At 41.2% G+C, this 142,123-nt stretch overlaps 11 protein-coding genes across 19 annotated transcripts in view; 4 read left to right on the top strand and 7 right to left on the bottom strand.

Annotated features, from left to right (window-relative positions):
• Nucleotides 1-3,792: 3,792 nt before the first annotated feature.
• LOC133954175 (fibroblast growth factor 20-like) lies at nt 3,793-6,735 on the top strand. Its single transcript, XM_062388493.1, has 3 exons — nt 3,793-4,324; nt 5,355-5,458; nt 5,579-6,735. Exons 1-3 carry the CDS (start codon nt 3,991-3,993, stop codon nt 5,822-5,824), a joined length of 684 nt encoding a protein of 227 aa, XP_062244477.1. The 5' UTR covers nt 3,793-3,990; the 3' UTR covers nt 5,825-6,735.
• A 19,214-nt stretch (nt 6,736-25,949) lies between these two features.
• Nucleotides 25,950-29,698, top strand: kpna7 (karyopherin alpha 7 (importin alpha 8)). Its single transcript, XM_062387981.1, has 12 exons — nt 25,950-26,108; nt 26,185-26,328; nt 26,401-26,486; nt 26,710-26,878; nt 26,980-27,079; nt 27,314-27,396; nt 27,978-28,064; nt 28,148-28,324; nt 28,430-28,663; nt 28,929-29,111; nt 29,218-29,364; nt 29,544-29,698. The coding sequence occupies exons 1-12, from the start codon at nt 26,043-26,045 to the stop codon at nt 29,628-29,630; spliced, it is 1,563 nt and encodes a 520-aa protein (XP_062243965.1). The 5' UTR covers nt 25,950-26,042; the 3' UTR covers nt 29,631-29,698.
• A 2,483-nt stretch (nt 29,699-32,181) lies between these two features.
• On the top strand, nt 32,182-33,130 carry LOC133953420 (NAD(P)(+)--arginine ADP-ribosyltransferase 2-like). The gene has a single exon (XM_062387338.1). It carries the CDS (start codon nt 32,182-32,184, stop codon nt 33,028-33,030), a length of 849 nt encoding a protein of 282 aa, XP_062243322.1. The 3' UTR covers nt 33,031-33,130.
• A 1,951-nt stretch (nt 33,131-35,081) lies between these two features.
• On the bottom strand, nt 35,082-37,851 carry xpa (xeroderma pigmentosum, complementation group A). The gene is made up of 5 exons (XM_062388920.1): nt 37,453-37,851; nt 37,096-37,201; nt 36,403-36,568; nt 35,507-35,624; nt 35,082-35,404 (listed from the first exon to the last, which is right to left on the bottom strand). The coding sequence occupies exons 1-5, from the start codon at nt 37,733-37,735 to the stop codon at nt 35,250-35,252; spliced, it is 828 nt and encodes a 275-aa protein (XP_062244904.1). The 5' UTR covers nt 37,736-37,851; the 3' UTR covers nt 35,082-35,249.
• A 1,494-nt stretch (nt 37,852-39,345) lies between these two features.
• slc24a2 (solute carrier family 24 member 2) lies at nt 39,346-55,981 on the bottom strand. Of its 4 annotated transcripts, none has more exons than XM_062386992.1 (12): nt 55,841-55,981; nt 53,244-54,379; nt 45,733-45,777; nt 45,547-45,582; nt 45,207-45,318; nt 44,836-44,919; nt 44,185-44,223; nt 43,996-44,075; nt 43,649-43,783; nt 43,416-43,505; nt 42,648-42,814; nt 39,346-42,515 (listed from the first exon to the last, which is right to left on the bottom strand). In XM_062386992.1, exons 2-12 carry the CDS (start codon nt 54,159-54,161, stop codon nt 42,266-42,268), a joined length of 1,956 nt encoding a protein of 651 aa, XP_062242976.1. In that variant the 5' UTR covers nt 54,162-54,379; nt 55,841-55,981; the 3' UTR covers nt 39,346-42,265. The 4 variants fall into 4 exon arrangements, with proteins under 4 accessions (XP_062242976.1, XP_062242975.1, XP_062242978.1 ...); XM_062386991.1 differs by having other exon boundaries at nt 45,201-45,318; XM_062386994.1 differs by lacking the exon at nt 44,185-44,223.
• A 2,797-nt stretch (nt 55,982-58,778) lies between these two features.
• On the bottom strand, nt 58,779-62,188 carry LOC133953897 (sialic acid synthase-like). The gene is made up of 6 exons (XM_062388055.1): nt 61,941-62,188; nt 60,728-60,943; nt 60,552-60,651; nt 60,197-60,351; nt 59,605-59,871; nt 58,779-59,475 (listed from the first exon to the last, which is right to left on the bottom strand). Exons 1-6 carry the CDS (start codon nt 62,070-62,072, stop codon nt 59,266-59,268), a joined length of 1,080 nt encoding a protein of 359 aa, XP_062244039.1. The 5' UTR covers nt 62,073-62,188; the 3' UTR covers nt 58,779-59,265.
• A 324-nt stretch (nt 62,189-62,512) lies between these two features.
• LOC133953898 (sialic acid synthase-like) lies at nt 62,513-69,380 on the bottom strand. Its single transcript, XM_062388056.1, has 6 exons — nt 69,107-69,380; nt 68,776-68,991; nt 68,146-68,245; nt 67,231-67,385; nt 63,938-64,204; nt 62,513-63,545 (listed from the first exon to the last, which is right to left on the bottom strand). The coding sequence occupies exons 1-6, from the start codon at nt 69,236-69,238 to the stop codon at nt 63,360-63,362; spliced, it is 1,056 nt and encodes a 351-aa protein (XP_062244040.1). The 5' UTR covers nt 69,239-69,380; the 3' UTR covers nt 62,513-63,359.
• A 1,312-nt stretch (nt 69,381-70,692) lies between these two features.
• clta (clathrin, light chain A) lies at nt 70,693-80,379 on the bottom strand. 3 transcript variants are annotated; one of them, XM_062387568.1, is made up of 7 exons: nt 80,097-80,379; nt 79,367-79,395; nt 77,754-77,871; nt 77,391-77,502; nt 75,706-75,759; nt 73,348-73,383; nt 70,693-71,896 (listed from the first exon to the last, which is right to left on the bottom strand). In XM_062387568.1, exons 1-7 carry the CDS (start codon nt 80,272-80,274, stop codon nt 71,725-71,727), a joined length of 699 nt encoding a protein of 232 aa, XP_062243552.1. In that variant the 5' UTR covers nt 80,275-80,379; the 3' UTR covers nt 70,693-71,724. The 3 variants fall into 3 exon arrangements, with proteins under 3 accessions (XP_062243552.1, XP_062243553.1, XP_062243554.1); XM_062387569.1 differs by lacking the exon at nt 73,348-73,383 and having other exon boundaries at nt 80,097-80,378; XM_062387570.1 differs by lacking the exons at nt 73,348-73,383; nt 75,706-75,759 and having other exon boundaries at nt 80,097-80,372.
• Nucleotides 80,380-83,250: 2,871 nt separating this feature from the next.
• Nucleotides 83,251-99,358, bottom strand: gne (glucosamine (UDP-N-acetyl)-2-epimerase/N-acetylmannosamine kinase). Of its 2 annotated transcripts, none has more exons than XM_062387470.1 (14): nt 99,215-99,358; nt 90,564-90,620; nt 90,230-90,378; nt 89,818-90,064; nt 89,526-89,733; nt 89,283-89,435; nt 88,956-89,168; nt 88,629-88,716; nt 87,476-87,686; nt 87,117-87,246; nt 86,298-86,519; nt 85,599-85,781; nt 85,040-85,156; nt 83,251-84,788 (listed from the first exon to the last, which is right to left on the bottom strand). In XM_062387470.1, exons 2-14 carry the CDS (start codon nt 90,600-90,602, stop codon nt 84,553-84,555), a joined length of 2,196 nt encoding a protein of 731 aa, XP_062243454.1. In that variant the 5' UTR covers nt 90,603-90,620; nt 99,215-99,358; the 3' UTR covers nt 83,251-84,552. The 2 variants fall into 2 exon arrangements, with proteins under 2 accessions (XP_062243454.1, XP_062243453.1); XM_062387469.1 differs by lacking the exon at nt 99,215-99,358 and adding an exon at nt 94,492-94,653.
• A 15,584-nt stretch (nt 99,359-114,942) lies between these two features.
• On the top strand, nt 114,943-131,607 carry cplx2a (complexin 2a). Its single transcript, XM_062387006.1, has 4 exons — nt 114,943-115,220; nt 116,668-116,752; nt 127,353-127,531; nt 129,889-131,607. The coding sequence occupies exons 2-4, from the start codon at nt 116,722-116,724 to the stop codon at nt 130,078-130,080; spliced, it is 402 nt and encodes a 133-aa protein (XP_062242990.1). The 5' UTR covers nt 114,943-115,220; nt 116,668-116,721; the 3' UTR covers nt 130,081-131,607.
• Nucleotides 131,608-133,018: 1,411 nt separating this feature from the next.
• tmod1 (tropomodulin 1) overlaps nt 133,019-142,123 on the bottom strand; it is a 20,847-nt gene continuing 11,742 nt past the window's right edge. For 2 of the 3 annotated variants that reach the window (XM_062388159.1, XM_062388158.1), the window contains exons 5-11: nt 140,765-140,854; nt 139,879-140,009; nt 139,590-139,697; nt 138,271-138,414; nt 137,647-137,791; nt 136,232-136,331; nt 133,019-134,901 (exon numbers count right to left, since the gene is read on the bottom strand). In XM_062388159.1, coding sequence (XP_062244143.1) covers nt 134,862-134,901; nt 136,232-136,331; nt 137,647-137,791; nt 138,271-138,414; nt 139,590-139,697; nt 139,879-140,009; nt 140,765-140,854 — 758 coding nt within the window. In that variant the 3' untranslated portion in view covers nt 133,019-134,861. The remainder of the gene's footprint in view (nt 134,902-136,231; nt 136,332-137,646; nt 137,792-138,270; nt 138,415-139,589; nt 139,698-139,878; nt 140,010-140,764; nt 140,855-142,123) is intronic. The other variant, XM_062388160.1, reaches the window with a different exon arrangement.

A 142,123-nucleotide genomic window follows, 5' to 3' on the forward strand; every position in this document is an offset into this window, starting at 1 on the left:
AAACACCTAAAAACAACACTGCCAAGAGAAACTGGCAAGCTGGACTCCATGCTGCTCTGACACATGCTCAAGTAGCAAAATCCTATCTCACAACAAACATATCCATAGTCTTCACACTGGAATCCTAAGGAAAGTCCTCACAGTTTACATGGGGAGAAATTATAAGTGACCAACGACATCAACATTTGTCAATCTTCACTTTTTATGGAGGGTCATCATGGCATCGAGTTTCCGGTGGGAAGTACAGGATCAAAGCAGCCGGTGGAGTGCAGATATCAAACGAATATCAAAGATCATCTCTTCATATAAGTCGTTACATGTAGGACTAATGTTAACCTGATGGGGCTTTTCTCAGCACTTTGATGCTGGGAGAATAAAGGAGAGGAGTCTAATAGATGGGGCTGTCACCTGTTCACACATGAAGCACAGTGGATCACACTAACCTATTTAGCCAAAAGTTGAAAACAGATCAAACAATGATAGAAACCCCCTTTTAAGGGTCAAGTATGATTGTTAAGTCCTTAATTTGTTTCTTTGATTCCTATTTAATAGGATTATCTTATAGAGGTGACTAAACATAACAAAAGATTCCCTAATTGGCTGAAGAAGACAGATAAATAATTCAAAATTAAAACTGAACTCTAAAGAAAATATAAAATGTTGGTTGACTTCTAATTCTAAACAACTTATTCTGTCCATTTATGTATCTTTATGTAACCATTTGAATAATGGACCTAGCTCTAAAGCAGATACGTGAGCACTTTCATCTCTTCACAGTTTGTCCAATGAGGAAGAAAAGACTGCGCATAAAAGTGGTATAGGAGTGAAACCTCTTATATATTTTGTAACTGGTGTTACACTTTGAATAGTGATTAAATTAAGCATGTCTTCAGTTTGATGTGGGCCTTATGAATCCTGCATTCAATGAACCCCCGGAGTTCCCCACACCTCGTTTTGGAAACCACTTGCATTAATAACCTCCAGGCTACTTATTCAGTTATTCCATTATCCAGGCATTCGATTAGGTTGTAATTTATTTGTGTGTTTGTGTGTGTGTGTGTTTTTGTGTGGGTGGTTTCATGGAAGGGGGTTTTACCCTGGGGGGGCCGTCCTCCTCCTCCTCCTTCTCCTCCTCCACTGACTGCTATGCTGGCTGCATGGTTGGATTCACCCAACCAGAGCAGTAAACCTATATGGAAATGTATATTTTAAAAGCAAACCATGTGACCCTGAGAACCGGTGCTCACGCCTTCTCATAGAAATATACCGTTGCAGTTGACGTCTTCATTGTGGCCGGGGATCGATATCCAATACATCAGGATCTGATCAGCCCGGGGGCGATTCCGATCGATCCTCTCTCCTTAAAAAAAAAAAGTTCAATTTTTTTTTTTGCTGGTCATAAATACTAATGAACCGAGGGAGAAGGAGCCACGCCAATCACACAAGGGCCCCTCAGTCTGTCACACGCACACGACACCAATGACAGATAGATAGCCTGCACGGTAATGATAACATAGATTATATATATATATATATATACACACTGTATGGATGTATATGTGTCAGTCAGCCGTGCTGCAGAAATCCACTTTCATTTTTTACATACTGACCATGCGTATAGCGACCACACGCATGCACGCACACCCAAACACCTCTGCACCTTCACCTCATCTATCAACGCGACTCCCAAGGGATAGGGCAGCTGTGTGCGCGAGCGCGTTCTGGCGCACGAGCTCGAGTCTGTATGGATGCCAAAATCAATGCCATATAGGCCGGAGCATATGCCCACTGCGCTCGTGCAGACCAAGTCAGCCCGAGTCCGAAAGCTGACATCACGGACAATAATCTAATTGAAAATCTTTGATCTATTACATTTTCAATTCAGTTGTATTAGTATCTATAGCGCAAAATCCCAACATATAAATTATCCCAGGGCAGACAGAGGAAGGTCAAAACCTTACAAGATTACAGAGAAACACAACAGTTCCCTGAACGAGCAAGCACGTTCTGCAAAGAGATGAAATATATTGTCTCGCATCGCATGGTCTCTACAGTATGGACTGGGGGACCTCGACAATAAGTTGTTGCACCAGCAACACAACATGGAATGCGCATGGTCAAAGTGACAACCAATGCACAATCAGAGATGCGCAGTATCCTCCTATAAATGCACTCGTTTACGCAACGATTTAACAGATGTGTGTGTTTTTTAGCTGATGTTCTTCAAGTGTCAAGTGTCGGGGGTATTTTCTTTTCTCAGATTGCAGTTCAAACAGGTATATTCCCACTTTGAAGCCTCTGCGTCTTGATTCGCCTTTTAAGACCTCAATTAAGGATATATGGGCTCCTGCGCTGTTCAAAGCATCGTGAAAAAGATCAATGAAGGGATTGACAGTCAAGTGATGTCGTTTGCACAGGTGTGTGTGGGTGCTCGTGTGTGTAGGCTTCATGTGTGTGTTTGTGTCTGTGCGGGAGCTGTTAACGTGCGGCTGGGTTACATAAAACGAAGGGGGCAATAAATCAAGCGAGTGCGAAAATTACGCAAATGGGGGCTTTCCTCTCCCGGCCGCTGCACCTGAGTCATTTCGAAATGGGGGCGTGGGGTTGTAAAGCGTTTAAGGTAATGGCAATTTCACTTTCATTGCATGTGACAGAAAGTACACACTGACACACTCTCTTTCTATCCAGGAATCACAAACAAGGTCCAAAAACGGGCAGGTGTCCCTCACTGCTGATGTGCCTGTGAGCAACATGACACTGCGTAAATACGAGATTCAGGGAAGCAGCTGTGTATAGCTGGAGGGCACAGGTCGGGGAACAAGCATGTCAGGCTAATTTTTATTAGTAGTTTTGAATATCCTCTCCAAGTCACTGTGCGCTCTCACTGCGTAAAACCACCACGAACCCAGACAAATTATGACCTGCATATTCAAAGATGTGATCCAAATGTGATGATAGAGAATCATAGAGAGTCCCAGGTTTCATGTTCGGAGCCCATCTAACTCCGGGGCACATGCACTGTTATGCCACTAGAATCCTTAGTTCCGGATATTTCAACCAATATTATATTAAATCATCCGATTATCTATATCTGGTATTGATATAAATCCTGTCCCATGTCAAAATATTTCATGACGGATAAATATTAGATGTCATACCATGTCCGGATGGACACTATTAAGTTTCAAGTCCCAACACGAAATATGGGACCACGTTTTTTTACCGCTATCTTTGCGCTAGCACATATCAAAGGCACATCTAAGATTAGGCAGGAGGAAGACGAGCAGAGGGATGAAGGAGCTCTGTTTCAAACGGGAACAGAAATGGGCCACGGGGGGGGGGGGGGGGGGGATCTGTGCGTATTTGCATAAGAGGCAACTTAAGGTGAATTTCTATACGGAGTTGTGCTCTACATAGCTGGATGTGGAGTGCGGTGCGCTGCTGCCACTGCGTTAAACCCCCCTGCTGCTGCTACTGGAGGAGCTGAGAGAGCAGAAAGGAGGCTGCTGCAGGAATTATAGACTGGAGTGATAAAGGAGGTTACGACAGGGGGAGAGAGAGGGAAGGAGGAAGGGAGTGTGAGAGAGAGAGAGAGAGGAAAACCCTGACGTGCATCGGAGCAAAGGGGAGTATCCCGAGGTGAAGAGGAGAGATAGGGAGCAGACAGAGGACGGGAGAGGCGGATAAATAGCAGGAGAGAGGAGGAGGAGAAGGGACACGGGAAGCTGCAGCCGGGAGGATACCTGCAATCATCACACCAGGGACTTTAATCTCACTTACAAGTCATTTTAATTGAGGCTGCTGGTGACTGCGCCAAAACGCGCACTCATTGAGGATTTTCTCCGCCTGCACGTCCAACTTTTCCTTCTCTCACCCTCAATCTCTCGGGCTCACCCCCGTTCGCACGGAGGCTCCCTGCCCATCACTTGGTCCTCCGCTCGGATCTCTCCCTGTAGTGTGGAACCGGCTCTGGTGCAGTCATCGGATGTGATGGAGGCAGCGGCCGAGGTAGGGAGTTTCGTTAACGGTTTTCTGGACAGCTTTGGACACGCGGGTGCAGCTTCTGCTCCCGTGGGCTCTCACTTCGTTCTCACCCCAGCCGGGGCGATGGACTACAACTCGGTGACGGGACTGATGATGGGGGGACATGGGCAACAGCAGGAGCACCTCGTGTCCGCGGAGAGGCTGTCCCGGAGCCTGGCGGACCTCAGCCACCTGAAGGGGATCCTGAGGCGGCGGCAGCTCTACTGCAGGACCGGCTTTCACCTGGAGATCCGTCCCGATGGAACCGTGCAGGGCACCAGGAAGGACCACAGCAGATTCGGTACAGACCTTTTTAAATATTAACCATAAGAGTACAATTTTTATTAATATTAATAATATCAATAACATATTAATAATACTAATAATAGTCGTAGTAGTAGGTTATTGTTAAATGTGCGCTATAGGCTTTGTATGATGAAGTCAATTGACAGGTATCCTTATAGTGGAGCCATATGAGAGAACCCACACACACACTACACACACACACACACAGAGCTAAAGAGAGATTAAAGAATTAAGGGAAACATTTAAAACTGAATGTGTTATATTCTCTGTGCTCTGCCATAGAGCATAAAGTGGATCAAAATAGGATTTAAATAGAAGTAACCCACGGTATAGAGAGATTAAGCCTCAACACCCACTGGAGCACAATACTATCCATGGTACTACAGCCTCACAGGTTACAATAATCAGTTGCTGCATTGTGACACTACCATCTATGGTGGATTGAGAGCTCAGACTGCATCCGGTTAAACATCATATGTTCCTATGCAAATAAAGGTGGAACAACAGTTTGAATATGTTGTGTTTGCACATTTCTGCCACATTTCTCCTTAGATTAGATTCTGGAGGCTTTTCTTTACTTTGACCAGGTTATCTTCAGTTATCTACATAAACAGCTGCTACCTGCGGCAGATCAAAAGTAGACCTGTTAGAGAGGTTTTTTTTGTGCTGCAAGGCTTCAGCACTTTGGCACTTGATTTATTCCATTCGAGGCTTGGATGTTACTTGCCAGAGGCCATTCCAGACACCCAGCCTTGCTTGTCAGAGTCAGCTGGTGCACACATACCGTAAGGAGAACATGTACTTTACTTTTTGACTGCACTGAGTGCAGTTAAAAGTTAGTCTGACAGGTCTTAAGAAATGTTGCATTTGGGTGGTTCATATGATGTTGTAGGATATTATAATATGAATTAAAATAAGACTAAAATGTTTTCAGATGTCTTTATGATGTTAAAGTAACTATTGTAGGTTGCTTTGGACAAAAGTATCTGCAAGTGAATTTAATGTAATGTAATGTGTGTGTGCAGGTATTCTGGAGTTCATCAGTCTTGCTGTAGGACTGGTCAGCATCAGAGGGGTGGACACTGGCCTCTACCTCGCCATGAACACCAGGGGTGAACTGTACGGATCGGTGAGTACACAAACTATTGAACGCTCACTAATAATTTTCACTTGCACCTATATTTTAGGTGACACATTTAAAACCATTAAATTCATGTCTCGTCTTTTCTGCTTGTCGTTCTTCCTGTAGGAGAAGCTCTCAGCAGAATGTGTTTTTAAGGAGCAATTTGAAGAAAACTGGTACAACACCTACTCCTCCAACATCTACCGGCATGGAGAAAAAGGTGCATTTTACTTTGTCGCTCTGAACAAAGACGGGACGGCCCGGGACGGAACAAGGTCGAGACGACATCAGAGGTTCACTCACTTCTTACCGAGGCCCGTGGACCCGGATAGAGTACCAGAGCTGTACAGGGACATACTTGGCCAGAGGTGAGACTGACGGGGGCGTTAGTCAGAGCCGGTCTAAGCTGAAAAGCAAACCAAGTGCACGCTATCCCGACCCCTGCTCGAGGAAGATGGGAGATCTTGTTGATCTACACTGAGCTAGATCATAAAGAGTGCACCTAATCAACACTCCCCCTCACTAGAACGGAAGAAGGAATCTGACCCTCTTGGAAGAAGAGTGAAGGTGGAGTTTGACTTAACAGCGCCAAGGACCATCTGTGGAGGATGTGAAGGCCCCATGACTGACAGACAGGCTACCTTGCTGCTTTATTGGCCTATGCGGATGCCCTGGTGGTCTAACAGTTATACTTCGGATTTCCACTGAGTTTCCTCAAGACTACCTGCTAGTCTGGTCTGCATGTTAAAGAGGAAAAAAGTGTGGAGCTCCTAGTTGAGATCAACAACTGGCTGCTAATATCTTTCTATGCTGTGACTGCTGAGTCTTACCATTTTCATTGTTTTCAGTAGGGCTTCTTATTTCTTTCTCAACACTACCGTGGCTGCTATGTAAACGATTTACTGAAATGCATAATTCACGATACAGAGTGGCTGGTTTACACTAATAGGTAGTTTCATGCACTGGAAAGCAGCCATGTTTGTTCTCGGTAAAATGGATCTGTATCAGGCTGACGACATTGGATTGGACTTCCCAAAGACAGGAGGTGATCAGAGAAAATGTGACTTTTATACAAAGTGCAAGGATCAAGAGAAGAACCTGCCCAATGGTGTTTCATGAGGACTTTTCTGTGTCCTGTAATACTGCGTGTTCTGGTGGAACTCTAGAGACCCATTCTTGAATCCAGTGAAGGAATTGTGTTGTTCTCTGACTGACCGCATGGAACCGATACCTTTTACGAACATGTTGACAGATTTTATTCTTATTTATGAAATTTTGTTACCTAGGACATACAGTATATTTATTTCATATATTTATTTATTTTTGAGAATATATTTTTTACAGGTATGAGAGAAAATTAAATAAAAAGTATCCCCAAAAAGCCATGAGAGATTGTTCTTGTTTATTGCATCATCACAGTGTCTTTTTTCTCTGATTTCTCACTGACCGTGTGTGTTCTGAGCTTGAAACTGTAAAATGCGAAGTATTGCAGAAAATAATTTGCATGGACAATTGATGACGAAATCTCCTCTTAGTTAAAAACACCAAAGCTTTATTTACTGCCATGAGTCAATTTGGTCAATTTGATCTGCCTATTCACAAACATAGATACAAATTTTGATTATCTCTTCAGAAGAGCTTATTTTTTGCCTGTCTGTGGGCAGGATCACTCAAAAACTAGCAAATTTTAATGAAATGTTTTGGAGGCATGACCCAAAAAAGTCCATTGAATTTTGAAGTGGATTTGGATTTTTGTGTAGATCCAGGGATTTCTTTCATTTTCTATGTCAAGGCAAAATAGGGTATTAGCCTTGACAGCTGTATTTTTTGTTTTCCAAGCACCCATTTAAATTCCTCATCATTTTTGTAGAGCTTCAAACTTCATTGCTGCTGTCCAAAACTGTTAAAAAATTGAAAATATGCTCTATGGACCTGCAAGGGACAGAAACATAAAATAATAATGCAGCACAGACTGTCACAGACAATCTATGTCTTGACCTTGAGAAATGTGGTTAGGGAATTGTCGTACCTGCCCTTGAATTTTTTTTTTAACTGAACTACTAATACAAAGCATTTTATATCTTGTTTATACTTAAGTACGTCAAAGTCAGGTATGCACTTGGTGGAGGAGTATTACTAACTGATTTATATACTAAAATGCACAGTGAGAACCAAAGTCGGTAAGAAGGTAGGAGAAAATGTAGATCCAGTAGATGGTGGTAATGCCCCTTGACGTAGGAAGAGGAAGAAGAATAGGCTAATGTAATATGCTGTCAATATTCCAGTCTATTAGCTTTGTGTTTTAATGGGACACAAATTCAAAATGCATGAATCAACTGATTTATCAGAAGACTAAAGCCAAGATTAGTCAAGCAAATAAAAAAGAATGGGCTCATGTCTGTCCATATCTGCCAACATATGGCCTATATTTTTAGCTCTGGTATTGTTAAAGGTAAACCTAAAATAGATGACACCATCATGTACTAGCTCAGAAACTCAGTTTTGAATTCTATATCAAGTATTTTCAAGCTTTAATATCTGAACAATTCCTCTATATTGAAGTCTTAATCTTCAACCCCACAATTCAGGAACAGAAGGAAATTTCAGGAGTTTTACATGTGTACAAGCGACTGGACTTGCTTGTCTGAAACGACTCCTAAATATATCGTGCTCTATTTTTATACACACTTAGAACAATCAACTGAGTTATAACAGGGTAAGCTCTTTTTTGTGGAGGACAAAGTATCATCAAAAGCTACAGAGTTGCTGCTAAATGGATCTTTAGGTGAGATTATTTTGGTAATCAGTGTGTCTGTGTTTATCTCTAATTCAAGTGCAGTCAGATCAGGATAAATTTTGAAAGTGGAGTGAAAAAGGAGTGGATATCATTTAGTTAAGAAAGGTTGGTATCTTTTGAATGACTGTGTCCCTCTTAATTTGTTCTAGCCTTTGTTTCTAAAGGCTAAGGGCTCTAACAGGCTCAAAAGGGTTTTGTTAGTGAATTGCGATGCTTGAACCCTCATCTGCAGCATTCCAAGACTGACCTTGAACAATACTGAAGCATTGCCCTGTGCTACCTTTTTATCTGTTCCTTCAACATCTGGCCCATGCTCGCCTGACACTGAAGAAACACCAGCTCTGTCATATGTGTCCTGAAGTAGCTTTTTCTTCAGCTACATTTCACATCAAGGAGATGTTGCAATATAACAGCCAGCATGCAGGCCCATGGGCTCGGCAACAGTTTTCAGATAAGATTACAAAACGGTGCGCTTCACATCTGCCCAGCTGTACAGACCGGAGCATGGTTACATTGTGTCTATAGAGAAGACATGGTTCAGTGTGTGTGTGTGTGTGTATGATCCTCTGATGGGGGTGTACAGTGCAGGATGAGAGGGAGAGAACATCAGAAAGACAGTGCTTGAGTACCAGCATATGTACACGGACTGAGAGTGTAAATCAGAGAGAGAGAGAGAGAGAGAGAGAGAGAGAGAGAGAGAGAGAGAGAGAGAGAGAGGTATGACTTTAAAGTTTGTAAGAAGCAGGTGGGTTTCTGTGAGGAACAATTCGAAAAAAAGACCATATGAGGGTTCTTAGTGTTGCCGGCCTGTCAAGCTGCAATCTTTGAAGTGTGTGTGTGTGTGTGTGTGTGTGTGTGTTTGCAGGAAGGAGGGGGCATGTTTATGTGACTCAAAGTGACTGCATGGATTCATGTCAGTACAACGTCTGTGAGTGTGTGTGTGTGTGTGTGATCTGTGAATCTGAATCTGTGTGAAGGTGAGCCAGGGGTTCTCCTGACTTGAGGGCTGTCTGACTGATGTGTGAAGGCCTGTATGTGTGTCTGTGTGTGTGAGGAGTGTGCACTGCCTCCACCCCTCTTTTCACTCTCGGTCTGTCCTCTGTGGGGTTTTCCATTGACTGGTTAGATCTCCACTGTTGGATCCAGCAGGTAATCGTCCATGCAGAGATAAAACCAGAGCAAAACAAGTTGAAAATGCTGAAATTCCCTTCAAAACACTTCTTTCTTGTATCTTTCCGCTGCGTCTCCTCAGCATGCTGTCTAAAATGCTCCATTAAAATTGCATGTTGTCTATTGCAGAATGTATGTAGTAACCAGCTGGTGTGCAGGGTCACATATTTATGCTTTTACCCCAAAACATAAAAACCTTTCAAGCCCAGTTCACTTCAAATGTATAGCTTCTTGTGCCGTCATGAAAGTGTGTGCGTGTGTGTGTGTATGTGTGTGTGTGTGTGTGTGCAGGGGAGTACGTGCATGCGGTTTGTTTTGTTTTTCTCAACAGGCAGGTGTAGAAGTCAGTGATCTCTGCTGGTACGTATCTACGACTTTGTCCACACAGGTGTTCGTCCTGCAGTCCTCAACACACAGACTCACAAATACACACAAACGCTTATGATATGCGCACACCATCTGTCATCACTTTTCTGTGCATGAGATTAATGGCGCTGTAGGAGTGACTCAGCTCTGCTGAATTGAGACATGATAAAAACAAACTATGTGTCCTTCCCAAATGCTTAGACCTACAAGCTGTGAACTCATCCAACAAATGACTCACAAATGACTTCAATTTTGACGCACTTATCAGAGGCAACAATTCTACAAACTTGGGTTGTACCCACCACTGTTCAAACCCACAAAATTTGAACTCAAGTTCTATTGAATGCCCCAACATTTGTATCAGTATCAGGACTTCGAATGGTTACTTTTTCTAATGTGCAAAATTCTGATTAGCTAAATGGTTGTTTGTCTGTAATGCCTGATAGCAGGTCATCTGTGGTAGACTTTCTAGGTTGTATCTGGCCTCTGGGGGGGGGGGGGGGGGTCTCCAGCTCCCTGTGTACCTCAAAGGACAAGCTAAGATATATAGCTGACAGGTTTGGTTTTAGATTCTGCTGCTACTTTAAGCTAAAAGGGTCAGCACAGCACCAAATTAAACAACTTACAGATATCGTTAGCGATTAAGTGGTGGTGGTAGTCAATGACAGTATCAGTGTTTACAGACAGCTGGTTACTAGCAGTGTCAGGGCTGGCATACTTTTGGGTGACCGAGTAGACCGCAATGGCCGAACCGAAATGAGATCGTCTTATCTATTGAGGAACTAGCCTTACCATCGCATGGTTAGCTGCTTTGAGCAGCTACACTTACGGCAGCTCAGCAGGCTGCCCATCTTGCATGTAAGCTTTGTCACCGGTCTGCAATGAATCCCTGGATAGTTTAGCTGAGAAGGATGTTTCACCCTTCGTTGCTAATGAATGGAGGGATGCATTTGTTGACTATATTTGGAGGTGCTTTCAAAATCAAGCAGCCTAGTTGCAACGTTGCGACGCAATCTGTCTTCGAATGCAGCCTTTGAATTAATAGTTTTGCAGCAGAAGGTTCTTTATACTAAAATAGACCTGAGTAGCAAAGGCATACTAAGGAATAGATAGAGTTGTACCCAATTATCTCTGAATAAACCATACACAGTGAAACCACAGCACAAGCTAAAGTAAACCAAGTGTGACTGACGTTCACCTCCACACCCTCCTGCCGTTTTCCCTCGGCCTGCTCCAATGAAAGAGTGTTCGCTGACATATTGCAGATGAAAGATTCACACCAGCGCACATATTTTCAACCCTGTTATCATAGATGGTTCCAAAGCAGTTGTTGAACATGTCGCTGAGCAGACGGCAGATTCCATGTCAAATACCCATCTAACCACTGTGTTCAGCTCATATCCACAAACCTGGAAACCACAAATTACACACAGCATGGGAAGGACATGAGACCGGGCAAAGAACGAACACCAGTCATAGGAGATCGAACTCTCTGAGTTTGTTTCAGAGAAGAACATAACAATTAAAATTGTAGTTTGTTGCCATAAAGACTTTGATTTACCTATTCTGGCTGAATTATGCTCGACAATGCGTGCTTGCCAGTAGATGTAGAAAGGAACATTCAAACTCAGTTGATCTTGTAGGTGTGTATGTTGCTCATGAAACGTTGTGGGGGTGAAATGAAGTGTAATAACCATCCAAGCTGGCTGAGCTGCACATCCTTTCTGGGAAAGTGCAGTGAATTTGAAAAAGAGGTATTGGGAAGAGAACTGATAGGAGGGAAGGGAAGGGATTAGAGATGAGACAGCAGACACTTATTCCCCTGTGGTTCTCCACCCCTGTGGTGTAAAATCATTTATGTGGCTTACGGCGGACATGTTTGCTCAATGCTATGGAGTCACAGACAAATTCACTACTAAATTCTTAATAGGAGTGGAAACATCCATTAACATGCCAGACAAGGAGGGGTAAAGGGAGGGAGAAGATGACAGGGGGAGGCACAAAACAATGTACTGTAAACTCAAATAAAAACCTATTTGGTAAAGGTGCTCTTATATAGTTTATTAGGGTATTGCTAGATTAAAAAAAATTATATGAAGTTGCACCGAAACATTGAACCACACAAAACAGATTTGAACATTTTCTTAAAGCTCATTTAAATTTTTCAGCTTCAGGGCAAATAGAGTCAAATTTGACCCTCAATTTACAGAGAGCTGAAATTGTCCTAAAAAAAAGGGGACGAAAAACTGGATATCATGTAATGTGAAAGTGTGTGTAAAAGGCTCATTTAAGAAAGTATGTAGAAATTGAGAACATTTTACATTATGTACAATAATTACTATTTATGTACCAATGGTCATAACACAGCAGTTCATAGATATGAGACTGGTTTGTGTATTGTCTTCTAGGATCAGTGCAAAAGAACTTCAAGCAGGATGGCTTGAACCTAAAAAGTTAACTAAAAGCTAAATTTGTTATCGCCCCACTATGTCCACTCTATGAGATGATATGACATTGACACAATTACTAAAAATGTTCGATAGTGTTTAAATTATTTAGTCTCCCTCCTACATTCACACCTTAAGAGGCCACAGCCCGAGACTCCTAAATACTCTGCAGACCCAGAATTCAATAATGGCCGCTGTATTTTTATTATCAGTCTTCATGGGTAGTCAAACACCACAGCCTCTGGGGTGTACACACACACACACACATACACACACACACACACACACACACACACACACACTTACACACAAATATAGAGAGAAAGAGAGAGAGAGAGAGAGAGAGAGAGAGAGAGAGAGCAAGAGGGTGGAAGTAATTAAAGCAAGTGGAGCCAAATTGAAGTTTATTGAACTCATCTCTCACACACTCCCGCTCCGTCGATAGATCACTCACCAAGCTCTATCGACCGCTGCAAAGACTTCCCTCTGCAAAACATTCCTCTCTGCAGTGACTGTTCGTGTGTGTGTGTGTGTGTATGTGGGATGATAGTTGGTGAACAAGAGAAATGGACAGATGCAATGAGGGACAGAAGACTTTAGAAAAAGACAGAAAGGACTATACAGATGATTTGCAAGAAAACGTCACTCTGCATCCTTCTCTATCTCTTACTCCCTCATTTCTCCTCTCTCCCACTCCCTCTCCTTAACCTCTCTCCTCATCGGCCCTCCTGTGGGCATCCTTTCTCTTTATATCCTTATTTCTCCATCTATCTATTGGGAGGGGTAATGATTTTAACTAAATGAGAGTCTTACACTTCCCCGCCCCACTAGATTAGCGGATCAATGGAACAGCATTTGTGTGTTGGGGGGAGGAGGGGGGGCAGGAGGCGGAGGGGTATGTTGGGCCATATGCATGGACAAAGCCGCTGCTGATGAGAAACAACAAGAACAACAATGACAGCAGAGATTTTCCAGATACGGAAATGCATACAGGAGGCAATGGATTTGTATTGACTACTCAGTGGGATTTCTCCACAAGGTCTCAGCATGCCAAATGTCTGTCAAACACAGCACCATCAATGGCAGAGAAGAAGAATGCCTTGGCTGCTCTGTTAAAATGCCCTCTCCCCCCTCTGCTTGATGTGAATTCAATTGGAGTTGAATTGATTATCTCTTATTTGTGATCAATCCTAAGTGGGTTTGCCACCACTGAAGGCCGAGTCCTTTCACTATGTAGGACTAGGCTTCTCGGTCTCAGTCTTTTTCTCCTCCACTTTCTTCATCCATTCCCCTGTAAGTGTGTTGATTTTATCCTTCGACCTGATGGAGATACTAAGCTATGCTCCAACAACGAGCTAACCAAGATGGAGGACTAAATCGAGCTGAGTCAGCTATAGGGATTCAAGCATTATTCAGATAATTACCTTGAAAGAAACAACAAGTACATATATCGTCACAGAAATATCAGTCTATAATCTTTCTCCCCCAGATTATCAGGTCAACTTTTCCCTTGACCATTGTAATCCTATTAATTAATCTTGATTTCAAGAGACAACTGGTCAAAATTCGAAGAAACTCCCTATAGGCACACTGGAGATATCATGTATAAGAGGCCAAAAAGTCGTTTTGTGACGACTCAAATCGAATCAATTTATCTTTGAATTCAAGTGAATGTTTGAACTAAATTTTAAGAAATTCCCTGAAGGAGTTGTTGAGATATCGTGTTCACAACCACAGGAGGTCACTGGGACCTTGACCTTTGACAACCAACATCGGATCAGTATTTCTTTATTTACATGTATTATTTTACACAATTTGAAGAAATTCCCTCAAGCTGTTCCTGAGCTGTTGCATTCACAAGATTCACCTTTGACCACCAAATTCAGATCATTTAGTCAATCCAAGTGAACATTTAAAAAATTGTCTATGAACAAGCCTGACGGAGGAAGGATTGGTTAGCATTGAGTGTTATTTCACCGAAACACATCTATCCACATTTGGGTAAACATTTCTCAAACTTCACTGATTTACTGGCTAACCCGATACATTAGCATCCTACACACAGTCAGTTAGTGCTGTTTGGCCCTACCCCTATTAAAAATATAATTAGATATCAAGTAGCCTTATGGAGCAATGGCACCTGAGAATATTTCGCACGCAGACACACATAGACGTGCACACACAGCGACACACGTCCATGCATGCTGTGCGCAGCTTTCTGTTCGGTGTGGAGAGCCTATCAAAGCATAGTGGTTTCCTCCTGTTGGTGGGACAGCTCTTAAGCCTCACACATGAAAGACTGACAAGGAAGTTTTATTACACCCTTTTTTCAAAGCAAGCGTGTGTGTGTGTGTGTGTGTGTGTGTGTGTGTGTCTGTGTGTGTGTGTGTGTTTTTGTGTGCGTGTGGTGTCTGTTCTCAGCTGGGAGGGGTGTAGACAGCGGTCAGGCTGACGAGTTGCCAGATTTTCAGAACAAAACATGACTTCACAGCAACAAAACCTTCCTCAATGCTCTTTTCTGTTGCTGCTCCTTTTATGAAACATGTTGTTGTCAGTGCAAACACGAAAGATTCTACTTTTCACACAAACACACACACACGTGCAGAACCAGACAGGGTTTGGCCGGTCTGGAGCTCTGGATAAAGACAAAAATTCTCAATGATAAAAAAATGTATAATTGTGCAAATTTGTGTAAGCTACAAGGACCGGTCTACTAAAATATAAAATAAAGGCGTTTCAACGGAGACAGAGCAAATGCATCATCATTAAAAATAAAAGAAAAACATATAAAACATTAATTTTTCCGGTGAAGAGAGTTGTGCTGTTCGCAGAACAAATGTTACATATTTAATGAGTCTGGTTACTGTCTAGGGGCCATTGTCTACCAATAAAATTGATTACAAGACAAGATGTGTCAGGTTCTGCTTCACTTGTCACCTCCGCTTAACAATTCGTTGGAGGAACGACTGAAGGAAATCTGGAAAAGGTGAACCAACTGTTTAATACTGCAGAAATCCTCAAACCCGTCATTTTGTATGATTACTTTGAAGTGCAAAGAGACAAACTGCAGGGACCAAGACAAATCTGCTGTACGTGAAATATTGCACATTAGAACTGTAATAACCATGAGCTCATTCATTGTTGTTGTTATCAGCCACAGCTGCTGTCCGAACAACCACACGCAGGCACGACGAGGTATTTGATCACGTCTTATTTTGTGGTTGTGTCACCTGTGTCTCACTGATGATTTCTCTTTAAAAGGGGAGACGGAGGTGTTTGACTGCGATGACAGTATCCATACCTGAGGAGTTACGACATGTGGCGGTGACGGACAGTATTTGGAAAAATCAGCGCTCTGCGTGTTTGTGTCTGTATCAGTGACTGTGTATGCAGAACAAATGGCAGTTGAGCTATGTAATACTTGCCTTATACATACTGTGGCATCGTGAATACAGCACGTAACTATGGAAATAGAAAGCAGACAAAACACATACGCATGCACGCACGTTGTTATCAGAAGATCAGGATATGAGTGATCACTGCCTTTCTGAGCAAGGGAGTTTCCTTTCCTGCCTGTGTGTGTGTGTATGTGACTATGTGTGTGTGCGTGTGTGTGTGTGTGTGTGTGTGTGCGTGTGTGTGTGTGTGTGTGTTCTTCCAAGCAGATTTGACCTGCCAGGAGGTAAACAACTTTGTGGCCTCAGGTTGTTCTTAGATATACCACAATTACACACACTCCTGCACAGTCTCACCCCATACACACACTTTTTCTGCAGAGGAGGAGCGTATCATATGTTGACACTTCATTGACAAACCTTGGAAGTGAAAGAAAGCAGTGTTCTCTCATTAAGAGCCTCATTCAGTAATTCCATCACTTGACATGTCAAAAAGCAAAGATGTAACAGACACCGAATAACATCCAAGTCAACAATATAATGGAAATTTATGAGGGAAACATCATCTGTGAAGGAAGTAAACCCATCTAAACCTTACGCTAGCAGTGTCCTCCTGCCCGCTGCATTTGTTCATCATCAGGCTAAACCATAAACTGTATATATATATAAATAATGGACAACGTGTCTCTACTTCTTCCAACTATGCACGAAGGTCGCCCTCATGATTCAGAGTGACAGGAACAGAGACTAAATGGTGAAAGACAAGTTCTCACGTGAGACAGGGAACTGCATTGATTTCACAACTGCAGCTCAAACTATGAGATCTGACTGTCTGCGTGGACGGTAAATATGTTTTGGAACATAGAGGGAGCAGCGGTAGCATGTCAGCGAACATGAGCTTGGGACAAAAATATCACTGCACACAATAAGATCTCTTATGTTATTATGGGAAGTGTTAAAAATGTTGTGGTTCATTGTGAAACTGTGGCAGGACAAGTTATTGAAGTATATGGCAATACGCAATCTAGATTATTAATGGTAAACACTGCAGGATATATCCATGTGGGACTAAGATGAAGTATTGAAGTCCTGCGAATATATACGCTGAGCCAATTGTAAGTTTCAACTGTCAATCATGAAGTATTAAATTAGAACTACCCAATGAATACTACCAAATATGTCCCTTTACTAGACTGCAGGGGGCGATTAATGTGTTTTGAGTTCACTTGTGGTCCACCATTATGATGTCCATTATATACAATCTATGGGCTAAACACAGCCTGCACTGATCTCAGTACAGCTACTACTTCAGACTCAGTTAGTTATGTTAGGGTGCTCCTTTAATTTGCTACAATTGGCATGTTTCTTATCTGGCCTTTTATAACCATGATAAATATGTAAAGGTTTATTTCTGATGTCGTGTTTGTCTTTATCAGACCTACATGTGATAATGTACAGTATTCCGCAACCACAGCACAGCAGGAAAAGACGGTTCAATGAGATACAAATACACTGTAACTCTATAAGATACCCACTTAATTTCTCTGATGCAAAGTAGTGGTGGGAGATGTGACTCTTTGAAAAAATACAGATAATACAGATCTGTTCATTTATGGAGACATTTTTTTATTTTTTATTTGGTTAAATGGAGCTAGACCTATGGTGTGAGAATTCTGAACGTCTGTTGTTGACTGACGATAGAAATAAAGTAAATCAAAGTGTGTGAAGTGATGAAATCTAAACTGTAGACTTAAAACTTTTGAACTGAGATATTTGACCTTCCCCTACAGATATAAGATGTGAATGACTATAACCAGAAATTCAATTTTTTGACTTAAAACCTCCAAAAACAGTTACCCATGAAATGCTCTCTGACGTCACAGACAAAGTGCAGAACATTCAAGATACAAATATGCACATGAAAATATTCCCGATCAAGATGATCCTCCCTCCTCTTTGCAGTTGTTGTCTGGTTCTCTTGTTTAGAACCTGAATCCAGACCCGTCCTGCCCAGCTGTGGGGAGCTGAGCCTGGACATGTCAGGACAGGAAACTCCTGTGTGGTTTAATCACTGACAAGTGTGTGCACGAGAGTCTACATGTGTCCCTATACTGAAGCCTGAAGTCAGGTGGACTGGCACATCTAGGGTCCCCTTTGAAGGTTCAGAGTACACACACACACACACACACACACACACACTCTCCTTCATTGCTCTTTGATGTCGGTACTTTTTCCATCCTCCATGTTGTTGTTGTAGTTGCATTTCTCATAAAAAGTATGAAAAAGATATATGTATAGTCAACTTTCTTCAAGTTAAGAAAGGACAGCACAGCAAGAAGAATGTTAAACTATGTTAGAATTTTTTATTTATGTATTTATTCTAGAGACAAATGGTGGCATTTTAATCCATTTTAATACAATGGTATGTAACAATATTTTTCTTTGCTCTGCCCAAAATTGAAAGAACAATTTATTTCACAAATCAAGTTGTTTCATTTATTTGGCTGGCTGGCGGGTTGGTTGGTTGGTTGGTTGGTTGGTTGGTTGGTTAAACAATAAATAGAAATGTCTTAAATTGAAAAATGACAGATTATTTTGTAGTCTATCAAAAGATCTTTAAACTAGAAACATAGTACTGTGATATTGGGTCAGTTTATTGTACCATTTTACAATAATTTTACTCTATGTAAAAGCAAGCTACAGGGAGCTTTTGTGCCTACATACACACACACACATACACACACACGTCTGTCTGTCTGTATGTCAGTCAGGTATGGTAATTATTGTTTGGATTTTGCTCTTTGCTGTATGTATGTGTTGGCAGTAAGAAATCGATATGCCTTTACTTTCATAAAAGTCACTGTTGTTGTTACAAGGACACCCAGGAAGTAAAATGGGCATCATTTCATACTCTCTCACACACACACAAAGTAGAGTAGAGTAACCACTTAACATAGTTTCATGCTAGGGGCAGGTGATGGTTGCTTGCCGAGAGCTTCAGCCGTCATTGCATAAACAAAACGAACAAATGAGGTTATAACAAAAGCAGCTACTTCTTCACTTGCAATCAGAAGGTGGTGACACAGCTCCGGGCTAGCTGGTTAGCATGCTAACTATGGTAGAAGCAACGAAGTGGTAGAAGTAAATTCAAAACAAGAGTTAACATTGGGCTTGCTTTTCACGTGCTCAAAGTAATATTAAAACTGTGCATCATTTTCGAAGCAAACGCTGTTTTAATGACGAGACTTCCATCCAGATTTTTGTGTCACTGTGATCAGTGTAATAAGACATATTGTGATTAGTTTATTGATTTACTCTTTACGATTTTCATTTTATGATTTGTTTGTGGAATGAATGGATATCTGGATCACACGGACAAACATGGAGTTTCTGGGAAGCCCTGCTCAGTTGTTGAAGAGGGCTCCATGGGAAAAAGGTGACTGTGTTGACGGCGGAGCCTCAGAGGATCAAAAAGCTCTGGTTTTAACCCAACATTTTCCCATGTTGTAATCTTCTTCTAACCATCTTCATCCCTTCATCTTGGGGCCATTAGGACCTTCTAGTGTTACCTGGCCTGTCTGTGGCCCGGTGGAGCCCCAGCGCCCCAGAGCCCAAGCCTTTGTCCAGGCCCGGGCAGCAGGTGAATAGGATGCCCATGTGAGGGGGGCCTCTCAGCTCGAGATACACCTGATACCTGGCTCAGACCCCCACAGCAACTCCCACCCACCACTGCTGCCTCCAAACGTCCCCACTGGACCCCCAGAGCCCCCAACTCCTCCTCCTCTAGTCTGCCTGCCAGCTGGCTTTTACAAAAAATAAAAACTCACAGACATACATCAGGCATGAAGGATGTTATTGTTGACAGTATTTGCAGCTTTGTACCCCCCCGCATCCCTCACCCCACCCAAGTGTGTGTATGTCATGTGCACGCTCTCAGCTCTCAGAGTCTGTGAGGGCTCTGCTCTGTTGTCTGAGCCTCATATCTGTGTGAACTCTGCGTTCACCTTTGAAGTTCTCCACTATGCATCCCTGCACCCCCTTGCGCCCCTCCCCGTCTCTCCTCCGCCGCTTTGATTCCCTTTCTTGTTACGGAGAGTTGGCTGATCCACAGATAATACCACTCAATCTATTCTAGGCTGCATTTTGGATTAAACAACAGAATACACGGCTCGGTGCAGAGAAAATAGAGAAGTACTTCAATGTTTTTGATCTGCTCCCAGTTTCATTATTTGTACGTTTAGATGCATGGGTATGTAGTGTAGTAATATCAAATACAGGCTGATGTGTGGGATAAGTGGTTGCAGACAACTGTCCCAGTAGCTTTGTTTGCACTGGTTCATTGGAGAAAGCTTTCTGTCTATTGCTCTCACTTTTACTGCATGTCACCAATGTGCTGAAATGGCTCAGTGGCTTTGAAGGCACACAGGTGGATTATAAAAAGCCACACGTTTGCATGCAGATGATAATTTCTGGGTTGGCCTAAGGACAATACACTGAGAGTCTTTCATTGCTTCTTTACTGCCATCACAAACAGTAATAACCTTCACAGACGTTTCCCATCATGCATCTGTCTTTGTGTTGGTATCTTGTTTTTGGCTCCAGAGATTATTTCAAGAGAAATCATTTCATTCAAGGATTTGTGGAATCACCCTGTGCACTAACAAAACACGTTTACCTTTCAGTGGCTGTTCTGGAACTTTGGATCATATAGCAGGATCTTCTTTTGCAGATACCGATTGTGCGATTGTCTTGGGTTTTTAGCTGCTTTCAGAATATGGAGTACTCTGCATTGTTTTCAATCAGATGGTGGCTATTAGCTCCATTATAAGAGGATAAGGTCTACAAAAAACAAGTATATTTTAGATCAATACAAACAAATAATGAAGAAGGTTTGGATATCCTTATATGGATATTTGAATATTCATTAAACCATCATCAGGAAAAAGGTTTGACAAAAGCTAAGCTCACATCTTACAATGACATCCAACAGAGAACGATTGCACCTAAGGTACAAACAGTTAAAACTCCACATATACAACAACTCTTTCTGCAGCCAATAATTATAATCAGCAACACCACAAGTCCTTATCCTCTATGTGTTTTTTCCATATAATACCAATTAACTGTGGCGAGTCTGTATGCATGCAAAAAACAAGCCGCTTGTTATCGATGGACAGTTTTCCCCCTGACCTATGAGAACACTTCTATATCATTTATTTTGGCAATTAAGAAACATTATTGAATTAAGTCATCAACCATGTAAGTGTTTTTTGTACTGAAGATCAAAGAAAACCCTTATTGATTTTCACCCCTGCACACCAGTAAACATTTGTGTGTGTGTGTGTGTGTGTGCACGTTTAAATGGCTTGACTTTATGAGGACCAATTTAGAACTTTACAGCACAGGACAAAAATGTGTCCACACCTCCTTGGGTGATGGGATTCATTTCAGTTATAATTTAGACTGACAGCTCTGGTCTAAGGCTTTACTCACAGAACCTGGAGTTACAATCTGTAACTAATATTATAGTTTGAGTAGGCTACAACCTTTAGGACTATGACTAATGGGTTGATCAATTGCAACAATGAATTTTAGACTGGAGTGAGGATCCCACCTGTATTTTGGGAACGTTTTTTTATTTCTTCTCACACATTCAAGGGCTGAGGGTTAAGACTTGGTTTCAGGAACATAATCAAATGTCAATGAGTGTCCTCACATAGCTAACAGCACAAGTGTGTGTGTGTGTTTGTGTGTGTGTGTGTGTGTGTGTGTGTGTTTGTGTGTGTGTGTGTGTGTTTCTACAGGAAATGATAAATGGCTCATTTCGATCTCTCAGCTGTCCACTCCTCAGCCCGTTTACACAAGCCAGCTACGAGGGCTTTGTCAGCAGAAACAAATGATCTATCAACACACACACAATTTTGCAGCCTGGTCAGTGGTGAGTATGATGGATTGGGCCCGAGGTGTGTCTTGTCTGGATTATTGATAGGCTGGTACTGGAGTGGCAGCATGAAATATTAATAGAGTGGAGCTAAGCGCCAATCTAACAAAGAATGAGAGGCAGAAAGTGAAGGGCAAAGAGAGATATGTTTGAAATGCAATGACAGAAGTCATACCTGAGGCCTTACAACATGGAGAAGTGCTGAGCAGCATTCGAAAGAGCAAAGCGTTGAGTTGAATGTGTCTGAGAATTCAAAAAATGTCTGATATCAGTATCACATTTTTTTCTATTCTTAATGGAAATTCCCTCAATCCTTGATACATTTCACAAACTGACACACAAAAAAACACACACGCATGCTTCTCTCACTGCTTGTGTCACTCTAACCCACATCCTTTTGCGGTTCTTTTGCTCTCCGCTGCTTTGATATCTGAGAACCGCTGACTTACGTGGACAGACAAAGCACACCTTTGTCTTTGCCACACGGCTTGTGTGTTTGTCATCATTATTTGCAATCAATGTTTTGCATGTGTATTTTTGAGTGTGTTCAGCCCCCCCCCCCGCCACACACACACACACAATCACACAAACAAAAGTACAATACCTAGCCAAGAATTTGTCCCCAGTATCACACTTAAAATGGCAAAGACGGTTGTAACGTCCCTCTGCTTGGGTGTGTGTGTGTGTGTGTGTGTGTGTGTGTGTTTGTGTGTGTGTGCGTGTGTATTGACGCAGCGCTGCAGCACAATCTATTCTAATGATTTCCCATAGAAACCTCAAGATGATCTGGGAAAGCAGGGAGGAAGAATGTCAAAAGAAAAGAAGGAAGAGATGGAGGGAGGGAGGGAAAAAAGGACTGAAAGAAGATGGAGGCAGCACAGAGGGAGAGGAGGGTGTATATGTTGAGGGGTAAATGCCAGTTATGTGCAGCACAATGTACAGTAGAAATATTATGTACTCATTTCAAAGCAATTTTTCCTAACAGGGGTTTATAATCTGTAACAAATGGCTGAGTTAAAGATTATTAACTAATATGTACTAATCCAATATAAGCCAGACACACCTGCTCCTTTACTGGTTAGTACATTCATTGTCAAGTTAAAATGCGGATGTGTGTGTGTCGCTTTTTAATAAGCACTTAAATCCGCAGTTATAATTACTTGTTATTCAGAATAAAAGGTCACAAGTTTCCCATCCTTTAAAAATGTGCCAGTAAATCTTAGGAAGTCATCTGACAATGTGAATATTCATCAGTTATTAGTCTGCTCCTATAAATAGCTAACATTCTGATTTTGACCCAGTTAAAAAGATAAAGCACGAGACATCGGCCAGAGAGATTTTCCACAAACAGCTTCTAGAAAATAAAGCACTGTTGGTATCTTTATCAGTCACTATTAAAGCCATTTGCTACAACTTGTAGTGTGAGCTTTGGCTTGAAGCTAGGGTTCCTCGATTGAGCAAAAGTCACAAGTATTACAGGGAGCATCCTATAGTGTTGTGAAGCAGACTGGTGTTCCTGAAACATGGATGTTAACTTGTCATCCACAATTAACCGATTCTGCACTTGTAATTGTGTTGATTGTCTGGAAAATAGTTTTTTGAAATAGTTTTCATTACATTTCTTTTTAAAATAAGATAATGTAAAACTGTATTCACTTTATATGTGTGTGTGTGAGGGTGGGTGTGTGGGTGTGTGCGTGTGTGAAGCCTTGAACCTGCACTTTGGAATTTCCTCCAATCACCTCACATTGTTCAGACTAACAACGAGTCAAAGATGACGGGGCAGGACAGAAACACTCCACACCCTTCAGTGTGTCTCTGAGGAACCATAAGCACTTCCAGGTCAAAAGGCCAGCAGGATGATCACATGGGCAATAAGAGGAGCGCACACACACACACAAACACACACACACAAACTGCACAACTCCACTTCAACAGGTAATAATAAATGATTTCCTTTGCTAATTTCTTAAATTTCACCCGATTCATCTTATGAAGCAGCGCTGCCATACATCAGCCCCCCTGGTAAAGGCTAACAGAAGCCTGTCCTCAGCTGAAAGACAGTCTGACCTTTACGATATAATGATAATAAAACAGTAGCAAGAGAGCATGAGAACAAATGGAATCACCATGTCTGTTTATCCTCCCTGGTTTCTCACGCCCGAGAGAGGGAAATTACTAACAGTGAAACAAGGGATAGGAAAATACAACAGACGAGGAGACACTGCCAAGGGAAGAGACAAGTGAAAATATCCCTTTCCGTTCATTTTTTGGATGATTTCAGTTTTGTCTTATGAGGTGCTTGTCATATTAATATGATTGTCAACCTGCTGCTAAACTCTGACTAATAAACCTGCATTTTCTTGGCCTTTGACAAGCTCTAAAACAATGGATGTACCCGAATATTTAAAGTGTTGATATAAAATTAACGCGTTTCTTTCAGCAAATATCATCATCAAAATATATTTATATATATATATATATATGTTGATTTGTCTTCCATTCTTGAAACAATTATATTTTCTCACAAACATCTAAAATTGTCTGTGAAAATGCAATCAAAAAGGCAACAGAACCGTGGCATTTTAGCTGCGATAACATATTTTTGGCAACTTCGGGACAGACAAATGCTAAAATAGTCTGACATAAAAATGAATCTATTTGATTTGACTGCAAAAAAAATTATCATAGACTCACTGGAGAGTGAAGCCAAAACAGAAGTGCCAAAACCTGTATTCTCTCAAATAACCAGCAGGGGGCGACTCCCCTGGTTGCGAAAAATATATGAGTTTCAAGTCAATAATAAAAATACTGTCAATAAAGCTTTTCTTAATGAGTTTATTGTCTTAATCACTAAAGTTTCAAGTCTTCTCTAATGCAGCAAGATGTTTATTCAATAAATGATGGCTTGCTCTATAGTAAAATAGGCAGTAAAGCAAGTGCATTAGGCGTGGATACCGAATGATTGACAAGCATCCAACTATTTTATATATATATATACACACACACAGTGTTTTATGTGTCCAAATCTGTGTGGACAGGGCCTTGTGTGTTTTTGTGTCTAGTTGTGTGTGTGTGGAAGAGAGCGAGAGAGACTCAAACAGGTTTTTTCAGAGCGAGGTGTGAGGGGGAAAGTTGAAGGGTCTGTGTTAGAGGAAATGACTCAGGCTGTGACCTACACACAGTCTGGTGGTGGCAAAGCTGCAGAGTGCGATTGTGTTTACACACGAGTCTGAGTACTAGAGTCACAGGACCCTGTTTTGTTCAGTGTGAGTGTGTGTGTGTGTGTGTACATATGTTATCAAGAGGAAGTGATTATAACTCCACTTCAGCTGCCATTGTTCAGGCCTTCCTGGTTGTTACAGAGGAGGACGAGTCCCAATCACCTTCACACTTTTTCTCTGCTCTCTCTCTGTCACACTTTTTATTTGCTCTCTCTCTCTCTCTCTCTCTCTCTCTCTCTCTCTCTCTGAAATCCTTCACAATCACCTCAACACAAAGATACACACGTGTAAATGTCACTTATGTTATGCTGCCATCTATTGTCCAACACACGCAATGACAGGTAAAGCAACAGCGTCTCCAATATAATATGACATTTCAAACCTTATTCGTGATTATTAGAATTACCTCCAACAAGGAGGTTATGACTTCATCGACGTTTGTTTGTTTGTTTGTCTGTTAGTTACAAAAGTACTACTCGGAACCTTACCGTGGCACTTGGTAGAAGGATTACAGTAAGAGTCAGGGACGAACCCATCACATTTTGGTGACGATAACATTGCGAAATACAGTGTTTTCTTTTTTACACTTTCACAAATTTTCCGGGGAATTATTTTTTTTGTGTACAGTATTTTGATGAAAAATATGAGGTACATTGGTAAATTTGTGAAGCTTGATTGAGTTTAACAGGACTGTTGGGCCTGAAGGGGGTATGAGTGCCTTTCTAGTTATTATTATTAATAGTAGTTGTTGTAGAAGTAGTAGTACTGGTAGCAGTAGAAGCAGTAGTAGTAACAATTTTACAGGGTAAACTGAACAAAAAACTGACAAATATTCAGAAAAATTCAGAAAAATTCAGAAAATAATAATAATAATAATAATAATATTTTTTTAGAATGATAAATGAATGTGATTTAAAAAGTAGGGTGGGCTGTTAGAGGTAATTCATTAAATTTAACTCATGATTTAATTAATTGCTTTGTTGTTTTCACTGGAAAGACGGAAGATGAACACGTGAACACGTGTCAGCTTTACCTGGCGCTTGAGGGAACTTGAGAAGGTTTTGGTGACTTGATGTCAGATCACACACGTGCCTGTGGATGAACCAATATGGCTGTTACACCAATCACAGCAGATTGTATTCACCTGAAGCTGCTCTGCTGCTTATAACGACCCAGAGGAAAGTTTCACTTACGTTTCAACAGTGTGACTGAAGCAGCTCCGACGCGTGCACCGTGCGTAAAAGTTCACCATGCCGACCAAGAACGTCGTCGACGAGCGCATCTCGAAATTCAAAAACAAGGGCAAAGATCCAGCGGTGAGTTTGTGTTTAGTTTTCAAGTGCGGTGCGTTTTAAGTTCATGATAACGACATTGCGTCTCGTCCACTTGCAGAAACTGCGAGAGAAAAGGATCTCTGTGTGCGTGGAGCTGCGCAAAGCTAACAAGGATGAGAGCTTCCTGAAGAGGCGAAACATAACGCTGTCCTCTCTTCCGGACGAGGAGGCTCTTTCTCCCGATTCCATCTCCAACGACAAAGTTAGTGCACACAAACCCCTCCACAACTGAATGCACACGAATGCTGACACTAACGGGTTGCCTGTCTTGTAGGTCGCGTATGTATCCATTGAGGAGATCGTCAAAGACGTGAACAGTGACTGCAGGGAGTCTCAAACCCGAGGCTGCCAGGCAGCCAGGTGAGCCACCATGATGATTTTACAATCAATTGTCTAATGTTTGTCCCATCTAGTATCCAAGAAAACACTTCATAACTTTGTACCATTTGTTAGAATTGCATCACATTATTTTGCTTTCTAAAACTGACCAAAGATGCAGCTTAAAAGATCTGTCACATCAATTGAAACCAATATGAGGAGAAAACTAAAGTATAATGTAAATAGTTTTGTGCCCTCTCCACAGAAAGCTGCTTTCTCAGGAGCGTAACCCGCCTCTGAAGGAGATCATAGATGCTGGTCTGCTGTCCCGCTTTGTGTCCTTCCTGTCTATGGACGATGAGTCGACTCTGCAGTTTGAGGCCGCTTGGGCTCTGACTAACATTGCCTCTGGAACATCTTGGCATACACAACAGGTGTCAAACCTTCTGAGACAATGGCCTTGGGTTCTCATGACCCTTCATTTGGTACTGATGTCACTTTGATAATAAACCTAAGTATGGATTTCTATCCTCAGGTGGTGGAACATGGGGCTGTGCCAGCTTTTATCTCCCTGCTGGCCTCACCACTGTTGCACATCAGTGAACAGGCTGTGTGGGCTCTAGGAAACATTGCAGGTAAAATCCTAATGTGAACTGGTGTCATACCACTGTTATTGAAATAAATGAAACTGGGATCTATCAGGAAAAATGGTAAGGGGTAACAGATGATGTACCTTACCTTGGAGCATGTCGAAGTGAATTCTCTTCCAGATGTTAAGTTTTAAGCTCGGTGCTGAAATAAGCATCTAATAAAAGTGGTGCTGGAGTCTAGATCTTTCACTGAGGTTTTCTGTACTAATCTCACCACAGGTGACGGTGCATCTTATCGGGACATCCTGATTGAATGCAATGTCGTCCCAGCCTTGCTGGCCCGCATCTGCCCGGACACACCAGTAAGTCCAAATTTCACAAGATGCCTTTTTTTTTTTTAAAACGAAACTGACCACTTTATCCTGAAGGGTACTGTCAAGTGCTCTAAACCGCTCTACTAACCTTGAAAGGTTTTAAACCACATGTTTGACATGTGCAGGTACACAATGTTTATTTCTAGGCCTACACATGGAAGTAATTAGCATAGTACTCTTAACTTTTTCAAAGTAAGATGGACAATTGGGGAATTGGACAATATTATTTATTTATTCCTCATCCTACTTGTGGAGGTGCATATTTCCCCATAGTGAATATTGACTATGGGACAAATTCAAGTGTAGCTCATTTAGCCTTGAGTCATTAGCCTGAAATGGAAATGTACATTTCATCCCATGTTTTTTATTTTAATTTGAAACTTAGACACTCATCCCAACTGAATCTGACTTCAGTGACATCGCTTCATTCAATAGAATTTAAATGTTGCCACAAAGGGCCACATGCAGTGGTTACTCCACCACCGTAACATGTGCTAGATGCCCTCTATATAAGGTAGATGTCTGAATGTTGCCGTTGTATAATCCTGTTACTGATGTATCCCCCCCAGGTTGGCTACCTGCGTAACCTAACATGGACATTGTCCAACTTGTGCCGAAATAAGAATCCATTTCCTCCCTTGTCTGCAGTCCTGCAGGTGAGTAACCGCAGCGTGGTCCTGACACTATCACTCCAGGAAGGAAACGATGAGCTGACTGCTTCTCTGTAATTGTCCTTCAGATGCTTCCCTCTCTGATCCAGCTGCTCTATCTCAGTGATAAGGACGTCTTGTCTGATGCATGCTGGGCGATCTCCTACCTCTCAGATGGCAACAACGATCGTATCGATGTAGTTGTAAGAACTGGTATCGTCGCTCGGCTGGTGGAGCTCATGAGCCACGAGGAGCTCAGTGTCATGGTAGTGTGTTTTATACCACTTAAACTTCCCAAGTCATCAAATACGGAATATCCACAGTCCTGTAACTACCTGCAAGTGAGCCGATTTGTAACTTCTGCCGTCCAGACCCCGGCTCTCCGCTCAATCGGCAACATTGTGAGCGGCTCGGACCTGCAGACCCAGGCGGTGATCGATGCTGGGGTTCTAAGCACCCTACCTCAACTGATGAGGCACAATAAGGCTAGTGTGCAGAAGGAGGCAGCGTGGGCACTGTCCAACATCGCTGCAGGTCCCTGTAAGCAAATCCAACAGCTCATCACCTGCGGCCTGCTCCCCCCTCTGGTTGAACAGCTTAGAAATGTGAGTAAATATGAACCTTGCATGTGGCGGGCATTTCTATTTGAATAACTATGTTTTGAATTTCCTAACAATGGTAAAATGCCTAGAGCTCATTCAGCTGCCTAAGTTTCAGGGTCCTGCTGTGTGTACAGTCCGGCTTAGTTACATTGTCAAGTTTACTAGACGTTTAACATAACTACTGCTAAAGCCGATGGAAGCACATGCAAGATGTAGAAGGGTCACAAACGTGAGCAGATCCAAAAGGTGTGGTCGATTTTCTTCTCAGGGAGACTTCAAGACTCAAAGGGAGGCAGTGTGGGCAGTGACTAACTTCACCAGCGGGGGCACTGTGGAGCAGGTGGTTGCTCTGGTGCAGAGTGGAGCTCTGGAGGCAATAATCAACCTGCTGCAGGTCAAGGATGCTAAAGTCATTCTGGTCATACTGGATGCCATCAATAATATGTTCATGGTGAGTGTGGGGGAAATTAACTCTTGCTTCCAACTGGTCTAAAAAAATCATACAGTTGGATCCATCGAGGACTTGAATGTGGTCTGTTTGCATTTCCTTTTTTCAGGCAGCAGAGAAGCTCGGTGAGACAGAGAAACTGAGCCTGTTGGTTGAAGAGCTGGGAGGACTGGATCGCATCGAGTTGCTGCAGAACCATGACAATGATATGGTGTACCAGGCTGCACACAGCCTTATAGAGAAGTACTTTGCTGAAGTAAGTGGACAAATGTGTATCTAAAAAAAGACTAAACATTTGTGCAACTTGATGAATAAGCTTATTGTTTAAATGTATAGGCCTTCATTTCTATTCAAAGGTGAGGTAGAACTCTTTGCAGAAAGGCTTACAATAATGTCTTTGTTTGCAATTTTGTGATTTTATTTTTTGCATTCTAGGATGAGAATGATGGCGTCAAGGTGGACACGACCAGTGATGCGTTTGTATTTGAGTGCCCTGATGTTCAAAAGACCTTTGAATTTTAAACTCATGACATTCCTATTGTAAGTGTTTTATTTAAATGTTGACAATAAAATAAAGGATTTGCAGTACAGTCCTTGTTTGAGTGGTACTGGGGACAAACTGTTAAAGCGGACGTGTAAGTAGATTGATCAGCTCTTCACTAGTCTCTATTGGATTAATTTATCTTAAACAGATCCTGTCGCAATTAAAACTTTTGGGATGTACAGTTTGTCAGCATTCAAAACTATTGCTACCATGCAGGTTAAATCTACACAGGTTAGCCTTCACTGTATTTAACCCAGCTGCATACATTAATGTAGTATCTTCAAGTAGAAATGTTCAAACTGAATCTGGAGATTGTGGAAAAACGGTTAACAAAATGAACTTTTTTAAATTGTACTGATCAGAGAACGGATGCCTTTAGTTCAATAAATGTCGACGTTTTGGTGGCACAAACCTGGAATTCTAATGAAACTCTGTATTGCCCTTGTGGTTAAATGATACTTCCTCATTCACTGACTTTGTTTCCTTTGACTGGAGGTTATTGCAGTTTATAAGTGCAATAACCTCCAGTCAAAAATGACTTACTTTTTTTCTTTCCTCTCCTGATTCCTCTGCCCTGTTGATCCACATTGCACCATCTTGACTTCAATGGATTAAATAACCTGTAAAACAAAGGTTCAACAGCACTATATCCCCGAATGACCAAAGTTAGTCAACTCTACCTTTTATGTGACCATTATAAAAGATTTTCAGCACCAGTGAACATGCCTCTCTAAATGGGTTTAATCAACAGCTTCCAAATATATTCCAGATATCTACAGTTGGATGTCCACCACCATTAACTGCTAACTTTTACAGGCACAGAACTAAGTATAATTATTCACATGACTTTTCTGTGCTATGACTTATGAAGGGACTTCCCTAGCAAAAGATGCGCACACTTGGTTTGTCATGTATTTCACCAGAAGGGTGAGTCTGGGTGTCTTCACTCTCAGTTTTCTGTGATGAAACTCACTTTTTCCACTTTAAAGACAAATGGATTTTTCTGCTTCCACATAAAATAATTCGGGGAACATATTACACAAACGGTTGTGCCACCTGCTATATTATTCGGTCTAGAAGATAAGTGTCAGTAGCTAAACTACCAAGAGCAACATAAATGATTTAATCTGTAAGTTTCTTATCTAATCTTTTTCTTGGATCAGTTTAAATTGTGATAAACCTGTGAACTATTATCAGACGGAAAAGCGAGGGTTTACAGCTTTCCCAAAATTCCTCTGAACTACAAAACGTCACCTGTTTCAAGCTACATGAATTGTTTCCAATATTTTGTCAAGACCAGGTGATGCCTGACTTCCATTCATCTGTTGATCTGTCCCTGACAACATTCAGCATAATGTTTGTTGGAAGTGTTTCTCTTACTCAGTTCTCAACTTGGGCAAGTAAAACTAAAACCATCTTCTTGGGTATGTCCCATTTTTGGATAAGAGGTTCTTCTTGGCATTTGGGGGGAAGTGACCCCTCAACCCTGCAACATACATTTTTTAAGATTATGAAATCGAGAGGAACTGTGCTGCTAATTTCTCAAAAGATTCTGGGGAAATCCTCTGTAAACACAGGAGTGGAGATTTGGATTGACAGGGTGGAGGGTTTAACACCCTGACGTTGCTGTTCTTCTATACACACCCACATCGGTTCTGATATAAGAAGACGAACTGGCACCATCCAGACTAAACCTCTCACTGGCTCTGACGGTCACAGCACCTGCCGCACCACTATCTGGTAAGATCGAATACAATTATTTCTTATTTGCTATAACCATAAGAAAAAATGTTAAGGTTATTGTATTGGTTTTAATATTTTGTTCTCAATTCAAATTTTACTATCGAACAATCAAAAAGATATTACTATAAGGAATTATTATTCCCTTACAGAATGCCTTTGTATCCTGTAAATGGGCACAAACTAAACTGACTTGTTCTTTTTCTTAGGCTCTGCCAATCATGTTGATGGTTAACATGTTGTGTATTGCCCTTTACTGCCTCTGTATGAAGACAAGACCACTTGATGCAAAGATGGTAAATATAGATGCATACAGTAAACACACTATCACAAAAACGTGGGTATCTGAACAACTCTTAGACTCTTGAATGTAGAATGGTACTCAATAGAGTGCATATGTCTGCCAACCCTCTTGTAAAACTAAATAAACCCAGATTTTTTTTGTTGGACCAGCACCAAACAAATATCAGTCTCATTACTATACTTTTTTTTTTTTTCATCAAGATCCATTAATTATTTGCAAACATTTCATTATTCAACCTAAATGTTAAATGCATCTCACTATTATGAAGAATGGGCTCTTCCCTGACCCATATGGCATCCTTTTATCAAGTTCTGTGATGATACGTCCAGTCGTTTTTATGTTATCCTGCTAACAAACAAACACATATGAAAACATAACCTCTTCCAGTCATTACCTGGAGATCAACTCCAGGTAATGACTGGAGTTGATCTCTCCGAACATCCTGGTTTAAATGGAATTAGAAAATGAAAATGCAGTTAAACTGCATGCTTTGTTTTCTACAGCTGCCTGTTCAGACGACGGTCCCATCTTCAGCCACAGAGGCTCCTGTAAAGGTTCAGAATGTCTCCACCCACACCATCTCAATTCCCTCCCTGAAAGCCTCTGGAGCCTCCACGCAGGTGGCCTCAGGCCTGCTCAGCCTCAACACAATCCCCTTGAGCTTGTCCCTGGACTCTGTGGACGACATGTATTACGGCTGTGCCCAGAAGATGCTCATCAAGGTGAAACGCCACTACCTGCCAAGGAGCGCCGGACAAGGTCTACACACTGCATACACAAAACGTTGTGCCCTGAGAGCCATGAGAACAAAGGACATCTACGACCATGTGTCCTGGAATCACTTAAGGGCTCTGTGTGCCTACACAGCAGGGTCCTATGACGACTTGAATCGAGCAGTCCGCACGGGAAAGGCTTTATACAGAAGGTCGTTCGAATTCCATGCTCTTCACTTCCTGTTGTCGGACGCCATCCGGCTCCTGAAGCTCAACCAAAGGAGCTGCTTCACCACCTACCGCAGGAGCAAACGGCTCTTCAGCGGGGAGGCTGGACAAACCATGCGCTTCGGCTCCTTTGCCTCCAGCTCCCTCAACAAGAACCTGCGCCAGTTTGGACACAGGACCTGCTTTGAGATAAAGACGTGTTTCGGCGCCTACCTCAAGTCCTATTCAGAGTTTGACTCGGACGAGGATGAAGTACTGATTCCTCCGTATGAGATGTTCAATATAGTCGCTGTGGACATGTCGGGAGAGAATGACTTACAGTGTGATGTTTACTTCAAGCTTGAGACGGCAGGAGTTTACAGCAGCCTCAACTGTCAGGCTCTGGACCTTTGACATGTATCATTTTAACATTTGTCTGAATAATTTCTGTCATCATGAGCCACAGTCTGCACCAGTCAACATTCTTTTGCTTCACTGTGCTGAATTTATTTATTAAAACGTATTAAAAACACTTTTAAGACTTCAAGTTTATTTATGACTTAAACATCAGAAGACTTCATCTTTTCAAAGGCATTTAGTTATCCAACTTTTGATATTATTACATTATCACGCTTCAATTGTAGATCAGCACCTTAAGGACTTCTCATCCATTATGGCATTAAAGCTTAGAGAAAGCTGAAACTAACATTTACAATCATTTTACAAAAGATGAAGTGTGACAAAAGTAACACTTCTGCAAATGACATACTGGCTTATTTGCTCTTTTGAACACTGTGGGGCAACAAGTTGGGAATTCGAAAGGGAACATGAGAATTACTATTAAATTTGAAGAACCACATTCCAAAAACCATTCCTAGTCCCTTAAGTCTTCACATTACATAGAAATTGAAAAACCAAAGAGTTCTCTTGAAAATTACATTATCACTTTAAATAACAAAAGCAGGATATACAAATAATTCTGTAAATAAAACAAATGTCTCAAATGATATAAATAAGAGAATATTTGTACATACAATACACAGCTATGAAAAGGATCACCCTACATCTGACAGCACATTTCTAACCTTAATAAACAGGTTCTAAGAAAAAAGAATATGGTTGCTTCTTTTTAAAACATCTTTGCAAAAAGAAGATACCCCCAAAAAAATACTTCAGATTTTAATTCATGATTTTTTGATTTTGTAATTTATAATTGAACTTTTCTACAACTTTTATATTATGTAAAAATATATTTACAAGGATGTCCGACAAGCTTATTTCTGATCTAGTCTTGTTTCTGATTATAGTCTTTTGAAAGGTTAAAAATATCTCCTGAGCACTTCTGTATCTTCTCCACATTAATATCAGGACAATAAGCCCATGTCTTAACAGCTTAAACTGAACATTCATTCAGAGAAATAAAATAGTCTGAACTCATGTCTGAACTATTTTACAGCAACTTCAGACCAGACTAAGGTCTATGCACCAATACATCCCCTGTCCTGGGATGGATGACACCTCATTTGGAAGTTATTGAGCACATGGTGCTCGGCAGAGGTTCCTTATCGACTATTAAGCCACTGTGATATATGAATTATGACCTAATTCACTCCAGGTGAATAAGGCAGAGGACAAAAAATGATTTAACCTTCAGCCTTGATATAATGATTGAGACATCAAAGCAAATATGACTGAAATCTTTCAGGACATCTGGATAAGCCAGAGCCGAAATACATGAAATAAAAACTAAAATATTATCTAAATTAATTCAAAATTAATCTAATCAAAATTCACATTTTTTGCACTAAACTTGTGAGTGAGCCACACGATCCACAGCTTTTGTCAAGACCGATTTTTCAAAATGCTTTCCTTTGCTTGCCCGCCATGAAAGGGGATTCCTAACAGGAAGTGAAGCAACAGGCAGCAAGCTAAAAAAAGGCAGTCTTCAGAGTTAGATCTAAAAATATCAACAGCTTCTCTGAATCAACGTTTAGGCTGAGATGAGTAACAGCATGTTGCACAATGGATTTTGTATCACTCAGTGGCACGTCACGTCAATGACATGTGGGTCGTGTGGGTCAATCATTCTTGTTGGAGTTGGTATGCTGGTTGTAGATCGTGAGATAGGCAGGCTTGTACCTGCGCAGAAGATCTCACAGTGAAAAGCAGCTCAGTGTGGTTAAACCAGTGATCCCTAAAATTGGCATTTAAATGGCCAAGAGCAACCGGATATGAGTGACTTCATCTGTCATTTTTCTCACTCTTGAGGACAAGTGTTGCAATATCATCAACTTACCTGAACAAAGGCAATGAAATCTGTTTTGATATAGGATAGAAATTTGATTTTGATTTAGCTGTAGGGGGTGGGGTTCACCCAGGGAGCCATACAGGCTAGAACTGAGTAACAACCATTTTACATAGAAATCACTACCGAACTGAAAAAGGCATGCGTCACACAGCAGAGGGATGTTTACCCCTTGTATGTGATGAGGATGGAACGTTTTATTCAAGAAATGGAAAAGTAATAAAGAGAGGAGTGGTATGGTTCCCCCCAGAAGCACCAAACATCATCTGTAGCAGTCTCAGAGTGTGTGTGTTAGTGTGTGTTTGTGTGTGTTAGTGTGTGTTTGTGTCTACATCTTCTCATAGGAGAGTTCATGTCCGCAGGTGGTGCAGGTCTTCTTATACAGGTCCTCCTCCGGATCCACCACCTCCTCTGGTCCGTACTGGTGTTGGTGCACGCTAGTGTCTTTGGTCCACATGCTGCTCCTCACCGCCCGACGCAGCTCTGACACAAACACACACACACACACACACACGTTGATGTTAAAACCACGCACAGCGTAAGTGAGTTGTCATTTGAGAGTTTTGTTTCAAACAGCGTACTGACCTTTGACCTTCTTGTTGAAGCGCTTTTGTTTCTGCACCTCTCGGTTCTCTTCTCTCGTCTCCTTGGCCTCCTCTAGAGCCTTCTCCGAACTCCACACCACCATTGCTCTCTTCTCCACCTGGGTTGTACACATACACACATCCACATCAGACACACTCATTGAGGCATAGATTGGACAAGAAAGCCTCACAGAATGATGAGGGATTTGGTTTTTGGACTATTTAGCCAACAAAATGGAACTGAAAATTTGTTGCTTAATTATTTTGATGATTGAACAACTAATAAAGCAGCTAATAATTTCAGCTCTACTTTAGTCGCTCTTACACTTTGTAGCTTTTTTCAATATCAATGTAGTGAACAGGTAGTAGGAAAAGAGGGAGAAATAGCGGATAACGAGAGGATAGATAGGCCAAGGCTAACGCCCCATCTCACCATGTTAAATAACTGTGAGGAAAAATGTTTTTAATCTTGGACCCGCCGCTTTGATTCCAACCCAAAAGTGAATGGGTTCTTTCTTGGATCATGCCTCAAACCACCGGAGATTGGTTCTGTACTTTTTGTGTAATGCTGCTATCTAACAGACAAATGATGGTGAAAACATAAAGAACCTTACATAACATTAAGAGGCCAGTAACCTCAGATTACAAACTCCCAGGAGGTAAATATCTTCCCCAACTGAATATGTCAGTAGAACTGATATGTCATGTCTACAATTAATTGTTAATTAATAAAACAGCATAGTTTTATTATATATAAATAAGGATTTTCTTATTTAGATTAGTTACAATCTACCACATTACATTTAAGATCATAATTAACCACGAGAAACTCAGGTTTCAGTCTCATACACACATACACATATACTGACACAAGGAAACACACACACACACACACACCTGTACTTTGAGGTAGAGCTTCATGTCGCCCCAGGTTGAGTTGTGTGGGTTCTTCTTCAGTATACACCTGAGCGGAGGCTCCCGCATGTCCAGGTCACAGTCCTTCAGCAGGTACTGCGCCTTGGCCTCAGTTCTGGAGATCAGTTTGTGCTTTTCCTCGTTGTCTCTGAAGAGAAAGATGCAAAAACTGTTACGACAAAATGACACTACGAGTCTGAAAATGTGTGAGTTTCAGCTTTGTGTACATGTCCGGTTTAAGCTCAAATGCATACATTGCTTTCTACATTTAGAACTTTTTCAGAAGAGAGGTGCCCCATCATCACTTATTACACTTTAAGATATATCATACATACATAGGATTGTGTACTATTAGTATTAAAATCCTGACAGTATGTTAAGTTTCACTTGCACTATCGACAAAAGCTTTACATTGTTCCCTGTTTCTTTACTTTCCAAAAGTAGAGAATAAATCGAATTATCAAGTACAGCATGGACAAAATATTGTGCTGTAAGATATAGTAGAAAGTAGAAACATTAAATGAAATGAAACACTGCGCTTCAAGATATCCAACTTTGATGATAGGAGAGATGTTTTTTTCCAAAAGCTGCAGGAAAAACTACAATATCTGGAATTCATGTTCAGTGTCAGACAAAGGGCTGCAGTTGTGTGTGTGTGTGTGTGTGTGTGTGTACCTGCAATTGTCACACACAGACAGGTCAAAGCTGTTACTGAGCCAGGAGTCCATAAAGGGTTTTTGACATTCATCACAAACCAAGTAGTCTGGCGCAATCACTGGAGCTGGAATCAAAACACACACACATGCTCACACATAAAGGTTTCCCTGCAAACGTGTAAACACGGTATTCGCACACGTGCACTCACAAACAAACAAACAAACAAAGGTTTATCTGCACACTCGACACACTGTATTCTCTCACACGCGCGCGAACGCACGAACGCGCGCACACACAAGCGTTTCTCTGCACACACGCACGCACACAAAAAAGTTTCTCTGCACACATGTAAACACTATGTTCACAAACACCCACCTGGCTGATGCACCACCTTCCTCGACTTGTGCTCTTCCTCTCCGTCCTCCTCCTCCTCGATGAAGAAGCCGGCTCCGGAGTCGGTGATCTTGGAGACTTTGGCCGAGGATGCGCCCTCCACCGCGGACAAAGGGCGGCTCGCTAGTCGGGATTGGCGGAGCATCAGAGCTCGCTGCCGGTTCCTCTCGATTTTCGCCCGCATCGCTGCAGAGAGCTCGGGCTTGGGACTCAGCTCCGGGTCCTGAGCAGCAGCGACCACCGCCTCTGACTCTGGAGGGTCCATGACGTCCACTCACACACAGATCACAACATGAGGATGAATGAAATGACCAAACAAACACTCGTGTCCCATTCGAAGAGACGAGCTGTTGTTATGAAAGTGACAGCTGCATGTTTCCGGCCGCGTCTCTTCCTCTTTTTTTTTCTTCTGAACTTCTTAGACGCGTTTACTGCCCCTGGCGGATTCTGCTAGTATAACTCCGTTCTAGCGAAGTTAGATGAAGATCACATGCGGGCCTACGTCTGGTAACGGTTGATATGGAGCCTTTACAAAATGAAAACTTGAAAAATTATTAAATTAAGAACATATTTTCTTACCTATGATTTTACAAAATAAAAATCACACATTTTTAGCTTCAAGTAGGTAATTGATAAGTTCAGAGAGAGACTGATATGCCTGTGTTCAGGACCTCTATGAATACCTACATTCTGAAGATCAAACATCTTTACTGTATAGATTTGGAGATTTTTCAAAGTTTTAACGGTGTAAATGATGCCGTTTCGAGTTGCATGGAGGAATGTTGTGTATTTTTTCTGTTGTTTTATTGTGTCTGAAGAAGGAGTCACTTTGGCAAAAACACTGTTTACCCCTGACACTCTGAAAGAGTTTGTGAATCAAACACTTCACCCATCCCTCCAACGGCATAGTGGTGAGTGAATTTGAAATTTTTCTGTGAACTACCCCTTTAATCTCAATAGGAGGCAGTGATGGTTGCAACAGTTATCCCGATCTGTTCTACATATCAATCAAGCGCATGCACAACTTTTGCTCCATTTCGGTAGAGGCTACTCTGAATACAGTCTGTGGTTGTTCTCCGTTTTGCTGAGCGTTGGCTCTCTAGTTGGTCACTAAAGGCTTTACTCTGAGTTCTAACAGCATCTCTCGTCAGATCTTTCAGGGAGTTACGGTCATCAAGCCTACACGTTTTTCTTCTTCTCCATAGCTGCAACATTTTCATATGAGAAAGTGACTGACACCCACACTTAAGTGATGGACAGGTTTCTAGGATGTTTGCTGCCTTCAAATGAAAATCATAACATCCTATGACATAGGAAGTCGTGTACACAGTTTGTAATTCCCAGTGAAGTGGTTAAATTGTGAGAACTCAGATGGATTCTAATTTTAACAATACTTAATTGTATCGAAGCCACATGGACTTTTACAAAGTAATATCAGGTGGGTAACACATCAGAGGGTGCAACTGAGAGAAAGCACGAGGCTGCAAAGCTTGTTGCATAGTAGAGTGAACATCCAGTTATCACAGGTTTATCGGCCAACGATCCAAAGAACTTACTCCCATGACCTCCATCATCGTCTACAACTACGTCACAAGTCATCAACCTCTGAGCAAACTCAGTGCCTACCAGTCGAGGTTAGTATGGACTCTTCTCATGCCCACTGGAAACATGAACTCATATGAAAGCAGTAATTATCTCTAGAACGTTCATGTGCAGTGAGTGAGTGTCATAAGATGGCAGTGAACATAAATGTGGAGAGAAAGCAAACAGGTGAGTACGTCCTTCATTGGTCGTCCTCAAGCATCCAGTGAATCCCTGTTTCATCATGCAGAGAGCCACACAAGCTTCAGACCATTAACTCAAGCTACAGTGGTGAAAATTTGAGTTTGGTTTATTTGAACATATAACACTTGATACACAGTTGAACGATATATGTTTTGTACAGCATAATAAATGATTCAAGTAGTACATGAATATGATTCCATGTTTCCATATCGTGTACGGGAAATACAAAAGCATTTTACCATTTGTCAAGGTATCCAAACTGACTGAGGGTGAATTCTTATGGCTATTTCCTAAAAGCATTCATTCATACATTCATTTCTCACATTCAGATGATGCATCAAAACAAGAACGTTTTAGAAATTATACTGCATAGACAGGCTAAATAAGAAGATGTATAATTGTGCTTGGCTTTGAAATCTACCATCTGACCTCATTACATACTGGAGCAGTTTTTGCATTACACTTTACAAACCTTTTATACATACATTTTATGTTTGTGAAATTCTGGATAGTTTTATGGACAGACATTTATAAACATATTCATTTGGACAAAATATATCGCATTTTATAAACATACACATTTAAAAGAATAGTGGAGATAGCATAATGACGCAATGTGATTTTTAATCCCTTTGTACTATAACTGATGAAAGAGGCTCAAATCCAGATTATCCAAAAGGAAATATGTCCATGTTAAAAAGAAAATGCAAATTCAGTGCAAATGAATACCTGAGAGAACATAAGGGTTTCCATTCCGTATGCTAGCTGTTTACCTGTTTATGTTAGTAAACATGGCATCCTAGGCTAAGTTAGCTAACTTTTCTGAACACCAGCTTCCGTATTCATCTATATTCTACGATGTCTCGAGGTTGCACTGAAACAATTTAACATTTCCTAACTTTACTGTAAAAAAAAAAAAAAAAAAAGCAGAGAAGGATGTTAAGTGGCAAGTTTACAAAAATGCATTTTTCCAGAACTGATGGAGCAATGCTGGAAAAACAAGTGTCACCCTCATTTGGTTCCATTTAGTTGACAATGTAAGAATGTGACCAATCATATATTCACATGTCCTTTAACATAGTTGGCAAACCAAAGCTTGAACTTTTCAAACTTATGCAGTCCACTGATCACCAGCCGGTCCCGTTTTTGTATTTGCGATGTTTGAGATGGTGAAATAAATGTTTCATGGCCTGTTTTGGCTTGTAAGAGGCCAGTCAGGCAGTTCAGCATCTGGTGGAGCTGTAATGTTACAAATGTTAATGTAGACATTGTTGTCACGTCATTAATATCTCTGTTTCACATTAGAAGTATGTTTTGTTCCACCTGTTTTTACAGTCAGTTTGACTCATTAAAGAAGACAGAATGGGAATTTGAGAAAAAAATGACCTAAGGTTCTCAAAATCGGGGGGAAAAAAACAACAATTTTTTTGACGTTTTAGACGACTTTATTCTTAGTTTGCAGCCTCTTAGGAGTAGTTGCTTTACACTCTTATATCTGCAACATTTGAATGGGAATAAAGTTAACTCATGGATAATTTTCTACTACAGCAGGACCCTCCAGGCGCAGTTTGTTCAGTGTCATAGCACTAGTTTACCGAACCTAGCAGAAAGGGATTCGAGGAAAACAAAGTTTGTGCCAAATTACTCAAGTATCACAATCTCTTCAGCAGTGTTTCATTTTAGAATTATTATTACAAAAGGCCTACAGCAGTGGAAAAATCTCCAAAATATTGTTGTCCTCTTCATATATATTCGGAAATGATATCAATATATACATATGGAAATGATAGCAATATTTGTAGTATATATATATATATTTATACATATATATATGCAGACGTTATACAGTACATGGTATGAGTTGTTTTAGATCCAAACATCACAAGAAGCTGGTGATACCTGTTGATATTGAACACTTATAAATACATACATTCAAAAAGAAAAAAGAAAATACAACAGAGAACACTAATCTTTACTCCACCATTTGTTATCCCGACTGCATCCCATCACTTACTGGGAGGCAGATGTGGCAATGAGCGCTTTTTCCCCCACTAGTGGCATTTCAATGCATCAAAATGGTCCAAATTAGTCCTGATAATGAAGTTCTCTCTCGCTCTAAAGTGGTGCATGTAAAGGCAGACAGAAAAAAGACAGATCTGAAAAAGTCCCACTTACAAGCTTATGAATATGAAACCCCAAATGAGATAGTTTGGATATAAATATTGAGCATGATAAAACCTTAGCCCGCTTAGTCCATGCTATCAGTGTACACTATAATGTAACTACTTAGTATTTAATGTGTTCTATTATACATCTGGATGAATTGTAACTAAAGTAAAAATGTCTGCCACGTATGCCCTGGAATGAATCACACCAGAACCAGCAACACTGAATATTCCTCTTCTGACGACATTTCAAACCCATATAAATATGGTGGTCGGGACACATTTAAATATAAAGGTCTGTTCAGCAGCTTTCACATTTCCCCAGTTTGACACATGGGCTCTCTCCGAAGCTCCACAAACAAACAAAAAAACAGTTTATATGCTCACCAAGGCTGCTAGCATGAGTGGTGGATGTACTTCTTAAACTGCCACACAGTCCTTTGGTTTAAAAAATGAATAAAAGAGTATATATATATATGATGCTCTCCGATTACAATGTCCATCCTGGGTGTTGTTCAAGTCACTCGTCACTGAGGGCAGGCTCTCCTATCGGGTGGCAGACGTCCGTTCGCCAAGGACTGGCTTCTCTGCCACTCCTGGAAGGCTGTGATGCAGTCCTGGAACACTGGAAACAACCTGTGCATGTTTACGTGTTTGCTTCATGTGTGTGTGCAGGTACAGCTTGACACTGAGCGTGTGGATGCCAATGTGTGTGTGTGTGTGTGTGTGTGTGTATCCAGTCTTCTACTGTGTGTATATGTGGGACTGACAGGAGTTTCCGTCAATGTTGGTGCACATGAGCATATGTCGGTTTCATTTCAGCTTTCTGAGACTCGGCCGCTCACTCAGACGGTGACAGGACAGGTGATGATCTTGTCCTCCAGCATGACACTGATGATGAGGAACACGAAGTAGAGCACGAACATGAAGAGGCCCAGCATCTTGCTCATTCTCCACTTGCAAGACGCGATGGAGATGATGACGAAGAGGAGCATGATGAAGAGGAGGACGATGGCGCAGAACAAGCCGTTGCTGCTCACCTGTACCGGCTTGAAGTCGTTGATGATGTTGTAGATGAGCCAGGGGAATGGCAGGCTGGAGGGAGGATGAAGCACGGACAGAGAAGAGTTATTTCAGGTTAGGGGGATGCTCCCGTGTATTAATGGATATTGATGGAAATGGATTCTTTGTGAATACACAGCTATAGATGTTGATGTTTTTCTTTACCCCACAGTGATGTCAAAGATGTTGGAGCCCACAGAGCTGGACACGGCCATGTCCCCGAGGCCTTTTCTCGCCACAATTACACTGGTGATCAGGTCGGGGATTGAAGTGCCGGCTGCTAATATGGTCAGACCCATGATCTCCTCTGTGATCCAGAACGTCTCTCCAACCTGAAGGCAAACATGCAAGGCTTCATGTTGCAGCAGCACAGTTGGGAAACTTCATGAAGTCAGAAAGCTGGCATCTTAACTTTTGTAACCATGGCTTTTAAAGGTATTATCACCAACCATCTCTGCTACCCCTGTAATGTAGCTAAGCACTATGCATGCAAGATCACAGCTGCACAGTTTGATGGGAAAGCATAATCACAAGTAGCTGGTAGAAACAAAAAGATTGGTTACTCTTTAATGGTACGGTCTGCATTACTTCTGCCAAAGAGTCATTATTACGTCGATTGCAAATATTTCCAGAAACTTCCCCAGTGACCTTGCACACATAACCCCCTCTTAGGCCCGTGCTGTTAAAATAGAGCGTTACAGGTTGATCTGGCTGTGGCTCAAGGCAGATTAGTCGGGATTAGCTGTCGTGGTCACACATTCAACACCCTGACTGCTGCACCCTGATAAGCAGAGCAGCTTCAGAAACAGGGCGGTAGAGCAGAATGCACAAAAGTTTATGTTAATTTGACAAACAACGAAAGAGATTCAATGAAAAGATAATGTTGAAGTGCGCATTCCACAGAATTGTGCTGCTTGTGTGTGCGTGTCGTACCTGGTGAGCCCACCACACCATCAGGTAGGAGAAGAAAGCAATCCAAGAAATGGCGCCGATGAAAGTCACGGGGAAGAACCTCTCTGAGCTCTGAAAATAAAGAGATAATTATCCTACACATGCAAAGCAGTACATTGCGTCACAGTAGCACATAGCTCTATGTGTGTTTGTGTCATGGGTTTGTGTGCATTTATGTGTGTGTGTCTGTGTGTGTTGGGGGGGGGGGGTGTCACCTCTCTCCTGACGTCGGGCAGTGTGAGCCACAGTGGTAGGACAATGGGCAGGATAATTAGGTAAGTGACTCTTTTCCTGTTGGTTTCAGGCCAGGCCAGACTCAGAGGCTGGTCTTCATCATCCTCTTCCTCACCCTGAAGAAGAGTTGTATAAATTATACGGTTCATATCCAGAGATACACATTTTAGGTGATGTAAAAGCTTTGGCTATGTACAATGACGTCAGAGGGTACAGTGTATATTGTGGTGTTTTTGTTGTGTAGTGGGTTGATGCTCTATAAAAAATAAATGATTTCAAATGGTGGTAAACATGAACTTGTAAAAGCGCAGACACACAAAGAGCCCACCTCGTCCCCTCCTGCGACACCGTTCATGGGCGGCGTCACCTCCACTGCGACGTTTGAACTGTTGGGGATGTTTTTATCAGCTTGGGGAAAGGAAAAGAAGACAGTTTAAGTTACTCCAATGAGAACAGTGTCACGTTGAAATGAAAATGGTGGTCTGACATAATAGAGAGAAAAGATGAATCTCATTACAAATTGCACTCCTTGATGCTTGTGCCTGGGGAAGGACTCCTATGATGGGAAACACAATGTTTGTGTTATTATCCCAATCCATCCGCACATGTGTAACATCACATGGAAGCCATTTTATGCCTCAGGAAAACTGATTCACTACTAGATTGACAAATGCCTGGTGAAACTCAGATGCTTGGATATTACTGATAAATCAAAGAAATAAACAAATTGCCCAAACAATAAAAATAACTACTATCTGACACCACAGAAACGCTCAGCTTTAGCACTCGCTCACTTTTGATTGTCAAATACCGCCTGCTTTTATGATTTATAAAAAATATCACAGTGTATCTACATAGTAATGACAGAGGAAGCTAAGTGAAAACTTCATCAAGCATCCACGACATCTGGGAAATAATCATTTTAAATTGAGTAAAGCAAATAAAGAAATAAATACTAAAGTGTATCTTCTGCTTTGTCTCACGCTTTTATGATTTAAATGATCTTTTTATTTTGCTATCTCCCCGTTGTCCACCCCTCAATTACGCTGGGATTCCAATAGCCACATTACTTCAGGCTCTTATTGATTTGATAATTGAGTTTTCACTGGATTTATAAGTTGATTATTTCAAGAGACAAATGGGTCTACACGTCATCACTGACACCCACCTATACCGTTGGCATTGATAGCGTCGTCTTTACACTTCTGCTTCGCCATTTTGTGAAGAATCGACGCTTTCTCTTTGAAACGTCCTGAAACAGAGGAAATGGTACATTTCGGAGTCCAGTCTACTTCACTGACATATATAAATTTACTCCCCTGCATGTGTTTCAACCCAACCATTAACTACGGATTAAGCTTTAGTGAAGCAGATAGAGGGTAAATTTGTTGGGTGGTCTCATTCTAAATGAATGGCTTTAATTATTACATACAGCACACAGTGTGACAGAGTTTTACATCACCTTTTGTATAGTGGTCTTTGTGTATTATATTTGGGTTTAGTGTAGTTGTTGTGCGTTGAGTTTTTTCTTACCCATACCTTCATCGCTCAGCGGGTCCAGGGTGTGGATCATGAGCTGGAAGATGCTGTTTCTCATTAGTGAGTTGTGTAGAGAAGCACAGCTGCCCTCCCTCTGCAGCCGGGGCTTCGCCTGTAGGCGCACAAACACCAAAACAAATGTGAACTATGTACTTATTCCATACCTGGTCATCAATGAGATTTTGTTTATTCATTTATGAAACTCATGATACTTCTCCACTCAATCACAGTTTAACTTTCGATCTAAACTGATGCAAAAAGCACTGCTCTCTAACACTGCATGATAAATTCACACACACACACACACACTCACATACAAACACACACAAGAAAAACCCACCATCAGTTTGTTCTCATCGTCTACTGGTGCAACCTCCTAAAGGGAAAAATAGAAGAAAAAAACATAATATGTTGTATAAACAGTATAAGTTATCGTACACAGTAATGTACAAAACAATCAGTGGACACAGTAATGCCAACACATGACCTATACACAATGCAATACTTTTGAACTTCAACAAATGACCTGTTCTGACTCTGTCTCCGGTTTGTGTTGCTGTTGATTGCCACACTACAATGTCAGGGTGAGAAAGAGAATAAGCGAAATAATTAGTGGATACAGAAACAAAAAAGTTCCAGAACATTACAAAATTGGAATGAAAATGTTTAATCACTTGATGTAAACACACATGAGCCTCCAAAGCAGTGATGCAGAGTTTAAAGGATTACTTCCAATGATTAATAATCAAGGAAATATGTTTTCTATTCACTCACTTTAGTAGAAATATGGTCGATCTTATCAACAGAAGCTTCCAACCAGGAAGAACAGAGACAGAATATCGGGTCTGATGCTGAGATATGTCTAATTGTACAGCCCTGGCATTATTTTCATGTTATCTATTTGTATGTGTACTTTTCCCTCAATTATGTGTTTTTTTATGCTGAGAGCACATAGAGGCAAAGACATTGTAGAAAATACAACATGAGCCTTTCCCGAACCACAATATCATTCTAAAAAGTCTAGACAACATCTTTAACAAATGATTCAAAATGTTCCTAATTATTTTCTACTAAAGAATATACTAATTTACTTTAGAAACATACATCACACGTCCACTGAAATCACTGTCTCCTCCTTCTTTACTGCTCCTCAGAGCTGGAGGGAGCCAACCAGAGCCATCCAACACACACTCACACATTTTCTTGTACTTCTCTCTCAGTGAGAATACTCCAGCCCCTTACCCTAAACTTAACCCTCACAACTAAAGCCCTGACCCTAACCCTTACCCTAATCCTATCTCTAACCTAGACCAAAATTCTAACCCTAACCCTTAAACCAAAACACACAACTGAGTCAAGCAGAGATTGTGATGTGAGTGTGTGAGTGAAAACACAGATGTGGTGATGTCAGCGGTGGGGGAGGTTTAGGAATCAGGGATGAGGAGAAGTTCATGAGAGCAGAGAGGAATATGAAGTTTTGTGTGTAATGTTTTGGTAAATTTACTCTTGTTGGCCCAACCGAAAAGTTCTAAATAATTTTGAATGTATTGATTGATGAGTTTTGCTCAAAACGTCACAGTGACATCAGTGGGATTTTTATATAAATGTTTTAAACTATATATAATTTACTGGTGCTTATACAATAGTATACAATATATAAACTATCACTGAGAGTGAAAACTCTTACATTTATGTTTCCAAAAAAGAGAGAACGACTCGGCAAAGAACCAACAAACTGATTGGAGGTAGAATAGATCACTGTGTTTAAAAAATATAAAGTGAAAGTAAGAAATGTAGCCAAGCATCAAAAAGTTTGAAACCTCATGTAAATGTCAAGATGATTGACAGTTAGTTGAATAAACAAACCCAAGGTATTTGCTAATGAAGTATAAAATAATGTCATAGATTATAACAACAAAACCCTGCGGTGGTTTTACCAGATATTAACAACTTCGATTTTACAACAGATTATAATATAATGGTGGTCAGTGTCCACACCCATTCAGTGACCATTGACTAAACTGATGTTCAGATTTGTTCATATTATTAAATGGTTCAGGGGGAAGCTTAAGTAGTTTTGTATTTCTCTGAAATGAATTATTTTCTCATTATTTGTGTTTGCCACTCAACATCTGTCCACGTTCCTCCTGATGTGTCAGGTTTATTTGGACATCAACTCATTCACTATCCCAGCCACACACGTGTCCACTCAATTCATTTTCATGGGGCCAAACACAGTGAATTAAGGCAGCCTAGAGAAGCTTTGTATTTAATCAATGAAAATAATGCAATATAAATTTCTATGAAAGATATTCACATGAAAAGTCAGATGATTTCTACTGCGTAAAGATTTGCAGTCCCTCTTTAGCCTGAGGTTAATTTTGCTTGTGTGCCTCTTCCTGGCATACTGTCGTACCAAACCTATAGAGTTATCTTACAAAAACAATTACATCACAGCTGCTCACAGCCTTCTCTACTTCCCTAGTTCATATTACCAAGCGCCAACATCCTACAAAGACACCTGAAAGCCAAGCAGAAGCACAAACACCCCTGTGCTGTAGGTGGGTAACCAGCAGCCGAGAGGTGGCGGGTTTTGTTGTTGACACAATTTCATGATGGAGGCCTCAGTGTTGCAGGAGATAATCACATTAGGCTGCTGCTGATAAGACAGCTGCTGCTGTTATGGCATACACGGCCGTCACCTGTTACATGTCTTTCCAGTCCAAACATGTTTGCGTCCAAACAGCAGTTGCTTGAAGACCCCCGGGCTGCAGATTACTGAAGGGGATCTTCATGGTTCAAGTTTACAGACTCAGGATATAGAATAGGATATAACAGGATAACATAATGTCAAAGATGTTAGACTACCAATCTGCATACAAAGAGGATTTCCTTTCTCTGTTTTATATTTCAAAAAATGGATTTTCTAGAAAGAAAACGTGTTGATGAGAAGGAAATATAGGCAGTGGAATCTGTGTCTGTTTGGTCCATGTGATTGTTGAGCAGCCTGGCCTCTGCTGTAATAACAGGGGGCAGTTTAGCATTAGCTCATGTTGTCCTAACACTCACATGGCTCCTGACAAAAGAGAAAAGGAAAGAAGAAAATAAGTAGCTGGGACTCAAACCTGCAATTAATGATTTCATTATTCCATGCAGCTCTCATTCCCCCTGCTCTCCTCAGGGTTCTTACCAGAACCACCAATAACCATCGCCGAAAAATCATATACAACATGTTCTCAGTTACAACTGCTGAAGATACCATGACCTGGTGAATCGTCACGGATACTATTTCTTCTCTCTATTTCATTCCACCAGGTTCCAACAACAGAATCAAACACACACGGAACTAATTAGTAACTGCTGAAGCAACAGAAACATGAAAACAACTGTTACAGAACAAGATAATCTGCAGTTGGCCTTGTTCAGAACATTAGGTAGTTTACAGCAATCTCTATTAAGTAAAAAAAAAAACAATTAGAAGGAAGATTGGATTATATGTCTATACATGTGTATACAATCTGCATCTTTCATGAAGCCACATGCTGTCATTAATAGTTCAAAGTTGGATATAGAGCCATCTTTGTTCAGCAACAGAAAGAAATGCGGCTAATTTTAATTTTTAACTGCAAATTATGAAGGAAATTAGTTTTCTTACACACAAGCAATCAAAATCTGTTTCGGCAAGTAAATGATTTATAACTGACAGATTACGTTCTTTCATGTAATAACAATGAACTATTCGAGGTTTGAAGATGATCAGAAGAAAGAGAATGTAAAGTGATGTAAAGTGCTGATGTGGACGCAGCAGCTCTACACAGTTATAATCATCACCGCTGTCAACAGAGAAGCAACAATCAAATCGCCTGCACAAAATTCAAACACATGCACGTTCCCTCTCTCTCTCTCTCTCTCTCTCTCTCTCTCGCTCTCTCTCTCTCTGCCTCTGTGCAGCGTCCACCTGACTGTAAGAGCTGTGGGACTTAGCAAGGATTAATAGGCAGAGATCACCGCTTTTAGACTGGTTATTTTCCAGCCTGCGTGTGAAGTCCTGCAGCAACTTACACGGGTCACTGTGCTGTCATTCTCACTCAAATTTCCTCAACCAGTTCCACTGCAATTAATAGGGAGTCCTCAATAATTAGAGATACTGTAGGTGGTCAAGCATGTCATGAATAGGTGACAGTGTTGGAAAGAAACATTTTTCTTCGTTTGCACTGATTGCTGTTGTTATCTTCATCAAGTTCACTGTGATACGAAAACACACAATCCACAGTTATCACAACAGCTGCAGTTTGTTGGATAAATGCATCAAACTGTCAGTGTACGGCTGAACCCAACCACCTCAACCAGACCATTCCTCCTATTCTCTGCAGTCACTAATGTCCGGACTGTCACACTGCAACATTACATGCATTGTGATCCGTGCAGGGTAGAAATTTGATGATTGCAACAAGAATATGAACATTTTGTTTGCAGCGGAGCACAGCCTCGGGGCGCTGGGCTGTGTGTTGCTTTCGTCACTGCAGGTAAGCAGTTGATAAGGGGATCAGAGAGGATTGGCGTCTTTAGTGCCATCACCAAGCAAACCAGCAGATCTTCTCTCTCCTACAGAGACACTGTATGTGCAACATACTGTACATAAATGTGCAAAACCTCCTGGAACATCCCTAAATTATGCACAAAAGCCCCATTACGAGCAAGACTGCATGCTGACAAAGGAGGATCCATCCACTCCTTCCCTGTGATCTGCTGATTCCTGCTCCCCTAAGGAGCATCTGACTATAATTAGCGACTCTAATGGGATTGGAGGGCATTAACCTGGGGGATTATTGAGGAGCTACCAACACATGAGGGCAAGGGAGTTGGACATCAAGTGCAGGACGACTGAAATGGAACAGCTGCCCTTGTGTTGAGGTGAAGCAGCAATGAAGACCAGCTGATTCCACAAGGCCTCAAATGTATTTCAGAGCTCCTGATACTAATAGAGGGTTGATCAGCACATAAATAAGAGAAATGCGACAACTTCAAAAGTTCACATGATGCACTTGAGGTCCGGAATAGTCAAACCTGTTGTTATTGTCAATAAATGATCATAAATGATTGGATTGCAATAAATAAAACAAGTTAAATATTCATCTACCTGATGATAATGGAAGAAAGTGGGTATAACTAATTTATCTAGCAATCTATTATTAGGGAAAAATGTAAAAGGGGATATATATGATTCTTATGCATAAGTGACTGTGATGCAGAAGCATAATAACTAATAACTCTAAAGCTCTAAATAAAAGCAAGTCATGCTTTTTTTTTCTTGTTTAAAATGATCTAAACAGTTAAAGGGAGGAACGACAATGCAGATACAGGGCCTGGTCTCCATGGATTCATCCGAAAACAGGACTTCTACTGGTCTGAATCATTACAATAGAAATGATTTCATCATTATGTGATTCTACAAAGTGCTTTCAACCCCTATTGTATCATAACAGTTTATTCTGTCTCACTTTTTTAGCCTTGTAATTGTCTAATGTTATGTTAATATCAATGTGGAAAACAAAAGTAGCACTGCACTGCATACGCCCCCCCGGCCAACTGGTGATGGGTGACGCTTTGTCTAAGCTACGGGCAAACTGCTCTAGAATCAGCCTACGGTACAGTTTTTGTCACCTGAGAGCCGTACGAGATTACAACATCAGAGAGCAACAGATCTGACTCCAACTGCACACACAAGACAGAACATACAACAGACGGAGAGACAAAACGTGAGTTCAACCATGTGCATCACATCATCAGTCCCCCAGCCCCGGTTCTAAATGCAGCCTCGAGCTAATCTCAAAATGATAGCTTCCCGTCATCTTCCCCTTGCAGACGTGAAGTGATTGGTTTTGTGATTGCGACGTGATTGGCATGTTGGAAGTGTGTTCTCATCAGGTCAATATGCTCTCAGTGTGAGTCATGCTGTGCAGGAGCCAAAGCAAAAGAACAAACAGCAAATGATGGATGTTTTGTATTTTTAAAAACGTTTCCTGGGCACAGAGGCTCTTTGGATCTGTGTGCATTGATGTGACGTGGAGGACTCAAATCAAATCAAATCAAATCAAAGTTTATTGTCACATGCACCAATGACAGCATCATCGGATCAGTGAAATTCTTGTGACATGGCAGGCAAAATCTACCATGTTGCCTCAACCCTCAGAGCTAAAGTCTTCCTCCACAGTCAGAGGACCCTTTGCCCACAAAGACGAGGGAAGTAAAAGGAGGGAGCGAGGTGATGACGAGAGATGCTATATGTTTTTTTTGTTTGTTTTTTTAATCTATTTGACAAATTCCACAATTTCTTTGCTTCTATCTTTGCTTTTAGGTTTCCATGGGATAGAATCCATCTCAACTCTCTGCAACAAACAATGTTTAGGCTTCAGGATTATCAACTTAACGTCAGCATTCACTTTGACCAGAAAACAAAACTGCATCTGTCAAAATAATGGTTCAATAAATATCTCAATGTACCACTGAGAATACGAAAAAAACATAAAGTCTTGATCCCAACATGTTCTTTTTACAACACAAACGCAATGACATACATTGTATTATTTATGTGGAATAGACCACTAAGCAATTGAAATTATCCTGTTGAGAAATCAACAATAATCTGTTGTATTAATGTATAGATTGTAATTTATATTATATGGTAAATATTTTACCAAAAGTATTTAGCACCATATTTTCCAGCCATTTTGCAGGAACAAATATCCGTACAGTAAATGTCTAACAAAGGTTTTTCAAAAGTATAATTGGAAGATAAGAATGTAACTTAATGAAATTGTCCTCTCTCAGAGCAGATATAGCTCTTTATAAAATGTTTGGTAATAAGTGTGAATATATAGAAACACAAGCAACGTGGTGATGTAGGCACTTTTATAAGCAATCGACACATCGAAGTTATTCTAATGAGAAATATCTTTTCATATTAATCCTGTTGAAGTCATTTCAGTGACCCTCTCCGTTACATCAGCCCTATTCTGAGAGACTTTGCTGGACTGTGAAGATCAGGCCTGCTCCTGGACTTACTCAGCATGAAGACACTGCAGTCTGGCTCTGCGTCTGGCACTACATGAGCTGCACAGGTGGCAGGTTAAGACAAATCTTTATATCCCTGCAGAGGGGAACTCAGGAGGGTTTGGCCTCCTGACAGAGGTCTGTCTGTTCGGTAGCTCCTGCTTTAACGCCCTCCCTGCCCCAGTGAAACACCCCCTCACATTCACAGAACAGGAGCACTGCTATTCTCAGGATCATTAGCCGGGACGGGTTTTCCCTGTGAATCTTTCTCATTGCTTTTCCTCAAATCAGTTATCAAGAGATTCCCAGATTTCAGCCCAGAGGCACTGACAACGTACAACAACGTGTTTCCTTCCAAAAAACATGATTGTCAGAACTGTTATGGTTTATGATCAAGTAAAGAAAGAAAAGGAACGGGATCTTTTATATTTTGAACGTAGTCGGATATTTTAACCTTTTGCTCACTGATATACTACAGGTGCATTTATAGACTTTCAAACATCTTGATGGTTGTTACTGGTGAATCTGATTAGTCAGTGAATATTGGTTTAAATGTATAGATGGATGGATAGATGGAGGTTTCTGCTGCTGGCAAGATGGATGAAAGATGGTAACAGTGGGGTAGATACATCAAAAGATGGATAGATTGAGGATTGAGGGAAGGATGGATGGATGGATGGATGGATGGATGGATGGATGGATGGATAAATAGATGGATAGATGTCAGCTGATGCATGGATGGATGAGTGATGGATGGACTATGAATGGATGGATGGATGTCAGATGATGAATGGATTAGTGATGGATTGATGATGGATGAATAATGAATGAATGGATGGATGGATGGATGGATGGATAGACGGATTTCAGATGAGTGATGGATGAATGATGAATGGATGGATGGATGGATGAATGATGATGGCTGGATGAGTGATTGATGGATGAGTGATGGATGGATGGATGCATGTAATGGATGAGGCTCACCTTGGGTGCACTCTCCAGCTCGTCCACCTGGTTGCTGCCCAGGCAGCCCTTGATGAACAGTTCTACTTTGCGATTGAACTTCATGAATGTCACATAGCAGGAGTAGCACATCAGCAGGCTGATACTTTCCCCCATCACAATTTGATTATCCAGAAAGAAATAGATGAGCATGAGCAGGCCAACGATATAGAAGGAGACGTCTCTGAACAGAGGCCACCAGGTGAGGTTCAACACCTCTTTGGAGAACAGGGCGCACATCCCGATCACAAACAGGATGTTGAATACAGCGGAGCCCACGATGGTGCCGATACCTACATTACTGTGGGAGACAAAGACTCCAATGACAGAGGTGAAGAGCTCTGGGGCTGAGCCGCCTGCAGCCATGAAGGTGGCTCCTGCGACATCATCAGAGATCTGCAGCTTCTCTGTGATAACAGTTAGTGCAGGTACAAAAAACTCATCGCAGACGATGGCTAAGGCTATGAACATGTAGAGCATACCAAACATATGAAACACCACAAAGCCCTGACGTCTGTCCTCCACGGTGAAGTAGTCCGTTGGGTAGTCTCCGTGATTCATTTCTATCTCAGATGATCGCATGGCCACCGGTGTGTCGTCTGGCGCTGCTGAGAGGTTGTTGTATTGCAGAAGAGTTCTGTGGGGCACTGCATCCTCTGCTGAGCCCTCGCCATTTGGTCCCAGCTCTTTGGCCACCATCGTGGCCAGCGAAAAGGCACTCCATGAACCCACTATGCAGACCACCACCAGGCTGATGACGAAGCCAAAGATCCGTCCAGGCCGCAGCTTTCTCTTGACGCTCTGGTAATGTTTCCTTCTGCAGTTGCTGCGAGGTCCCAGAAGAGGAGAGCTGGAGGAAGCCTTCCTGTCTTGACTTCTCATGGGTAGCATGAAATCCATGGCGTTTGGCGCAAATCGTCTGGCAGAGTCGAAGTGTCTAGAGCCGGCCCAAAGCTGGGTTGGTGCTGGTTGGTGCTGGTGGCTATGAGGGTGGGGGTTTAACAGGCCACGGCGGTTCACCGGTTTGTTTGCATTCTGCTCCCCGGTCTAAATGCAATGGAAGCGCCACACTCTGATTCCTGGATCTAGCCCATTCAAAGGCATCCTCATATTAGTCACTGGATGACAGAGAAAAACAGAAACACATGTTAATGCAGGTGAGCAGATGAAAAAAATCACTCTGGATTCAATCAGATCATTAAGATAAGCTAGATGAAGATAAAGCCTCCTAATGAGTATGTGTCTTTCTTCTTTAAATCTTCTCCACTCCTCCACTTCAATCCATTCACAGGCCTATACAGGCCTCGTTAGCAATAATGGGAAAAAAATAAGCACGTTTCCTCATCTGAGACGGTTAAGTATTATATACTGATATAAATATTCCCTTTCTCCTGTTTTCTGTGAGAATTATTTAACCTTTTACATCAGTACACGAATATGATTTGATAAATCGTTGTACAAACCAACAGTGTATAAAGCAGTACAACTAAATTCAATGGTTCTATGTGTTGATGCATAAGTAATAAGGCCATAATAATACGTATATAGTAATATAACACACTGGAAGGGACAATTCTGCATTACAATAACTTAAGCTTTTTGACCAAAGTAGGAACTTTATTCTGTAACGGAGCATTTTTATAGTATTGCTACTTTTACTCAATTAAAGGTCCTGAATAATACAAATAAATCAAATATACCTTAAACTAAAATTATAAATTTAATAACTAACTTCTGTTGTTAATTAGTTGTTAAAAAGATTTGAATTAGCTCATTTGAACTGTGATGTCTAAATTCCGGGTCTGCTGCTGACAAATATTTAAAAACCTTCATAAAATCAAGACTCAGTTTAAAAATGACTGCGGGTCCAATATTCTGTATAGGTTGACAAAACCGATGATATAACAATGTTGTATCTGCAACAACAGTATTAACTTATCTGCCATAATTATACAAAAAATGTGATATAAACATAAACGTGCTGCATCTAAAATTCATTACATTGCTTACTCTTCTTATAGGTAGAATTAAAGTAAGCACTGGATAGAAAGTAGTAGTCCATAGTAGCAGTAGTAATAGCTGCAGTTCTTGACATGGCCTTCTTGACATTGTGCTGAGAAGCTGCAGTCAGAGCTCTCCCTCAAGTGAAGCTTGGACATTATTGAAAGCTCATTAGGAAGCTATTTAATCCCTGAGAAGATATACTTAGATTAGCCCTGCACACTGATGCCACTGCACAAAGTCAAAAAGCTGACACCAAAAGCTCACACCAATGAAATAAACGACTAAATCACAAGTTGATTTTCACATTAGTCGTGAAGCAGCTGCTCTGGAGACAAAACCCCTGAATGTCCGAACCCTACTCTCACAAATCCTGAAGAATGAAGAGTCTTGATCTGCCGTCAAACACCAATGTCAGACATCATAAACCTCTTCTTTTTTTTATAATTTGAAATCCTGCTGTGCCACGACAGCAGCACTTTCAACAACACCATGCACTTAGAACAATCTTAAAGCACAGTCAAACTACAGAAGCACACTCACAGATCACATATTCAGCAATTGCTTTGCTTTCGTACCACTCTTGGATGTTTCCCGTTCAGGCAGGACGGACTCCAGCAGGTGTTCAGGTCCAGATTCTCAGAGGGAAATATTCCACTAAAGCTGAATCCCGGAGGAGAAAGGTCCTGAGGGCTCAGTGTCCAGTGTGAAGGTCTGAGCAGTAAATCCTCGGTGAGATTTTCCTCAGCAGAGGTGGAGCTCCAGTGCATCAGATCAGCAGCTGAGGACCAAGTACCCCTCCCTCCCTCCCTCCCTCGCTCTAAATATATGTCCAAGAACGAGGATCGCTGCGGTCAATCACCCTCCTCCTCCTCCTCCTCCTCACCCTTCCCACCTTGCTTCTACTGTCATGTATCGTTTCATCCCTTCCACAGATCCAAGAAAATGGCCCTTACACAACGAGCTTACACAGCTTGATGGGGCTGAAGCGTTTTGTGCCATCAGATCACAGTGCTGAGGATGGAGCTTCTGAAAACTATCATAACAGCCGTGGAGTTCACTGCATGGATTTGAACTTTAAAACTTATAAATTGAGGGGTTGTATAGATTGGAAAGAGGGAAGGGACATTTTGCCTGACATTTTGAAAACTTTCCTCTGACGCATCCTCACTCGATCACATTATTTAGATCACATTTTTAATGACATCTTTTATTTTCTTGTTGATTACAAATATCTGCCTTAAGTTTTAATTTAGTTTTTCCTCTTTTTTTCAAATTCTTGTTCTGGATTTTAGTCTCAAACAGCCAGTATTTGCCCCGTGTCTGTTATTGGTTTTGAGCACAACTGTGATTTACAGAATCACAGTAAAGTGAATGTACTGTGAGGAAGCCCCCTTCCTAATTATGTGGCCAATGTCCTTTTAATTCACAGCTTTGTCTTGTTTTATTTTTTTTTTTTGGGGGGGGGGGGGGGTATTATTGTTTAGCAATTTGTATCATTGTTTAGGAAAGTCTGATACAAATAAAGTTTGCCATTGTTATTACATTATTTGTTGAAGAATATGAATCATTTCATCAAAAATCATTTCTAAGAGGATTTTGACTGTGGTGATGTGTCACTGGCTCTTCAAGGCAGATCAGGCTTTACACTTGAGCACTTTACACTTCAGTAGCCACCTGAAGGTGAGTTCAAATGATGACCAATGACAAATGATCTATTCTGTTACGTTTAGCCTGTCTCTTGGCTCCTTCTCCACGTCTACAGATGCAGTGTGTGTGTGTGTGTGTGTGTGTGTGTGTGTGTCTGTGTGTGTGTGTGTCTGTGTGTTTGTGTCAGTAAACACTGAATCACTGTCTTCAGGGAGAAGGGAATAATTTTACAAAGGAGAGAGAGTATGGAAGGGTGGGGGGGGTGTTGTATTGTTTAAAGGGAACTTGAGAAAAAAAGCAAGGCCTTTTTCAAGTGTATGGGTTATTAATGAGCATTGCTTTTTTAAATGAAAAATGTCTCATTTGACACTAATTTATTTGCAGAGGTGTACATTTTGGCTGGGAGCAAATCCAACCAGACCCGATTGTTTCTGGTCTCCCACTGTTTTTATCCAATTAAACCGGAGCATATACTTAATGGAATGGGCTGCTAACTTTCTCCTGCTCGCATAATCTTTCTCTTAATGGCTTAGAGACGGTCTGTTTCCAAACAGCTTCAACAAGCAGGAGGTTCTTTTTTTGTTAAAATTTTGTGTCATGTTTCTGGACTTTCTTTGGCTGGATGATCAGGTTATCTATGGACTTCTTTGAATAAAGAGGGAATGGTTTGGTAAAGGTTGCTGCTTTTTTTCTCCACATTAAGTCCAGTCTATTTATTTGCACTGTAATTACGTGCTAGTGCCACAGCCTGATGTGACACTTGCTTTGGTGGAGGAGTGTGAGGATTCTTTATTTGGGCTGCAACTGCTATATTAAGAGCTTTGTCAAGACCTGAAAAGGCTTAACTTGTGACATAACCAACCAGTTAACCGTACCCTACTTCTAGGTAGGGTGCGGTACATCGCCTGCAGAACTTGAGCTACAATAAGTCTCTTGGCATGAAGAAAACAACATTACCAAACCTTTAAGGTGTCAGGTGAACTTCACAAAATTCTTACAGAAATAAATACCAGTATGATCTGACAGGGGGTGACTTTGAGATAACTGGAGTTAGCAGTACTTTTTACACTCTATTAAAAGATTTGTGAATGTATTATTCTTCATCATATTTAATCGCTCTACATTGCATCAAGGTGAGGGGAGCCGAGTGACCGGTGGTCCAGATAATGAAAAGTGAATGAGATCGATCAATGTTCCTTTGTGAAGCTGGGATCAGCAGCAGCTTACTGGCTAAAGCTCCTGCCGGAAATAGCCGCTAAGTTATAGGCTACATGATTTAGAGAGAGAGAGACCGGCTAGTTAGGCCCGAGTAGCCCCTCCTCTTACCGTCAGCCCGTGCAGTCATGACACCAGAGGCCGCAAACTCGTGTCAGACAGACTACTTTACATAATCTGAGTAAAATCCTCTGAATCTCAGATGCAGAGTAGGATTACTACCGGCACCGTGACCCTGGTGTGTTACAAAATAAGTGGTTGTTGTTGTTGGTTTTATTTATGTATACATGTCGTTTTTTTTTAAAGTATGATACACATGAATATCTCATTGAGATGGGTGTGAACATGATTTTCCTCCCTTTAACACTGGAACAGAAATGATTTAACACCATGTTAACACTCTTCAGTAAATCCAACCTGTCATAATAAAGGCAAGAGATAAACAGCTTCATCTAGTGGTTCAAAACCAACATTACTCCAAACAAGGGACCGGTTTACAGCTGAGTTTTTCTCAAAATATCAAAATATAAACTTGTTTGCAGGGAGCTGGAACACAGTCGGCCATTATCATCTGGATTTTTTATGTGACAATAGAATAACTTTTGCACTACTTTAACAACGGTCAAACACCAGAGCAAAGTTGCAAAGAGGTTATGGCAATATTGTTGTTTTATTTGAAGGCTTCATCTTTTCAGAACATTGTAGATTTTTGCTTAGCAGATATTCATGGTAACACAACAAAGACGATTGATGACAAAAATACAATATAAACAGGAATCCCACTTCATTCAGTAACAGACATTTTGACAACCAGTCTTTTTTCTTGTTATTGATATGTTGGGCCTGTTAGGGTAAAAAATAATTTTTGAGTAATATATTAAGGCTGCTTTTAGAAAATTAGGAAATTAATTGAATCAGAACACAGGATCTATCTATCAGACTATAATGCCTTGTCCAATTACATCATATAACCTGTTGCTGTGTGTGTGTGTCAATCCAAAACTTGGACATCTGGGACATCAGCAGCAACAACTCCTTCACGTTTCATCTTCAGCTCCTTCACAATTTTCCCCCAAAAGAAACTTTTCCATTTCCTCTTAATTTTAGTTTTGAACCCATTTCAACCTCTCTTCCATTCTCAGCACTTTGCCCTTTTGCCGTAGTTGTCCACCACCCCCGGCACCACGCTCTCGTCCTCCTTCACGTCCTCTGTCACCTTTTTGCCGACCAGCTGGTAGATGTCCTCGGCTGCGACGCCCATGGGCTCGGCCACCTTTACCGTCAGCATGTCCAGAGTCAGAACGGTTCCACTGGGGATTTTCACTTTGGCCACCACGGACTTACCCAACTGCATAAAAAGGAAGAGCAGAGGGACATTAACAGAAACTGTTCTCTTTCAGAAAATGTCCCCTCAGGACATTAAAAACATCCTTTTCAACCTCTTTTGCATTTTCTAGATGAAAAGAGGATATGTCACCTTATCATGACATGGCTTCTCGCAGGGTAACATCTGCTTAACGCCACTGCCCAGCGCCCTCTCCACCAGCCGGATGGAGCGGACCAGCTCGGTCAGCTCTGAGGGCACCAGGGAGGCTTCATGGTCGCTTCCTTTCCAAGTCTTGTCCAAGGTCACGTGGCGCTCGATGATCTTTGCCCCAAGAGCTACGGCCGCCACGGAAATATCGATCCCAGACTCGTGGCCAGAATACCCGATGGGAATGTCAGGAAATTCCTTCTGGTATTCCTGTGGTGAGTTTGACAAGGAAAACTCTAATTAAAGGCTAGTTCAACATTTCACTTGTCACAATGCTCATATCTCACGATCAGGTGGGGTGGACTGTTTATGAACATAAATGGTTATTAGCCAGTAAAAGCTGAATAAAGATTTCAATATGAATACATTTTATGTTCTAGGATGGATTTGAATTCCTAAAATATGAGCATGGTTTCACTCGTTTAACTGAATCATGCCCCCACATACACTTATCTGTCCGACCAGTGAGGGGGTGTCGACTTGTTTTTGCGTGAACACTTTTAAATGAGAGTAAAATCCTTTAAGCTCTATTTACAGCGATCACTCGGAGGTTGACGTCCTCAGCCTCCAGTGGGTAGGCGCTGGTGCACTGCAGGATGGCGAAGTTCTGGTTGTGCTTTTTCACCGTCTGGTAGACCCGACGCATCGTCTCCATGGACTGCATCCCGCTGGACACCACCATGGGACGTCCTGACACAGACAGAAAGAAGATATGTTGCCACTTTTCTTTTTAACTCTCAGAGTACAATTATAAAATAATGTCAAGGGCAGAACAGCACCGCGGCCCAATAATGGTGGATTGTTATAATCGTGACTTATTGACAACAATTCATCCACTTGTTATATCTAAACCTAAAACATCCAATTGAGTTATAACCATTTACACTCACCCTTCTTGGCAGTCTTCTCCAGATAGGGGAAGTTGTTGGTGTCTCCTGATCCCACTTTGAAGAAAGGCACATCGAGCTCATGGAGAAACTCCACTGCCATCTAAAAAGACAGAAACACTTATGCTTAGGCTCAAACTTAACCTTGACCGAACGTTTCACATCTGTATCTCCCTTACCTCATCCATCCCTGAGGCAGTGAAGTAGATCCCCACTTCCTTTGCATATTTCTGCAGCTCCCTGTACTGCTCGTGGCTGAACTCCAGGTGTCGCTTGTGCTCACCGTACGTCTTCCCCCAGGACTGTTTGGAGGTGTAGGGGCGCTCCAAGGCTCGCTTGTTAAACTTGTGCTCTAATTCGCTCTTCTGAAATTTGGCACAGTCAGCTCCACAGTCCTGTGAAGGTGGGTAGCAGGAAGTGAAGATTGGGAGTCACAGTGAATAGTAAGGATGTTAGTATGAATCTATTTACAGCCCCAAGGCTCAGGAACAGTTCCACATATTTTACATCTTATAACGGTAATACATCTTAATTCAAGCTGATTCTGCCTCATGGTTCAGTTTGTGGTTATTTTATCTTACTCTTACTTTGTATTTGCACTTCTTTCCTTTTATATTTAACTACACGTTGTTGTTTTTTTATTTGCCATATAATTAAATAGTCAAGACTTAACTTGACTATTAAGGGTCCTCTAGAACTTCCTAGGAAGCAACTGCAAATTCATAGTAGTGCTGCTGGAGCTGAGCCTTTATTCCCTGGTAGGTCAGCGGAACATAGAAAAGTATTAAAAATGAAAAAAAAGGAAATATACTAATCAGCACATATGGGGAATGAGTTCAAATAATAAGTAAAGGCTGTACTTGGCTTGACAAGGAGCAGTACTTATTACTTATAAACTCAACACAACCAAATTAAAAACTCTTATGTGTATGAATCTTTTGGCCATAATTCTGCAATGGTGTAATATTACGTTACATCTAAAGTTCTAGTTTCTCACCATCTGCTGCACAAAACTTAAGCCACTACTCTCCACACACCAGCACCCAAACCCACCAGTGTGTGTCATGTGCTAGATCAGAATTTACACACCAGTCTCCATTCAGAAAACCAGTACTTAGTGTTCATGACTCAACATCCTTGTGTAAAATCCTTCAGAGCCACTTGGACAGGGCACAGTCATGATGTTAACCATTTATTCCAGCTATAGACAAACTAGCGGTGTTTATATTGTATTCACATGGCTTGGTCAGATGAGGAAGTGGAGCAAACAGCATTTTAAACCGGTCGATTTTAAGTGGACGTCAGGTCCTGACGTGTCTGGGATGAAACAAGATGAAACAAAAACATTCCCAGTTTGAGCCGAAACGTTTTGTTTCCATGTGGTTTCATTACCTTTGCCATTTTGATCATTTTCTTGGCAATCTCAATGTCCCCCTGGTGATTCTGTCCGATCTCAGCGATGATGAAACACGGATGGTTTCCTCCGATCATTCGGTCCGGACACAGCTCAAACTTAAGAGGCATTTTCTTTCAGAAATTTGACGTTTAACAAGTACAAATGGTTATTTAACAGAAGACAGGACCAACGCAACCAGTGACGAGTCGTGTCAGGAAGGGTTTCTGTGCTGCACATCCCGGATGCGACGACAACCGGTTCGTAAAGCTACGTAATAACCGTTTTGTTCTCAAAACAAAAGACTAAAGCTGGGACGATGCCCCTGACAAAGAAACAAGTTTAACCGCTTGATAAAAATAAAATAAGAAAATAGAGCTTATGTTGTTTATTTGTTTAATCCAAGATTTTTATTTATCTATTATCTATTTATTTACATTTATTTTAGTTTTCAAGACATCTCTGTTTTCAATATTTCTTTATTTTAATTTGCAAGCCCATTTTATTAGCAAAATTTGATTTGATATGTTAATTATTTAATCTTAAACACTCATTTTTATTCCTGAGACAATTTCTTTTTGCAAGATGTATTTTTATTAGCGTAACCATTTTTATTGACAAGATTCATCTTTATTTGCAATATTTATTTAATCTGCAGGACTATTTCATTTTCAATATGTATTTTTTCATTTTTACTATTGAGGGGTCACATGCGGCATCTTTGGAAATGAACTGAAGTTGCAAAGAAATCCCGACACCATTAATCTTTAACATCCTCCACAAATACAGTACAGATATATATATAGGCACTGCATATGATTAAAGTGAAGCCTTTATATTCATGTGTTGCATATAACATCACCCCGTTTAGGATGTACAGCTGGGTAAAAATGGGCAGGGACAGATCATTCCATGTACAGATGAGATTCACACCACACAGGAGAAGTACTGACATGTTGGATTTCGTGACAGGACTGGTCGAGCCACTATTGGAACTTGAGTTAAAAGATCGTGGTGGACAATGCAGACAAATGCAGGGACGTGAGAAGATGAATTCACATGGATGATGGAATGTTAAACACCACACCCTGTTATTACGGTCTGCTCGTATTTATATCTCACAGCAACTCCCTCTTTGGTTCAACTCTCAACATCAAGTGGTAACTTTAATATCTGATCAGATATGCTCAAGCAGTTTTAACTTCTCTCTCTCTGTATCCCACCTCTTTCTCTGCACTCCGACATGATCCTCTGTTTGTCTCTCTCCTTCCCTCTGGATCTCTCCATTGACTGTATCTCTTCCTGTAGACACACAACACTGCATGTCCATCTTCTTCTCATCTACCTTGCTCTATCTTTTTCCATTTCTCTTTCTGTTTGTCTGCCTCTTTCTTCCTCAACCGAATCCTGCGTATCCTTTACTCGATCATGTTGGCCAAGATGCTGTCGTCCGCCTCCACGTCCACGTTGAGCTTCTTGCCCACCAGCTGCTGCATGGTCTCAGGGGAGATGCCCTTTGGCTCGCCGACCTTCACCGCAAACATGTCCAGGCTCAGTGCCGTGCCTTTGGGGATGGCCACCTTGGCCACCAACGACTTACCCAACTGGAACCAAACAAAACCATTGAAAGATTAATACAAATGACAGGTTAGAAAACTAAATAAAAACTAGCCTTGTAAACTGCAGTGGAGCAAGTCGATATGAGCCCATTTCATCATCACATTTGTTTTCATCAAACTGACATTTGCTCTTGCGAAAAAAAGGGAACGTTTCACTTCAGGGGATTTAATTAAACTTATAAATATGTGTATTCATGTGTGAAGGCAATCATACTTTGAGTTTAGAATGAAACAACGCCATCAAAACGAAATGGTAAAATGAGCAAAATTGGCAGAGTGGCCCTTTAATCCTGGTTGGTTTAATTTGCATACTATTAACGTAAAAGGGGGTGAACACTAGATATTAAACTGCTGACACAGACTCAAGTCACACCGACCTTATCGTGGCAGTTCTTCTCACAGGGTAACATTTGCTTGGTGGGTGATCCCATCGCCACCTCCAGCAGACGAATGGCTCGGACCAGCTCTTTCAGCTCCGATGGCTCCAGGGATGCCTCGTGGTCATTTCCCTTCCAGGTCTTATCCAGGGTCACGTGGCGTTCCACGACCTTTGCTCCCATCGCCACCGCGGCCAAAGTGATGTAGATCCCCTGCTCATGTCCAGAATATCCGATGGGAACATCTGGAAATTCCCTCTGGTATTCCTTCAGGGGAAGAGAGAGGGTGTAACTCAAGAAGCTTGACGTCTCTTGTGACTATGTTTTTTTCAGAACTCGGTTGTGATTTAAAACTCACTGACTGGGTTACACTTATGAATCAAACTGGTTCCTATGCTTTCTCGATAGCTCGAAGGACATATGCACAAGTGATATTTGAATTTGAAAAGTCTAAGATCACTTCTTCCTTGTATATTAGGGACTTTTGTTTCGGGACATTTCTGTTAGATAGTATTACAGCTGGAATTATTGGAAATGCTGTTATCCATGCTTTTGTGGACCATGCGATGTGTGTTGCGATGTCTGTTTTGGGATTTTGTTGGTTTGCTTGTGTGTCTGTTTTGTGTTTTCCTTCCCTTAATTAATGATGTTAGTTGACTGTTTGTGAAGAAAAATGAATAAAAAAACAAAGGACAAAAGAAAGTAGGCTACAGTAATTGAGCTTTGAGAAGAGGGGCTAACTGGTTATGATCTGACTCTCTGGGTGTAAACTGTGGGTATAATCCTGCCATTGGACGCGCTCCGCTATGAGAAACAACAATATCATTCTAGCTAGCAACCTACATGCAAATTTAGAAATATTTGGATTATGCAATAAAATCACACGATCATTATACCTATTTGATGAGTTGTGTCCTTTTCTTTTCTCTGTTGGGAATAACTCAATCGTTCCATCTCAGCTCTCTTGCCGCACCTTCAGGTCCTACTCGGCTTTGAACACATTAAAACCTGCTTTCTCTAATGACTGCAGCCGTTTCAATGACAGCACCACCCAAGATAATTATTACAGACAAAGCAGGGGTGCACTGCACTGCTTGTACTGACAGCGCTGTGGAGATACATACGTACATTTCATCAGATTTCAACCATTTAGGGAAACATCCAACGGCTTGTCGAAAGGATGGTCTTCACCTGAACAGTAAACATGAACCCAGCAATGACCTTACAAGCTACGGTAATAAGACTGCACACACACAAGTCTTCGGTAGGTTTAGCAAGTGTATGGCAAATAATAGATGGATGAGGAGGGGAAGGAAATCCATCTCAATGAAGACATGTGCATTCATCTTTAGAACCTGAGGTGTTTACTCCTAGCTCTCTCCTGTGTTTGCTGTCTCCAGTCAGTTATACAGATGACATGCAGTTATACCTTTCAATGAAACCCTCAAATAAAAAATAAAACTATTCATGCTGCATCACTGCTTATCTGACCTGAATCTGAGCTGAGCAGCATTCTGCTAGAAATCAGCTACTGTTTGGTCACCTTATCCTGAACATTATGGTTCAAAGAACCTGGGTTCAATAAACTGTATGCACTTTATACTTGGACCAAATACTGCGCAGAAGTCCACCTTCCCACTATGTATTTGAAACTGAAAGTCCAACAAGCACGGCCAATTCACACAGTGACAGGTAAGTAAAGGGAGCAGGTTTTAAAGCTCAGTTTAATGTGCACAGCTGATGAATGTTTGTCATAAGTTTAAACAAGTTTGTCTTCAGCTATCGTCAAGTCAATGGCAAAAGTGAACACAGGCCCAGTGCCCTGGAGCCGATGGGGGCCCTTGGACTTAAGAGTTATTACTACTATCATAACCTCGGTCAAGGACCTTTTCATCTGCATTTGGTTGTTTTTCTGTCTGCTAGTCAGTAGGATTACGCAAAAACAACAGTCGAACGGAGTACCACAAAACTAGGTGGAAGGATGTGGTACGGGTCAGGAAAGAACTCAATTAATTTAGGTGTGGATTCAGATCAGGGTCAGATCCAGGAATTCATGGACCTTGATGAAAAAAAAGTTGGTGCTGATCCAACTAAAAATATGGATCCAGTGAATTAAAATGTGGTTTCATTCGAGGACTGTCGGGTGACATTCTTTATGCATTTTTGTATTTAGACCATTGGAGTAAATGTGACTGGAAATGTTGAATGATTATGAAAGTGTTTGAGTGTTTTATCAATCAGCAGCTTAAATCATGTGAGGTTATAACATACACATTGTGCTAAGACTGTTATCTGAAGCTTCACGTGCTGTTAAAACGATAAAATAACAAATATAATGAAATGCAGATTTGATATATGTCGTTGTAGGTTGCTGTGGGCCACCCAAACTGTGAATGTACAATTTGTATTGTGTGCGTAGATCTCTGTGGCTTCCAAGAAGAAAGTCTCAGTATACTGAAAATCTTCAATTGCAAACTCAGCCCTATTTCCGACAAATACGAAACTTACATACAGCGCAGACCTACTGCAGAGCCGTCAAATCTCTAAATGGCTCCTCAAACCTGCAGCAGCACATTACAAACTCAAAGATATGGCTACCAACTAGATTGATTGAATATTTATTGTTTTTTTTTTGTTTTTTTTTATCGCACCGGACATCCTACTCTTATTAAACAAATTTTTACTGTATTTAAATTCATTCTGTATATTTTTTGAGATGTATGTTACGTTGTTTTGGGGAGGGGGGTTATGTGTCTTGTTTTCTTGTAGTGTGTTATGCTGTGATTGTTGTCTCGTCGTGGGCACACTGAGGCAAATTCCAAAACAACTGAGTTGCGTGGCAATAAAGGTACTGAATCTTGAATTTTCAAGATGGAGGCTGTGCAGCTCTCTCTACTCAAAGCCCACTCAGGCAGGCACTCAAATAAATACATTTGTATGAAATGAACCCCAAGTGACGGGAGAATTGAAGCACAAGTCTTGGATCACACATTGTTCATCCCTGGAACATGGTGGGGATTAACCAGAGTCAGTGGGGCATTGGATCTGCAAAACATTTCAACTGCTATAAGACCTACGACAGTCATGTGTGATACAAATCTATACTCATGATTCAGTTTCTCTCTTCAGACGAGACTGGTGTTAAAACAGTGAATACAAAGTCAAGTGTAGAAAATCTGAACCTGTTCAACAGAAACTGGTCGGGGCTGCTATCGGCTACTATAGACCAGTTCAGAGTTAAACGTCTGCAGGAGGATTGAGTGGGAGGAGACACTGGTTTCCAGTCCTCTTACCGTGATCACACTGAGGTTGACGTCTTTAGGGTCCAGAGGGTAGGTGCTGGTGCACTGCAGAATGGTGAAGTTCTGGTTATGCTCCTTCACTGTCTGGTAGACGCGACGCACCGTCTCCATGGACTGCATCCCGGTGGACACCACCATTGGACGTCCTGACACAGACAGAAGTTTGTTTTAAAGTCACAGGGAGATATGGTGTCTGTTATGGGATGCACCATCCCTTTGCATATTTACAAAGGGAATTGGTGTATAACTTTGTGTTGTTCAGCCATGAAACCGTGCATAGTCATTTTTTTTATTTTTGTTTTACATCTTGCATTTAAAAATATGTGCTGACCCCAGAGACCCATCCCTCACAAAATATCTTGTGGCCTTAAACAACATAGAAAAAATAGTAAATAGTGGATGCTGTCAAATATCCAGAACACAAGATGGAAGCAATGGCCATGGAAGTTTCCAGGTAGTAAACAGTTTCTGCTTCACTTCATCTTCAAAGCATCAGTTGAAAGAAACAGGTCAAGAATGTGGTGATTCATCATTCCATTTGAAGTAACGAAACACTCCCTGATGCTTGAGCTGAGGTCCCATACCCTCAGCAGGTGATCAACTCTGAATTCAAGCCCATGGCAGATTTCAATGGTGACCAGAGTTAGTTTTTTCTTAAGTCTGTTGCACCTGAGACCACATCCATTGTTGGAGGTTTGGTGAAAAACGTATTTTCTGCGGTAATCCGACTATCACACAACAAACAGGTGGAATCTATTTACGTCTCAGCTTAGTCTGCAGGCACGTGAATCATTCAACAATTAAATTGCAAACAAAATCTTCTTCTTTTGGTTTTCTTCTGAAACCTGTGGGTTTAGATCTTTCTAAGGATTTCAGATTAATTTGAGTTGACGTGCAGCGTCGTACCTTTTTTGGCAGTTTTCTCCAAATAGGGGAAGTTGTTTGCGTCGCAGGAGGCAACTTTGAAGAAAGGAACCTCCAGCTCATCGAGGAACTCCACGGCCATCTTTGGACACAATTACACTGTAAATACACCCCTCCTCTCCGGGTCAATTCATTCAATGTTAAGTAAAAGCAATTCTTGTTTGTCCCTGTCATCTGTTTGCTAGTTTTCTCCTTAATTTATTTGTTGATTAAAGTAAAAAAAATGCTGTAAATATAAAGGAGCCAAATTTCTTTTAACCATGTTCCCTAACCAGACATTTAGGATGTTTGAAATGACAAAGTTATTATTCATAAGCATGCAAAACCAAAGAAAAGATTACTGTTCATATGAAAATCTCTCAGGACAGAAGACTCCTGATACAAGACAAAGAGAGAGACAGCCTATATGTCATAATACAGAAGAACAGATGGAAACAAACATGAACAGCATATAAGATAATATATGAGAATAATTTATAAACAACATATATGTGAAGATACGTTCACACATTGTGTTAATGGCATGAACAGCCAGTGTCGGGAGATGCACCACACTATTCCTGGGGATAAAAGACAAAGTGACAGTAACCTGGATCATATTAGGATTATTACCTCATCCATGCCAGAGGCTGTGAAGAAGATGCCAACTTCTTCTGCATGCTTCTTCAGCTCCATGTACTGGTCGTGGCTGAACTCCAAGTGACGCTTGTGCTCCCCGTAGGTTTTGCCCCAGGAGTGGATCGACTTGTAGGGGCGCTCCAAGGCTCGCTTGCTGAATTTGTGAACCAATTCACTTTTCTGGAACTTAGCACAGTCAGCACCACAGTCCTGAGACGCAACAAGACAATGAGCCAGGGGAGATGAGAGGATGCCGGCTTCATTTGGACAGCACAGAGCGATATGGTTTGTATTGTAAATTCAAAGTTTCATCTCTTTAATTTACCTTTGCCATCTTGATCATTTTCTTTGCAATCTCAATGTCTCCCTGGTGGTTTTGTCCAATCTCAGCGATGATGAAGCAGGGATGGGAGCCCCCGATCATCCTGCCGGGACACAGCTCAAACTGCAGAGGCATTATTCTGGTGGTGTACGCAGGAGAAGTGATGAGTGAACTGCAGACAGGAGTCAGGTGCCCTGTGTTCCAATCAACTGGATTTCAGGATTTAGGGTTCAGAGCTCAGAGTCAGACACTGGGTAAAATGTGAAACGGTTCAATTTACTGTAAAATCTAAAAACTATCCCAAAAATAGCAAAAGGCAAAAACACAGAGTGAAAGCTCGGGTACCGGTCTGACCAGGTAGGGCAGCACAGTTTGTTCTCTGCCTTTTATAGGGTTAGCCGGAGGACGCCCGCCTCCATAATGACTGAATTTACATTTGAGGTTTAAGTATCCAGACCTGATCTCTCGCTCTCTCTCTCTCTCTCTCGCAGCTATTACAAACGCTATTTATTATCCTACATGAAGCCATGTGAGAGGATGTGACTCAGCGGTCAGGTCTCCATCCTTTTCAGAGCTAAAGAACTCTGACTTTAAATGTTCTTTGGTGTGAAATGCAGGTGTGTGTGTGTGTGTGTGTGGCATGTATGCAGTCATCACTGGAGTCCTTTAAGAGCAGTCAGTTGATATGCGTAAACACAGGGAGGCACCAAAACATGCCGTTTGTTCAACATTGATATTTATTTGTCTTGACATCAAGCTCTCTCTCCCAGTGTCAGCTGGAACTGGCTCCAGCCAGACAGCGACCCCACGTGAGCAACCCAGCACCAGGTAGCAATAACAGATAACATTTATGTTGGATACATATTTAATTAGGCTGAATCTATGTGTACATGTTAGTGTATTATATGAAATTTACTATTCTAATTCTTCTTTTTTGTTATCTGAAATTAAATATGTTACGACTGTTGTTCTCTCCAGAAGCGCTGCCTCCTTGTGGACACAAACTGGTACAGAGTAAATGATCAAACTCAATCTCATCTTTCCAGGACCTGCAGGCAAGCACCATGATACTTTCAGTTGACTCGGTGCACCACAGTAATAACTACAGTTGCACTCAGTAGAGAACATATCTCCAACAAGGCCCAACAGTCTCTCAGATGCTGGACTGGTACCGGCTGAGTGGTCCCGAGAAGCGAGTGCAAACCCATATGACTCACACGGGGGAGGAAGTATGAAACAAGGCGTTACAATAACATATTTCTTAGAATGGACTGAGTGGAAAAGTCCATGGAGTGACTGATTTCATACTTTGAGGGTCCCTACTGACCCCCTTCAAGTCTTTACGGATAGTAAAAGCCCAGAATATGTATTTGACACAATATGGGACCTTAAATATGCCAGATTTTTTCTATCAAGACTCCCTGGGAAATAAGTGAAAATGTCAAAAAAAAAAACACACATTCTTTACCGACCAATAACACATCCTTCCTCCACCTTCCACATTACACTGACAACAATCACAAAGGGAGGAACACTGACTCTTTGGCGAATGTGATAAAAATTGAGCTGAAGAACGACAGGACAATAACTTTCATTCAACTTTTACTGATATTGAAATCAAAAGGACAATGAACACACATGGTCAAGCAACAGCTGGCTGATCGTTTTAGTTATCGTTAAAACCACAAGTGTCTAATTTCAATGACATAATCGTTTTATATTCTGTATATATATTGCCTTCTGTATATGTACAAAGGTACACACATAGAGTACATACACACACTGTTGAGGTTTAAACGCACATACAAACAGCTCACATATACTGTAATCACAGGACTTCCTGACTGGAGGGGGGGGGGGGGGGGGGGGGGGGGGATCTTTCAAAAGGAAATGCATAGATTGGAAAATTTAACAACATATACCACAAGCAGGCTCTAAACACACATGGGTCAAAGAACTGGAGTTTTGCTTTAGTTTGGTCCTTAACCAAAAAGAAGAAAAGAAAATGCTGGAGATACTTTTTTGTGAGGCTGGGAGAACATGGGGAGATGGAGGGCAAATTAAATCCATTTAACAACCAACCCTCACAGATCAAACATTGACAGGATCAGAATGAGTACAGCATCATGGGAAATGATATTGTTTGGGGGCCATGAGAAGCAGGCTGTAGTGTCGCTGTCGGCCCAAACAAACATCAACCCTTCCCTTTTAGTGTCCCAACTCACCAGCCCTACACAAGACTACAGAGAACTGGTCTGGTTATTCCTGACATAAGATCTAACTGGTCTTGATCTCGTTAAACAACAAGGAAGAGGAATTACGAGGTGTGGCTTTGTCTGCAGAGGAGGTTCTCAAACCTTTCAGGGGGGCAGAACTTGGTGAGCTGGTGCTTCGAGGCTAATCTCTACAGCCCTGCCAGGAGGAGATAGATGGGGATTGGACCACTGGCTCTGTCCTTCCACTGGGGGGAAGGGCTGTGTATGGCAAACAGATGGAGACAGATGAGGTGCAAGCCCCCTTGTCTTTAGAATACAAATGGTGGGACGTCGGTAGCTAGGTTGGTAGGTATGTGTGGTGATAAGAGGATGATATGGAATGATGCCCTGAGCGGCCTCGGCAGCCTAGCGGACGAGCGGAGACTGCTTCAGGGAGATGAGGACGGAGCGCATGCGGGACACGTCTTTGGCCTGCTTGCTGGACTTGGGGTTGAAGTCGCAGAGCCGAGCCACCCGCTCCCACTCTGTGCCGGGGTTGTTCTCATCCAGATCTGAAACCATGGCCTCCTCGGCCGCCCTACACGCGACAGGGAAGACAAGAATGGAAAGGAGTAGAGAGCCGTTAGTGGGGGAATGGGCGAGGTAAACATGAGACATACGTACAGCCCTGAGAAAATCCTCTGCTGATAGCCAACAAACAGAAGCTCTCATGGGGGGGGGACTGGCATTGAATAAAGCTCTAATTTCTCTCTGAAAAATGCTAGAACAGACTGATTTAATGTTGTTACAAAAATAAATGAACTCGTGACATTTAGTTCTGTTTTATAGTTTTTCTCAGCTTAGTGTTGGTTCAGCAGAGTCTACCTCAGGACAGGACAGTCCAATCATTGCACAGAGACACACACAGACATCTATCTTACTGCTCACAAAGAGAAACAAGCTACAACAGATTCATCACCAGTCACATGCCCCGGACTCTGCCTATACGTTACAGTCAACAGGATTTAACTCTCCACAAAATTAGGGGGCGATACATGTGAGACACTGATGAGAAAAAAAACTTAAATAATAATAATAATAATAGTAATAAACATAAGGTGTGAAAAGCATTTTTGGTTGGTTTAAATCTCAGTTCTGTGTAGAACTGAGGGAGGGGAGTTTGCCGCCACCCGCCAAGGCGTTGCATATTTACACTGTTCTTTATCCTCAACAAGAAGCAAGTACAGAGATGTGAAGATCATCTGTATACTTGTCCTTGATTTAAAAAAAAAAAGGAACAATAATGACAAGTTCTTTTTTTCACCAAGGCCAAAAGAACTGGAAGCACTACTGGGCCGTTGCCATGCATTTTAGCTGCGGCTGAAAAGCAGACGTGAATGTGTTCATTTAGATTTTGTGTGCCATCGTCATGGATATCAATTTGTGTCTTTTTGGTGATGTTGAGGAGTTTTCAAAACCATGAATCAAACCAAAAGAAAGGCATCATTTACACTACAGGACTGACATTATTTAAAATGAAAACACAAAACTGATTTTACAAAGAACAAAAATACAAAACTTGTGCCACCATCACAATACACTTAAGGATGCAAGCCACAGGTTGTGGCTAAAGAAATTAAAACCCTCATCACACCCAACCCACAAAACATTTAGTCATAATTCCACTGCCAGATTTTATTTCTATTTACAAGGACACCCCCCCCACACCCTGCCCCCACCCAATTTAAGCACAGACTCAGCTCTAACTACGACACAGTACACAAAGCAAAATGGGGGATGAGAAGCCAATGAACATTCACTGTCACAACCAACTACAAATACACAAAGGGAGCAGAAGGACCACAACATCACAGAAGGGACATTTTACCATTTAACTAGGCAGTGGATCTAACTGTAGGGGTTGTAAACTAGAGTATCTGAGCAAGGTACTAATATCTAACACACACACAAAGAACTGTATCTACCCCCCTGTCAAAAGAAAATAGATGGAGTATTCGGAGGTTCTGGGGTTTTATATTTTTACTTAACTGGTCTAGGCGGTAGCAAGGATGGTTAATGTGTGTGCTTTAAGGTGCATAGGAAAAGAAAACAGGGAGAAACAGTTTCACAAGTCAGAATTTAGAAAAGAGAGATAGAGAGGGGAGGGGATGAAATGAAAGACAACAAAAATGAGCCAAATGCAGATGTTGAAAGCAAACATGCAAAAGCAGCAGGTTATAAAAAAACGTAATTGTTCAAAGTGTTCTATAGAAAGAACATTGTGCAGCCTTTGGTTTTGGTGAGAGTGAGTCCCATGTTATATTTGTGTCAACAAGGACATCAGGCTCTCATTTATGAAACTCTGTAGACTAGTTGCTAATGGGTTGATTTTGAGCACTGAATAATCTTAAATAATCCAAAGAAGTTCTTCTACATGCAGTTTTCCTTTCTTTAGAAGTCGCTCATTAAGACCCTTTATCTATTTGTCTGCATCAAGATATGTTCATTCTCTTTTCACCTTTTCTTACCTAAATCACCACGTTTGTGTGAGAGGCTGTATTCACATCTTTGAAGCCTACATGTTCTTGCTCGATGTTCATAAACACGTTCTCAGCAGTCCTCATCACAGACACAAACCGACAGGACGTAGGAGGAAGAGGGTCTGATTCAGCGTCTTATTACTTCATCACAGAAGCTAAAAAGCACATTGATCCGTAGTATTGGGGAAAAGCTCACATATGAGCTGCATGGGCTGCATTGACGAGTACACATTATAAAATATAGAGGTTAGTAACATTGTAAGACGCCTCTTTCCCTTATCAACAGACAAGAGTAAATGACCCAGCAGAAGGCATATATTAGTACTGAGGTTACCTACACTGTGGGAAAGTGACACCAAGAACAACTCTGACTGAATAGGTGAAGGGGAAGAAATACAATGACTGAATATAAAACAATGTCCAGCTCATATTCTCACCAAGCATGATGCCTTTCAGCTGTACATTAATAAAAACCTGCTACGAGCCCTTTGACTTTGAAAACCAGAAAAGAAATGTGTACGACATAATGCAGACTAATACATGTTCCGGCAAGATTTGATAACAAAACCAAAGGCTGCACAGCTCAGGCTTCTGGACAGCTAGCTTTGGTAAATCAGTGTGTGATCCTGTCTGACAGCAGCAGCTAGAGAGCAGCTTACCATCTAATAAAGCGTGAACGCAGTTTAGTTTGAAGAAGTTGTATATTCATGACACGACCAATGGTGCCTCCAATGACAGCTTGCTGTACGTTTTAATTTTAGCAGCACTGACTGCTAACCCGTTTCAGAGCTGACTGTGTCAGTGGTTGAGTAAAACACAATTTAGAACCAAAGTCATGGAAACTAATCTGGAAACCTGTGTTTTCCGAAAAGGTGATTAATGCCCTTAACCTTTACTGAACTTTCTGCAGAATAAAAGATAAATTATACATATAATTATCCTAAAACGCAAAAAAAAAAAACATTGTGAGTTTCTGCACACACTACATTTAAAATGTTTTAATTTTTTAATTTGTTTTTACTTCTTCTTAATGGCTGTTAATTTTCCAGAAGTTATAATTACCATTGGTTTGTTAATTGCACTTGACACCTCTTACATACATGTGTCCTATAGATTGTAAAAAAGGAAAAGCCTCACTTCAGTATGTTAAGTTCGATACTATCCTGTTCGGTTGGAAATCTGAGTATTTACGAAGCTCAACTTGTAGTGTTTCAGGGAAAGGAACTATCATTAAGAATTATCAAGTCAACTCTGAAACGGAGCGATTGTATCATAAATTTCCATGTACATACAACTCACTAACACATTAATGGAAAAACCACGTCCACTCATGAACACACAATTGCTTCAATTAAATCTATTGGCATGCTACTCCTGAATATATTTGTAGATTAATTTGTTTAAAATCACAGGTAGAAAAAACGCCAAGTAGAAACAAAACACTTTCTCTGAGACTTCATACAGTTAATGTAAGCAAGTGAGAAATGTGGGAAACTCAAGAAATGTATTCACAAAATATAAAATAGGTTGATGTGTAAGGCAGAGTGATGACAGAATTCAATTGTTTCAGTGGAGTGTGTAGTAGCATGTAGTCATTCTCCTGAAAGGCATCCAGTCATAAATGGCATGCACATATGTGTGGAGTAGATACTGCAGTTTATATTTACAAAAAAAAAAAAACGATAATGAAGAGCTGGATGAAAAAAACATTATAAATCCAGGTAAGTACATATGTACAACTAAAGATGGAACTGAAACATGGCAACACAGCGACTAATGACAATGATATAAATGATGAGAAGCTGGGAGGGGATGACAAAACAAAAAGAAAGAAATAAAGAGGAGGATGTTAGTTGGAGCAACATACACATAACCAATGAGCTCAGAGAAGGGCTGCTTGTAGAAGTCTTCATCCAGCACCCTGGACAAACATCCGCCAAAACGAGAGAGCAGCAAGAAGGCAGGAGAGAAGAGAGACAGTGGTAAAAGGGAGAATAGGATGGAAACACAAGCATTATAAGTTACGACATAATAATACGCTGAGGCATATAATCAGAGGCTCTGGTTTTTGGATGGACTCATTGGAGCTTCAGGGTGGGCTCGAAGGATCAGGGAGGCTCTGATTTAAAATCTATAATTATACAGCAGTAGAGATGCTCAAAACATCAGCTCCTTACATTTGTAAGTCATTATTTACGTGCAAGAAAGACTTCAAAACAGTATAAAATTGAACTCTTCCCCTCTGAATGTAGTCCTCAACTATTAATGAATCATCATGACACTGCGTGTTGAAAGTATAGGTTATAAATTCATAACACCAAAATATGTGATATCACAGTTTTTGGTGTGAGGGAATTAATTTGCAAACTCTTGATTCATATCATTTTAACTGAATACTTTTGTGGTTATATTTTGACAGAATTTAATTGTAATAAATACAGGATTTCTGGTAAATTAGGTGGAAAGGAATCAGTCTTTTATAAATATTATTAATAATATAATATGATTAGTTCAAAAAATGAGAAATTGTTAGAATAGTTGTAGGGTTGCAGCCCCAAATCAGTAGAATACGCATTTTTGAATTCTTCTGCATTTGTGGTTTTTTGAAATTTTTGAAGTTTAGTATTTTTACAAGACAGAAACCATCAACAATGTAATGTTATAGAGCAGAAATAGTTTACCACCAAAAAGAAACCGGATCGTCACATGAGTAGGAAACCATAGCTGCTGATGGTGCATTATTGATAAGGCAGCAGTGATACGTTACAGTGAAGCCGAAACTGACATAGTTGCCACTTCAAATCGTAAAAACAATGAGTTACCTGGAGGCCGGTGGAGGAGACGAATACACCAGCCAACATTTAGAATTAACTGTTGGTTAGTAAAGGGTGCTGTCCTCATTACAACCAATTCTGGATGTAAATGAGGAGTGACAAATTACACAAAAGTGTTTGCAGCAGTGTTATTGCATTGGATTTTACATAGATTTAAAGAGGTATTCATTGTCCCAGGGTTGTTATAGGAAAACATGACCCAAAAAAGTGCATTTGTTTGTACCAAAGCATGAAATTCTACTGGGTCTACCGCGATTAGTCGACGTCATCGATGACGTCGACGCTGAAAATGCGTTGACACATAATTTTAAACTGACGCGTCGGACCCACTCAAATTATCAATTTACCTTTTTGATTTCTAAAACGTTTCATTTAAATTCATTATAACAAATGTTCTTCTTCAATATCACTATGTAACTCTGAGTGAACACCAGACGCCGAAGCGCTGAGCCGCTATTCTCAAGCGCGCTGCCGTCTGGCTGTTCACACAGTCTGTCTCACACATTATTAAGCGAAATCAACAGACTCGACGCCGAAAAACCATCGGTGCAGGGCGAGGCGCTGTTAATTATCATTTAAAATATTCACATATTGTCCAAGAATGTGAGCTGTTCAAAACCTCTACACCATCATCTTGGCTTTTCTAACAGTAATATTAACCTTCCCTCAGCTCCATTAATCGTCTGTCCTTTTTCCTATCCGTCTATGATGCCAGTACCTGTTGTTGGTTTTGGTTTTCTCCAGCTGCTCGTTCTGCCTGGCGTGCCACTCCTCCAGCTCCACCTTGGCCTTGTCCTTCCACTCAGACTCCTGTTGGCGAGAGTTGTCGTCTGGGGAGGGAGACGAGTGAGGAGAGGTACGTTAAACAAGTGAAGAGCAGATGTGAGGGAAGAGACCATGGGCAGGAGACAAGGAAGAAAAAATATAGGAATTGGTAGAGGAGGTATATATGATTACAGTGTACAGGGTACAGACTTTATATCTATATTTGAATCTCCACAATATGGGGCCACAATATTACGCTAAGCTCTTCCTGTTTCAGAGAGCAGGGTCAGACCTGTTCTCCTCACTCTCGTCTTACCTAGAAGCTCCATCCTCTCGCTTTGCTCCTCCCTCCACTTGCGTAGGCTTTCAGGTTCGGCCTGCAGCCGGTCAGCACTGGAAATTGCTGCGTAAGCATCTGATGGCCCGTTGCTTTCCTGAGAGACAATGAAAGTGATGATAGGAAACCATTCTCTCAACGATATCACATGTTAAAGAAACAGTCCCCCGTACTGAATTATTCACTTTTCAAACTCACAATTAAAAGGAGCAAAGTCATTTTGACTCAGGGACTGTGGTCAGTGTCTTGTCCTAATTCCAATATGCACATAGAATGTATAGGTTTGCGGTATAATGAACCAAATCTTAGTCACTTGGGAGTTTTATCAGCTTAGTCTCTTTCGCAGAAGGAATGCATGACAGTGCAAAAGGAAGCAATGTTGCAATGACAGCACAGGAAAAGGAAGTTGGAGCCAATCTGACAGCCACATATACAAGTATTTTAGGTTAGTACTAAAATCACACTGCCACAGTACTAAAAGTATTTCCCGCATCTCTACATAAATAATAGACACATTCTTTATACCATATTTGGTTAGAAAATAAAATGAAACACAAGAGCAATGGTCTACAATCCATTTACATGCTAATTGTATATTAAAGTGATCATCACATTGAAAGCATTACTCTGGCTTATTACAACATTGGTTTATATGTATATTTCGTATCTTAAGACCCATAAGTAGCTGAAACACTGCACTCAAATCGTTTTATCAGGGACCATGGGCACATCACTAAGATGAAGCCAAGATTTCGAACACTCGACAGCTACCCAAATGTCTTTTTGAGAGTGAAAACTTAAGAGGGAAGGGTTTGTTACTTCAACTCTGCAATGGAAGAATCCATCAAAGTTTGCAGACAACTTATTAGTTTAACTTTGAACTGACAGAACTAGATAGTTGGGCCTACTCACATTTTTCCCAGTCTTTTATGTCTATGGGTTTTACTGACATTTAACATTCAGATTGACATACAAATACTGTAAATTGGTCAGGTATATCTATCTGAACTGTTGGCTCACTGAAAACCTGTCCAATCTCCCCCCTGCTTCAGCTGCTTCACCCATCTGACTTCTTTACTGCTCGATTTCAGCAATTTGACATAGTGGGGAAGACATAAGCAACTACTTTGGTGAATACTATTGTAGAAGCCAAAGTTAATGTTTAGCCTGGGCTTATGATTGTTTGTTTAGTTGACACATATTTGATTTATTTAAACTTCCGGTTAATGGGGTGTGGTAAGACACAGACAGGAGTCGGGCTTCGATATTTACTAAGTGTCAAAGTAAGGAGATCCTGCTTAACAATTAACAATTTTATCATAACCAATAGAGATGAGATCGTCTATGGATTCAGCAAAGAAAAAAAACACAGCTCCTGAGAGACTGCAAGTATAGTTTATTTAACACGCCCAAATATCTGTATAGATATATATCCAACACATGAAAGGTGTGTGTTTGTGTGTGCGTGTGCGTGTCATGGGCACAGATAGGCTGCTGTATAGGTGTTCCCTAATCACAAACATACAAGATACATAACTTGACATTTATCAGCAAACTAATTGAGAACAGAAACAAAGTAAAGACAGTTTTACCACATGAAGATCTCCATTGATGGCACCATCTAAAAGGAACACATGGGAAATTGAAGTGAGAAATCAAGCAGACGAATGAAAAACACAAACAGGGAAGGAGAAAGCAAACATTACGATGACTAGCCTTCGGCTCACCACCCTGAACTCTTGCTGAATCCTCACATTTCTAACACACGCGTATTTCGTAATAGGATATGTCAGCACATCTGACTCAAGGCAGCTCCAGCCTTCAGGAAACGGGGCAGTGGTGGCCAAAGGTGATTCAGCTGCACCAGCTTCCTCACGAGTCCGAGGTTGGACCCACAAGCCTATGGGTGAGAGCCAGCTGCACGTAGCGCTGTCACAGAGGAGCTGAGAGGAATGACGCCACCGACATCTGATGTTATCACACAGCTTCATTCATTTCAAGAGCCGAAGCTCAGAGAATCACGTAAACTCACCGGTGAACGAGTCAGCGTTTCCCCGTCGCGTGTTTGTGTTTCTTTGACATTTTAAATGACGTGTACACTGGGTAAATATCAACGCTAGCTTCTCCCACTTAGCTAACTTGCTAGTTCAGCTAACGCTAACGAGCTAGCCCAAAGACTCGAGGGTCCATTTAGGACCAGGTTATATTTTAAATGACGCGTTACTGTTCAGTAGCCTCAGTTTGAAGCTAAGCTAACTACCCCAGGTGTGTTAACGCTGTAGAGAGGCCAGCTGTCTCCGTTCGACCACAGCGGTCACCCACCATTAGACTCTCCCAGCGACGAGGGGACCTCTCCGCTGTCCAGGATGCTGAAGCCTTCGTCGTTTTCGATCCCCGCGATCTCGCTCTCCTGCTGGGCCAGGAAGGCGGCGGCAGGGTCCTCCTCCGAACCGACACCGTTATCGGCGGCCGGGGCGTTCAGCATGTCAAAATCATCCATGTTGAGTGAGGCTGGACGTGAGAGACGGGGAGCGGCAGGTGTAAGCAGCGGACCGACAGAGATTAGTTTAACGGGAAGGAAGAGGGGGGAATGCACGGCTCAGAGGTAGCGAAGCGGAAACGGACGAGCGGCCAATCACAAACCGGGATGGGAGAGTGAAAGGGGAAACCACCAATCGCACAGCAGCTGCCTCAAAAGTGGACCAATCGAACCTCTGATCCCTGCTTCATACGGGTCCCGTGACATGCTGCGTGACGTTCGGGTTGTGAGAAAAAACCGCAGTGTGCGACTAGGCGAGATTCACTGTAACATTATTATTGTGATCACTGTCAGACCGTTGTGTTATTTCTGTTCACATATGTTCTGTTTTCAAATAAACTGTGATGTAATCTGAATGTGTGCTCTGCATACATATATGGTCCAGTATGGATTGTAATTGCATTTTATAAAACAAATGACTGATTGTGGGCTTGTTTTGCTTTGTTGTTTTAAAGTGTCTTTGATGTGACAGTTGTGTTTTTGTGGTGCAGGCTGCAGAAGGCTCATCTTGTCAGTGTATTTATCAGGCTCTGCCTTTACAAGCCTTTCAGGGCCCGAAGCCTAAATTGTGGTTAATTATTAACTCTCAAAGAGCTCAGGTGTCAGGTAGAAACTCACCTGACCCGAAGCTGAAAGCAACCAAGTAGAGTGTTATAGGTCACGGGAAAACTATGTGAAGTTTAGGGTTAATTAGAGGGATGGAGGTATTTGGGGGATATACAGTATAGGAGAACAGTAAAAATGGTAGCTAGATTTGTCCGCTAGTCGGTTTTTCAGACATCGAAAAAGACTAGAATGAACAAACAATTTGATTGGCTGTCTGGTACTATATAAGGAGTAGCACTACCCTCTAATGCAACAATGGTCATTGCTCACCACACAAATGGAAAGGAAAAAGACCTTTATGGAAGGACTGAAAAACACAATGAATCAGCATTTTACAAAGCAATCAAGAGGAATCCAGTTGCTTTCTTCAAGCCTAAAGCTCCTACCATTGTTTCCAAGGAGAATGCCCTGAAATCAGATTGTCAGTTGTTTTCACGACTCTTCATCTCTTGCCAGACAAGGCAGTGTGACCTGGAAGAATTCTTCATGCACGAAAACCAGTCAGCTCCTGCTTCCCTGAGTGATAATGGAATGCTTCACTCATCCCAGAAGTCAGAACTTCTGCACATACTGGAATCTGAAATCGTCAAGCCTGATGTAGAGCCACAGGCTGACGCTATCATTATTGATGGGTCTGCCTTCATCAATGCAAACCCTCCACGTGGATCAAAAACGTTTAGTGACTATGTTGCAGAAGACATCCTTCCTAAGGTACAGGCATATTGTTCGAAGTGCAAGCGACTGTTGACATAGTCTTTGACGTTTACAAGAAGTCCAGACTGAATTCAGAAACCAGAGCACAACGTTTGAAGGCCATTAGAAGAAGGGTAACAGAATCTAGTAAGGCTCCATCAAACTGGAAAAACTTCCTACGAGATGAGGACAACAAGACCGAACTCTTCAGCTTTCTGGCAAGCAAAAAATGCAAGTAGTAGCAGAAAGCACTATTGTGGTGACAAACGGAGAAGAGATAGTCAGCAACAAGAGTGAAATCACAGAATCTTCAGACCTGGCCCCATGCTCCCAAGAAGCGACAGATACGAGAATATTCGTCCATGCAACAGTAAATGGAAGTAGCACAGTGACAATCAAAGCAAACGACATTGATGTTACTATAGCAATATCCTGCAATAGGTCTGGAGAAGCTGTGGATTGCTTTTGGTCAGGGAGCCCATTCACGATTGATTCCAAGCCATGACATCGTTTCAACAATTGGGCCAGGAAGATCCAGTGGCCTACCATTTTCCCATGCATTTAGTGGTTGTGACGTTGTGTCTGGATTCCGTGGCAAGGCTAAGAAGTCTGTATGGCAAACATGGAATGTGTGTGATGAAGTGTCAGGGACATTTACCAAGCTCAGTCACTGGCCCACAACCAGTGAGGCCAGTTGATGATGATAACCTCCACATGCTGGAGAGATTTGTGGTCATAATGTATGACCGATCAAGTGCAGCCACATCTGTGAATGATGCACGACTGCATCTGTTCCCCCGCAAGCAAAGGCCATGTGATGCCATACCACCAACAAGTGCAGCCCTCAAGGAACCCATTAAACGTGCAGCCTACCAAGCAGGAGATGTCTGGGGCCAAGCAACTGTCACTCAACCAGTTTTACCAAGTCCTGCAGAATGAGGATGGAAACTGCAAGGAAAAGGTGGTTGGTGAACTGGACAACACTTCCACCAATTGCTGCAAGTTGCCAGGAATTGGCAAAATGCTCATGCAAAAACAACTGTACTAATGGCAGGTGCAAATGTTTTCTTGTACAGCCTTGTGCAGCTGTGAATGTCACTGAGACGTTTGAGGCCCAATGAAGTTCTTTTGACTTTACACTGAAACAATTGCACTTTAAGACTTATTCTAGCCAAGTAATCGCTTGTAAAAATCAATAAGAAAAACAACATAAATGACTAATTAAAGAAAAAATAACAAAAAGACAACATAAAATTACAAAATAACAAAAAAGTATTTATCTATCTATCGCAATTGGTGAAATATTGCCCCAAATATGCAAGAAATATAGTTATGACTTGATGATTTGGCGACCATGTTGAAAAATGATCGCCATATTGAATTTTTGGATGGCCCCCATTCTAAAGTTAAAGAGATGACCCAGAAGAATGTTTATGCCAAATTTCATGCTTGTATCAAAAAATGAACGATTGTTTCCCTTATTTCCTCTACTACATCGTACAACATCATCAACTAAGTTTTCTTTGTGTTGGGACATGAAGGGTCATCAATGGCAACACATTTCCATTGAATTTACAACCAACATACAATAATTGATGGGAATAAATCATTAAAAAGACAAAAGGATTCAAACTGATGAAAAAGTCCATACATTTTTTTTAATGATGGCTGTAATCTAGGATTAGGTTATGCATATCTTCCCCGTGGCCCAACAGACCTCTTTAAGTCACACATCACAGTTAAACACATCAATCACCAAAATATAGCTGAGCAGATTGTTTTCATCTTAATCTATGTATTATTCCCTTGGAAATGTCAATGAAAGTGAAAAAACGGTCCTGCATCCGCTCATTTGTCCAGATGTGTGTCAACATTTAAATGGTTCTTTCTTGGCCCATGTCCAATCCTTCCACCAAGTTTCGTGGAAATCTGCTTAGTAGGACAAAGGGGAAAAATAACATCCTTGTTGTGAAGTAATAACTAAACACATGATGAATAAAAAAGCTCCATGAAAGTGTCACACTAAAGACCCAACGGAGGGCAGACTGATTTTAAAGCACAGCAGTGCATTAACTTGAGTGCAAGACCCAGGTGTAGAAGGGAGTCACATACATTATATGTGGCTATTTTGGTCAATTTCAAATATCCAGTTTTTTAACATTATGCACTAAGAAACTTTGCAGGCACTGTTACAAGCTAAATTAACTTCTGGCAACAGCAGCAGGGCTTTCTTCTCCTGGATCCCAGAAATACATCATCCCTCTATCAGCTTTCTTCTTTTTCTTTTACATACATTTTACCTCAATTGACACGTATTTGTTCAGATGTTTAAAGGCTGTACATGTTCCATACAACTCAAGTCTAAATAAAATCTTTAAATCCCAAAAGATGACAACAACATCCCAGACTTAAAAAACAACCTTAAGCAATATTGAAATATTTATTTTGATCTGCATAACCAATTCTGACAAACATCTGAAACAAGTGTTCCCATTTCTTAGCTGACCTCTCTGTGAGAAGTCACATTACAAGTAAAGTGGGCATGTCCTGGCTTGAAAATGGATTTGAGGTTGATTGTAGCCCTGTGAATTTTTTCTTTTAGCATTTCCAACATGCAGTGTACCAACCTCATACATGAAGTTACATTTGACCTAGTCAAGGCGTGATTCTCTCAGATGTGACAAAATGTATTTTTGTGGAAAACAAAAGTAAACAGTACCTAACTCATCCAGGTTATGAACAATTAGGACATACAAAATGAGAATATATAAAATATTAGAATTTTCCTTAACAATGACACATTTACATTCACTCTATAAAATGTATCCTATATATATCTATATCGACATAGGTATATATAGGCATAACAGGTACTACTTTCCTTTCAGTGTTGGTTTGCTGGTTTTAGTAACGGTCCTCAGCAAATCATGACTATTTCCTTCAATATGTTCTTCTAGTTGCATAGTCTAAAACCATACTGGCAGCTCCAAGTAATGCAGGTTCCTCCAAGTCTGATGTGACAACTTTGATGCCCTGGGCGGAGATGAGGGCTCTCTCAGTGATGATGTGCTGCACAGGAGTCTCGTAGTAAGAGGCCAAAACTCCACACAGGATCACCAGTGATGGGTTCACCACGTGGAGGATGTTGACAATGCCCACGCCGAGAGCTGTGCAGGCTGGAGAGGAGAGGACATTGTTTCAAGCAGATTTCATAGCCGGCAGCCTAAGTATTATTGACTGCACTACACTCCACTATGAATGTAGTGAGTCACTGTCAAGCACACCTCTAGGCTATGTTTTTCAGACCGCGCAGAAGGAAGGTTTGTTTGAACCCTCAAACAGTTATATAAAACACATTTTGCACTTTGATCTTCAAACAAAATTGAGTGTGTGTGTGCGTGTTGGTGTGTCTGATTTGTGCTCTTACCCCTGTTCAGGACAGCGTTCGCTTTTGAGTTCCCCAGTTTGGCTGCCCTGATGAGGTGGGCAGCGGTGATAGGCTCAGAAAGTTTCATATCCATCCCCTCCACCTTCAGCAGGTCCTCTGAGAGACAGCGACACTCAAGTCAGATGCTACAAAGCTTCAAGTATGTGAATGATTCTGTCTGTCAAGCCCTTTGGAAAATGGATAGTCAGAATCTATATTTACTTTATCTGCCTCAACCAATTTATTTGATTGTTTTCATTCTTCTAGATTTCAATAAAGTTCAGTAATACAATCTACAATACAAAATACCTTTTTAGCAACACAACACTGATCATGATGTTAATTATAGGATGCAGAAACAAAAGTCATTATCTTCTGTCATTATCTACTCTGTCTAAGTTCAAGCAGTTCAGCACAAAGCGAGAGTCTGAACTCTTTAAAAACATTCAGGCGTACATGCACAAGCCTCTCTATTTTGGAAATGCATGTTATTTGAGGTTTATTTCTCCTCTTAGCACATTCCTGGAAGGTTCGAAAAGCACTAAAAGCAAACACATACCGTCGTGCAGCCTCTTGGCCTCTCTCTGCAGGGCCTGGCCGGACGCGTAGGCCTCAATGCATCCACGGCTGCCACACGAGCACTCTGGGCCTTCTAAGGAAACCATGATGTGACCCAGCTCTGCGGCGCAGAAGGAGCTGCCATGGACCAGCTCACTGTTATGGATGATTCCGCCTCCAATACCTATAGACACAGTCATGAAATTTACTTTCCCACACTGTCAGTAGGGTGTTGAGTAGGAGATCTGGTTTATAAAAGGAACGCAGTACAAAACAACATCCCAGATTTACAATTTTACTGGTTTGCACATCGTATTTACACGACAAGCTCCTTAGAATAATGTCTTAAAAAGGTAAGTGTTTACTGAGCACATTTGAAAGCAACTTCTGCCTCTGTCTGGGTTACCGACTCCTGCTTAAGCTTTCTGCCTCTCACTCAACTGAGTTGATACAGATATGTAACTCTCCCTGGTCTAGCAGCAATGTCAAATCTCTTTTATGGAAAGAAGTTAAGGTTTGTCCAAAACTTTGCGAATTTGTTTTGATAATGGAAATTGTTTGCCCTATGACATTTTGAAACTGCAACAGCCGCTGGGAAAAGTAGTCGAGCTGACTCGAGGTGTAACTTCAGTTAGCCTCAACTCAATGACTCACTCTCTGAGATTCCATAAATTACCTCGATCAATTCCTGCCTCCTCACCTGTTCCTGTGATGATGGTCACAAAGTTCTCCACTCCTTTGCCGTGACCGAACTTCCTCTCAGCCAACGCGGCGCAGTTGCCGTCGTTGTCGACCCAGACCGGGAGGTGCAGGGCATCAGAGATGGGTGTTCTCAGGTTCACCGAGGACCATTCCGGGACCAGCTTTGTTGAGTGCAGGACCACACCTTCTTGTGGGTTTACACGTCCACCTGTGGACACTCCTGAGAAGCGGAAAACACATTTGAACAAAACCATGAGATGATAGCTTTAGAATATTTTTTTGCAAGAAGATCTTTCATAATGGAGTGTTTTCATAACGGTGAGTGTTGAGTTGGAGCATTTTATGGTTTTGAAGGTTCGGTTCAGAGAAGGAGCTTAAACAGTTTTTATTCTTTATGAACTGGCAAGACTGACATTTTAAGGGATAACAGGTTCTGACAAATTAAACGGTAGCTTACGTCAGGGTCATCATGGTATCACATCTGTATTAAGAGAACAATATACTGCTGAGCCAAGGCCGGCAATATCAAACTCCATGAGGGAGGGGGGGAAGTGTGTCCTCACCAAAGTTAATGTGTTGTTGTTTTGAGAGTAAATTTGAAGTGGATCAAGTTGAGTAATAAAAATATATTAGTTACAACTTCCCTTACGTCTCTTCTTATTTAGTAAAGTTGTGGACTGGAGCTGCTTCTCTCATTCATTGACTCTCTGTCTCACTTCCAGTAATATTCCATTCAAGGAGTGTCTGCCGAGTCAAGTACGACACCTTGTGGTGAAGATTGTTTACCACAGCCCAACCCTAGTGAGAGTTAACATACCAACACCAAGTATTCTGCAGTTGAGGCTCACGGCGTCCCGCATGGCATCAGAGCACATCTTTAATAAGAGATGCATTCTGGCCTCAAAGGTCTTTGGGTTTGGCTGAGCATACTTCTTGACTATCTTACCCTGGACAGAAAGGGAAGGAGTGAATTCGACATACCATCATGGAAAAAAGTCAAATTAAAAAGACTATTTATTGATCAATTATTATTTAAAAAAAAGGTACACTGATCAAATGACAGACGAATAGCAAAGTGAAACTAATATCTTCAAGTAAAAGACTTTAGGACAATAAAAATCCATCAACTAATATTAGAACTAATGTAGTACACTGGTGTATCTCTATGCAACCAACCTGCATGCAGATGATAGCCACTCTGAGGTTGGTCCCTCCCAGGTCAACGGAGAGAGCGCTCTGTGTCTCCAGGATGTGATCGATGTCTTGGGAGATGGAGTCTTTCACCGGCGGGAAACAGAAGGTCTTCTGGAGGGGCTCGTCCAGGTCAATGGTGCGCAGGAATTTGAGAATACGAGGCACGGCATTGCCATCGCCATAAATCTTAGAGCTGCCGGGAAACAGAAAAATACTTTTGCTGACATCCCTGGAAGGTTGTGCAACCAAATATATACAACAGTTATGAAGGTTTATGTGAGCTAAAGCATCACAGAATCAAGAAAACGTGCTCCACACTGAAATCAGAAACCCTATTTCTAGATTAGCAAAACTAAAAACAAAGGTCTGCAGGGGAAAGCAGAAAAAAAAACAAAAAACACACAAACAGAGAGGCTACACCTGCACTGCATTATTTAGATAGTATCCAATAATATCACTCTTTTAAGCAACAGTGTGGGTGACGGTATTCTCATGGTAAACTAAATTACCAAATCTTCTGGTTAGATTAAAGCTGACATTTTTCAAACATCCACTTATTCCATATAGGAAGGCTTGAAATCTCAGCAAATTTAGTGGTAGATTTGGTTGCCTTTATTTGTATGGGTTTTTTGTGTGGTAAGTGATTCAATTCACAAGCTAATAGTCTGCTAATTACCACATGAGCTCCAAAACTATACTATAAAGATAACCAGTTTTACAGTGTACATAACATCAGGTACAAGTGATGAGAACTTACATTTACACCTCCGCGCACTGTTCAAACAAGGATAACATACTTGCCGAAAGGACCTGCCGGACGAGTTCTCTACGCTACTACTACTACCACTTCTATTGTGTAGCGTTGGTATAACAAGTACATTTTTCCAACTCTAAGAGGCACACCTGTCATTCTACATTTAGTATAACCTGTTGTGCAATTCACAGTGTGGACTGAGTGGTTTTGAAGGATGTCACGGAACATTTTGTTATTTAATCTAAATAGTATCCAGAGGAAAAATCTCTGGTTGAATAAAAAAAATAAATCTAAATCAATATTTAGAGGATCTGCAAGAAAAAAAACGGAACGACCAAGACAGAGACTTAGTGAGACTGACAAGCAGGAAGTTGGTCATACCAGGGATATCTCTTCCCAAACTGCAGCTCCAGAGCGTGGTAGATCTTATTGTGGGTATCAGCATCCCTGACATGTAGAACATTTTCACCTGGCAGAGGGAAATGTCATAAAAAGGCCATTAGAATGAACAGAATGATAATCGCTTTGGGTTGCTTACATGAAGAAATTGATCTTGACACCTTAGCGGTATCTTTGTCTTCAAGCTGCCCATCATCCTTAACTATTCATCAAAAAACATAACCTGTGTTCGATGATGAAATCAGCTATATAACAACACCAGGATTAGCTTAGCTTAATAAATGTAATCTTGGGTTTTGTCTTTCTCACCTGTCTCTCTGCCAGTCTGCCTGGTTCCCAGGTTAATGACGGGGGTGCCGAAGGCCCCTGCCTCTCGCACGCCACAGCTGCTGTTTCCGATCATGCAGCCGGCGTTGCAAACCAGCTGGATGAACTGCTCAAAGGGAATGTGCTTCACCGCTCGGAAGTTGGGGTGCTGCTCGATGCCCTTTTTCCTCATCACACGCACCATCTCCTTACTGCCTGTTTACGTAGGAAAGGGAAGATCAAGAGACTATTTATTATTGAAACTATTCATATCTTATTAAATCATATAATAATCCTGATGATAAGAGACAGATAGTAGGGGAAGCTAACCGGCATCAATGTTTGGGAAGAGGATGAGGGTCTTCTTGTTGAAGGAGATGAGGGCATCCAGCATTAGTCCATATATCTTTATGGAGTGCTGGATGTCTGTGGTGACTGGGTGCTGCAAAGCCACCACGTAATCATGCCTCTGCACCTTGTCACCTGCAAGAAGAGAAAGCCACATTTAACATACAAACACACACACAAAAGTTTAACGCTACCTCTCTGTGTAATGACTGTGTCCCTGCGTACCCAGCCAGCTCCTGATAATATCCATGTAGTCGTCTTTGTGATGAGTTGACAGCAGCTTATCATAGGAAGGGCAGCCAGCCAGCAAGATGCGAGAGTGGTCCTCACACATGGCGATGAGGTACTGCTCCGCCCGGGGTGTGCAGCAGGCGTGGTAATGGGCCAGTTTACTTATAGCGTGGCGGATCGAGTCATCAATAGTACCACTCACCTGCGAAAAGAAGCCAGACCACGTTTTAAGATATAGTGTACGTCCTTAGATCTATTCTGCTGCTCAACACTGACGCCTCCTCACCTCTCCACCCTCCAAGTGAAGTATTCTAATGTTCATCAGTGCTGCAGCAGTCGCCAGGGCGAGTGCATCAAAGCGGTCACCATGGATGATCAGGATGTCAGGGCGCAGCCTCTGCAGGACATCAGGGAGTTTCACCAGGGCCAGCCCGACGCTCTCCACCATGGCTGCCTCATCCTCTCCTCTCACGATGGTGTGGAGCTTGGAGCCGATGTCAAAGTCATCCTGCTCGATCATGCGAAAAGTGTTCCTGCGGATCGGAAAGTAGGAAAAAAACAGACAGGGTGACAAATTAATCCTGGATAAGTAAACCTGACATAGCAACTGGTACACTGTTCTTCATACACAATTTCATTGTTTTAGGACGTGGGCAACAAGCTTTTTCAAAGGAAGCTGTTGTAATGGTTGTTCTTACCCATAGTCATCGATGAGATGTGAACCAAGCACCACGACTTCCAGGTCAAACTCCTCAGGGTTTGATTTGATGCCAAACATGATGGGGGCCAGCTTGGAGTAGTCTGCTCGGTTGCATGTTGCCACACACACTCTCAGCCTCCTCTTAAACTACAATCAAAAGAGGTGAAATCAACATAAGCATCCAGAGACCATTTAATTTGATTCAAATTTACTACCCACTACACGTAAAGGCTCACTTCACATCTAGAGGCATTCTTACAAAAAATAATACTCTGCCTTAGGTCTACATCACCTACAGGAAAAGCATTTTTACATATTATATCTTCACATACCTGATTCTGATCTGTCATTTTCTCCCTCACCCTCTGCATTCTCCGATAGTAGAGCTCCTGAAAAACAAAGACAGAAGAGTCACTGAGACTGATCCAGTAAACAGATGGTAAAGCAAAATGTGATCCATTATTTTACAACTTTAAAAAAAACATAGGTCAAACTCACTTGGGCCTTCCAGATATTTAAATGCTGAGGCATGAAAACACAACAAAAATGCGCTACGTTTTTGTTTTTTTTCATAAACAACGTTTTTTTTCCAGAGGTGAGAAACATGCTTTAGGACTTCGCTTTGCATGACAAGGTAACACTCTGGACACATGAATAAAACTGGTAGGGAAGAGGGATTCTTTAATACTATTTACTAATGATTGGTTTGATTGGTTTAACAACAATTGATATTGTTGTACATGTGCCAGTGATTGTAGATGGATTTTACGTTGCACCCGAGACAGGTCATTCAAAAACCATTCATGCTCACATTTAATTGAGAGTCTCCAGTTAACCTAACCATATAGTCTGGGGGACTGTGGGAGGAAGCCGGAGTACCTGGAGAACACCTATGTAGACACAGCGATAACATGCAACAGAGACCCCTGCCAATCTGGGATTCAAACCAAGAACCTACTGGCTTTGAGGCAACAGTGCAAACCACAGCCCCACCATGCCACAGACAAGACAACAAATGTCTCTTTCTTTTCCAACTAAATATGAATGAACTACCAATTTCTTAGTAACTTTCAAAACACATTTGTAAACATTTAGCCTTGTGGAGAGCTCACATGACCTCTCATGTTATATTTCTTCTGCCTCGGCCATTTGACTTTTGTTGTCATGTGGACAAAAACTGTCAGACTTGGATAAATTGGGGAACTGCTTTATACTAAGAGAACCATTTGGATAGCTATATACATCACAGGCCTCAGCTCATCATCTGTGGGAAGTGCCTTTCTGTGGGCTCATTGGCTGATGAGAAACAAGGCATGGCAGGGAGCCACCACCCAGTAGGTGGCCCCCTGCACATGCTTGGCATATTCGTGTCGGTCCACTTGAATTGAACTGTCCCTCCCTTATTCTTGTCCCATAGGCTGAATGCAATACATTTCCAAAACTAATCTATAGCACACCTGTGATTTTAGCTGATGATCTTACCTACAAGACAAAACCCCAACAACACAGTTTCAGTCTCACACATATTGACTTGTCATTAAACCACATGTTACACATGATGGATCTTATCTCTGTTCACAGTGGATCCAATTATCTCTATAGACTGTGGGTTGATTTAGTCTCATTTGTCCAGTTACAGTTTCATTAGTGGTTTCTTTTACATAATAACATATAATGTTAGTTTGAGCGTAGTCTTTTTCTACCATTGCTTCATTGCAGAACTGTATGTGATGCTCTTTCCTTGGCACTTTCAGCCTCTCTCTCAGCCTTGCTATTTCTCAAACCTTCTCTCATACTCTCTATAACAAAAAAAACTAGTATTAAATATATTTTTTATTTCATAATTATTATTGTAAATAATAATAATAATGGCATATAAAAACTATACAGTGTAGGATGACAGAGTTATTTTGTAACTGTTATTTTTATGCAGACAAATTGCTCTACCTCCGGCATTTATGTACTTATGTCTCTGGGTGGATGTGTTCACTTTAGAATAACAACTATAGCTGATAGTGATATTGCGCAATGCGTCATTCATATACCGTGTATGGCTCATCCAGCTATTTTAAAAACTGTAGTTATTGTTCAAGTTCTCAGTGATACATTCATACATGCTGCCCTCTGCTTATGACTGTTGCACTTGCCTAGTTAAGTATTGAAAGGCAACTACTTAAATACTTTTTCAAGGCTGTATGGTTAACCACAGGGACCTCAAATTCCTGAGTGGATTGACTGCTTGGAATTCCAACAAAAAAAAACTCTGGGGTTTGATTGAGTTACTGACTGAGCTCAATTTCACTCTTCTGCACTTCTGGGAATTGAAGCCAAACGGAGAGTTCAGTGACATGAGAATGAACCAACATAAAGTTCAGGAGAAATAACAGGGAACCCACTGTGGTACAAATATTAATTTCCATGATGTTTTCATTTCCTAGAAGACTAGTGTCAGTGGAATGAATAGTAAAGGTAGAATCTGTACCTGCTGTGTATGGACACGTTGTTCTGCTGTAATGTATCAAACTGATTCCCCACGCAGAGGTGCACAATCAAACATGTTGGTATACTCAGAAAGACAGAAACCCCAAATAAAGGAGTCTCTGTATCAGAGAGGAGCAACAGACATATTTTAAAGGCCTGTGCTACATCATGTGACTTCAGCTGCACAGAGAAAGTTGCCACACGGTCATAATGCTTGAAATTCATCCATGTTTTAATTCAGGATTCTTATTCGTACCACTTCAAAAAGCACCACATTAGTGCAGTGAAGCCTTCATGCAATCCAAGGTAAAGATGACATCAAATTCACATTAAAGTACATTTTACTTTCACACATCCACGTTGGAATGAGAACGACTGTGTGTGTTTATTGCAACAAGTTGCAAAATAGGAACTTATTAACTTCTGACTTCTAACTTCTGTACCAAAAAGACAACTATCAACACAGCTGAATACTGTGTCTTCAGCTGTCCTGTGTCTATGATGTCTTTGGCTGGTGATCCACTGAAAATAGTGGCCTCATGACATGAGGTGTCAAACAGATAACCACGAATCGGGTTAGTGAGAGGTTGATCAAATATTGCTATAAGCAAGCATCCCAGTGTCAGGGCACATAGGATCTCTTAACACAAGAGTGTCCTATCAGGCATTGTATTCTCTCCGAAACAGAAAGAAGAATACTTAGCGTACTGGCAGAGCTGCTTACTGCAAGTTGTTTAATTTAAAAATATACTTTTAAAGTTTATAAACGGCATAGTTTCTTCATCAAGAGATGATGTTGACATTGACAAACAGTCAGACAAATCTTTCAACAGAACAGAGCCGCCGTTTAAATCTTCTTTCATTGTAATAAGATGAAATCCAGTGTTTATTTAAAATTTGAAACAAAGAAAAACTGTAAGAAAAAAATGGAGGTGACATATGCAGAATGTACTTAGCCTAGCTAGCATTCTGTGGGCGTGGCATGCCTCTCCAGTTTAATTAATTGTAATTGATTCAATGGAGCGGAAAGTTGTGGGTTGTTTTAACCAAAAGGTGGGGTTTAAGGCGGCTCAAAACCCTTTATGTAAAAAATATTAAAGGTATTTGAATGTTGTGTTGAGCTTTATAAAATCTTCTGCTTCAAAAACATTTTCCATTGATGCGTCTATAAAGACATTCATTTCATTCACCGTAAGGCCTGATGTTTTCCTCTATTATTTCCTCTGAGAAAGTGCTACTGTTCAGTTTTAGATTTTTACGTCATATTTTAGTTGCCTTATTCGTTTCTTAAATATTTAGAAATGAGTTATACACGAAGATCAGAACAATATGTCCTATTAAAGTTCAAACCTACTATAAGTGTAGGGTACAGGACCTTAGAAAGATGTAGCTTAACCGAGTAAATGTCCATGATATCAGTTCAACATAATAAAAGCAACATTAAGACTCGATTTTTTCCTGTCTTTCTTTAACATTCATGTATCCGCTTACATACAAAATGAAATCCTTCTTGGACTAAGTCCTATGGTTTAGCATGCATCTCATTCAGCACACCGTGGCTTTCACTCAAGCATCACAAGACAGCATCAGCGGCCGGCATTATGGTATGGGGGTAGGTACGCATGCATAAAGCAAAGGCAGGGATAACACTGCAATAGAGGCAGACATACTGAATACACAGAATAAAAAGAGGGGTTATACAAGATACTGTGAAAAAAACGGAGGATGAAGACAGAGAATATGAGAGATGGAAGAGAGAAAAAAGGCCATTTGACTCACATGAGGGTTGGTGCACAAATATCCCGGATGATTTTCCATCCCACGCGTCTATGGATTCCCTTTACTCTTTTTCAAATCCCCTTTTTTTAAATGCCTCTCTTTTGCCCTGCTGCATTAGTCAACAAAAGAGGCCATGTACGAGCCATCAAGCAGCACAGAAGGAAGGGAGGGAGGAAGAGGAGGAGGGTGGGTGACACAGACGTACAATGGGGGAGGAGCTGCACTAGATTCGGGAGGGTCCGTTTTGCTTAAAGACACGGTTAGCTGAACGGATGGAAGAAACAACATCCTGCCAAACATGCAGCTGTATTCACCATCATATACAGCCCTCATACATCTATGACTGCTTCTATCACCGGGATGACAAATGTCAGAAACAATATGCTTCAGATAAAATATTTCTCTGAATTCTCTGTTGCAATCCTTGCTTTTACCTCTACCCTCCAACAAAAGGTTGATTGATACAGGAAACAGAAGGTTTCTTTCACACCAGAATGAAATCAAACCAGATATTTTTCATGTGTATCATCATGGTTTACGCACAAGAAGGCATAGGATTAGCAGAACCTGCAGATAAAATCTAGGAATGCCACAGCAACACAAGGTCAACCTGGCCCAAATTCATAGCATGACAACGGTGTCTCTTTTCAATGTTTCCGATGACAACACTGTTCTATAGTCTGAATGCTTTCCATCATCAGTCAGAAAATCTCTGTTTCCACTGAAACTAAACAAACACGTGCAGCCTATTGCATCAACCACGTCTGATTCATAGGAATGTTCCTTCCTTCAGTCAAACTGGTGTCTTCTGTTTAATCAACGAGTTCAGCAACCTTATGGCTGCTGCTTTCCAACATTTATCTGAAGAGTTCAAGGTAACTTTGTTGTAGCGTGTATTTTTTTAAAACCATTCCAGGCAATCTATTTATCTACCCTTTGGGCACCTAATTCACATAATAATTAACAGATTGATTTTCAGCTTCAAAACCTAGTCACGTTGAAAAAGTTTATTTAATCTCTTGTAGAATCTCTTTAGTTCACACTGTCTGTTTGCAACGGTTTATGATCAAGTTTCAATTTTAATAATCTGTTTGTTTGTCTTTTAATTACTTTTAGGGTTGAAACTGTGGTGCTGCATGCTTTTCTTAACCAGGTCTCCCTCCTTAGTGATGCGTGAACTCAGTGGGGTTAACCTGGTTCAATAATGACAGAATTAATTTCCTTAAAAAAAAATCACGGAAAAGGGGCAGTTGAAAACCACACTGACATTCAGAGTAATGCAGACTTCAAAAGGAATCCAGGCTTGAAGGCCTTGAAAACATGAACGCTGTTTGCATGTCTGAAGGGGAATTCTTCGTGCTGCCTCCTCTTGAACAGTTGTGCTACAAAGCAATGATCCTTGAGTGCTGCCCTGAGGGCAGAAGCTGGGTGAGTCCCTCTGAAGAAAAGCTGGAAGCACTTTGGTCATTGTCATTACAATGATTGTAATGATTGTTTGTCTTTAGCTACAGATACATTTTATCGGTATGCTCCCTCCATTTAAATTGCAAATTCAAGTTGTTTACATACTGGAACGGAAATACAGGTGAACTCATTGTGTAAATTTGTTGATAGCCTCCGATTAATAATGCCCAGAATAAAAAGTCAAACTATCTGATCATTCAAATTGGAGTGGACACGAATTTAATACACTGAAGAGCTGATTGACAATTTAGTCATTAATTGATTAAGACAATTTCGAGGGAAAAAATTGAAGAATTAATTAGTTTTTCTTGGTTATGAGGAATCTATGGTTTTATTTTACCTTTACGACAATAAATTTGTGGGTTCTGGTCTGTTTGTATGAAAATGTCTCCATAGAAACTGTGATATTTATCAAAAATAAAAAAGCCTTAGTTTGAGCAAAGTAGCAACCCAACGTGACGTCTTCCATTGGTTATGTCAAAAGTTTTTTTAAGCCTCAAGTTTGGCATTGTGTCCACTACCATCGTCTTTATTTTTTTAACCTGAAGTTACCACACATGGTAACAATACTTGGTCATCTATTTCAAACCAAATGGGACCATAACTTAATAATAAAAATCATGCTGTAGTGAAAAAGACCTGAAACTAAAGATTTAGGCCTTAACCTCCATATGAAAATGTTAACTGATGTTACAAATCAAGATAGAAGTCAGGTCATTTTGGCATAATCGTGGACAGAAAGTAACTTATTTTTGCAACTAGTTGAGTCGCCTTCTGCTGTTCATTCCAGACTAACTAAAAAAGGGACAGTGGAGATGCCTTGTTCTGTAATAGCAAGACAAACTGAACTGTAACAGAAACCTAATAGGCCTTTAAAGGGATTTTTAGTACCCGTTCTGAAAGCCTGTGTGTCATATGGGGGGATGGCACTGTGGGCACCAGGATGGAACATGGACCGAGTTAACTGCCCCCATTGTTGACACAGTTGTGACATCGTGGTTCACAACCGACAAAGATAATACAAAAAAAAAAAACTCTCGGTCAATCATCAAAAGAGCAATTATAGTGATGGGCCATGACCCTGTCTGCTCTACCTGCTCCTCCACAGAATTACCATTAAATGAATCCTACAGTATAAACAATACCTGTGCTATGACCGACCAAATGAACAACTAATGCTTTATCGAAACTGTACTGGAATGATTTTTGCAGAGAGAAAGTTGACTCAGTTGACTGAAAGGACTTGAATTGTCAACCTTCGGGAGGCAACACAGAATACAAGGTTGAATTACGTGTTTACCAACGTCTGAGATGCAAGTTTAAAGTTCTCCAAACCAAGTTATAAGGAACAATAACCCAAATTAGTATTTTTCTTTATTTCTCCTACTGAAGCTACCACTGTCTACACAGGTATCTGAAAATAAACTGTGAGATGGACTCAGTGTTCCTATTAACGTCAGGAAACTGAATTTCCATCTTTCCAGCTGTCAGATCTTAACAATATCTTTCTGGTATGTAACTTTACTACGCACATCCACACCCGTCAGGTTGTTTCGGACAAATCTCTTGAGCTCCTTTCAAACATGAACAGTTTGCTTTCCCCATATGTAGCGTGCAGAAGGAGATTGCCAAGCCCAGACACATTCACAATCACAACAAAAGCATGGAACTTCTTTTGTCCATCCTGACATGTTTTAATACATTTGGTTTTTTTCAGTCCTGTGTCTGTCACATGTTAAAAACATCACCTGCACGCCCACTCGCCCCGCTGTGAATTTTTCAACTGTATTCTTACATTGGCTTACTCAGAAGCCAAATGTCTGCAGCAACTGACCACTTTTCAATTGGACACGGTATTTGATCAAATTAAGTTAATATGATATCTTATCTTGGAGTGCTGGACTAATGTCTGTTTTATGAAGCTGTGGTTTAATAATCGAGGATCATTAAATCAACACCTTACAGTCAGATATGTGTCACGTCACTGCTCATGACGTTCATAAGGAGGCAGACAGGTTGCATATCTGTATATTTGTACATGAGGCCCTACCAGGTGATGAAAAATACCATGGAGGTTACTGGATTAAATGGTAATGATGATGATGATGATGTGGGCTGTTTGAACAGGGCAGGGTAAGTGTCTGCTCAGCACTGCACATTCAAACCAACTGTTATTACAATCACATGGGCTAAATATAGGAGTCGATGCTGCATGGGTGATGCAAGAGATGCCAAATATAAAAAAAGGTTTAATCAAACTATGCGATAAGATGACGTTGTAACAGTAAAGGAAACAAAGACAGTTTATATTAGTTAGTAAAGGGACAACAACAGTTAGCTCTCTGAAACTACATTTGACATTTTCCTTGTTATTAAGTTAAGTAGAGTAATAAGGGATAAAAATCAGCAGGAAGTGGGTTGCACCGTCATAAACAGGAGACACCTTTCAGAGAGATACGCGAGGACGCGTTTTTGAGGAAGTAGACATTTGGAACATCTTAATACTACAAAGTACAGTTTCAGGTACAGGCCCAGTGCAGTGTCTGACCGGCACAGCACATTCACACCAGCTGTTTTCACTGGTGTATGTAGTAAACACGACAAGAGCTGCTGGTTGGTGCTAAACATGCCAAAATAAAAGGTTTGCATTAAACTGTGTGAGGACTAGCTAACGACGAAACAATAAACGATGAGCCCTTTTCACACTGTCTGGAAGTTGGATAGTAAGCTAGCTATACCTCCAGGAACCCACTGTGTTTTCAACTGTGAGTGCCTGCTTGTTATCAAGTTGCTGCAACGCGTGAGCATCTTCCTAACTAGGCAAATACGTTTAAAATCAAGTTGAAGAGGTTTATGAGAAACCCCGTGAAGTAAGCATCAGCCGGATGTGTGTGTGTTTAAAAAATAAAAGTTGCTACTTAAGTTGCTTGTGTCCAGGCGAGGGGCTATTTGAGCTAACATGAGCCTGTTAAACAAAGCTCTGGCTTTAGCCGAGGTTCCAGTGTTATGCTAGGAGCCGCCCGTCCCGTTACAAGCGGGACAGGGAATTGAACCAACACACGCACATAGACACACACACATGAACACACAACTGTATGGTCAGACTCAGGGACACGTTTCCCTCTCACACACCCAGTGGGTGGAAGGAGAAAAAGTTAGCTAACATTGGCCGGTGAAGCCCCCTCACAGTCGAGTCAGTGCACGTCTCAAGCACCTCTGTCGTTAACACTTCACGCTGGTAGCACGGATTCAAACTCACCTTGAATTAGCCCGGGTCAACGCGCCGTCAGCTGGAACCATCGGTGGTCGCACGCAACGTCTCGTCTCTTCCTCTCCGGCTCTTCACTGGTTAACGGAGAGAGCTGAAGCGGAACCGACCCCGTCAAGAACCAGGGCAACTGCACCGGATGGGCCTGCTTTGGACCTTCACAATAAAACCAAACAAGGCAAAGGCTCTCAGTTGCGTGTCCGCCAAGGTCCAAGCATTCCCCTTGCGAAACCTCATTTACACCCACTAGATCTGGATTTGTATTCGGATCTGGACCAAATTGCACAAATATCAGCCCCCTAACCGTGTCTGTGGTTATGTAAAAACAACTGTCAATAAGACTGACTTTTTTCTTGTCTAGCTTCTTATTCACAGTCCTGAGAAAGTGTTCATAAACACTGTGCCTTAAAGCATTAGAGATTCATAAGAGGATAAGGAGCTTGCCAGATGGATTGCCCCAGGTTCCAAAAAAGAGGAAGCCCCACATTTTACAGCTTTTATGTGTCCTGGCGGTGTTTTGGTGAAATTAAGAGTTCAAAAAATTTGAATAATGATCACAACTTGATTAAATATAGATCAATAAAAATGAAAAGAGTAATCCAGAACACGGCTCTACCTCCGACCTCTGACATCACATCATTTTAGAGTCAGATTAGCTGAAATAGCCAAGTATGTTTAGTTCCTGCTAGCTGCCCAACCCCTTGCAGGAGTTTGGTGCTGGAGCGGGACTAATGCCAGTCAGTTTGCTACTGTGAGGAAATATTTGATCACAAAAAAATGTATCCAATTTAGCAGAGCAAAGCCTGTCAATTGAGCTCTTATTTTCTTAAACCCTTGACGGAACCGGTGTTGCTTTACCTTACAAACTGTATGGTGTACTCCTCGAGGAAACCTGGCACAGCTCAGGGCAAGATGAACACAAGAGAAATGTGCACAGCAATGTAGTGTAGGGGATGTCAGCTAAGAGGAGAGGGAGGAGATAAACCCACATCAGCATTTGTACACATCTGTGCAGGACAGATGTGTAAATAACTATATAACGTTGAGCAATGTTTAAATATGTAAACGTTTTTCTTTTAAGTAAAACGCCATACTGAGAAAACAATAACAGAATTGGAGACACTCAACGCCATTCCACTGGATGGCGCTGTGGGTAGCTTAGTGGAGTGCAGAACCAATCAGCAAGGACTTTACTGTAAGTTACAAATATTGTGTTTTTTTCATAGTATATTAAAAATATATATTTGAAGAAATGTACTATTATTGGTATATGGTGAGAACATATGAACCATGTAAATGAGATGTACTGGGTCTGAAAACAGTCCTGCAATGAGATTACACTGATCTGACCTTGAAGAAAAATATAATAAAACACCTACTCTTCTTTTTGGGTATGAACTCTACATAGAAACATGTGCATTAAGGATGAAGCTGTGGCTTTGTTTTAAGCAGCTCCAGTGTAACCACACACGACGGTGCAGGAAGTGGCAGTGTTCTCTTCTCAGCTGCAGCCCCCATAATTCCTGCTGCTATTTTATAACTGCACTGCATTGCAGGGCTATTTCCCCCCCACAACCAGGGCTGGGGTTGCATAAGAACTGACAGCGTCATTGTGGTTTGGAGGAGTCCTGAGAGCTGGGTGGAGGAGGGGATTTTGCCCGAGGACAGGAAACAAAAAAAGGAAAGTTAAGAATGAATGGGGAAAAATAAGTTTTTTCAGAGGAGTGGACGACTGAGGTTGATGGTGAAATGGAATGAGAAAGATAGAAAGAGAGGAGAAGGTGTGTGTGTGTGTGTGTGTGGTTGTGACGCAGTAGGACGTGCACAGAGACTGAAATGCACTTACTTTATCTCCCCCCTCTCCTTTCCTCCTTCCATTCAGCCCTGATAGATAGACAAACACAGCTATTTATTACTGTGTGTGTGTGTGTGTGTATGTGTGTGTGTGATACTCTCGGCCTTGGGCAGTGCAGTGGGGTTTTAACAGGGATGTTGCAGTGCAGGACTGGCTGCTGTCTCTGCTGACATGTTCATGCACTGCACATCCTTTTTGTACACAACAACACACCCGCTACTATCCTGTCTATTTATTTAGATGTGAAATTCACAAACACTCCTTCTGTCAATAAACAATTTACAGACAACGGCTTTTCTGACGAACTTTAAATAAACATGCTGTTTTCTCGTATAAAATATAACCTCCTAATTATTGAATAAAACAAATTCGTATTTGAGTTACAGCATTCCTGTGTTCTGTGACGATACATAGATTGGAAGTATTACCTAATTAATACTCATTACCTTTCCTTACCTGGACAATTCCATTTTTCCTTGATTGTTGGTGTAATCTAGTTCTCAGTTGAATTGGGTTGTGCTATCCTTTATTGGCTTATTTTACCACTTAAATCCAGTGTTCTACTGTGCAAATATGAAACTGAAAACTTCTCCCTCTGAAACTGTACCCTGTAAGATATGAGAGTTGATGCATGGCCCTCTCTTCCTCCTACGTCCACAGGAGTCAGTTTCACAGAAGCCGTAGAGGCAGACAGAAGGAACTGATGCATTTTAATGCACTTACAGAGAAAATTCATCCACAGGGTTTAGCTGCACAGGAAATGGGCCTCACGTCACCTGGTCAGCTGTTCATGTATGGAAGCCACTTGTTTGGCTGTCTTATCCAAATCTTATCACTGTAAGGAAAACCGAAATCCAAATTTATATGTGATGCTTTATTCATTTATGAAATATACTCACATGAGTTTCAACATGAAGATTTTCAGTCAATGTGGAAATGTGGATATTTAACTATTTCACAGATTGCAATACGTTTACAAAACAGCCAGTTGCAAAAATATGAAAAAACACAGGACTGTGAGACATGCGCACACACACACTCACATTCGGTCAACAACTTATGACGGTCACATGGTTCTGCCAGCAGCAGAACGAAAGTTGCATTTCTCCTCACACAGTTTTTATGTGTCTTAGAGGGGTTTTGGTGATATTACGATTTCTAAAGGTTGAATAATGATCAGAACTAGATTAAAGATGTAAAAGATGAATCCAAAGCTAAAGTCCTGAGAACGTACACATAAATACTGGACCTTAAAGCAATAGAGATTAAAACAAGGGTAAGGAGTTTGCCAGATGCATTGCCTCAGGTTCCAAAGAGAGGAAGCCAATAGGCCGTAAAAGCCAACCAAGAAATTTCCAAAACAATTCCCAAATTTCCTGGGAGCCAGTGAAGAGAAGCTCAAATCTTGAGTAATATGCTCTCTTTTAGAAGATTTAGCAAGAATAAGATGACCTACTGTGCAACTAATAGGTAAGTAGGCGTGGTGCTAATGCACAGAGTCAGGCCCTGTCCTCACAAATGAAGACAGTTTGCAGATCAGAATAATTGGTTGCTGTGTATCCATGTGTTCATGTAAATCAGCGCCTGAGGGAAACAATGACGACGTTACAGTTTATTTCAAGCATGCACAATATCAAGACCATCCGATAAGCTCACTGAGCATGTTTACGATATTTTTCTCTGGTAGACGGATCGCTGATGTCGACTCCCGCATTCTTACTGGAGCATTTGTAGTTTTTTTTGTTCTCGTCTGGACAGAGACATTTAGTAAAATAATGCTTGTGCGGACACAGATTTGAAAAAAACGAGGGGGAGGAACATAAAAAAAACAGCAACATTTGTGTTGACCTGTGTAGGCCTGAACTCAAGCAGTTCGCCCCCCCCCCCTTCCCGGCTGTATCTGCAAGTCCTCTTTCTTCCTCATTCTTAAACTCCCTCCACAAACACACGCACACACACCTGAATGTTGCAACAGGGTAAAGAATCTTCTTCTCACTCAGAGTTCAGCTTGGTACTGCGGTTTGAGTTGTGTGATAACAGGATAGGCAGGATCTCTCCCCCCCCCCCCCATCTGACGCTGAGCACCAGAACAAACAACAGCAAACAAACACAGTAGATAAGGAAAATCCTATCCAGACACAGATTATCGACTGTTACTGCTCCACACCGCTTTATCTGACTTCCTTTTTATGTACTGCCCCTTTCTCTTTCTCTGACCACCACTTTTTATCCCCCCAACAAAATCCTGCTGCATCACCGATAAGCAGATAATGAAGGGGAGGGAGTGTGTGTTTTTTAAAGGAGTGTTTGTGACTTTGTTTCTTCTCCAGCTTCTTATTCACTGAGATAAACACGAGGAGGCGCTATCACTTTGAGCCAATTCCTTCGATACCACTGATGACTTTGTTCACTGGAGCGACGCCACATTGCCAAATGATGGGACAGGGCTCTGCTTTTCTTCAATTATATTATATTATGGTCTCCATCACCTTCAGGCATTGTGAGAGGTGAATACCTCAAGCCTCTGACATCACATCATTTGAGAGTCAGTTTAGATTACAGAAGAAATTGTAATGATTCCTTGGGGGAAGGTTAAAGCTGCAAAAGAACACGTATCTTTTGTTCCTGCGAGCTGCCCAACCCTTTGCAGGTGTCTGGTGTTGGAGCGGGACCAACACCAGTCAGTTTGCCAGTGTGAGGAAATATTTTTCACATAATATTTCCCCTTTTCCTCCTTTGGAAGATGTGCTGTTTTAAGGAATAATTTTGGCAATAACCTTTGAGTTATATAGAGGAGAAATTATTGTAAAAGTCACACCATGGTTGTGAGTTTCTATTTCTGACAAACTGCTTCACTTTTCCATCACACATGCTATTTTTAGACTTATTATAATTTTTTTTTCATCAGCTCCTTATTCACTGAAGTTAAAAACATGCTTTATATCATATAACACGTGTTTTTAACTTCAATTGGTATAATCATTTAAATGATATGATTGCGTTCTCCATACGTGTGTGACTTTCAACTCCCATGATACAATCTCCTGTATTCGGGATGCACTTTCTTACATTGTCCACTGAGGGGCAGCAGCATAACCAGCGTGCCGGTTTTCTCTGCGATCATCATGACTGCAATGCCAGCCAAGGTCTCTTTCAAGGACACACATCATATCTGCAAAGTCACATGTAAAACAGGGCGAGGCTGCATGGGCGTTTTCTGCCGGAGCAAAGAGAGTCATCAGACGAAGGGGAAATGCTTTTTTCATTCACCGGGTAGCTTTACACCAGACACAATGGCTCACACACTGATTTCACTATTTGAGGGTGAAACTTTGATTAAGAGCAAACAAAAAAATGAAAGCACAGCCACTGTATTTGTTGTCCTTGCTCATAGACATATATATATATTTTTTAAATATCCTCATGTGCTTTGTGATAAAAATCTATGTGCTATTCTAAATAACGCTGCATAGTTTTGGGAATAGGAAGTGTGTACTTAGAGAACGAGCAGAGCCTTCAGAACTCTCCCCCAGCCTCACCTTTTTATAGCCATCAAATATGCATGGCCCCTCTGAGTGTACATACTGTATAATGTATTCACGAAGCTCCACTGCACTGGGAGGCTCACCCCATCAGCAGTTTGTGTGTGTATGTGTGTGTCAGGGACAAGACAGAAAACATAATCAATAAACACTGATTCATGGTCTTATGGAAGGAGGGAGTCATTTTACAGAGTTTCAAAGGAGCGACAGAGAGAGACTGTGGGTGGCATGTTTTGTATTTCTCAGCAATAGTGTGTGTGTGTGTGTGTGTGTGTGTGCGTGTACGTTATAGTTAAAACATGAAAGTATTATATATTAAATATATTTTTCATGTGACCATTCAACCACCATCTTTTACCATCTGCAATCAAACTCCCTTAGCCTACAAGTAAAACCCTGCATTTCAAATTTCACAGATTCCTTTCCTTTAACTTGTGTTGAAGATGTTTTATCAACAAATAAAGACAGTAGGATGCTGCACCACACCTCAAATGTCTCTCAGGAGCTGAAGTCATTTAACTCAAAGTAACATCTAGAATCTGTAGTTTTTTTTTCATTCATGCAAACTGCTGCATTTGCTAATTTTTCTTTTGTGACTCCTCCAAATCAAGGGGAAGAATTTCACATATACCAGACTTATATATTTTAACATGAGTGAGACTCCTGAGTACACAACCACCCCCCCACACACACACACCCTCTTTATCTGAACGTGAGCGAGACATGCTGTGGAACTGCTCTGTCAGTGCATCTCTATCATTGTGAACTGGATGGAGTGTGTGAGTATATGTTCACCGATCCTTATTAGGGTTCTGCATTGACTTCCATTCATGTGGGACAGCCTTACCTGATTTTCTTTAACTCTTTTTAAATTCTACATCCTAACAGTCTGCCTTGTCTACTTACCTTAAATCCAGGGGTCTCAATGTAAAACAGGATCAGATATATCTCTGCCTGCATCTATTCAACCCCTTGAACATGTTGTCCCCTAACATTAATCATGACCAATTCATGCCTAACCCTAACCTCAACCTGACCACAATTCACTGTTTTAACCTCTAACCTTAACCAGGAACTTCCACCTCATTAGGATCAGGCTCTGGTGCCCATGAGTTCTACTGGTCCTGACAAAGGTCAGTGTTTATGCTGGAGAAAAAGTAACAAAAATGAGCACACATAAACACACACACACACACACACACACACACATTTTGCAAAGATATTTAACATACTGTTGTTATAAGTCTGAGGAACATGGGTGCTAATGCAACTACTTCACCCTGCCAACTTCGACAGAGGGTTTTCTAATTTAAGGAACTCTGCTTTCAGCCAAACTCTTTTGGCTATTAATTAGGACGACTCCACTGAGCATCCAACAAACACACACTCACAACCCAGTGCTCATGGGAGAGGACAAACACACACACACATATTCATATATGCAAAGATGCACACACACACAAAGTTAACGCTCTGAGAGCAGGGGTGTGGGGCTGGTGGTGGTGGGGTCTCTCATACATGCATCTCACGCATCACTGTCCGTGCTGGCTCTTCTTCTTCTCTTTCTGTTCATCTCTGCAGTCTATCCAGATTCTCTTCTCTGACTTCAGTTCAAACAATAGCTGGTTGGACACTTCCAGTGTGCTTCTAACACAGGTCTTCATTTTGAAGTCCTGTCTGATTTGTGTCCCCTGTGAAGCCATGAAACGATTGGATTCAGGCTGAAAAGGCAAAAATCCTATTTCCTTCTGCTACTCGACAGAATGAAGAGAAAACCTCTTCTTCTCTTTGGTTGGGCAGTTTTTACTCTGAACAAACCTTGTTATCATTTCTGTACGTCTGTTTGATCATTTACTATACAAAATGTTCCTTTTATAATAAAAGTACAGACAACCTTGATCTGTCCGTCTCTCTGTGTAAAGTATTTCAGTGTAGTATTTTCAACAATATTTTACTGTCAGGCAGGCACAACCTGTCAGAGTCTCCACTCCAGTTGATCTCCTCCGGCGAACTGGACACTCTGTTCCTGATCCAAGTCTTTGTGCTTCTCTCAGATTCTCCTGGTGGGTGGATGTGTCAGGGCAGTATCGTTTTGTCACAAGAAGCTAATGTAAGCATTCGCAGCAGTCTGTGAGATAGCTCACACTCACTGCTCTTTGACCACGCTGCCATTTTAAATTTGGGACACAACCACAGATGTTGTAATTTGAGCTGCTCAAAGCTGATGAGCTGCAGGATCAATCCATCGACTGATGTGCAATCATCAATTCTTCTCTGTCTCCACGTTTTATGGTGTCCAATAAATATTATAACAAAGTCTCTGTGACAGTGTTTAGTACAGGGACGTTTACACAGGTGAATTAATGGCTAACACAACTGCAAAATCCAGAACACATATGCAAAAGCCACAACACCACAAAGCAGTTGTGTCGTTACTTTTGCATTGTGCTTGAGTGAGACGTCTCAGCCCCCAGAGTTTGCACCATGATCGAGATCTTAAAATGTAACTCTTTATCCTTTCAGACAGATCTAGTTTTAAATTCTGGTCACAGCAGCTTTTCCTGACCTCCCCTGAGGGCTACCAGGGCAGGATGGTCCCAGCTGCGTTGTTACAGCTTTTATTCAACTGTGTCATAAATCTGCTCAGAGGAAATCTAACCCTCTGCTCTGGCTGTCCACCGCAATACCTTTCATGCTCATATTTTGCTCGTGTGGTGGGTGGTGTGTGAATCCGGCTCCCACCGTCTAACGGTCACGTTCCCCTCCTCACTGCATTGCTCCGTGACAGTTCTACTGCACTAGCTTTCTAGGGCACGAAGCGCTCCACTCTGGATGCTTTCCAAATGTTTTTGTATGGGAGAGTGGGGAGCCCAGCCGCCTGCAGTATGTCATTCCTATTTCAGACAGGTACAGGGGAAGATACAGGTACAGTTAAGGGGATGTGCACTGCTCACACCCTGCAGTTCAAAGATGTGGAAAGAGCAGCCACCGGGGCAAATCAAGTATTCGCAACCAGAGAGGTCCCGCCCCAGCCCTGTTTATTCCTCGACAGACGGCACAGTGGTTAATGTCCTCGCACACCTTCTGCACTGTAGCCATGCTGAGACTTGGGCCACGAAGCTGCACCCATTCCTTTCCCTTTTTGTCCCACTTATCAAGGGCAAGAGAGGAAACTCTGCTAAGCGCATGCAGGAACATCGCACTTTTACACTCTTTCATGTCGTTCTTTATCTTTTTCACCCACAAGTGAGCGTCGTCTCCTCACACTGGAGGATTTCCAGTTGTCCCACTGAGCTGCTTCCTTCAGAGCTCCTTCGCCATGCTGTTGGACCTCAGGGAGCGAATGATCTCTTGACACCACAATATGGCGAGTGCCGGTGTCACGCTTGAGTGAAAACCTCGAAACTCCAATAATGGGATTTGCATGTGTAATTAACGAGTCGTTCTGCAGGCAACGCACTCAATAGAACTGCACACAAAAAACGTCGGCACACAAGTACAGAGAAACAAAATCCACAAATGTTATTCACAGTAAACGTGAAAAATGAATCTACAAATGAAACATGTGGTTCAACTCATTTTGAAGGCTGCAGGAGCTAAAAACACCCGAAATGTAATAGTGCTGAAATTGGTCATGATTTAGTAGACCTGTCTAGATATAAACATATTCTCCATTATTGCAACGAATTTCTAGGTGTAAATGCATCTAAATGACTATAAATGACCACATAGAGCACATAGCTTCTCTAGAGGAGAATATACTTTTTCGAAACTACAGGATTTAAATCAGGAACAGGAAACAAAACATCTATCATTTGATGCTTTGTTTCCTATGGGTCGCCTATTAAGGGACCAGTGACTGTGCAAAGTTCCTTTTTTAAATAATAAGGGAGACACAAAGAAGATAATTGATTAAGATGTTATAAATGAGATGCTGGAGAACTGGAAACACGGTCATGAAATTGACACTTTTCTTGTCAATTAGTGCTCTTGAAAAAAACTATTTGCCTTTTCTTTTTTTCGGCACAAATGGTTATTAATACTGGGCCTTATCCCTTGACCACAATCATATTCTAGCCCCAGCAACTGGGTATATTATGGTTATTAACTTATTAAGATGTATGTTTTAGGATTATATCTCACTATGTCGAATGGACCTGAATGACAGCATCACCTGTGGTTATTAGGAAACGTTATAAATGCTTTAAACCCCTGATGCAGTCCGTCAACAAGTCACTCAGCCAGTCAGTCAATGTGCCGACTGCATGAGGCCGTGAAGCTGCGATGCCTTTACGCATTGCAGCAGTGCACACCTCCCTCTGTCTGGGACTTCAGAGGTCCTCTATGGGTTGATGGACACACACATACACACAAACACCCACACACGCACACGCACACACACGCACACTCACACACGCACGCACGCACGCAAACACACACACACACACACACACACACACACACACACAATTACACGCAATCCCTCTGCCTCCTCCTCGCCCCTCCTTCCTTCCCTCCCTTCGCATCCTCCTCCTCCTTTCGTTCTCCCAGTGTCTCCGGGGACCTCAGAGCGGAGCAGAAATGATGGACAGCAGACTAATACCCTAAGCTAACGACTCCTCCCCTCTGACTTCACAGAATAGCCTGACAGAGGCCGCCGTGCCCTTCAGATGGAAGAAAAGGACCCACGATACAGTATAAAGCAAAATGGCAAATCTGGCAATAATGACGCCCTGAAAGCCTGAGAATAAATTGAGAATGAGAACATTAATATTGTAATCTGCACTCTAAAGTATGAATATTGTGCCTCTGCTGTCCAGACACTACAGTCTCTCAAGACGTCACCAGGACATGAAATCTTTTTCACCTCGCCAAACTGTTTCCTGGCTGTGAAGTAGCTCACACGGGTTCATTGTGCAGGTCATAATAGCTACCTTTTATCACACCCAGGAGGGGATGAAACCTTTGAGCTATTTTGGGACAGTAACTAAGAGACTTGCTTGAGTCTAAAAGGGGATAGGGTGAGAGCAGGGATGTCATAAAGGTTTATCAAGGAGGCGCCTCCTATTACAGATGTTAAGTGTCAGCAAGAATTTCTAGCGTCCTGCAGTTGACCCTGTCCAACGGGGAAACAATCTATTTGATGAAATGCAACATCGCCACTCTCAACACCTACACAAAAGAAAAACATGAAGGCAAGTCTAACCATCGTGCTTTGATGATGAAACAGCAGTACTTAACAACATTGAATCCAAACAATTTTAGATTGTGTTGTGATGATATTGCAATACTGTGAGTTTTGTTTCAAGAACGCACGTTTGTATTCTTGTATCTTTTGTAGCGGAGAAGCAAAGATCAATGACAGCCCTGCTTGCAGTGTCCAGTGTGTTCATCCACTCAGTGATGGGTAGGGTTCATCTGAAGGACGGAGCCCGTAATCTACAATTAAAATGATGTCTCAAAAAAGCTAATAATATTACAATTACATTGGATCAAGCTAGGTATTTTTTCATATTACACTTCCGGGCGCAGAGTAAAGACCTTTGAATTAAACACTGAGTATATACTGACATTGAATTGTTTGTAGCCGGTCGTGCGTCAGACGTCGGCGTGTTAATTTTGTTGCCAGTTTTATATCATTATGGATTTACAACCAGCAAAATAAATATCCTTTTTGTTCAAACATGACATCATTGGAGGCGAAGTCTGAAAGAAGTCCTGAGAGCCGCCTTATTTTATTCTTCTTCTTCTTCTATTGTTTAATAATGTAGAAACTTCCTACAATTGATCCAAAAGTCCAACCTGCTGCTAATGATCAAAACCATGGCTCATTTCATCCGGACCGATTACATTTCTTTTCCTCAGACAACATTTTCGAGGCAACTTTCACATCTGTTATTCTAGTTCGAACTGAGATGAAAAGTCAGAGGGTCCGGACAAACCGAGGTAGGTACGAAAAAGCCCTTAGTCACAGTGGCCTAACATGTAAGGCATCAACCTCCAGAACCAGGGATTATAGGTCTCACCTAGGGTTCATTCGTGCAATTTGTGTCAGATTCCATATAACAACACACACAAGTTCCTCCGCATGTGTACATGCAGTAATTGTACAGTGATGAAAGCTGTCAAAGAAAAAGAAGACAACATCTGCTGCAGTCACATGATCTATCTTTCTTTCCAACGTTTGATAGAAAATCAGTTTAGGGTGGGGCTCTGTTGTATGCAGGAACCGAAGCCAAGCACATTGCTCCAAAAAAATGCTTGCATATTGTATCACCATGAATTGGATTTGCTGCCGACTAATTACATATCCCTCCACATGCTTCAGTAGTTGATACTACATGAATCAGAGGTAGTAGAGGTGGGACAGCTGGCTGTGAGTCAGCAAAACAGGCCATCTGTTATGTACAGATGTGACGCTAAGAATACATTTCATACTAAAACCACACATTCTGTGATCTTTCTATCAGCTCTAGATTGGAAAATAAGATTAAAAAGACAAATGTTGGCTGACATTACACTATATGTTGTGCTACTAATGGCAGGTACTGTAACCAAAAGGCACAGTGAGAGGATTTCAAAAGGTTATTTACTGAGAATCTACTCATGCAGACACATCAATCGTTTGTTGGGCTTCATGCTGCCTCGAGAAATGGCACAGCAGCACTAAGTTGCTGTCCTGCAACATAATCCACGTTTCATTTGACAGCAGCCGTGATGGAAGAAAGGAGTCCAGTGTTGATTACTCTATCAGCATTGAGCACTGGAGCAGGCAAATGGCTTCAGCAGGTCAGACGTAAGCATGTATATGGACCTGAGGCCAAACACAGCTTTTTTTTCTTTTGTTACTAATTTTGCTGCCGAACATGTAAATACAGTAGAACTGTTGTAAGGAGTTTAAAGCCTGAAGTCTGGTATGATCACAAACTGGAGGCCATTAACAGAACTACTTGATTACAAATGTTATTTGATCCGACATGCTCAAATCTATTGGTTTTTATTTTTTTCTCTATATTCATGGTTGCAAAGGTGTGAAAGATGTATTGCTGCTAATCATGCTACCAGCATGGCTGCAGGATGCCGGTTTAGATTAACTTCACTGTGTCAGGCTAATTAGCAAATAGTAGCATGCTGAATAGTTAAAAAGAGTTGATTGAAGATGTTACCGTCAAAACATCAGTGTTGACTCTGGGAGGATGTTAGCATATTGAAGTTACATGACGGCAACCCATAAGTGAAGCCAAAGTGTGGCTGGCTGCAGTATATGCCATACAGACGGACTCCTCTATGTTAGTATATGGAACATGGACCAAAGTAAAAAGTCAAATTACAAATTAAGTTCTCTCAAAAATGCATTTTAGGTCGTTCACTTGCTTATCACAACGTATGTGGAAGTGTTAATTTTCCTGGTGAGCTGGTTTTAATTAGTTATTTGATTCCAAAAAACTGTCCTCTGGATGCTACTGGCTCCAAAAGCAAGATGTCTGCTTTCATATGCAGGACATTTTGGCCTCATTGTGGGAGGAAGTGGAGACACGTGGTCCATCTTAACATACAATCTGTATATGCTAGCCTCATTGTTGCCCTTAGCTCAAATTTGTTAGCTCCAAAATGTGATGTTTTTCAACCTTAACATGAAGTACATTTTTTCCAGTGGCGGCAAGGTGTCTCTAATGTCAGAGAATATGCATCAACCCTAACTTCAAAACAGCTTGAGGAGAGCGTGGAAACCAGCACCAGTGCAGTGTTTTCATGTGACAGCAGTGCTATGTTAATTTGCCCTTTTTGGAATGGCATCCGGTCCCTGCGGAGCTCAGCCCTACATATTTCGGGTATCAAATGCTAATGAAGTTATAAAATGGCATTCTTTGTTTGTGTGTGTCTCACAGGTTGCCACACCAGCACTGGCTCAGTGTTTTCAGAGTGTGTTCGTTCCAGTAGCTCAGGAGTCGATCGGTAACTTTTTTTTCTATTTGGCACATGCTCATGGTGACTCACTACTTGGACGGAAGCCACATGCACACGGAGAATTAAGGAAAATACAGCCGTTTGAATTCCTGTTGTGAGAATGACAAAAAAAGATCAACAGCGAACAAAATAAACCAATCCCCAATACCCGATGAGTCACAGTACCGGGTGTCGGATTACCACCTGGCTGTTTGCATATTGTGCTATTCAAGGTGTTAAGTGTCCACAGACGCTCAGAGTGAAACGCTGTTAAAACCACAACGGTTTAGGGTAAACTCTGCATTTTCAGTTTCAAAGCTGTGGTCTGCATGGGATAAATATGAGACCGCAGGGATGTGAAAGAAAAATCGTCACTGTATTTGAAACAATAGCAAAGGGAATATGGGTCAAGAACAAAAACAGCCCAGTCTGACCTTCAGACCAGGGGACTATAAATCAAGGCACATAGAATAATAAACAAAACGATATGATAGTATGGTGGACGGTTAGAGGACAACAACAGAGTGTGTAAGCATGTGTGTGTGTTTGTGTGTGTGCACCCCGCAACCAAGTTTGCTCCTGTGGTTTCAAAGCCTTTCTGGGCTACAAACAAGGTGATGGATGCCTGTGGCAGAGTGTGTTGACTGGACACAGCCACACAGCCTCCTAGGTCTTGATTAATTGATGGGAGATGGGAGCAGTTTATCTCCCCTCGGCCCTCTGGATGCTCGCTCCCTCGCCCTGTGCGACTCACTACGTGTGCAAAGTGCAGCAATGGTATAAGAGCAAGGACTTGGCAGGCATTTGCATGGACAAAGGAGGCTTATTTTAGAGCAAGAGGTTGAGGGTATCATCAGAAACAAGGTTAGGTTCATGGGATTAATATGTTATTTGTCTTCTGTGTTTGCCCTCAATCTGCTCATGTTGCTCAGTTTGTGCATATAGGACTACAACAAAGGAACCATGATATGATCATATGGATTTTCTATTACGTCCCAGTATTGTTTTCTCGTCTTGGAGGAGCTTTTAAAAAAAAGGAATCTCCGCGATCCTCTGTTCAAGTACATCGCTGACACTCGTAGATTTCTACCAATGTCATCACTTCCCATATCGACCCCAGCAAATCATTTGCATCACGATTTTCAAAACCACAGTTGTAATATTGAAAACAACTAAAGCAAAAAAATACAGCTGGTGATGAAACCTTTTAGAGGAGAGGATGATAGAATCTGATACTGACTTCCCTGGGGAGCTGCAGCATCAGCAGAATCCTCTCCGTCCTGCCAAATAAATATTTTCAAGTAAAATCTTGAGACAGCTGACGTTTCACCACAGATCCCGAATTGAAAAGGTTTCAAATCCTCTCAAGTGTGTGTTTTCACCTGCCTCAGACCTGAAGCCTCTTATTGTTAGAACTATTCTAAATCCTTGTTATTGTCACCTGGAAAAGAGGGGATGAGATGATCTTTCAATGCCATTTTAATGACTGACACATCTGCCCATTTGTTTGCAGTTAACTGTGGATACAACACAAAGAGCTGCCTGAAATGAAAGTAGTGGAACAGAAGAAGCAGACAACATGTTTGCTGCAAACACTAAAGACACAGCACAGCGTGTCAGCTACTCCCCAGAGAGACTTTTCAATCCAGCTGGAAAAACTGCTATAATTAATATTTGATATCCACAACAGACTAAATGAGTAGATGCGATTCAAAGGTACGCGAAGTGACAGAACCCACAGATCACGCGACCCAGCTCCTCTCAGCTCTTGAGACTATATTTAATGTCTTTTGGCTCGTGGTTTTGGTTTGACAAGCCCTCTTCACTCTCATCAACCTGTACACCGCCTGCTCAGCACCGAACACAGCATCTAGAGTGGAGCATGACATATGGTTTTATCAGCTTCTGCAAAAACCAAACCAGAGCAGAAAAAAGTGAAAATTACCCCAAATGAACGCAGCTGTCCTTCTGTTTGTTAGTTTGTGTGTATATAAGCACGTTTACACAAACACTTCTAATTATGATGTTTAGAATCTGCATATCACATGTCACTTTAACAGAATAACTATTTTTTTGTGAGAAAAATCTCTCTGGGAAGACATTTAAATATATCTGGAATCTTTTGGGTCCTTTAGATTAACTTGTTAATGGTAAAAGAAGAGCCAGGATGAGATAAAGTCAAATTTTATGAAAATACTAATTGTATGTTTTTCTAACTCATTATGTTTACCAGGCACATTTTGTACTTTTAGAAGTTATCAATGTGCGCTTAATACTGGCGTCACAAATGTTTCATCTTTTGTGCATTTCGTCGGAAACTAAAGAGAAGCCTTCTGCCAGGGTGCTGTTCCGTTCATGCACTCCCTCCCTCCCCCTCTCTCCCTCTGCATGCTCTCATCTCCTCCTGCAGGAATACAGCCTCTTCCTCCGCCGCTGCAGCCTGACTCTGACACAACCGGCATGTCCGCAAACTGAGAGCCAGAGAGGAGCCACCATACCGACCCCACGTCCACGCACACAACTTGTGTTTGCCCCTCATCCCGCCGAGGCAGGAGAAATAAAGGTGGTTGTGACCCTGCGACGACGCTTTTTCCTTTTCTTCATCTTCTTCTTCTCCGGAGGGATACCGATTTGGGAGGAGGATCATAATAAGGTAAAGGATGCTCGTACCAGAAGGGGGGGCGATGTACGGTTTTTTACTGTACGGGACGGGATGGAGGTTGTTGGTGCAAGATGCTGATGCGTCCCTAACGCAGTCTATTTGATCCAGTGTACGTGCACGGAGGATGCAGTGGGTGCAGAAATACACGCAGTGCACAATACTGTCATGTATCGACGAGATTCATCATGCAGGTGCAGTGAGTTAAAGGGTTCACGTGAGGAGAAAGTGATGCTGCTCCTGCTGCTGCAGATGATGATGATGATGAGGGTGAAGAAGAGGAAGGGAACCAGGAAATGATTTAAAGACGCTCGGCTGTTGCCGATTGCACTTTGGGCGATTGAAAAAAAAGTACAATACTAATAATACTAATAATACCAGTACTACTACTACTACTACTACTACTACTACTACTACTACTACTACTATTACTAATAATGATAATAATGGATTCGATGAACGATCATTCTGCAATTGCACAGGGATGTTGGCAAAAGGCAGCAAAACTACCAGTGTTAAGTATGTCATGAAAATGTTATAGAAAATTGTTAAGTGCAGTAGATCGCTTCAAACTGGGTTTAGAGCCATGCAAATCCCATGAAATATTACAGAAATCATAGAAATATAAAAAAATGTTTTTATAATGTATGTTTTTTTTATACTTCACCTATACTCACTATCTATCTATACTCACAACTTAGCGCCCCAGCAAAAGACGGCGTCAGAAATCTGATAGACACATGTCAATTTCTGTGTAAAGTTATTATAAATTCACAGTTGAGCGGTCCTGAGTAAATCGGATACATCCCAAGAGAGACAGAACAGATAAGAGTGATAAGAGATGAGAATAAAATGCCATAATGTCTAATATATTTACACGAGAGCCATATATACACTGTAAAACATTGTAGGAAAGCAGAGAATCTATAAAAAAAAAGAAGCCCTTTCTCTTGCAAATTAACGCTTGATTGTGTGAGGTACATGTACTGACACAAAGCACCTGATCATCTTTCACCCTATCTGTGTTACTTTGTGAGGACAATTAATTTTGTCTTTGTTTTACATACGTATTCTTGGAGTTATTTCCATGACAATACATCCCGAACAGTCTGGCAATGTCAGCATAAACCCCCACAAGATGAAGTGTGGTCGTAAATTGAGGGCGCAGGTGCCTCTATAAAACCCATGTCCACGGGGCTGCAGCTGAAGGGCAAAGCCACTTTAATTCATTTTCATCCATTGGAATAAAGGTGATCACATTTTGAGAGTGTTCAAGATCATACAACTCGGGTATTGAACGTTTTTATTTGTTTTTGGGTGTCCTTTGCCTTTTTTTTTTATCGATCGTCTTCATTCTTCCCTGCCCCATCAAACTACTGAATGTTTTAACATTGGTTTCCACACAGTTATACAGCTTTTGTATTGTGTCCCCTGGCTGCAGGTCCATCCCTGATAACGTGACCAGTGAAGGAAGAGAACACAGAACTGCTTCATCATGAATTTTGTAATGAAAGCTGCGATGGGAGGTGAGTAGTCTGCCCGGGCTGGGGGTTGATTTAACAGCACTGCAGTGTAAAGGATTTAAAGGGGGTGTTCGGCACCAGAGGCGGCAGTGCTGTTCGAGTATAGCCTGGTGGCTGTGGGTGCTGACACTGGGAAGCGATAGATAATCCGTCCGAGCTGCACCCACCCTTCAAATATCAGCGGAGGATTTCCCTCTTTCTTTCCCTGCATCCATCTTTTAAAAACCACTCAGGGCAAAAAGTCATGACTTATTAAATAAACAAGACATCCGGTTGGCCAAGTCCTTTGACACTGCCACAATGAGGAGGAGGAGGAGGAGGAGGAGGACGGAACACTTGCTCCTGGTTTGTTGCTCGACATTTCTCCTGTCGTAGAAAGCGTGACCTGTTTCTGTGACCTGAGTGAGCAAGGTCAGGACTGCTGCAGATGAAGGTCACGAGCAGCCGCAGCACAAGTAGAGCAGTAGGTCTACTGATAAACCGATAATGCACCTGTCTAGTGAAAACCTCTTATATCCAAAGTGTCCCCCAGAGGTGGGGCCAGAGGCGGGGGGGGGGAGGGGGGGCACTGGCCCCAGCTGAAATCTCATTAGCCCTTGAAATGCCTCTGTCCTGCCAGTATTCTTTTTTTTCCTTCTAAATAAAATAGTCACTAACTAAGCATTTTTTTCTCGTTTACAGGCAGAGGGATAGCTGTTATTAAGTTAGTGATTTATGGGGGGTTTTGTACGACATTATTAAACACATTGAGTATTCTGTTTGAAGCCAACTGTTGGTGATGTTTGAGGCGAGAGATAAAGAGCCAAGAACAGGAGACTTTTTGTCCTTTAAAGCCTTCAGGTATTATCCTTTAGAATATTATCTCAGCGATTATTTGCCCCCTCATTAGTCCTCGTTATAGCCTTGTAATTCAGCCTCCTTGTCAGCTACAGCTTCGAGCGGAAAAGGCAGGAAAGTGGCAGCGGTTATACTGGAGCAGCTGCACGCACATACTCTGTGGTCGGTCAGCCGGGACCATGATGCCGAGCCGCTCTCGTTCAGGTTTCAGAGGTGGTTACAGCTGGGACGTGGAGTTTGAAGCGCAGTGCTGGCTCCTCATTGGGATGCAGAGGACGTGAGTGCTGCCTCGTTCTGTAAACTTGCAGTGGCTCGTGTGTGCGCCCTGAATTCTTAAATCAGCTGCATTGCATTGGGGCGCCGGCTGCACTCCGCAGAAGTCGTACAACACTCCGCCTGAGGAAATCAGGAGTACATTTAACAGAGAGGGTGTTGGCAGGAGTGTGTGGGCGTGTCTGTACTTTGCCTGCAGACGTTTGATAGATACTATAGGTGTGTGTGTGTGTGTGTGTGTGTGTGTGTGTGTTGCAACTCTAGGCAACTTCAATCATGGAAGCTGCACAGGCCTACTTTAGAGTATAGATTTTTCTATCTGAGAAAAAGTGAGAGAGGGAAATCATTTTTTCTAATATCAAGGTATGTGTGTCTAACAATTTACTTTTTTTTATGCCTGCTGTCAATGTGTTTCTACATCACATTTAGGAGTCTTTTGGTTTTGGTCAAATTTTACTGCCTGGGACATAGTGACCTCATTCCACAGAAATGTCTGCAGAAATGCTGACATGGCATTGATCACAGAAGCTGCCTGAGGGGGGGGGGGGGGGATCTGATAATGAAACAAACCAATTAGCCAGGTAATCAATTGGTTAAGCTATCACTCTGGCTGCCAGAGACTGTCAGTCAATACGTCAATGTTAGTGAAATATTGCTAAATCAATTACACTGCAGTATTGGGTGTCCCTGTGGCTCAATGAGCTGCCAGGGTCCTCGCTTTTAATTCCAGCTGGGGACAATTGTCTCATGTCCTACTGCTTTCCATGTCCCATCCCGTGTTTCACGGTTAACTATAAAATAAAGGCAAAGACAGAAGATTTACATATTTTCCCCTGCATCTATTAAAGAAAGATCATTCCATCAATTTGGTCGAATCTGATCTTAAATTTCATCCAATTTCTGTAGCTTCATCATGAGGTTGACTTCCATGATTTTGAGTAAAGCATTTCTACAACTTGTGGACAGATTTTCATGAAATTTGTTTCAGATATTCATGTTACCTGCAGGATTAATTGTAATACTCTTAATCTTTTCATCAGCGCCATCAGCTCAAAATTGCAATATGTACATGTTCCAAAAATGTCCTAACAAGAAATACATGGATATTTTCATGATTCAGAAATAAAGCAGCTTCCTAAAGCTTGTAAAGTGACCGTTAAATTAGGGCTTTTATGTGCCTTGTTTCTTAACCACACACCATGAGTCCTGCTAACAGGACGACCATACTGCAGTGAGAAACAGCAGCTGTTGCAGTGATAATGTAAAACCGGGCTATATAAAAAGTGGGTTAGCGCTGCAGGTAGAGAGAAGTTACTTGTATAATTAATAAATAAATCAACAGCACAACGTTAGCATAAACAAATGCTGCTCCTCAATGAGTGCAATCTCACTCATTCTGGTTATTGTATTTGTATTATAAGGATGGATTTAATTCTGGCTCTTTCCTCAAAATATACCAGTCACAGCTAAATTGCTATATTTGAGATGACTGGAGTATAAACAGGTGTAGAGCTTCACTACTGACATCATGTGTCAATACAAGCTTTAGTCAATATTACCCACCAGCCATGAGAACTCTCACCAGAGACTCTGCATGTTCGTTAAATTGAAATGCGTCACTTCTTCCATCCCAGCAGCCACTAGTCTGCTCCTCTGTCACGGAGTCCCAGCCTGAAACTCTGAACATGTCAAACACAAAGCAGTGTTCATTTATCAGCCTAAAACAAACAGTTATCATGTTACTTAGACTAAAAATATTTTATACTTGCAAAGAAATGTTTCTGTACCTTCAGCCTTAAAGGAGACATGTAATGCTCATGTTCAGAATTATAATATCCTCATGAATTATTGCTTGTAATGGTCGACAGATTTCCAAAAATCTCATCATGGTGACAAAGATGGCCGAGCTTTTGCTCCAAACCATAAATTCTGTGTTTTCCTTGTGTGTTGATGGATTTTGCTCCTGAGTGCCGCTCTGCTGACGCGACACTTCCTAACTCCTGAAAGTTGAAGTATAGTAAGTGTGACAGAATATGAGGCTGTTAAGTGAGGCTTCAGTCCGAGGATTTGACGCTCGGGCTAAATAAAATGGGGGATAGCGCAGGAACATTTAATAACTAGATTTAAAAAACCTTAACTTTGGTATTACTGTATGTCTCATCAAAAATGTGGGATTTGCCCAGCTGTGAAACCAGTCTGCTCCAGCATTAAAGGCATCGTGACCAACAGGAACTACACTGTACACGTTCACAACAGAAAATCATTCGTTTTAATTTGTTTGACAAATAAATTGTTTTTAAGTTAGTTTTTTATATGTCAAATACTTGAATCAAAAAGTGGCCGTTCTTATTTTGGAATACAAAAATAAACAAAGATGCAGATGTGAGTCGGATGTTTTCACTATAGGTTGAAACCAGAAGTGATCAAATGTATGTAAAGTCTGAAAAATACAGCATCTGTGCTGGTGATTCTTAAAATAGTCAAAGAATGGTTGAGTCCTGACTAAAGATTTGTGACGGAAAAAACAAACTGTTTAATTTTTAATCTCATTAGACTCTGCACTGACAGTAGCATTCTCCTGCACACACCCTATTGTTTTTGATTTTTCTCTTCCATTTTGCAAAACGATGCAAGGATGATGTGCTTCTAGAAGGCAATTTAAAAAAGGGCTGTCACTGCTGCCACTTGGAAAAGATTTAAGACAGGAAAGCAGTGAACCAGAGAAGACCTCTCCGTGACCTCAGTGCTGTGCATTATACAAATCAGCAAATGTTACCTTGAGTCTGCTGTCCATCAAAGCATGAATCTTCGGCACCCTCCAATAAATTAAAGGAGAAGGATTATACTTTATTTTCTTATTTCTTATAAAAGACCAAAACCATCAAACGAATCTTACCTACTGACCTCTATGACGGGATAACTGCTGCATTATGGGACATGGTCCTTCATGATAATGGACATAGAGAGTGCTTTATTTTATTTTAGTAATATAATCAATAATAATGATACTAAATTATATAAAATTATATTAATTGAAAAATAATCCCCCCAAAAACAATTTACTCATGTTTTAGAAACATCAGCCAAAGTGGCCAGCTGTTTTAGTAAATTGAAAAAGAGTAAAAACCCAAATAAGGAAACTAGATGATTGATATACTTGAAAATGAGGTTCTACAGCATCTACTGTAGCACGGGTTTCAACATATGTGGGCGGTTTAACGTGACATAGAAACGAGGACACCTTGAGATGGTCCTCCTGCATCTCATCTCCTCTATGTTCAGATAATCCCATTTAGCGGCACTGATGTGATTGGCTGAGGCAATCAGGTCTTTCATGCTTGATAGGTCCACAGGGCCACACAAAACACAAACGCACAAAACACACACTCACATGCACATCCACGCACACGCGCGTGCACACACACACACACACACACACACACACACACACACACTCACACACACATACACACACACACACACATCTTCTTGCATGTTCAAATTCACATGCATGTTTGGCAGTACAATGAGATTTTATGAATAATTCATTCAGCCGCCTCCTGACTAGAAAGTCTGTAGACCCATATCGAATCAGTCGTGTTGTTGTGAAGCTCTTCTTCTTCACTGTCGAACACACACACATCCCTATCGCAGCTATGGTGTGTTTGGCTGCTGGATTTACAACTGTCTTATTCTACACCACTGTGTATTCTATACTGATAGAAGAGAGCTACAGCAAACTCATCTGGGTAATCTGTGGAAACACTGTCACTTATTGCTGTGGGGTGGACAAGTGGGGGGCTACAAGATGGCAGACGGACCATCTGCAAGGCGACTTGAAAACAATCCGTCTGAAGATTCCTGGTTGATCATGTAAGTCAGACTGTGGCCACACGGCAGCAAAATGTAACCACAACCAAAGATCAAACTTTCCTCCTCCACCTCCATCATCACTGAAGAAGACAAATATTTCATTATGTGAAATTAATCTATCTGAAAAAATGGTATTGGCATGTTTTATATTTGCCACTGAAGCTTTGGAAGATCTCATCAGTAAGATCAATCATTACCTGAGAACCCTACTGTGTTTCATCACGCACACGCTAACTGCCCTCTTGTGTGTCATTAGTGCAATGCAGTTGCACTAATGTTGAGCAAATTCAAGATGGCTGCCTCTGTGTTGCTGCTCACTCATGACTTACTTGGCTTTCACTTTGACAAACCTTTGGTAAGATTGAACTTTTTTATTATTAGTAACTCTGATGAGTGTTGGCCAGACTGAGGCAGCATTTGTATTTTATGTTGTTTTAATATGCTGTTGCTATTTGTTCATAAAATAGGATAGTGGGTTTTTAAATATGTGTATCTCTAAATCATTATTTTTGTACATATTGAAAGCAGTATATATCAATTTATTATTATTTTCAATTCTGTCAGAAGCTTTAAATGCTAATTTCAAGTCAGGCCTTATACGTTAAATTTAAATAAAATTTCAAACATTATATCTAATCATACTGTATATCTTGATTCTATTAAGTTCTGTTTTTAAGAAAACTATAAAGTGCTGCATTGTAGCATTTGTAAACAAACAATACTGTACAAGATAAACAATTAGCATGTAATGTATGTATACAAGCATAATATTGTAGTGTATTTGCTACATTTGCAATGCTTATTTACAAGTCCAAAATTGTATTAGGAGCTCATTCTCATACACTAAGATGTAGGCATTATATAATGAAAAGGGTTTTATTGTGTAGAAACTGCTTTGAAACTAATAAAGAGTAAATTATAAATAAAGCTTTAGGCATAAACCTGACAAACGTAATGACAAAAGTTACAAACAAACAAACAACACATATTTCTGGAAAATTCATATTACATTATGTTATATTTTATTGTACTATAGTATATCACATTATATAAAGCTATGTAAAGCTCCCTCACTTAGAGCCCTGCTGATAAATTGTGTAGCGCTGTTTGACCTGAGGGAAATTTAAGCTGACTCAAAGCAAAACTGCCACCAATTAGAGAAGAAAGAAGTGAAGTAGTGGAACAACAATTCCTCTCTCAACCTTTTACTACCAATTTCTCCCTTGCCACATTTTTTTCCTTCTTTATAATAAGCTGGGTTGAGACAATAGTTTCTGTCCTGAAGGCCAAATCTGGATCTTAACACACATCTGCTTTCCCACAACACGTCGTATTTCGAGAGGGGTTCTCCTGAGGACTGAGACTGGGCAACAAGCAGATACGAGCTGTTAATCTGATGCTGTCTAAAGTTCAAGCACTGGCAGAGTCAGCTGAGGATACTGTTCTCTCTTACTTGGCCCCAAGACTTTGGATTTAACAAAGACTTTGCAAAGAACTTTAAGAAGGAACGGGATTAGATAAAAGACATGCTTTATCTCAGCAGTGACACAATGTCCAAGTATTGAGGAAAGAATCATGATATAATTCAGCTTGGGGGCAAAATGAAAAGGAGATTGCTGCCATGGGAAACATGCCTAAAAAATTGACTATAGCAGGTGATCAGAAAGGTCTTAACCTCAGGATTGTCATTTGTCATTATCCAGTTGTGCATTTTATTTTGCCTAAAAACCACACAAATCTTTGTAAAATATCTTTTGCTTGGCATGACGCAGAATTCCCCCACAAAGTGCCTCTTGTCTGTTCTCACTCATTGAAATGTGGATTATACAAAAACATGAAAAACAGGTTGTTACAGGCTTTTATTAGCTTATATATTCAACGTCATTTCTACAACTAGAAAAATACAATGTGCTGGGCTAAAGTTTGAGGGCACTTTAATCAGAAACACTCAAACGGAGCTAGACGTGGCCCGAGAGCTTAATGGAATTATTCTGGTTTAAAAGGACCCTGACGTATCTTTCACAAATGACTCACAAATTAGGGGCCGGGATCATAGCTCAGTATAACTTGAGGCTTTGTCTCCCAGGATCCTCTCTGTTTTACATCTGAACAAAGATGATCTCAGTTTTCTAATAAGATTTTTTGAAACCAGGCCGAGTTTGTTTTGGGTCGGCACAATGAAAGGTAAAAGAGTTACCAGGGAGGGTGTTTTTTTTTTTTTGGTCTTGGCAATCGTTTGACAATGAGGCTTAGCCGATTGTGTGAGTCATTGCTCCAATTACAGGATTGAATGGCAGTGTTTACACAGGCGCTATTGATAGAGATAATTTAGGTACTGGGCTCATGAGCTGCTCCTGAATCCTGCGTCTGCAGTTTTCTGACATCGCTGAACAAACCATTATATGTTTAGTTGAATTTGTTAGGATTCATTTTGAATGACACAGGCTGCACCAGCCCATTTCTCTGCTGACTAAATCATAGGTATTAGATGGCTGCTCACCAAAAGTTAAGCCTCCTCCTCTATAGGTCATTAACCCCACCTCCTCCATGGCAACAGACGGGACATGGATCAAACTAAAAAAGAAAATGACACATCACAACACATGACACATTTTTCCCAGTAACTTTGGTTTTTGACAGCTGAGACTGACTCGCAATCAGTTGGGGGGGGGGCTGACCAGTTGTCCATCTGTATATACAGTCTACGTGTGCACGAAAAAAAAGGGTGTATCACTGAATAGTCTACAATTTTTCGACTGCGGACATTGAATCTTAATTGTTCCACTTTTAATTCATGTTGCAGAGTTTGCCGATATCATCCGATGACAGGAGTGAAATTTCGCTCCAAGCTGTTTCCTAGCAACGTGGTTAGGATGCTGTAGACCAGCCATCCCTATACAGTGGGTATATATGGAACAAGGTGGCTGGTGGATTAAAGTTGCATATACACACTTCAGAGTCACACTTCAAGTAGGAAATGGGTCGCTATCGAGAATGCTGCTTCGCTGCAAAGAAACACCAGATATTTTACATATATTATGTGCATATGCAAGCACACACTTATGGACATGCACAGACAAACACGTAAAGACTATTGCTCTATACCACACAGGAATTTAGTTACGTTTCACCAAATGGAACTAATCAGTTATTTTTATCCATAAGTGCATATAGAAGCACTTACTGTATATGCACTAGAGCTTTATTTCTCCCTCTCTCCCTCACACACACACAAACACACACACACACACACACACACACACACAAACACCCACCTGGAAGGAGATAGTGTATCATGGTTGGATGGACAGATATTGCTTTGTCAGTTTCGCTGTGCTGTTTATCAAACACTCATACATAAGTTTACTTTGAAAATCGTACTTTCTCCTTCAATTTCCCTCCTCGTCAGTCTCTTTCACTTAGATTGGTTCATTCGTGTGTCTTTTAGTTTGTCTTTGTTGCTTGTGTGTAATGTTAATCTCATTGCGGTGTCGTGCATTGCAATTCTGCGAGACCTTCTGTAGGCGTCCATCTTTGTTCTTCTCTTGAATGCTTGGTTTATATTTACACATTAAAGGAAAGCTGTTAACACCCTCTTGTCACAGACTGTTAGCTTAGCTTAGCATAAAGACTGAAAAAATGACCTCCAAACGACCACAGCATGTCATTTACACTTCACTTTCTGTACTGATTGTAGTATGGACCAATTAGAGGAGTTAATTTAGTTAACCTAGCTATTGTAGCCGGCTCCAGCCTATTATTTATAGAAAGTGGTATTTTAAACCTATTTGTCAAAAATCTCGAGCTATTTCTGAAAAGATTTGCCTGTATGTGTAATCAAAAACTCAATTTTTTTTTTCAGCCTTTCACCCTGATCTTTTGTAGGCCTAATTATATTTATTTATCTGATCCAAAAAACGCACCATATCAAAATTAAGAGCTTGAAATTATATAAATTAGAAACATCTCTTTCTTTTTCGTCAGACGGCAGTTTCTCTATGTTCTTATGTCCCTGTCACACATTCTTGTTCTCCTTCATTTCTCCTACGCTCATCCCTTCCCACTTCATCCTTTCTTCTCCTCCATCTCTCCTTTTATCTCTCTGCGTATTTTGCTGCACTTCACTTTTATTATGCTGATGAGTCAATACCGGGGGGCAGCTGCAGACTGAAGGAGTACTCTGTCTTTCCTCTTTGGTTGCTTGCTTTCTCTCCTCACATGCCCCTCGGCTGAATCTCACCCCCTCCCTCCCTCACTCCCTACGTCTTAGTCTTCCTCCTCTTCCTCCCATCTTCACCCTCCCTTCCATTTTTTCCCTCTTATTTGATCACTCTTTCATTTACACCTCATTTCTTCCCCACCTTCTTTTCCCCCCTTCCACACGCTCTGTCGTTTTCCTCTCACAGCTCCCTGCTCTTTTACCCTCCTCTCCATCTTTTTATCTGGTCACACTCCATCCGTCCCTCTCTCTCCGGTCCCACGGAAACTGCTGGGTAATCCTACTAACTGGAACAGCTCAGCTAATTGGACTCAATAGTTTCTGACAGATTCTCTCCCTCTCCTCATGCTCCCCTTGTTTTCCTAAATATGTCTTTTTTTGCTGCAGAATACTCGTTCCCCATCTTCCTTCTCGTCGTTTTCCTCCTCACTTCTTATATGCTCCAGTCTTTGCCCAAATCCCTCAGACCACAGGCTTTTCTCCTTTGTGTTTTTTCTCATCATTTCTATTGATGCTTGGTGACAGCTCTCCCTCTTCTCTCTCGGCGCTGGTTAGCAACACTCAGCATTTCTCCGTTTTCATCTCTCATTATTTTACGGGACGTATAACACATATGTACAGCAAGAGGGGTTACAGAAGACATATTCAGGGGCTTATGATTATTAGTATAACAGAAAACATAATGCCGGTTCTGTTGTTGGATCCCAACCATCAGGTCTGTAGCTACGATTAAAGACACCAAGGTCATATATGTGAATGACATGTTTTTTTTAAGGTCCCATTGGCAGTTTGTGTGTAATCGTTCAAACAGATAAACCAACAAATAAACCAACAAACAGAGGGTGAAAATATAACCTCCATGTCAGGTTAATGAATAAAAGTAAAATATAAACCCCTGACCCCAGATTACAGAAATTTGTTACTTGTAAAAAATGTCCCATATTTCCCTGCGTAGGATGATTTGAAGTCGTGCCATCAGCATTCCTAAGACCCTGTCACTGCACACTGTTACTATTCAAGTATGAGTAACTGTAACCTCAGGCCACTATTTTCACACTACTGACAACTGTTTAGTCACATGTTTGTATTAAACTCGAGTGAATAATCATAGTATTAATCTGACTAGTGAAATCAGACAACCCCCCCCCCCACAGAAACACAAAGCATGTAAAGGATCTAGATGCCATGTAAAATACCTAAAGCTAACCCAGTAAGGATAATAGAAAACTGAAAATATATTTGCTACTGTTTAGTCTTCAATTTGAGGGGAAAATTTGTTTTCATGAATAAAAATATGGAAAATATTTAAACGGTAATTCTCAATATGTTGACATTAATTAAAACAATAGTAACAGCTGTCTTTGTGACTCCTGTCTTTCATTGTCTCGCACCTTTTCTCAGGAGGACCTCCCGATGTGGGCAAGATGCTGGGAGGAGAGAAGGAGGAGGAGGACCCCGACGCAGCTCAGAAAGAGGAGGAGCGACAGGAGGCACTGAGGCAGCAAGAGGAGGAGAGGAAGGACAAATACGGCAAGATGGAGGCAGAGAGGGAAAGGATGAGGCAAGGCATCAGAGATAAGGTATAACGACAGATGACAGGCTGTTCGATTCATGAATAAATGAGATAAAAAGCCATCATCAGAGTAACCAATGGAGAGAAAGGCCAAAAAGAGAAATCATTTAAGATGAATTTTCTAATAATCAGTGCTAATATATGAAAATCTAAATGGGGGGTGAAAAGCAAATACAAAAATCCTTTACCACAAACATTTGTTAAATGTCGTGAGATCTCTTTGATGACTTTGGATGCCGTTGTGTCTTTGATGTTAGCGCAGCTTCTAAAACATTTCACATTCTGGCTGCACAACAGCAAACCTCTCTGTATGACAGACCCGTGTTTGAAATCACTCTATTTTTATGTGCTTTTGTGTTATTTTTATCTTCTTCTAAGATTATAAAATGATCAGTGGAGAATCAGGAAGCAGTGGCACAGAGCTGAGAGCAGAAGTGGAAACAGTCGATGAACAAAATCATGATTAATAAAGATCAGTTTGAATTTTTAGATAGAAATGGGTGGAAATCCGAGAGCCACTGTGATCTTTTTTCTTTTCAGTGCTTTAGGTACTACTGTGAACTAGAGTGCAATGGTCTATATGATGTTTGTGTATTATGCAGAGGAATTTACATTATACATTGTGTGTTTGGTGTCACATTCAGTCAGTGTTTTATTCCTCCCTTCAAAAATGTCAGACTGTAGGGAGGCTGAGAAGGTAATACTGGCATTGTACCCATTAAGGTGTAGAGCGATGTGAAAGACGGGCAGTCTGTGGGTCGGGCAGGTTCAAGGGGACTGCTGCGAAATGACGGAACGAAAAGCAGCACTGCTCCCCTCGCTTCGTCAATTCTCCTTAAGCTCTCCCAGAAGAGAACAAAGAAGAGCGGGGAAAAACTCCCAAAGTGCTTGTTACTGAAAGGTTCCCATCAGCGTTTTCCACGGCTTTATCCCATTGTGCCAGATACTGCGAGACATGCCAATATCAAAGCTGAGGTCCGTAACTCTTTACTCGGTCAAATCACAGAATGACAGAACACAGAACAAACTGAGTCTCAGTTATATTCTGTCAATTTGGGGAAATTTAATGATTCTGAAAATAGTTTTTTTGTGTAAAGGGGGATCAATAATTTCCCTTTTTTCTCAATGCGAATAATAAAAAAAAAAAGCTGGAGTGCCTTTGCACCAGCAATATATATCCTAACACAAATACCTGACATGCACTGTCATAGTGTGGTCACTGAAAAGCAGCACCTACAAGACATCTGCTTTGTTATTGCTTTGCTGACAGACACAGACAGGAACAAGAGAAAGACAAGGGTTAGCAGCTGCTCAAACTGGAAAATCCGAATGGATGAGTTCAATAGGAAGGATGATGGATGAGTAGGAGTGTATGTGCTTTATGACACATTCATGTTTTATCAGATTTCTCGTAATTATGAGATTCCTATCTAAAAATAGTGCCCATGGGCCCATCTGAGTCTGGATTGGACTAGCCTACACTGGTTGAAATGATAAATCTTTCAAAGAAGAATCATACAAAATCATTTTAGTATTCAGATAAACGTATTCATCTTTTTTAAGTGATTTCTGAGCCCCGGGGTGTCATGATGATCCCCAAAGTTGCAATACCCAGAGTGATCACAACAGCAAAATCAAGTTCCAGTAAAGCACTATTCCTGGGGATTGAATCAACCAGCACCAATGTGGAACAATTAAAAGTTAATTATACTATCACTAGAACAAGGATCTGCAGGCTGCAGATACCGATCATTGTCTAAAGATGGCCACTTCCCATCCACATCCATCCACTATATAGAAATCAAGCCAACTTTTTCTGGGCACCTAGACTGCCATTTCATGCCAGAGTCGGCATAGTAGCGATGGAGGATAGCGTCTTGCTATTGAAGTCCCGCCAATACATGTGTTAAACCAATCGCAAGTCAGTCTCAGCTGTCAATCATGATATTTCACCGTTTTTATAATTAAATTAAAAAGTGTTTGAAACCAGACCAATGAACACATGAACATACATCAGTGTGATAAGAACTACCTAAAACTAACACAAAGGAAGCAGCGCTTATGACCTATACTGCAGTCAGCCAGCAGGGGATGATCAATATGCTCTGGCATTACTTTTGGGGTTCCTGTCATGTTGTCCATCTTTATATTAGGATCAGTGTTGTCCACTTGACAAGTGGCCTGCAAACTAATTAGATGAAATATGGTAGCATTTTGAGGATAACAGTTTTTCAAATAATATGTGGTAACCATCAAACTATGGTGGTTTTCCTTACCTGTATTTTTTGCATTATTCACTTTAACAGTACAATAATATATTCCCGGAGCTACCTTATTCCTGATATCTCTGTGTTTGTCCACCAGTACGGCTTGAAAAAGCGTGAGGAGGTCGAGGCCGAGGCGGCAGCCGCCCAGGAGGAGGCGGTAGCCGGCAGCTTGACCCGACCCAAGAAGACCGTGCCGGCCGGCTGCGGCGACGAGGAAGAGGAGGAGAGCATCATGGACACAGTGATGAAATACCTGCCAGGCCCACTACAAGACATGCTGAAGAAGTAGGTTAGCTAGCTAGCTAATGCTAACATTATCTCGCTTAGTTCACAGGCAACATTCACAAGGTTGGCTTTAATCAGGGTTTTCTTCCATCCACATGTCAGTGCTAAAATAAAGAAAGAAAGAAGTTGAAATACAGTGCGGTCTTTTCGGTGTTTGCATAAATCGAAGTTTCATGCTGGGGGAAATAAATCCGATGTGAAGCAGCTGTGTGAATTGCAGTCGTTAGACTAAGCTAGGCTAACCCAACGTCCAGGTGAACATTAGCTTGACTGATGTTAACGTTAGCTAAGTTACGCCTATGTAGCTAACAGCGAGCAGAGGGGCTGAAGACACAGTGTTTGATGGTTTAGCCTTTTAGTCTGAGGAATTTTAAAAGTCCTTATTTTCTCTCCTCTGCCGAAGCTGCAGAGCTCTGACATATAATCACCTCGATCACTCAATTTGTATATAGATGAAATGAATACATGGGACGCCTCAAGCTGGGCAAACAATCATAGAATACTATATGAAATTATTATACTAACTGTGTGTCTGTCTCTAAAGTAACAAAACATGTGATAACTTGATAAGCCATATTTGAAAAAGGAAATTTAAAGACTATTGTTGTGTGCTCCTAAAACGACTGTTTTGTGTTCGCCCCATGTCTGAAATCTATGTGGAACCTTTTGCACACAGTGTCACACATTCTCTGTAAGACCTGGTGTCCATGTCCCTGGCACTCCTACAGCGCCTGACGTCAAGTGTATCCATGTAGCGTAGTGTTTAAAAATGTTTCTATTCCCCTGTTCGGTGCGTTTCCTTCTTACGTCCTGCATGCCATCTGTCTGGAGAAGTTTGTCTTGTGAAAATGTAAAAGCCCACTCCCCTTGCTCCCTTTTATCCTCTTCTTTATCATGCAAAAAAAATTTAAAGGCAATAACTCCTGAGTTTAAGTGTGTTTTCACTATATGTCGCTGTAATCGTTAATAATATCAGTAATTTAAAAAAAATTACATGTATGCATTCAGGAAATTTGATTCACAGATTTGCAGGGTTTTATTTTATGTTGTTTTGTCTCGGTGTTGATTTAGAGTGACCGCGTAGCCGTTCATACAACAGCCAAAACCTTAACCTTTCAGCCATAGACACAGAGCTTACAGTATATACTCTTACTATCAGGATCTACTACTCGGGAGCGAATGCTGAGAGAAAGTGAATGAATAGATAAAAGCATGTGATCATCTGGATTTTGGATCATGTGAATATATCTGGTAGAGGATGCATTTCTCTTAATACACACACGCACACACAGAGTAAAGTGAATACTACAGTTTGGCTACTGATTTAATTACGCAACAGAGCCGGGAGTGTTTTAAAAGATGACATCGAAAAAGCTTGATTCAGTTTTAGGTCTTGTTGGTTTGGAGGTGACAGTGAGCCATTGATTGGGATGTGGAATGCCATGAGCAATAAAGGATGATCATGTATATTTCTGCCTGAGATTCAATAAAAACTTAAAACCTTGTTCACACACATAAAAATGTGTTTTCCTCTTTTCTAAGTGATGTGGGTTTGGTTTTTTTTTTGGAGGGGGGGGGGGGGGGGGGAGTGCTTTAAATCAACTAGGTTTTCTTTTTAACCCAAAATACATTGCGACATGTCACAGTAGGAAAAGCACAGTTATTAAATCTCCTGTTTCAGACTCATGGTATGTGGCATTATATAATAGAACAGAGCAAACACACCTTCCACTTATTGCTTCTCCTAGTAATTAATAGCAGTTACTTAGTAAATAGTGAATATTATGAATGAAGTAGAATGAAATACAGCTGATATAAAGTCCAATCAAAAAGCAATTGTCTGAATAAAGAAGCAACCTCTCTGGAACAAAACAAAGGTTAAAACTAAAATGATCCCAAGTCTAAGATAGCAGTTATTTGAATAACTAACCAAGAATGGACAGAATAGTGGAAAGAACTCCCCAATTTATAACTAGTTGAAGTTGAATTAAATCAAGACAATACATGAAATCACCAACTGGCACAGAGAGAGCACACACCCCTGCCAAGGCCCAATTAACAGTCCCTTTATGAAACCACTCTTAAATTCACTAGAGGCAGATGAATTATTCTCAGCGAAATCAACTAAAACGATAAAAATCAGCCTCCCTCGCAATGTTAATGTGAAACAAAATCAAATATTACTGCATCCGACCTGTGATCAGATTCGACACCTATATGAGTTTAATGGGTTCTCTCTTGAACCATACCCTATTCTTCCACCAAGTTTTGTGCTAACAAAGAAATGCAGAAGAAAACATTTATAACAGTTGATAAATTACAATAATTAATATTTCATTGCTTCGATATTTTGGCTTTCATACACATCATTGCTACAGTTATGGCTTTGTTCATAGACTACATATATACAGTCTATGATCTAGTTCTATACATAAAATGTTGGAAAAATCCTGTCTTAACATTACTAATCAATGACCTCTGAGTTTGACCTGGACATAAAGAATTTGATAGAGAAAAACTTTACACTGCAGTGTGACGACACCTCACATATTTGAACACATAGGTCCAACACATAGCTGCATCGATGCTGAACTCTTGAAAGTCTGCCATAGATTTCCCCACCTTGCATTAACACACAGCCCCAGCATCACAGCTAAATATTTGTATTAAAATTCTTTCTCTCAGGTGAAATCTGAACAATGACAAGGAAACAGGGGACAACCATCCATCATTACAGGTTAATAAAATATATAATGTATAGTAGTATCAGTACAATTCTTTGCATGATGAGGGCACTATGTGGTAGAGAAAGATGGACTCTCTATGCTGTTGTGGTGTATCTCTTCAATTTAGCCACTGGATGTCCCTGTTGTCTCTAAATCGAAGAACATTGCATTCTATAACATCCAGCTAAATGTCAATAAAGTTTAAGCACACGAACATTGTCGGATTTGTATTTTTCAAGCTTTATTTTTCCCCTAATCAAAAATCCAAAAACCCCAAAAAATAACAAAAAAAAGAAGTGAACTATCAAACAAAACTCAAGAGTCAAGCATTAAAATATCAGAGAAGACCAGACAGAAGAATAGAGTTGCAGGGGCCCAGTCCTCGCTGCCTTTCAGCATTCAGATACTGTCTTCAAATGTTTACAACACAACGCCCACAGCACCGACGAAACAGGAACAGAGTAGTGGTGACATTAAGTGGGTTAGCGGACTGTTTTCAATCTCTGAGAGTCCGTGGCAGGTACAGTTGTTGATAGGAGAGACAGACAAATCTCATCTCAACAGTGTGCAGACTATTTCTGGAAAAAAGCTACATTATAGCTCTAGCTCCTCTTTTTGTTTTTTTCTCATTGTGCTGTTGAGTCTAAAATGAAAAGAAATCAAATGAATTGTTACCAGATAAACAGCAGCCTTTATCATGGTTGGCTGTGGATTTGGTAATCTGACAGCTGTAAAGACATTAGAGGTTCCCTGTGTTTTTAAATCTGTCTAAATATCCACTCATGATATAATCCAAACCTCGACTGAGACGTTAATGTGAAACTCGTAATAAACAGTGAGTCAACAGTACTAATCATTTCATGTTAAGGCACACCTTTTTTTTTTATAGCTCCAGTAAATAAAACAAACAAACAAACACAGTCAACAGAGCAGACCTGGTTTAAAGTGCAGCAAGAATCCATTCGAATACTATACGCGTTGGCACAATGTCAAAACGTCCACAGTTACCTCGATATCACAAGATGTCCTTGGTAGAATATTTTATAGTGGGTTCATAGATTATCCAATTTCATTGTACAAAAACTCAATTGGCAGTTGTCATTCACAGCCAATAAGATTCCTCTGTAGAGCCTGCTAATATCAATGCTAGATAATGTAACCGTGTAAAATTCACATTTTGTTTTACAGCAAAATGTTTTTATTACACAATCCAGCACAATTGATCCAATTAATGCCAAGTATTTGAATAGATACTGACTCTTTCCCAGGTCTGTTAGAAATAAATATAATCTGTATATAGAAACAATCTCACAGGTTTACAAATCCGTCTCTAACTGAAAGTCTGAGGACATGAGTCACTAAAATACAGTTTCAAACAGAGTAGGAAAAACGGCTGTACCATCAAACTGTCACGACATTATAGTTTTCCTTTAGTTATTTTTCAGTTTTGTCTGTCAAACTAAAAAAGGACATTGGCTTTTGTGGAAAGTTTGTAGGAAATACCTTGTATGTATATGCTGACGTTGAAGCAACACCAGAAACTGTTGGGAACAACAGTGATGAGCGTACAAATCATTTACAGCACATTGATTTAATTGATTAACTTAATTGGAACAAGGCTTGTGAAATAGGCCCATCACCTCTCAAATGGATCAAAAGTAGACCTCCAGCCCTTCAATATGAAATCTAGACACTTCCTAAGATACTTAAGGATTCAAGATGAGATCAAGCTCATACAAAGAGCTGTAGATGTTGTTGTCCAAGACTAAAACCAGAGTCGAAATACAAAATTCAGGGAACAAGATAATATTGCTCTTTTTAGCATGCACCGAAAGCTCATAAGGACACTGCTGATTAATCTCATTGGATCCTCTAATATCTACTAAAACTGTCAGTAAGAGATTTTCTCCCAACCCAACTGAACCCGGCTTGGGGGTCGTGGTCTTCTGAAGGTTCGTCAGAGGTTGTTTACGAGACGGGGAACCGGAAAGGTGACGGGGGTCAAGGAGGGAACATGGGGATTGAAGGTAACCCTGGTTTCTACACATTCGTCCGACACTTAGGGAAGATGGGTCCTCCCTCCAGCCTTCTCTTTCTTACTGCAGATGGAGAGGGGGATGGAGGAACACATAAGGGAAGAGAGAGAACAAAGGAGGGAGGGGAAAGAGAGGAGAGGGGGAAGAAAGGGAGACAAAATTAGAAAAAAAAAACGTGAGGATTTATCATCATTATCTTTAACTAAAGTACAGAAGCGTCAACTGAAAAGGATCAGGAAGCAGAACAAAGGGATCAAAGTATCACCACTTTGACTACAAGTGGCTGCAGAAGGAAATGGCTTTGGCAAGCGCTGCTGAATGAAAAGAAGAACAAGAGCCATAGGCTGGAAGGTAATTGGGGTAGTGCTGGATTAATCCACTCTGGTTTTTGCCTGATTGGCTGATTACATAATCCATCATCCATGGTTTGGGGCCTGGTGGCACTTGCCTCATTTTCCCTCTTTGCCAAGTTGGTAATCCATCTTTTGATAAGAGGAATTATAAGAAGAGAAGAGCAGAGCAAAGAGGCTGAGCAGAGGAAGAAGAATTTCTCTTGACAGTGCATGAAAGACTAGAGCAAAGCCATCCTGTTGTTGTATCCCTCCGCCAACCGGTGCAGATTCAATGCATTCACATAATACGAGGTCAACTTTGACCTTTGACTTGAAAGCTAATCAGTTCAAATGTAAAGAAATTCCCTAAAGGCAGACTTGGCATATCATGTACAAGTGGCCAGTGTTTTGTGTGGCCACCTTGATCTTATGACCTTTGACCACACAAATTGAATCAGTTAATCTGTGAGTTTATGTGAATATTTGAGCCAAATTTGAAAGGATAATCTTACTGGGAATTTAAGATAACGTGTTCACAGGGCAAAAAAAGGGATTTGACCTTTGAGATTTCGCTTTAAAAAAACAACAAATTTAAAAGGCTGCAGTGACCTTTGACCACCAGATTCGAATCAGTTCATCCTTGAGTCCAAGTAAAGGTTTGCACCAAATTTGAAAGGTAATATCTCCTCAGAAGAACAGATGGACGGGGGGTCAAGGCTAAAGCATTAATTAACAAAAATAATATTTCCTTTTTGATCAGACGTTCTTACACTTTCTTGGAAACCTTTGGCAACAAATCGTATCGTTCCAACAGCTGAAACACGCGAGGCAGTGAGGCCATTGCAAAGAGATGACCAGAAGAGGAAAAGAAGGAAGGTGATGATAGGTGCTGTGCAGAAGCAACATAATCCCCCAGAGGAGCCTGAGAGGAGGGGGCAGCAGCTCTGGAGGTTTGAAACACAACCAGGAGATGTTTGCAGAAGAGAGGCAAGGCAGAGCAGTCAAACTGTGCCGTGTAGGTGTTTTGAAAGGTTTCTTATTTTTTTCTTCTCTTTCAATACTTAGTCTTGGACTTGAACTTTTTCCCAAACGCCCTCTCCAGCTCCGGAACAGACAGAGTGAGGGTGAAGGAGCCGTCCGACTCGGACCTGACAACCCGGGCTTTAAGATGACGAGGGGGAGGGAAAACCATTACACATTATGACACATCCATGCAGTTTTTTAAGGGTTTGTGACACAATACAAGCAGACAATGAAAATATCAGGAACAAGCAAAAACATAATCTGAACCGAAATGTGATAATAATTCCAAGTTTGATCCTGATCCTGTGGTTGAGGAGAAGAAGGAAAAATGTATCCTCACTCTTCAATGTGAAACTGGTTGTGAGGAGCAAATAAAAACACACAATAAGTATAAGTATGTGCTTTCATTGCCTGCCCAGGGACTAAAGATAAAGATTTGCCTCTGATGCTTACTCTGTCATAATTTCACAAGTGTTATTAATATGCACTGTCCCTGTAAAATGTCTAAAATTCACAGCGAGCACTTGGGCACATTGATGGTGTTTCTAACATGTAAAGAACGCAAAGCTCAACAAAAATGCAAGGAAACAAATATCTCTTGATGAAAAAGAGGTGCCAAACACGTCTAGGATGCCAAGGAATATGTCAAATTGGAAGGACTATGAGATTTGAGAGATTTTAGCGATGATGTCATGTCCTGCCTCCTGCAGGATGTACCCATGCACCTGAATATTCAAGACATTTTCCTGTTGTTGTGATCGCGTCTGACCCAGACAACCTCCTGCTGCGTTTTTCAAATATTAAAAGGCAAACCCTGGAAAATGCCTAATTTTCCGGACATTTCCTGATCTTCATTGAAAAACGCTTCTGACAATGTTCTGTTCAACGCACTATTGGTGCAATCTAACACAATACCAACCAATATATACCTACTAACTCAACTCCTTTGTTTAATAAATAATCTTGCCTAATAAGAACTATATTTTTCCATGTGCAAGACTGATTTGCTCCGATGTGTTTCATTTTTCCCTCTCTCTCATGCGAACAGTCTTTTCTTAGTGCTGATGTCATCACTCAGGAAGGTACTGTTTTGATTGGCTGGGGCTTTTTAACTGATGACATCACCCTATTACTTTGAGTATTCCAGTCTGATTAAAGTAGAACTCAAGGAGATATAGTGAAGATAGTGTGTCATCGCTAATGCACATAACAACTCTAGCGCTGCTGGAACACAGTGTACGAGTTATGTAACTGAGCATAGCACGGTGGGGTGAATCGGTCATCGAATACAGTTTGTACTTGAAATGTTATACCATTTAATCAGGCCAAACGACTTTTGTCACGTTCCAAGATCTGTTGGTATGTGTTCATGTCCCTGGTTTCAAGGCTCAGGGCTGCTTCGTCTCCATCAAGTGTGTGTGTGTGTGTGTGTGTTTGTGTGTGTGTGACTAACCAAGGTCGTTGTTGTTCATCATGGCGTTGGAGCCTCGAAGGCGCGGGCCCTGCTGGGTGAAATGGTAACCAAACTTCAACAGCGTGGTGTTTTTCTCCAGCATGCTGGCTATCTCCATCTCCACTTTGTTGCCTAACGGTTGGCTCTGGATTTGAGAGAAAGTGTGGGATGGACGACAGGAATAGATGGAAGAATAGTGGTGGGGAAAAAAAGGGGATTTATGGTAGAGAGCTGGATGAGGCATACTGAATGCTAGCACCACTTCAGATAACAGAGTGATGTGATAACAGAGGATGAAGCAGTGGGGGGGTAACATGCTTTCTAAAATTACGTTTTTGTATCATTCCAACCAATCGATCCATGGAGCCAAATGAAGCTAATGACACGCAAGAGAAAGACGCAAGATAACACATCTGTGAATCATTTCACAAGCTGAACTAATGGGCGAGCAGTGAGTCACAGATGTACGACTCTGCACTATGACACATCACTATGAAATCTAGGAGCATTAGACTGAAGTGGCAAAGATGGTCTGTTTACACGACCTGGCACACACACGCCTACACACACATTTCTCTGCATGGTTAGTGTGTAGGAGTGTGCATGCAATCTATGTGTTGGTACCTGGTTGTCTATCTTGAGCTCCTGTAGCGTGGTGTTGTACTGCAGTGAGTTTATGAGGAACAGGATTCCAGTCCCCGTGATGAAGTTGGACTCGACGTTGAGGCTCTTCAATGTCGTGTTCACCCTCAACATCTCTGCCAGGGCCTGAAGAAACACACAACAACACATTACAAACCTTAAGCAGCTCATTGCGTGGCAGCCATTTTTCAAAAATCCTGCTACTGGGTCACTGAAATAAGGGATAATCAGCATGAATGGTCTCTATGACACTACATGATTTTTATGAATATATTTATTAGTTAGTAAATGGTAGTGTGATTATATGCAACAAAAGTTATTAGGAAGATTTAACCTCACTTATATGTAAACCCATCTAGCTAATTATCCCACAAACTAGTCTTTGGGTTAGGGTTAGGGTTAGGGTTCTGTCTGTGGAACTGATATCTCGAAAACTGTTCATCTTATCAGCTTCAGATTTTGCGTGTGAATTGTTAAAGTGGCAGTCAGTGTGGCGGTGCTGTGTCTAACATGTCTTCTATGTTCAGATAAACTACGACACTGTTTGACAACTGGATCGCTTCACGGGTGGAAATCGCCACCAGATCATTTTGATAGTTTCATTATTTTTATGTCACCATATCTGACTGGCAAACAGTCACAGGCTTCACAGGTGCTGATCTCTGTCACGGCACCAACATTCATAGAATCACTTCATCTTTGTCTACAAAGTAAAAGCACAACAATTTATTGCTGCAATAGTTTATATTGAGCTAAATCCCAGAGCTTTTATGTTGAAATAGCCAACATGATATGTATGAATGGAGTAAATAATTCAAACACATATAAGCAACATGCATGAACAGTGATGAAGCAAATTCAGTTTGATTTAATTGAATACATTTACTGTAACATCTTCAATGCAGGTAAACCGGGTAGGATGAACACATAGTTGTTTTACTTCACTCTGCACCATATATGGTATATAAAAGGTTCTGTTACAGTATATTGGTGGCTTGTTTTGTTATCCCTTAGTGAGCACTAACAACAAGGCTTGGTAGCATTACCACAGGCCAAGCAAACAGGCAGGTTAACAACGGGCACTGCACTAGCTGATGAAAATATTATCATTTATACAATATATATGTCATTATCACAATAACAAACACAGGAAGGCTGCTTGGTCCAAGCAAGTTTTTTATAGGCTAAAAGGATTTGCATTAAGTATAGACAGTCAGACACTTTTTCTTGTAAAAGACAGACTTAGTGTTATAGCAGTATAACACCCACTGAGAGATTAGAATGTTACAGCTATAACTTACAAATGCTACGGGGTCATTGCTCCTGGTTCCTACGATACTGAACCTCTCCACCACAGTGTTCTTCATCAGGGCCTCAGCGTACGCCTTCAGAGTCGGGACGGGGATTTTCTGTGAACAGACGGAAATACCAGTAAAACATTACAGCTGAACAAAAGCTCTAGGAATCATTTATCCTTGAATAGAATGTAAGGTTTCCGCATAAAATGTATAGAATTTGGATATATAACCTCATATTAAACCTTGCTATCCTCAACATAACATTTATACAAATAAACACACAAGCTCTTACCCTGATGTTGTTGAGGTTGACTTCAACTAGGTCAGGGTCGTTCCTCTTTAATCTCAGCAGGGTGTCTTCTACATCAGTGGAGTTTGGCTCCTCATCAGGGACTGGTTTGTACTGAGTGCACTGGATCACACCTGGGATACAACAGAATTTCAGAACACACTCTTTTTGTGAACCCAGTAAAACAAGCATATAGTCCTTCCCCCGATGTCTACATGTAGTTGACTGAACACCAAAAATAGCATCAGCTGAATAGTCTGTAAACACACTGCATCTGCCTACAGTCCATGCCAAACAAAACATTGTTTTCTATATTATTCATCAAAGTAACATTTTCCCACAGTCAGTGATCAGAATGATTATTTTGATTACTGGGCTCCCTGCTGGATCAAAAGGGAACTTCCTCAGGGCATGTCCTTGAACTTATTAAATCACGATACATATATGTATCATATCATTTGAATGAACCTAATGTGTAGTGTTAAAAGTATGTACAGGTGAATCAGTGATATTCCTGGAGAGTCTGTAGAACAATGTCTCAATACAAACTTGGCTATATCTGCTTATTTACTCGGTATATCACTATATTTGTGCATGGGAGAAGTGCAACACAAAGAAAGAGTGAGCCTATTATGTTCGGTAAAGTAAACCAACTTTCTGCCAAGATGATATCATTTCACTTGACTCCAATCCAAGCCCAATCCAACTTGAGCATTTTTCCACAATGAGGTGATATTTCCAGAGATCTGCTGCGTTTCAGGCTACTTGGACTTGTTTCTTGGGAAAACCCACCAGATGAGGCTGTGTTGGTATCAAGTGAAGAAAGCTGGTAGCCCTGGCAGATTTCATGTGTGTGTGTTTGTGTGTGTATGTGTGTGTTTTTCTGTACTGTTGAGGCCTTGCTTGTTGACAATGGTGCTGCTGGCCAGGGCTTCGTAGTACTGCTGGTTACTCATCAGGGTGTGCATCCCCAAAATGGCTGGAAGACAGAGGAAGGATGAAGTGAACAAAGGGCCGAAAAACAGTCAACAGATTTGTCTTACATCCATACAGATACCACCATGCCAAAAGCAATTGCAGCATCACAAGCAGGTCAAATTGGACACGTCTATCAAATCAAACAATCATGCGTCGTATGATGTGAGGTTTGAGGTGCAGTAGTTGAATTGATAATACACATGTATCAGCTGTGGTGTATCTGCCGTAGCTGAGGTCCTGGTCTCTGTTGGCTGATTACTAGTCCCTATATGACAACTATAAAGGACGTCACCTGTGAGGTCACCCATCCAGAATCTGTCCTTGCTGTGAATCTGAGCTGTGCTTTGACTGACGGCAGATTACATAAGATGATATTTAAATAACTATCACCATCAGGAGGAGCACAGACTGTGTTTGTAACGATGTAAACAGTCTTGGAACAAAAGCTACCAAGATGCTCTTATTGGATGGGGTATGAGGGGAAGGGGGTGGCCATGTTACCCTCAACCACCCCAGATCCTTTTTTTGCTCTCCAAATACTACTTTTCCGTTTCTTTTCCTAGTTGCAATAATATTTCACAGAAAATCTCATGCTGATAACTCGTTGCCATGCTGATGACATACAGGTGCCTAAAGTAGCAGATCAAAATAAAAGCGTTTCCATTTTGTAAAAATCATGTATTGAGTTCAAAGATTATCCCAAGGTAGCAAAGAAATGATGGCTTTCATAACATATTATATAGACCTATAATTTTACTCAGTAAAGTCCATTCAGCCCCTAGGCTCTGACAAAAGTCCCTTTAAGTTCACTGCACCCAATTTCACACACTCGTACATTGTCGTTTCCTATATATGCCAGATTCTTTTTTAACTTATTATTCTTGATTTTAAATGTAAAATAATACTGGAATGTGATGGTCAAAAGCTATGTCAAAGGTTATAGAGACCTCAGCACCTTTACCTGCAGTGTACATAACTTAAAGTGATTCGTCATGATGACATTTGAGGCACATTGTCCTTCATAGATATGTTATGGCATCAGACAATAGTTTGTACTTGCAGCAAAATATTGATCGCAGTAGTAATGAACACTGCGTTCAATGTGTCACACAGACTCTACTCAAGCTGTCAACATGAACATAACAGCGGTCTATAGGATCAGCCCATGCAAAATGCTTTGTGCAGTCTACAGATATACCCCGGGTGGTGTTCAGCTAGCAAACAAAGAGATCCGGCAGGAATGGAGGAGGTGAAAAAGATGGAGGGACTG

Source organism: Platichthys flesus, chromosome 5, assembly GCF_949316205.1.
Source record: "Platichthys flesus chromosome 5, fPlaFle2.1, whole genome shotgun sequence".
Classification (NCBI taxonomy): domain Eukaryota; kingdom Metazoa; phylum Chordata; class Actinopteri; order Pleuronectiformes; family Pleuronectidae; genus Platichthys; species Platichthys flesus.

Excerpts from the sequence above, each read along its gene's own strand:
- kpna7 (XM_062387981.1), top strand. The coding sequence starts at position 26,043 with ATGCCGACCAAGAACGTCGTCGACGAGCGCATCTCGAAATTCAAAAAC. Across the intron at positions 26,487-26,709 it reads CGAGGCTGCCAGGCAGCCAG|AAAGCTGCTTTCTCAGGAGC; the intron begins GTGAGCCACCAT and ends CCCTCTCCACAG. Across the intron at positions 29,112-29,217 it reads CCATCAATAATATGTTCATG|GCAGCAGAGAAGCTCGGTGA; the intron begins GTGAGTGTGGGG and ends TCCTTTTTTCAG.
- LOC133953898 (XM_062388056.1), bottom strand. The coding sequence starts at position 69,238 with ATGCCTCTGCAGTTTGAGCTGTGTCCCGGCAGGATGATCGGGGGCTCC. Across the intron at positions 67,386-68,145 it reads GGAGAAAACTGCCAAAAAAG|GACGTCCAATGGTGGTGTCC; the intron begins GTACGACGCTGC and ends TGTCTGTGTCAG. Across the intron at positions 64,205-67,230 it reads TCAACCTCAGTGTGATCACG|GAATACCAGAGGGAATTTCC; the intron begins GTAAGAGGACTG and ends CTTCCCCTGAAG.
- LOC133954175 (XM_062388493.1), top strand. The coding sequence starts at position 3,991 with ATGGAGGCAGCGGCCGAGGTAGGGAGTTTCGTTAACGGTTTTCTGGAC. Across the intron at positions 4,325-5,354 it reads GAAGGACCACAGCAGATTCG|GTATTCTGGAGTTCATCAGT; the intron begins GTACAGACCTTT and ends GTGTGTGTGCAG. Across the intron at positions 5,459-5,578 it reads GGGGTGAACTGTACGGATCG|GAGAAGCTCTCAGCAGAATG; the intron begins GTGAGTACACAA and ends TTCTTCCTGTAG.
- LOC133953420 (XM_062387338.1), top strand. The coding sequence starts at position 32,182 with ATGCTTTGTTTTCTACAGCTGCCTGTTCAGACGACGGTCCCATCTTCA.
- xpa (XM_062388920.1), bottom strand. The coding sequence starts at position 37,735 with ATGGACCCTCCAGAGTCAGAGGCGGTGGTCGCTGCTGCTCAGGACCCG. Across the intron at positions 36,569-37,095 it reads TCTGTGTGTGACAATTGCAG|AGACAACGAGGAAAAGCACA; the intron begins GTACACACACAC and ends CTTTCTCTTCAG. Across the intron at positions 35,405-35,506 it reads CTTCAACAAGAAGGTCAAAG|AGCTGCGTCGGGCGGTGAGG; the intron begins GTCAGTACGCTG and ends TGTTTGTGTCAG.
- gne (XM_062387469.1), bottom strand. The coding sequence starts at position 94,530 with ATGGAAAATCATCCGGGATATTTGTGCACCAACCCTCAT. Across the intron at positions 87,247-87,475 it reads TGGCTATCATCTGCATGCAG|GGTAAGATAGTCAAGAAGTA; the intron begins GTTGGTTGCATA and ends CTTTCTGTCCAG. Across the intron at positions 86,520-87,116 it reads CTGCAGAATACTTGGTGTTG|GAGTGTCCACAGGTGGACGT; the intron begins GTATGTTAACTC and ends TCCGCTTCTCAG.
- LOC133953897 (XM_062388055.1), bottom strand. The coding sequence starts at position 62,072 with ATGCCTCTTAAGTTTGAGCTGTGTCCGGACCGAATGATCGGAGGAAAC. Across the intron at positions 60,944-61,940 it reads AAATGATCAAAATGGCAAAG|GACTGTGGAGCTGACTGTGC; the intron begins GTAATGAAACCA and ends CCACCTTCACAG. Across the intron at positions 60,652-60,727 it reads CTGCCTCAGGGATGGATGAG|ATGGCAGTGGAGTTTCTCCA; the intron begins GTAAGGGAGATA and ends CTGTCTTTTTAG.
- clta (XM_062387568.1), bottom strand. The coding sequence starts at position 80,274 with ATGGATGATTTTGACATGCTGAACGCCCCGGCCGCCGATAACGGTGTC. Across the intron at positions 77,872-79,366 it reads TCAATGGAGATCTTCATGTG|GAAAGCAACGGGCCATCAGA; the intron begins GTAAAACTGTCT and ends ATTGTCTCTCAG. Across the intron at positions 77,503-77,753 it reads CGAGAGGATGGAGCTTCTAG|ACGACAACTCTCGCCAACAG; the intron begins GTAAGACGAGAG and ends CTCCCTCCCCAG.
- cplx2a (XM_062387006.1), top strand. The coding sequence starts at position 116,722 with ATGAATTTTGTAATGAAAGCTGCGATGGGAG. Across the intron at positions 116,753-127,352 it reads AATGAAAGCTGCGATGGGAG|GAGGACCTCCCGATGTGGGC; the intron begins GTGAGTAGTCTG and ends ACCTTTTCTCAG. Across the intron at positions 127,532-129,888 it reads GGCAAGGCATCAGAGATAAG|TACGGCTTGAAAAAGCGTGA; the intron begins GTATAACGACAG and ends TTTGTCCACCAG.
- slc24a2 (XM_062386991.1), bottom strand. The coding sequence starts at position 54,161 with ATGGATTTCATGCTACCCATGAGAAGTCAAGACAGGAAGGCTTCCTCC. Across the intron at positions 44,920-45,200 it reads GCTGAGCGATGAAGGTATGG|GACGTTTCAAAGAGAAAGCG; the intron begins GTAAGAAAAAAC and ends CCTCTGTTTCAG. Across the intron at positions 42,815-43,415 it reads TGGTGTGGTGGGCTCACCAG|GTTGGAGAGACGTTCTGGAT; the intron begins GTACGACACGCA and ends GTTTGCCTTCAG.